This window comes from Actinia tenebrosa, unplaced genomic scaffold, assembly GCF_029948245.1.
Source record: "Actinia tenebrosa isolate PJP-AT-01 unplaced genomic scaffold, QUT_ActTen_1.0 PGA_scaffold2__45_contigs__length_23673736, whole genome shotgun sequence".
Lineage (NCBI taxonomy): Eukaryota > Metazoa > Cnidaria > Anthozoa > Actiniaria > Actiniidae > Actinia > Actinia tenebrosa.
Window position 1 is genome coordinate 20136461 of NW_028292579.1, and position 122919 is coordinate 20259379.

The 122919-nt window shown below is 39.8% G+C and overlaps 6 protein-coding genes across 9 annotated transcripts; 3 read left to right on the forward strand and 3 right to left on the reverse strand.

Moving 5' to 3' along the window:
* Positions 1 to 5826: 5826 nt before the first annotated feature.
* On the forward strand, positions 5827 to 6759 carry LOC116308944 (histamine H2 receptor-like). Its single transcript, XM_089034171.1, has one exon. It carries the CDS (start codon positions 5827 to 5829, stop codon positions 6757 to 6759), a length of 933 nt encoding a protein of 310 aa, XP_088890297.1.
* A 1494-nt stretch (positions 6760 to 8253) lies between these two features.
* LOC148909540 (alpha-1A adrenergic receptor-like) lies at positions 8254 to 9207 on the forward strand. The gene has a single exon (XM_089034173.1). The coding sequence runs from the start codon at positions 8254 to 8256 to the stop codon at positions 9205 to 9207; it is 954 nt and encodes a 317-aa protein (XP_088890299.1).
* A 31219-nt stretch (positions 9208 to 40426) lies between these two features.
* On the forward strand, positions 40427 to 46900 carry LOC116291630 (twisted gastrulation protein homolog 1-B). 2 transcript variants are annotated; one of them, XM_089034662.1, is made up of 4 exons: positions 40427 to 40980; positions 41362 to 41612; positions 43776 to 44266; positions 46645 to 46900. In XM_089034662.1, exons 3-4 carry the CDS (start codon positions 43819 to 43821, stop codon positions 46875 to 46877), a joined length of 681 nt encoding a protein of 226 aa, XP_088890788.1. In that variant the 5' UTR covers positions 40427 to 40980; positions 41362 to 41612; positions 43776 to 43818; the 3' UTR covers positions 46878 to 46900. The 2 variants fall into 2 exon arrangements, with proteins under 2 accessions (XP_088890788.1, XP_031554676.2); XM_031698816.2 differs by having other exon boundaries at positions 41367 to 41612.
* A 4974-nt stretch (positions 46901 to 51874) lies between these two features.
* LOC116288334 (tyrosine aminotransferase) lies at positions 51875 to 77424 on the reverse strand. 2 transcript variants are annotated; one of them, XM_089033830.1, is made up of 14 exons: positions 77312 to 77424; positions 75726 to 75874; positions 75063 to 75167; positions 74356 to 74423; positions 73523 to 73681; positions 73300 to 73438; positions 72829 to 72881; positions 72457 to 72539; positions 72102 to 72171; positions 71632 to 71760; positions 70958 to 71041; positions 53434 to 53532; positions 52455 to 52627; positions 51875 to 52052 (listed from the first exon to the last, which is right to left on the reverse strand). In XM_089033830.1, the coding sequence occupies exons 2-13, from the start codon at positions 75871 to 75873 to the stop codon at positions 52466 to 52468; spliced, it is 1299 nt and encodes a 432-aa protein (XP_088889956.1). In that variant the 5' UTR covers position 75874; positions 77312 to 77424; the 3' UTR covers positions 51875 to 52052; positions 52455 to 52465. The 2 variants fall into 2 exon arrangements, with proteins under 2 accessions (XP_088889956.1, XP_088889955.1); XM_089033829.1 differs by lacking the exon at positions 77312 to 77424 and adding an exon at positions 76250 to 76374.
* Positions 77425 to 79577: 2153 nt separating this feature from the next.
* On the reverse strand, positions 79578 to 102003 carry LOC116288336 (cytochrome b5). Its single transcript, XM_031695108.2, has 6 exons — positions 101855 to 102003; positions 98732 to 98768; positions 82458 to 82549; positions 82151 to 82174; positions 81674 to 81726; positions 79578 to 79771 (listed from the first exon to the last, which is right to left on the reverse strand). Exons 1-6 carry the CDS (start codon positions 101978 to 101980, stop codon positions 79702 to 79704), a joined length of 402 nt encoding a protein of 133 aa, XP_031550968.2. The 5' UTR covers positions 101981 to 102003; the 3' UTR covers positions 79578 to 79701.
* A 1595-nt stretch (positions 102004 to 103598) lies between these two features.
* On the reverse strand, positions 103599 to 113032 carry LOC116288335 (alpha-1,3-mannosyl-glycoprotein 4-beta-N-acetylglucosaminyltransferase A). 2 transcript variants are annotated; one of them, XM_089034307.1, is made up of 5 exons: positions 111283 to 113032; positions 109802 to 109873; positions 108482 to 108538; positions 107892 to 107951; positions 103599 to 105474 (listed from the first exon to the last, which is right to left on the reverse strand). In XM_089034307.1, exons 1-5 carry the CDS (start codon positions 111344 to 111346, stop codon positions 104318 to 104320), a joined length of 1410 nt encoding a protein of 469 aa, XP_088890433.1. In that variant the 5' UTR covers positions 111347 to 113032; the 3' UTR covers positions 103599 to 104317. The 2 variants fall into 2 exon arrangements, with proteins under 2 accessions (XP_088890433.1, XP_031550967.2); XM_031695107.2 differs by lacking the exon at positions 107892 to 107951.
* Positions 113033 to 122919: the final 9887 nt, after the last annotated feature.

A 122919-nucleotide genomic window follows, 5' to 3' on the forward strand; every position in this document is an offset into this window, starting at 1 on the left:
TATCTGTTTGCAGTATTAAATATCCTCAAATTGCCGTCGACCCGCAAAATGCACAAGAAAACATTGTTTTCTTTTCTGGTAGCTTTGCATAAAACCGTTCTAAGAAGGTGATGTTATCGATGAAGGGGATTTTTCAACATTTGTACACAAGTATTTCGAATATCTTTGAACCTTATTAAATAAATAATTGGATTTATGCTTGAATTAAAGCATGAAAGCGCGAGTGCTACATAGTAAAACACGATAGTTTCTAGTCGTTTTATATTGAAAAAACTCATTATTGAGAGTGAACAAATAATGGGTGCCTGGCAAAGAACAAGACATACTAGCACCACAAGCATTGTCTTCAAAGTTCTCTTGTATCTGACAACATCAAAGTTCCCAGCCAACGGGTTTGGTTGTTGGGCTTGAACTTGGACTGTGTAAAGATGAAGGGCTCTGAAAGATTTGATGTAGAAGACACAGGTGATGGAAAACAGAACCAGGAGGATAAAAGACTCCGCAACGAAGACGATATCGAAGAGTTCCTCAGGCATATTTAAAATTGCTAATAGAAAAACAGAACTCCATGCAAAAACGATCGACAGGCAGACTCGTTTCTTGGTGACAATAACGTTGTATCGATGTCTTAGAGTCAGTGCCAAGTATCTGTCTATACTGATACATGTAACCATCAACATAGAACCATACCCAACGAGAACTCCAAAGAATATTACTGGTTTAGTCATTCGACATACTTCATGAACTTTGCCTTGCAAGTAATAACTATTTAATATGCTTAGAAGCGGATGAAATACCAAACCGATCAGGAGATCTGTGAAGGCTAAACTTGTTATCAGTAAGTAGGATGGTGTCTGTAGGTTCTGGGATCTCAAGATGGCGACGATAATCATTCCATTACCTAGGGTTGCTGTTAGTGCTAGGACTGCATTGAGAGAAATGTTGATAGTGATGGGTGCCTTAAGAAAATGATTGTCACTCAAATTCTCGAAAAAAAGCTGTGAAATCTTTGGACAGTTTTCAACCATTCCGCTCATGGTTAGCGTCGATCTGGCTTGTAACTACGTTTCTCGCGGGTCGTCTTTCAACAGATATTGATTTGCCATAACCAGTTTTTCTTTTCACTAACACTGATTGGCGGTTTTGAATTCACGTGGCAAGAACGGAATTTGTTTTAGCGTGCAACAATTAACAAATTCATCAATTGACTTTTTGAAGTGTATTTGGATGAGAAGCACAGGTGCCGTCATCAAATAAAACATTTGCAGAGACAAGATAATGGAGGTCAGTCTATAATGAGATTATGAATTAGTGGTACCTCTATTCCGGTGGGAGGTTACTCCCATTTGAAAATGATCGTCAAAAACAGTTCATTTAACCCCTGAAAGATAGAGAATTGTCCTGGTTTAATTTTAGACCTAAAAGAATTTTAAGGCATGCTAGAAAACCAGAGCAGCTTTTTCTTTCTTACCCCTAAAAGATCGAGGTGGTGACTTGCGATTTCAACCCCTAAACTAATACGAATGATTATCCCCGTCCTTCGTTATACGGGAATACCCCACCTTTCCCACCCCAACCTCTCAGTTAAGAGCTAGGACACCATTGTGGCCTTGTCTGGTGTCCCCTAATAGAGGATTGCTTAATTCACGGACTATCAGTTAATGGTTAACTTTTGACTTTATAGTTCCAAAGATTGGCGAAGACGGGAAGCTAATTTGAAGCTAGAACTTTAGAAAGATTTAGATGTTATTGCTGCTACATGCATTGAACCCAACCGCGCTGCGAGTAAGCAGTGCTCATTTTAAATTCGATAATAGTTACAAGCGGATGCATTCGCACTACGCGAATATAGTTGTCATCTTCGTGCTGGGATAAATGCAATTACGTTTTCTGCATAAAGCCAAATTTTTTCCCTGTAAGAAAAGGCCGTCAAAGAAGCCGTTTTCCTGCTATTCATCAAAGTTCCCAGCCAACGAGTTTGGCCTTGTCGGGCTTGAATTGAACATGGACTGTGTAAAGATGAAGGGCTCTGTATGAGACTTGATGTGCAAGACACAGGTAATGGATGACTAAACTGAAGCAAGGCTACTGAACCTTTTCTTTTTCAAAATTTCAGATTGCTAACTGGTATATCGGGAATACCACAATCCACGCGAGTAAAATCATTCAATAAACTTGTTTCTTGTTAACAACAAATAAGTTTATCTGTAGGTTTTCGACTAATGAGAATTCAGATAGTGAGTATAATGTATAATAATGTCTGTTGATGTTTATGAGCTAAACTTTAATTCAAAAGACGACAAAGCAATTTAATACAAATTGGTATATTGGTATATAAAACAGGTGGAACGACAAATATCTCATGTATTAGCATTAAATGAACTGAGATATGGCATGTATTAATGAAACAATATTAAAGCAATGAAAAAGTCAATTCTAGATTTGCAGTCGTTGAAAGTAGATTATGTAGAAGTTGCAGCCGGTAAACATGAAACAATCATGTTGGTAATGAAAATGGAGAGGTCAGTCGTCAGGGTTATTTTACTGGCTGTAATCACTATAAGGGCATGGCGTCACTAAGGTGATTTCATCTTCTGTGTCTCTCCTTTCGGAAAAAGTTTATTGGTCACTGAAATTGCAAAAGTGTCATCATTAGTCACGGCTGTACCCCTTTCGATCGAACCATTATTAAGAGCAATCAGTACAAAGTCGCAGTACGACTTTTTCCAATTGCTTCTCGACGCTGCACGGTCAGTGCAGATCAAAGCGTTGTAAGGCAAGTAGTTTTCATTCTCAACCATTACATTAAAACACATGATGGTCAACCAGGAAGAAAACATCAGTTATCAAGAACTGGAAAACTGTTCTTCGATAGGAAAGGAATTTGTTTGGGATTTAAATGACAGCAAGTCTGGTACAATCGTCATCGTCTTCAACATTGTTGTTAATGTTGTTCTAATGTTCACTGCATCGCTGGGGAATGGAATGATTATCGTCACCATCTTGAGATCCCAGAACCTACAGACACCATCCTACTTCCTGATAACTAGTTTAGCCTTCACAGATCTTCTAATGGGTTTGGTATTTCATCCGTTACAAATTGCTCTCAACATCTATAACTTGCAGGGCGATGTTAAGGGAATATGTGGAATGGGTGAGGTATATGTCTTCTTGGGAACCTTCCTAGGTTATGCTTCCCTGTTAATGATGACATGTATCAGTATAGACAGATACTTGGCGCTGAGACTAAAGCATCGATACAACATTATTGTCACCAAGAAACGAGTTCGCTTACTAGTACTGATTTTACTCGTGTGGATTGCAATATTTTTCGTAGCTTTTCCAGCGACCATGAACACATTATACAGAAATATTTATGTTATCGGTGCAAGCCTGACTTCAGTTTTATTCTCATTCAGCTGTGTCTTGTACATTAAGTCTTACAGATCCCTTCATCTTTATACAGTCCAAGTTCAAGCCCAACAACTAAACCCGTTGGCTGGGAACTTTGATGTTGTCAGATACAAGAAAACTTTGAAGACGATGCTTTTAGTATTAGCATGTCTTGTTATTTCTTGCGTGCCTATTGTTTGTGCGGTTGTAGGAAGGTTAATTCTGGGAAGGCGAACAGGATTGCTGCTCATTATACAATTGACAACCGTTACTCTTTATTGCGTTAATTCCAGTATAAACCCAGTCATTTATTTAGTAAGGTTTGCAGATATTCGTAACGCCTGTCGTGCCACCATCAGCCACCTCCTTCATTGAAATAGTAAACGTAATTAACAATTATTGAATGAAGTTGAGCATATTATATTTGTTAGAAACTCAGATATGACACCGAGTCCGGGAATCGAAACAGGGTCGCATTTGTGAGAGACGAGTGTTCACGCCGCTAAGTTATCAGTGTTTCCCTTATGAAGATAAGATTTTTTTAATTTTCGAAAAAAAATGATAAAAGTTCTATAATATAGACTTTGATAACGGGTTTTATTAATGTTTTATTTGAAAATGCGATGATTGCGTTCAATAAACTGATTCCCAAAGCACTGAGAAACAGAGAAATCTCAGTTACTTCTGCCTTCAAAAAATGACATTGACCTTATTTCCTTAACGAATATTTTTTTCATTTATCAGGATGTCATTTTCAACAACTAGAGCAAAATTAATCTGGAATTAATGTTTTTCATTACTTCAACATTTTTCATTGGTTAAGTGTGAATCAGGCCTTCGAATTCATTTATTGCTGCATTACAGTAATTGATTTTGCCAAATATGTTTTCGCAGCAAGTTCATAAGGTTGTCACTTCGGCTCCTAGTTGATGAACCAACTTAGGTCACTTAGCTCAAAAACAAAGTAACAGGTTCGGTGATTTATTAGAAAGCCAATAAAGTTCATAACATTGTCACTTCGGCTTCTAGATGATGAACTAACTCAGGTCCGGTGATTTATTAGAAAGTCAATAAGAACTGACAGATCGAGACGGCATATGAAGCAAGTTATTCGGCGGCGGTGGGGGTTTTATTAAAAACTGGTTTTTAGACCAGAACGATCATATTGGTTTTCAACAAGTCGAGGGAGGCTCCAGCTGGGAAGGCTCAGACTCAAAGGTAACAAAGTTCAAGCTGAGACACACACTGCCTATAAACCCTTCTTATTCAGGCTATTCGTACAATACAGGTTAGTCTATGCATGTCAGTCCTTGATTAAAAAAACTTTACTATATTACTAACATATTGTGGTGGTCATGGGGGATTATATTAAATATTGTTTGATGTTTCTGAAGTTGTCGAGTAACTCAGAAGACAAATAGATAATATTAATTTCATTATTATTGAAAAAACATCATCAAAATCTTCTTCGACAACAATCACTGTCGACGAAATAAATGAAGACGAGGCAGAACTTAATTAGTGAAAAAATATTGAAGAAAAAATCAAATAGATAATATTAATTTATTATTATTGAAAAAAAATAATCAAAATCTTCTTCGACAACAATCACTGTCGACGAAATAAATGAAGACAAGGCAGAACTTAATTAGTGAAAAAATATTGAAGAAAAAATCAAATAGATAATATTAATTTATTATTATTGAAAAATAATAATCAAAATCTTCATCGACAACAATCACTGTCGACGAAATAAATGAAGACAAGGCAGAACTTAATTAGTGAAAAAATATTGAAGAAAAAATCAAATAGATAATATTAATTTATTATTATTGAAAAATAATAATCAAAATCTTCATCGACAACAATCACTGTCGACGAAATAAATGAAGACAAGGCAGAACTTAATTAGTGAAAAAATATCGAAGAAAAAATCAAATAGATAATATTAATTTATTATTATTGAAAAAAAATAATCAAAATCTTCTTCGACAACAATCACTGTCGACGAAATAAATGAAGACAAGGCAGAATCTAATTAGTGAAAAAATATTGAAGAAAAAATATTAAATTTGAAGTTGTTGAAAGTAAAAACTTGATAAACGTGCAGTCTGTAAACATGAATTAACAATAATATTCTTGTAGAAAGTTAGAGTCAGTTGCCTCCAGTCCGTAAGGCTACTAAAGGAAATCTGCAGTGTCTCTGCTTTCGGAGTAAATTTTTTGGGCACAAAAATTGCAAGACGGAACTTTAAAATCATGGAAGATCATCAACATTAAACACGGCTGTACCCTTCTCGATTGTCTTATTAATAAAAGAAATTACAAGTGGATTCTTTCTCTGATTTGGTCGACGACGCTGCAAGATCAGCATACATCAAAGTGTTGCAAGGAAAGTAGTTTTCATTCTCAACCATTACATTAAAACACATGATGGTCAACCAGGAAGAAAACATCAGTCATCATGCCCAAACGGAACTGGAAAACTGTTTAGAATTTGTTTGGAATTTAAACGACAGCAAGTCTGGTACAATCGTCATCGTCTTCAACATTGTTCTTAATGTTGTTCTAATGTTCACTGCATCGCTGGGGAATGGAATAATCATCGTCGCCATCTTGAGATCCCAGAACCTACAGACACCATCCTACTTACTGATAACAAGTTTAGCCTTCACAGATCTTCTGATGGGTTTGGTAACTCATCCTTTATATATCGCAATGAACACGTATAACTTGCAGGGCGATGTTCAGGGAATATGTGGAATGGCTAAGGCATTCATATTTTTCTCAACGTACATTGGTTTGGCTTCCCTGTTGATGGTGACATGTATCAGTATAGACAGATACTTGGCGCTGACTCTAAGACATCGATACAACATTATTGTTATCAAGAAGAGAGTTCGTTTACTGATTTTATTCGTGTGGATTGCGACATTTTTCTTGTCTTTTCCAACAACCATAAACCTTACAATCCAATTCTATTTCATTTTAGAAAGCTGCCTTGGTGCAGTCTTGCTGTTATCAACCTGTGTCTTCTGCATCAAGTCTTACCGAACCCTTAAGCTTTACACAGTCCAAATTCAAGCCCAAACACCAAACCCGTTGGCTGGGAACTTTGATGTCAATTACAAGAAAACATTGAAGACGATGCTTTTAGTCTCAGTATGTCTTGTTCTTTGTTGCGTGCCTATCATTTGTGCGGGTGTAGGAAGGGGTTTTCTGGGGAAGCGAAAAGAATTGCTCATTTTGCAATTGACAACCGTTACCCTTTATTGCGTTAATTCCAGTATAAACCCAGTCATTTATTTAGTAAGGTTTGCAGATATTCGTAACGCCTGTCGTGCCACCATCAGCCACCTTCATTGAAATACTAAACGTTATTTATTGAATTAAGTTGAGCATGATATCGTAACTTAAATCGTAACTTATGTCGAGACCAAGCCGTCGGTTATCTGCCGAAGCCGTAGGCGAAAGCCTAATTCAGAATTTGTTTATTATACATTTCGTAAACTAGGAATCGTTCTTATTTGACAAGGATGGCAATTAATAGCCAGTGGCTAACAACCCTGTGGCCCTTGTTCCATGATCGAATTGGAATTTAGAAGTTGATCTTTGCAGAAAGAGGAAAAACAGCGAACCCGGAGAAAAACCCCACATATCACAGGAGATAACCAACAGATAACTCTTCAACTGACCCTTCATGCGACACCGAGTCAATGCAATGAGAGAATCGAAACCGGGTCGCCTTGATGAGAGGTGGGTGTTCACTGTAACGTGCAATATAAATTAATATCAAAAATATAGAATTAAATGAAAAGCTTTATCTTTATCCTAAAGGTGCGAACAGACGGTGCAGCATTGCACAACAAATTGAAATCGGGGTGACACACGTTGCAACAAAATCACGCAACATCGCTTATGTCAGCCTGCTATGTTAAGATATTTGGCCAGCAGTCATACATTTGGTACAAGCTGATTGGCTGGAATTTTCAAAATGTTGCACGCAATGCTGCAACCATGTTCAAACGATGAAATTTGCTGCAAGCACTAATGCTGCAAGAGAAGAGCGCGATTCAACTTCAGATTTGTTTCATGCAATGTTACGTACAACAAGTTTCAGGGGTAGACATACGTCCGTGTGTCCGTACCCTAATTGTATCTTAAAATCTTTTATATGTCAATATCCTTTATTTCTATATTTACTTTGTAGTATTAACGTAAGTTTTGTACCGTGGACAATTCCAGAGGCTTATAGTATATAAGGAGTAAACCTGAAGCTTGTTAAGTAGACGTAGACAAGAGAAGTTGTATTAATAAAGCAGTCAGTTCACCTGGTATCTCTCGTAAATGAATCCTACACCATCCGTGTTTCCCTTGATTTAATATTGAATTTTGCTTTCGAAAAAACAACTTTAATTTAAATTACTATAGAACACTAGACAATTTCATTATTCATGTAGAGAAAACAAATTAAAAATCTACCGCGACATCAAACACTGTCGAAGAATTAATTGAAGAAAGAACAGTGAAAAAATAGTGAACTAAAGAAATATCAGTTCTAAATTTGAAGATGTTGAAATGAAAATCTTATCAAACGCACAGTCTGTAAACATGAACCAATATTTATCTTTTTCAAGAAAGTTTGAGTCATTTTGTTTCCCATGCATAGTACGTCAATTGTCGCTCTAAAAACTCCATTGTAGGCGGGTTTAGCTTCACTTCTGAGGTCGGTAAACAAAAGCAGAAATTAGAATAACAAAACAGGCAACTCCTGGATTCGCAGCTAAACCCTGCGTAACACTGGAATTTTAAGATTCACTGAACAGCTTTTCAACATCCTTCTCTCTTTTAAAATACACGATGGTCAACTATGAAGAACCTGCCAGTCATCAAGAACTCATAAACTGTTCATCGAATTCGATAGGGAAGGAATTCGTTTGGAATTTAAATAAGAGCAAGTCTGGTACTATCCTCATCGTCTTCAACATTGTTCTTAATGTTGTTCTAATGTTCACTGCATCGCTGGGGAATGGAATGATTATCGTCGCCATCTTGAGATCCCAGAACCTACAGACACCATCCTACTTACTGATAACAAGTTTAGCCTTCACAGATCTTCTGGTTGGTTTGGTATTTCATCCTTTATATATTGCAATGAACACGTATAACTTGCAGGGAGATGTTCAGGGAATATGTGGAATGGCTAAGGTATACGTCTTCTTCGCATTCTTCCTTGCGTTGGCTTCCCTGTTGATGATGGCATTTATCAGTATAGACAGATACTTGGCGCTCAGACTAAGACATCGATACAACATTATTGTTACCAAGAAGAAAGTTCGTTTACTGATTTTATTCGTGTGGATTGCGACATTTTTCTTTTCTTTCCCAACAGCCATAAACCCTGCACCACTCGATAGTTATTTTATTCTTAGAAGCTGCCTTGGTGCAGTCTTGCTGTTATCAACGTGTGTCTTCTACATCAAGTCTTACCGAACCCTTCATCTTTACACAGTCCAAGTTCAAGCCCAACAACCAAACCCGTTGGCTGGGAACTTTGATATCGTCAAATACAAGAAAACTTTGAAGACGATGCTTTTAGTCTCAGTATGTCTTGTTCTTTGTTCCGTGCCTCCTATCATTTTTGCGGGTGTAGGAAGGGCTATTTTGGGATATCGAGCAGAAACGTTTATTTTGCAATTGATAACCGTTACACTTTATTGCATTAATTCCAGTATAAACCCAGTCATTTATTTAGTAAGGTTTAGAGATATTCGTAACGCCTGTCGTGCCACCTTCAGTCACCTCTTTCACTGATTGAAATGTTAATAATCCCTATTGAAATGTTAATAATCTATCTATTTTCCTTCCTGTCTTTTCCAGTGACACTTAAAAGTGTCCCTAGGAAAGAAACTTTTGAATAATGACTTCTGAACAAAATCTAGAAGAAAAACAGGAAAGTTCTCGATATAAGGGGTGTACATGTGGGGAATTGGAGAGGGGTGTGTACGGTGTGTGTGTGTGGGGGGGGGGGGGGGAGGTTTTTAGACAACTGTTGGGGGATCAGATATAAGTTGACAGATATCAAAAGTGGAGTTGCTCAGTAACAACCTTTTTAAATAGAATCATTAAAAATTAATTTATCTTTATCAGTGTTGCAACGAAAATACTCCTTCACAAAATACGAGAAACGACACTTGTAACATAACAGAGAACAACAAATCAAAAATCTTGATACTCAACTCACTTTCTAGGATTTGCATGCGTGGCTTGAGCCATGTTCCCCTTGCACTTAACCCTTGAATGTCAGTGGTGAGTGGACAAGGATCCGCGAAAGAATCCTTAGCAGCGTGCAACAACCAAGTTACCCATGCATGGTATATCAATGAATGTCATTGTCTCTCGTGTTATATATTATATATCATGTGTTATATGTTATATATTATGTATTATATGGCTTCCGCTTTAAATTTTTCATCATTTTTCACCATTTCGCATGTGTTACAGCCCATGGTTTGGATAGATTTGGGCAGATTTTCACACCTTTTAAAAAAAACACATAATGTGAAGGAGTCGAGTTTTTCGTCGATTTTGACCATTTTGCATGGGTTATAGCCCATGGTTTGCATGGATTTGTGGTGATTTTCACACCTTTTACATAAAACACATAATGTGAAGAAGTGGAATTTTTCATCATCTGTGACCATTTTCCATGGGTTATAGCCCATGGTTTGGATGGATTTGGGGTGATTTTCCTTATTTTACGAAAAAACACATAATGCCCAAGTTATAAGTTTTTCATCATCTTTGACCATTTTGCATGGGTTATAGCCCATGGTTTGGATGAATTTGGGCTGATTTTCACACCTTTTACATAAAACACATAATGTGAAGAAGTCGAATTTTTCATCATCTTTGACATTTTTCCATGGGTTATAGCCCATGGTTTGGATGGATTTGGGGTGATTTTCCTTTTTTTACGAAAAAACACATAATGTCCAAGTTATAAGTTTTTCATCATTTTTGACCATTTTGCATGGGTTATAGCCCATGGTTTCAATGGATTTGGGGTGATTTTCACACCTTTTACATAAACCACATAATGTGAAGAAGTCGAATTTTTCATCATCTTTGACCATTTTCCATGGGTTACAGCCCATGGTTTGGATGGATTTGGGCTGATTTTCACACCTTTTACATAAACACATAATGTGAAAAAGTCGAATTTTTCATCATCTTTGACCATTTTGCATGGGTTATAGCCCATGGTTTGGATGGATTTGGTGTAATTTTCCTTTTTTTACGAAAAAACACATAATGTCCAAGTTATAAGTTTTTCATCAATTTTGACCATTTTCCATGTGTTATAGCCCATGGTTTGGTTGGATTTGGGGTGATTTTCACACCTTTTACATAAAATACATAATGTGAAGAAGTGGAATTTTTCATCATCTGTGACCATTTTGCATCGGTTATAGCCCATGGTTTGGATGGATTTGGAGTGATTTTCCTTATTTTACGAAAAAACACATAATGCCCAAGTTATAAGTTTTTCATCATTTTTGACCATTTTCAATGGGTTATAGCCCATGGTTTGGTTGGATTTGGTGTGATGTTCACACCTTTTACAAAAAAACACATAATATCAAAGTGATGAATTTTCCGTCATTGTTGGGCATTTTGCATGGATTATAGCCCATGGTTTGCATGGATTTGGGGTGATTTTCACAACTTTGACATACAACACATAATGTCCAAGTGATGACTTTTCCGTTATTTTTGGGCATTTTGCATGGGTTATAGCACATGGTTTGGATGGATTTGGGGTGATTTTCACACCTTTTAAATAAAACACATAAAGTGAAGAAGTCTAGTTTTTCGTCATTTTTGACCATTTTGCATGGGTTATAGCCCATGGTTTGAATGGATTTGTGGTGATTTTCACACCTTTTACATAAAACACATAATGTGAAGAAGTGGAATTTTTCATCATCTGTGACCATTTTCCATGGGTTATAGCCCATGGTTTGGATGGATTTGGTGTGATTTTCCTTTTTTTACGAAAAAACACATAATGTCCAAGTTATAAGTTTTTCATCAATTTTGACCATTTTCCATGTGTTATAGCCCATGGTTTGGTTGGATTTGGGGTGATTTTCACACCTTTTACATAAAATACATAATGTGAAGAAGTGGAATTTTTCATCATCTGTGACCATTTTGCATGGGTTATAGCCCATGGTTTGGATGGATTTGGAGTGATTTTCCTTATTTTACGAAAAAACACATAATGCCCAAGTTATAAGTTTTTCATCATTTTTGACCATTTTCAATGGGTTATAGCCCATGGTTTGGTTGGATTTGGTGTGACGTTCACACCTTTTACAAAAAAACACATAATGTCCAAGTGATGAATTTTCCGTCATTGTTGGGCATTTTGCATGGGTTATAGCCCATGGTTTGGATGGATTTGGGGTGATTTCTTTTTTTTACGAAAAAACACATAATGTCAAAGTTATGAGTTTTTCATCATTTTTGACCATTTTGCATGGGTTATAGCCCATGGTTTGGTTTGGATTTGGGGTGATTTTCACACCTTTTACATAAAACTCATAATGTGAAGAACTCGAATTTTTCATCATCTTTGAACATTTTGCATGGGTTATAGCCCATGGTTTGGATGGATTTGGGCGGATTTTCACACCTTTTACATGAACACATAATGTGAAAAAGTCGAATTTTTCTTCATTTTTGAACATTTTGCATGGGTTATAGCCCATGTTTTGGATGGATTTGAGGTGATTTTCCTTTTTTTACGAAAAAACACATAATGTCCAAGTTATAAGTTTTTCATCATTTTTGACCATTTTCCATGGGTTATAGCCCATGGTTTGGTTGGATTTCGGGTGATTTGCACACCTTTTACATAAAACACATAACATGAAGTAGTCGAATTTTTTGTTATCTTTTGACATTTTGCATGGGTTATTGCCCATGGTTTGGATGGATTTGGGGTGATTTTCACACCTTTTACATCAACCACATAATGTGAAGAAGTCGAATTTTTCATCATCTTTGAACATTTTGCATGGGTTATAGCCCATGGTTTGGATGAAATTGGGCTGATTTTCACACCTTTTACATAAAACACATAATATGAAGAAGTCGAATTTTTCATCATCTTTGACCATTTTCCATGGGTTATAGCCCATGGTTTGGTTGGATTTGGGGTTATTTTCCTTTTTTTACGAAAAAACACATAATGTCCAAGTTATAAGTGTTTCCTCATTTTGACCATTTTCCATGGGTTATAGCCCATGGTTTGGTTGGATTTCGGGTGATTTTCACACCTTTTACATAAAACACATAATATGAAGTAGTCGAATTTTTTGTTATTTTTTGGCATTTTGCATGGGTTATTGCCCATGGTTTGGATGGATTTGGGGTGATTTTCACACCTTTTACATAAACCACATAATGTGAAGAAGTCGAATTTTTCATCATCTTTGACCATTTTCCATGGGTTATAGCCCATGGTTTGGATGGATTTGGGCGGATTTTCACACCTTTTACATAAACACATAATGTGAAAAAGTCGAATTTTTCTTCATTTTTGAACATTTTGCATGGGTTATAGCCCATGTTTTGGATGGATTTGAGGTGATTTTCCTTTTTTACGAAAAAAACACATAATGTCTAAGTTATAAGTTTTTCATCATTTTTGACCATTTTCCATGTGTTATAGCCCATGGTTTGGTTGGATTTCGGGTGATTTTCACACCTTTACATAAAACACATAATATGAAGTAGTCGAATTTTTTGTTATTTTTTGGCATTTTGCATGGGTTATTGCCCATGGTTTGGATGGATTTGGGGTGATTTTCACACCCTTTACATAAACCACATAATGTGAAGAAGTCGAATTTTTCATCATCTTTGAACATTTTGCATGGGTTATAGCCCATGGTTTGGATGAAATTGGGCTGATTTTCACACCTTTTACATAAAACACATAATATGAAGAAGTCGAATTTTTCTTCATTTTTGAACATTTTGCATGGGTTATAGCCCATGTTTTGGATGGATTTGAGGTGATTTTCCTTTTTTACGAAAAAACACATAATGTCTAAGTTATAAGTTTTTCATCATTTTTGACCATTTTCCATGTGTTATAGCCCATGGTTTGGTTGGATTTCGGGTGATTTTCACACCTTTTACATAAAACACATAATATGAAGTAGTCGAATTTTTTGTTATTTTTTGGCATTTTGCATGGGTTATTGCCCATGGTTTGGATGGATTTGGGGTGATTTTCACACCCTTTACATAAACCACATAATGTGAAGAAGTCGAATTTTTCATCATCTTTGAACATTTTGCATGGGTTATAGCCCATGGTTTGGATGAAATTGGGCTGATTTTCACACCTTTTACATAAAACACATAATATGAAGAAGTCGAATTTTTCATCATCTTTGACCATTTTCCATGGGTTATAGCCCATGGTTTGGTTGGATTTTGGGTTATTTTCCTTTTTTTACGAAAAAACACATAATGTCCAAGTTATAAGTGTTTCATTATTTTTGACAATTTTCCATGGGTTATAGCCCATGGTTTGGTTGGATTTCGGGTGATTTTCACACCTTTTACATAAAACACATAATATGAAGTAGTCGAATTTTTTGTTATTTTTTGGCATTTTGCATGGGTTATTGCCCATGGTTTGGATGGATTTGGGGTGATTTTCACACCTTTTACATAAACCACATAATGTGAAGAAGTCGAATTTTTCATCATCTTTGACCATTTTCCATGGGTTATAGCCCATGGTTTGGATGGATTTGGGCGGATTTTCACACCTTTTACATAAACACATAATGTGAAAAAGTCGAATTTTTCTTCATTTTTGAACATTTTGCATGGGTTATAGCCCATGTTTTGGATGGATTTGAGGTGATTTTCCTTTTTTTACGAAAAAACACATAATGTCCAAGTTATAAGTTTTTCATCATTTTTGACAATTTTCCATGGGTTACAGCACATGGTTTGGTTGGATTTCGGGTGATTTTCACACCTTTTACATAAAACACATAATATGAAGTAGTCCAATTTTTTGTTATTTTTTGGCATTTTGCATGGGTTATTGCCCATGGTTTGGATGGATTTGGGGTGATTTTCACACCTTTTACATAAACCACATAATGTGAAGAAGTCGAATTTTTCATCATCTTTGACCATTTTCCATGGGTTATAGCCCATGGTTTGGATGGATTTGGGCGGATTTTCACACCTTTTACATAAACACATAATGTGAAAAAGTCGAATTTTTCTTCATTTTTGAACATTTTGCATGGGTTATAGCCTATGTTTTGGATGGATTTGAGGTGATTTTCCTTTTTTTTACGAAAAAACACATAATGTCTAAGTTATAAGTTTTTCATCATTTTTGACCATTTTCCATGGGTTATAGCCATGGTTTGGTTGGATTTCGGGTGATTTTCACACCTTTTACATAAAACACATAATATGAAGTAGTCGAATTTTTTGTTATTTTTTGGCATTTTGCATGGGTTATTGCCCATGGTTTGGATGGATTTGGGGTGATTTTCACACCCTTTACATAAACCACATAATGTGAAGAAGTCGAATTTTTCATCATCTTTGAACATTTTGCATGGGTTATAGCCCATGGTTTGGATGAAATTGGGCTGATTTTCACACCTTTTACATAAAACACATAATATGAAGAAGTCGAATTTTTCATCATCTTTGACCATTTTCCATGGGTTATAGCCCATGGTTTGGTTGGATTTTGGGTTATTTTCCTTTTTTTACGAAAAAACACATAATGTCCAAGTTATAAGTGTTTCCTTATTTTTGACCATTTTCCATGGGTTATAGCCCATGGTTTGGTTGGATTTCGGGTGATTTTCACACCTTTTACATAAAACACATAATATGAAGTAGTCGAATTTTTTGTTATTTTTTGGCATTTTGCATGGGTTATTGCCCATGGTTTGGATGGATTTGGGGTGATTTTCACACCTTTTACATAAACCACATAATGTGAAGAAGTCGAATTTTTCATCATCTTTGACCATTTTCCATGGGTTATAGCCCATGGTTTGGATGGATTTGGGCGGATTTTCACACCTTTTACATAAACACATAATGTGAAAAAGTCGAATTTTTCTTCATTTTTGAACATTTTGCATGGGTTATAGCCCATGTTTTGGATGGATTTGAGGTGATTTTCCTTTTTTTACGAAAAAACACATAATGTCCAAGTTATAAGTTTTTCATCATATTTGACAATTTTCCATGGGTTATAGCCCATGGTTTGGTTGGATTTCGGGTGATTTTCACACCTTTTACATAAAACACATAATATGAAGTAGTCCAATTTTTTGTTATTTTTTGGCATTTTGCATGGGTTATTGCCCATGGTTTGGATGGATTTGGGGTGATTTTCACACCTTTTACATAAAGCACATAATGTGAAGAAGTCGAATTTTTCATCATCTTTGACCATTTTCCATGGGTTACAGCCCATGGTTTGGATGGATTGGGGCGGATTTTCACACCTTTTACATAAACACATAATGTCCAAGTGATGAATTTTTCGTTATTTTTGGTCATTTTGCATGGGTTATTGGCCATGGTTTGCATGGATTTGGATTGATTTTCACACCTTTTACATGAAACACATAATGTGGAATTGATGAATTTTTCGTCATTTTGGGCCATTTTGCATGGGTTACAGCCCATGGTTTGGATGGATTTGGGTTGATTTTCACACCTTTTACATAAAACACATAAAGTGAAGAAGTCTAGTTTTTCGTCATTTTTGACCATTTTGCATGGGTTATAGCCCATGGTTTGGATGGATTTGGGGTGATTTCTTTTTTTTACGAAAAAACACATAATGTCAAAGTTATGAGTTTTTCATCATTTTTGACAATTTTCCATGGGTTACAGCACATGGTTTGGTTGGATTTCGGGTGATTTTCACACCTTTTACATAAAACACATAATATGAAGTAGTCCAATTTTTTGTTATTTTTTGGCATTTTGCATGGGTTATTGCCCATGGTTTGGATGGATTTGGGGTGATTTTCACACCTTTTACATAAACCACATAATGTGAAGAAGTCGAATTTTTCATCATCTTTGACCATTTTCCATGGGTTATAGCCCATGGTTTGGATGGATTTGGGCGGATTTTCACACCTTTTACATAAACACATAATGTGAAAAAGTCGAATTTTTCTTCATTTTTGAACATTTTGCATGGGTTATAGCCTATGTTTTGGATGGATTTGAGGTGATTTTCCTTTTTTTTACGAAAAAACACATAATGTCTAAGTTATAAGTTTTTCATCATTTTTGACCATTTTCCATGGGTTATAGCCCATGGTTTGGTTGGATTTCGGGTGATTTTCACACCTTTTACATAAAACACATAATATGAAGTAGTCGAATTTTTTGTTATTTTTTTGCATTTTGCATGGGTTATTGCCCATGGTTTGGATGGATTTGGGGTGATTTTCACACCCTTTACATAAACCACATAATGTGAAGAAGTCGAATTTTTCATCATCTTTGAACATTTTGCATGGGTTATAGCCCATGGTTTGGATGAAATTGGGCTGATTTTCACACCTTTTACATAAAACACATAATATGAAGAAGTCGAATTTTTCATCATCTTTGACCATTTTCCATGGGTTATAGCCCATGGTTTGGTTGGATTTTGGGTTATTTTCCTTTTTTTACGAAAAAACACATAATGTCCAAGTTATAAGTGTTTCCTTATTTTTGACCATTTTCCATGGGTTATAGCCCATGGTTTGGTTGGATTTCGGGTGATTTTCACACCTTTTACATAAAACACATAATATGAAGTAGTCGAATTTTTTGTTATTTTTTGGCATTTTGCATGGGTTATTGCCCATGGTTTGGATGGATTTGGGGTGATTTTCACACCTTTTACATAAAACACATAATGTGAAGAAGTCGAATTTTTCATCATCTTTGACCATTTTCCATGGGTTATAGCCCATGGTTTGGATGGATTTGGGCGGATTTTCACACCTTTTACATAAACACATAATGTGAAAAAGTCGAATTTTTCTTCATTTTTGAACATTTTGCATGGGTTATAGCCCATGTTTTGGATGGATTTGAGGTGATTTTCCTTTTTTTACGAAAAAACACATAATGTCCAAGTTATAAGTTTTTCATCATATTTGACAATTTTCCATGGGTTATAGCCCATGGTTTGGTTGGATTTCGGGTGATTTTCACACCTTTTACATAAAACACATAATATGAAGTAGTCCAATTTTTTGTTATTTTTTGGCATTTTGCATGGGTTATTGCCCATGGTTTGGATGGATTTGGGGTGATTTTCACACCTTTTACATAAAACACATAATGTGAAGAAGTCGAATTTTTCATCATCTTTGACCATTTTCCATGGGTTACAGCCCATGGTTTGGATGGATTGGGGCGGATTTTCACACCTTTTACATAAACACATAATGTCCAAGTGATGAATTTTTCGTTATTTTTGGTCATTTTGCATGGGTTATTGGCCATGGTTTGCATGGATTTGGATTGATTTTCACACCTTTTACATGAAACACATAATGTGGAATTGATGAATTTTTCGTCATTTTGGGCCATTTTGCATGGGTTAAAGCCCATGGTTTGGATGGATTTGGGTTGCTTTTCACACCTTTTACATAAAACACATAAAGTGAAGAAGTCTAGTTTTTCGTCATTTTTGACCATTTTGCATGGGTTATAGCCCATGGTTTGGATGGATTTGGGGTGATTTCTTTTTTTTACGAAAAAACACATAATGTCAAAGTTATGAGTTTTTCATCATTTTTGACCATTTTGCATGGGTTATAGCCCATGGTTTGGTTTGGATTTGGGGTGATTTTCACACCTTTTACATAAAACTCATAATGTGAAGAACTCGAATTTTTCATCATCTTTGAACATTTTGCATGGGTTATAGCCCATGGTTTGGATGGATTTGGGCGGATTTTCACACCTTTTACATGAACACATAATGTGAAAAAGTCGAATTTTTCTTCATTTTTGAACATTTTGCATGGGTTATAGCCCATGTTTTGGATGGATTTGAGGTGATTTTCCTTTTTTTACGAAAAAACACATAATGTCCAAGTTATAAGTTTTTCATCATTTTTGACCATTTTCCATGGGTTATAGCCCATGGTTTGGTTGGATTTCGGGTGATTTGCACACCTTTTACATAAAACACATAACATGAAGTAGTCGAATTTTTTGTTATCTTTTGACATTTTGCATGGGTTATTGCCCATGGTTTGGATGGATTTGGGGTGATTTTCACACCTTTTACATCAACCACATAATGTGAAGAAGTCGAATTTTTCATCATCTTTGAACATTTTGCATGGGTTATAGCCCATGGTTTGGATGAAATTGGGCTGATTTTCACACCTTTTACATAAAACACATAATATGAAGAAGTCGAATTTTTCATCATCTTTGACCATTTTCCATGGGTTATAGCCCATGGTTTGGTTGGATTTGGGGTTATTTTCCTTTTTTTACGAAAAAACACATAATGTCCAAGTTATAAGTGTTTCCTCATTTTTGACCATTTTCCATGGGTTATAGCCCATGGTTTGGTTGGATTTCGGGTGATTTTCACACCTTTTACATAAAACACATAATATGAAGTAGTCCAATTTTTTGTTATTTTTTGGCATTTTGCATGGGTTATTGCCCATGGTTTGGATGGATTTGGGGTGATTTTCACACCTTTTACATAAACCACATAATGTGAAGAAGTCGAATTTTTCATCATCTTTGACCATTTTCCATGGGTTATAGCCCATGGTTTGGATGGATTTGGGCGGATTTTCACACCTTTTACATAAACACATAATGTGAAAAAGTCGAATTTTTCTTCATTTTTGAACATTTTGCATGGGTTATAGCCCATGTTTTGGATGGATTTGAGGTGATTTTCCTTTTTTTACGAAAAAACACATAATGTCTAAGTTATAAGTTTTTCATCATTTTTGACCATTTTCCATGTGTTATAGCCCATGGTTTGGTTGGATTTCGGGTGATTTTCACACCTTTTACATAAAACACATAATATGAAGTAGTCGAATTTTTTGTTATTTTTTGGCATTTTGCATGGGTTATTGCCCATGGTTTGGATGGATTTGGGGTGATTTTCACACCCTTTACATAAACCACATAATGTGAAGAAGTCGAATTTTTCATCATTTTTGAACATTTTGCATGGGTTATAGCCCATGGTTTGGATGAAATTGGGCTGATTTTCACACCTTTTACATAAAACACATAATATGAAGAAGTCGAATTTTTCATCATTTTTGACCATTTTCCATGGGTTATAGCCCATGGTTTGGTTGGATTTTGGGTTATTTTCCTTTTTTTACGAAAAAACACATAATGTCCAAGTTATAAGTGTTTCCTTATTTTTGACCATTTTCCATGGGTTATAGCCCATGGTTTGGTTGGATTTCGGGTGATTTTCACACCTTTTACATAAAACACATAATATGAAGTAGTCGAATTTTTTGTTATTTTTTGGCATTTTGCATGGGTTATTGCCCATGGTTTGGATGGATTTGGGGTGATTTTCACACCTTTTACATAAACCACATAATGTGAAGAAGTCGAATTTTTCATCATTTTTGACCATTTTCCATGGGTTATAGCCCATGGTTTGGATGGATTTGGGCGGATTTTCACACCTTTTACATAAACACATAATGTGAAAAAGTCGAATTTTTCTTCATTTTTGAACATTTTGCATGGGTTATAGCCCATGTTTTGGATGGATTTGAGGTGATTTTCCTTTTTTTACGAAAAAACACATAATGTCCAAGTTATAAGTTTTTCATCATTTTTGACAATTTTCCATGGGTTACAGCACATGGTTTGGTTGGATTTCGGGTGATTTTCACACCTTTTACATAAAACACATAATATGAAGTAGTCCAATTTTTTGTTATTTTTTGGCATTTTGCATGGGTTATTGCCCATGGTTTGGATGGATTTGGGGTGATTTTCACACCTTTTACATAAACCACATAATGTGAAGAAGTCGAATTTTTCATCATCTTTGACCATTTTCCATGGGTTATAGCCCATGGTTTGGATGGATTTGGGCGGATTTTCACACCTTTTACATAAACACATAATGTGAAAAAGTCGAATTTTTCTTCATTTTTGAACATTTTGCATGGGTTATAGCCTATGTTTTGGATGGATTTGAGGTGATTTTCCTTTTTTTTACGAAAAAACACATAATGTCTAAGTTATAAGTTTTTCATCATTTTTGACCATTTTCCATGGGTTATAGCCCATGGTTTGGTTGGATTTCGGGTGATTTTCACACCTTTTACATAAAACACATAATATGAAGTAGTCGAATTTTTTGTTATTTTTTGGCATTTTGCATGGGTTATTGCCCATGGTTTGGATGGATTTGGGGTGATTTTCACACCCTTTACATAAACCACATAATGTGAAGAAGTCGAATTTTTCATCATCTTTGAACATTTTGCATGGGTTATAGCCCATGGTTTGGATGAAATTGGGCTGATTTTCACACCTTTTACATAAAACACATAATATGAAGAAGTCGAATTTTTCATCATCTTTGACCATTTTCCATGGGTTATAGCCCATGGTTTGGTTGGATTTTGGGTTATTTTCCTTTTTTTACGAAAAAACACATAATGTCCAAGTTATAAGTGTTTCCTTATTTTTGACCATTTTCCATGGGTTATAGCCCATGGTTTGGTTGGATTTCGGGTGATTTTCACACCTTTTACATAAAACACATAATATGAAGTAGTCGAATTTTTTGTTATTTTTTGGCATTTTGCATGGGTTATTGCCCATGGTTTGGATGGATTTGGGGTGATTTTCACACCTTTTACATAAACCACATAATGTGAAGAAGTCGAATTTTTCATCATCTTTGACCATTTTCCATGGGTTATAGCCCATGGTTTGGATGGATTTGGGCGGATTTTCACACCTTTTACATAAACACATAATGTGAAAAAGTCGAATTTTTCTTCATTTTTGAACATTTTGCATGGGTTATAGCCCATGTTTTGGATGGATTTGAGGTGATTTTCCTTTTTTTACGAAAAAACACATAATGTCCAAGTTATAAGTTTTTCATCATATTTGACAATTTTCCATGGGTTATAGCCCATGGTTTGGTTGGATTTCGGGTGATTTTCACACCTTTTACATAAAACACATAATATGAAGTAGTCCAATTTTTTGTTATTTTTTGGCATTTTGCATGGGTTATTGCCCATGGTTTGGATGGATTTGGGGTGATTTTCACACCTTTTACATAAAGCACATAATGTGAAGAAGTCGAATTTTTCATCATCTTTGACCATTTTCCATGGGTTACAGCCCATGGTTTGGATGGATTGGGGCGGATTTTCACACCTTTTACATAAACACATAATGTCCAAGTGATGAATTTTTCGTTATTTTTGGTCATTTTGCATGGGTTATTGGCCATGGTTTGCATGGATTTGGATTGATTTTCACACCTTTTACATGAAACACATAATGTGGAATTGATGAATTTTTCGTCATTTTGGGCCATTTTGCATGGGTTACAGCCCATGGTTTGGATGGATTTGGGTTGCTTTTCACACCTTTTACATAAAACACATAAAGTGAAGAAGTCTAGTTTTTCGTCATTTTTGACCATTTTGCATGGGTTATAGCCCATGGTTTGAATGGATTTGTGGTGATTTTCACACCTTTTACATAAAACACATAATGTGAAGAAGTGGAATTTTTCATCATCTGTGACTTTTTTGCATGGGTTATAGCCCATGGTTTGGATGGATTTGGTGTGATTTTCCTTTTTTTACGAAAAAACACATAATGTCCAAGTTATAAGTTTTTCATCAATTTTGACCATTTTCCATGTGTTATAGCCCATGGTTTGGTTGGATTTGGGGTGATTTTCACACGTTTTACATAAAATACATAATGTGAAGAAGTCGAATTTTTCATCATCTGTGACCATTTTGCATGGGTTATAGCCCATGGTTTGGATGGATTTGGGGTGATTTTCCTTATTTTACAAAAAAACACATAATGTCCAAGTTATAAGTTTTTCATCATTTTTGACCATTTTCAATGGGTTATAGCCCATGGTTTGGTTGGATTTGGTGTGATGTTCACACCTTTTACAAAAAAACACATAATGTCCAAGTGATGAATTTTCCGTCATTGTTGGGCATTTTGCATGGGTTATAGCCCATGGTTTGGATGGATTTGGGGTGATTTCTTTTTTTTACGAAAAAACACATAATGTCAAAGTTATAAGTTTTTCATCATTTTTGACCATTTTGCATGGGTTATAGCCCATGGTTTGGTCTGGATTTGGGGTGATTTTCACACCTTTTACATAAAACACATAATGTGAAGAACTCGAATTTTTCATCATCTTTGAACATTTTGCATGGGTTATAGCCCATGGTTTGGATGAAATTGGGCTGATTTTCACACCTTTTACATAAAACACATAATGTGAAGAAGTCGAATTTTTCATCATCTTTGACCATTTTCCATGGGTTATAGCCCATGGTTTGGATGGATTTGGGGTGATTTTCCTTTTTTTACGAAAAAACACATAATGTCACAGTTATAAGTTTTTCATCATTTTTGACCATTTTCCATGGGTTATAGCCCATGGTTTGGTTGGATTTCGGGTGATTTTCACACCTTTTACATAAAACACATAATATGAAGTAGTCGAATTTTTTGTTATTTTTTGGCATTTTGCATGGGTTATTGCCCATGGTTTGGATGGATTTGGGGTGATTTTCACACCTTTTACATAAACCACATAATGTGAAGAAGTGGAATTTTTCATCATCTTTGAACATTTTGCATGGGTTATAGCCCATGGTTTGGATGAAATTGGGCTGATTTTCACACCTTTTACATAAAACACATAATGTGAAGAAGTCGAATTTTTCATCATCTTTGACCATTTTGCATGGGTTATAGCCCATGGTTTGGATGGATTTGGGGTGATTTTCACACCTTTTACATAAAAAAGATAATGTGAAGAAGTGGAATTTTTCATCATCTGTGACCATTTTCTATGGGTTATAGCCCATGGTTTGGATGGATTTGGGGTGATTTTCCTTTTTTTACAAAAAAACACATAATGTCCAAGTTATAAGTTTTTCATCATTTTTGACCATTTTGCATGGGTTATAGCCCATGGTTTGGATGGATTTGGGTTGCTTTTCACACCTTTTACATAAAACACATAAAGTGAAGAAGTCTAGTTTTTCGTCATTTTTGACCATTTTGCATGGGTTATAGCCCATGGTTTGAATGGATTTGGAGTGATTTTCACACCTTTTACATAAAACACATAATGTGAAGAAGTCGAATTTTTCATCATCTTTGACCATTTTCCATGGGTTATAGCCCATGGTTTGGATGGATTTCGGGTGATTTTCCTTTTTTTACGAAAAAACACATAATGTCAAAGTTATAAGTTTTTCGTCATTTTTGACCATTTTCAATGGGTTATAGCCCATGGTTTGGATGAATTTGGGCTGATTTTCACACCTTTTACATAAAACACATAATGTGAAGAAGTCGAATTTTTCATCATCTTTGACATTTTTCCATGGGTTATAGCCCATGGTTTGGATGGATTTGGGGTGATTTTCCTTTTTTTACGAAAAAACACATAATGTCCAAGTTATAAGTTTTTCATCATTTTTGACCATTTTGCATGGGTTATAGCCCATGGTTTCAATGGATTTGGGGTGATTTTCACACCTTTTACATAAACCACATAATGTGAAGAAGTCGAATTTTTCATCATCTTTGACCATTTTCCATGGGTTACAGCCCATGGTTTGGTTGGATTTGGGGTGATTTTCACACCTTTTACATAAAAAAGATAATGTGAAGAAGTGGAATTTTTCATCATCTGTGACCATTTTGCATGGGTTATAGCCCATGGTTTGCATGGATTTGGGGTGATTTTCCTTTTTTTACAAAAAAACACATAATGTCCAAGTTATAAGTTTTTCATCATTTTTGACCATTTTGCATGGGTTACAGCCCATGGTTTGGATGGATTTGGGTTGCTTTTCACACCTTTTACATAAAACACATAAAGTGAAGAAGTCTAGTTTTTCGTCATTTTTGACCATTTTGCATGGGTTATAGCCCATGGTTTGAATGGATTTGGAGTGATTTTCACACCTTTTACATAAAACACATAATGTGAAGAAGTCGAATTTTTCATCATCTTTGACCATTTTCCATGGGTTATAGCCCATGATTTGGATGGATTTGGGGTGATTTTCCTTTTTTTACGAAAAAACACATAATGTCAAAGTTATAAGTTTTTCGTCATTTTTGACCATTTTCCATGGGTTATAGCCCATGGTTTGCATGGATTTGGGGTGATTTTCACAACTTTGACATACAACACATAATGTCCAAGTGATGACTTTTCCGTTATTTTTGGGCATTTTGCATGGGTTATAGCACATGGTTTGGATGGATTTGGGGTGATTTTCACACCTTTTACATAAAACACATAAAGTGAAGAAGTCTAGTTTTTCGTCATTTTTGACCATTTTGCATGGTTATAGCCCATGGTTTGGATGGATTTGGGGTGATTTTCCTTTTTTTACGAAAAAACACATAATGTCCAAGTTATAAGTTTTTCATCAATTTTGACCAATTTCCATGTGTTATAGCCCATGGTTTGGTTGGATTTGTGGTGATTTTCACACCTTTTACATAAAACACATAATGTGAAGAAGTGGAATTTTTCATCATCTGTGACCATTTTCCATGGGTTATAGCTCATGGTTTGGATGGATTTGGTGTGATTTTCCTTTTTTCACGAAAAAACACATAATGTCCAAGTTATAAGTTTTTCATCAATTTTGACCATTTTCCATGTGTTATAGCCCATGGTTTGGTTGGATTTGGGGTGATTTTCACACCTTTTACATAAAATACATAATGTGAAGAAGTGGAATTTTTCATCATGTGTGACCATTTTGCATGGGTTATAGCCCATAGTTTGGATGGATTTGGGGTGATTTTCCTTATTTTACGAAAAAACACATAATGCCCAAGTTATAAGTTTTTCATCATTTTTGACCATTTTCCATGGGTTATAGCCCATGGTTTGGTTGGATTTGGTGTGATGTTCACACCTTTTACAAAAAAATCCATAATGTCCAAGTGATGAATTTTCCGTCATTGTTGGGCATTTTGCATGGGTTACAGCCCATGGTTTGGATGGATTTGGGGTGATTTCTTTTTTTTACGAAAAAACACATAATGTCAAAGTTATAAGTTTTTCATCATTTTTCACCATTTTGCATGGGTTATAGCCCATGGTTTGGTTTGGATTTGGGGTGATTTTCACACCTTTTACATAAAAAACATAATGTGAAGAACTCGAATTTTTCATCATCTTTGAACATTTTGCATGGGTTATAGCCCATGGTTTGGATGAAATTGGGCTGATTTTCACACCTTTTACATAAAACACATAATGTGAAGAAGTCGAATTTTTCATCATCTTTGACCATTTTCCATGGGTTATAGCCCATGGTTTGGATGGATTTGGGGTGATTTTCCTTTTTTTACGAAAAAACACATAATGTCCAAGTTATAAGTTTTTCATCATTTTTGACCATTTTCCATGGGTTATAGCCCATGGTTTGGTTGGATTTCGGGTGATTTTCACACCTTTTACATAAAACACATAATATGAAGTAGTCGAATTTTTTGTTATTTTTTGGCATTTTGCATGGGTTATAGCCCATGGTTTGCATGGATTTGGATTGATTTTCACACCTTTTACATGAAACACATAATGTGGAAGTGATGAATTTTTCGTCATTTTTGACCATTTTGCATGGGTTACAGCCCATGGTTTGGATGGATTTGGGTTGCTTTTCACACCTTTTTCATAAAACACATGATGTTGAAGGAGTCGAATTTTTTATCATTTTTGACCATTTTGCATGGGTTATAGCCCGTGGTTTGAATGGATTTGGAGTGATTTTCACACCTTTTACATAAAACACATAATGTGAAGAAGTCGAATTTTTCATCATCTTTGACCATTTTCCATGGGTTATAGCCCATGATTTGGATGGATTTGGGGTGATTTTCCTTTTTTTACGAAAAAACACATAATGTCAAAGTTATAAGTTTTTCGTCATTTTTGACCATTTTCCATGGGTTATAGCCCATGGTTTGCATGGATTTGGGGTGATTTTCACAACTTTGACATACAACACATAATGTCCAAGTGATGACTTTTCCGTTATTTTTGGGCATTTTGCATGGGTTATAGCACATGGTTTGGATGGATTTGGGGTGATTTTCACACCTTTTACATAAAACACATAAAGTGAAGAAGTCTAGTTTTTCGTCATTTTTGACCATTTTGCATGGGTTATAGCCCATGGTTTGAATGGATTTGTGGTGATTTTCACACCTTTTACATAAAACACATAATGTGAAGAAGTGGAATTTTTCATCATCTGTGACCATTTTCCATGGGTTATAGCTCATGGTTTGGATGGATTTGGGGTGATTTTCCTTTTTTTACGAAAAAACACATAATGTCCAAGTTATAAGTTTTTAATCAATTTTGACCATTTTCCATGTGTTATAGCCCATGGTTTGGTTGGATTTGGGGTGATTTTCACACCTTTTACATAAAATACATAATGTGAAGAAGTGGAATTTTTCATCATCTTTGAACATTTTGCATGGGTTATAGCCCATGGTTTGGATGAAATTGGGCTGATTTTCACACCTTTTACATAAAACACATAATGTGAAGAAGTCGAATTTTTCATCATCTTTGACCATTTTGCATGGGTTATAGCCCATGGTTTGGATGAAATTGGGCTGATTTTCACACCTTTTACATAAAACACATAATGTGAAGAAGTCGAATTTTTCATCATCTTTGACCATTTTCCATTGGTTATAGCCCATGGTTTGGATGGATTTGGGGTGATTTTCCTTTTTTTACGAAAAAACACATAATGTCCAAGTTATAAGTGTTTCATCATTTTTGACCATTTTCCATGGGTTATAGCCCATGGTTTGGTTGGATTTCGGGTGATTTTCACACCTTTTACATAAAACACATAATATGAAGTAGTCGAATTTTTTGTTATTTTTTGGCATTTTGCATGGGTTATAGCCCATGGTTTGCATGGATTTGGATTGATTTTCACACCTTTTACATGAAACACATAATGTGGAAGTGATGAATTTTTCGTCATTTTTGACCATTTTGCATGGGTTACAGCCCATGGTTTGGATGGATTTGGGTTGCTTTTCACACCTTTTTCATAAAACACATGATGTTGAAGGAGTCGAATTTTTTATCATTTTTGACCATTTTGCATGGGTTATAGCCCGTGGTTTGAATGGATTTGGAGTGATTTTCACACCTTTTACATAAAACACATAATGTGAAGAAGTCGAATTTTTCATCATCTTTGACCATTTTCCATGGGTTATAGCCCATGATTTGGATGGATTTGGGGTGATTTTCCTTTTTTTACGAAAAAACACATAATGTCAAAGTTATAAGTTTTTCGTCATTTTTGACCATTTTCCATGGGTTATAGCCCATGGTTTGCATGGATTTGGGGTGATTTCCACAACTTTGACATACAACACATAATGTCCAAGTGATGACTTTTCCGTTATTTTTGGGCATTTTGCATGGGTTACAGCCCATGTTTTGGATGGATTTGGGTTGCTTTTCACACCTTTTTCATAAAACACATGATGTTGAAGGACTCGAATTTTTTATCATTTTTGACCATTTTGCATGGGTTATAGCCCGTGGTTTGAATGGATTTGGAGTGATTTTCACACCTTTTACATAAAACACATAATGTGAAGCAGTCGAATTTTTCATCATCTTTGACCATTTTCCATGGGTTATAGCCCATAATTTGGATGGATTTGGGGTGATTTTCCTTTTTTTACGAAAAAACACATAATGTCAAAGTTATAAGTTTTTCGTCATTTTTGACCATTTTCCATGGGTTATAGCCCATGGTTTGCATGGATTTGGGGTGATTTCCACAACTTTGACATACAACACATAATGTCCAAGTGATGACTTTTCCGTTATTTTTGGGCATTTTGCATGGGTTATAGCACATGGTTTGGATGGATTTGGGGTGATTTTCACACCTTTTACATAAAACACATAAAGTGAAGAAGTCTAGTTTTTCGTCATTTTTGACCATTTTGCATGGGTTATAGCCCATGGTTTGAATGGATTTGTGGTGATTTTCACACCTTTTACATAAAACACATAATGTGAAGAAGTGGAATTTTTCATCATCTGTGACCATTTTCCATGGGTTATAGCCCATGGTTTGGATGGATTTGGGGTGATTTTCCTTATTTTACGAAAAAACACATAATGTCCAAGTTATAAGTTTTTCATCATTTTTGACCATTTTCCATGGGTTATAGCCCATGGTTTGGTTGGATTTGGGGTGATGTTCACACCTTTTACAAAAAAACACATAATGTCCAAGTGATGAATTTTCCGTCATTGTTGGGCATTTTGCATGGGTTATAGCCCATGGTTTGGATGGATTTGGGGTGATTTTCACAACTTTGACATACAACACATAATGTCCAAGTGATGACTTTTCCGTTATTTTTGGGCATTTTGCATGGGTTATAGCACATGGTTTGGATGGATTTGGGGTGATTTTCACACCTTTTACATACAACACATAAAGTGAAGAAGTCTAGTTTTTCGTCATTTTTGACCATTTTGCATGGGTTATAGCCCATGGTTTGGATGGATTTGGGGTGATTTTCACACCTTTTACCTAAACCACATAATGTGAAGAAGTCGAATTTTTCATCATCTTTGACCATTTTCCATGGGTTACAGCACATGGTTTGGATGGATTTGGGCGGATTTTCACACCTTTTACATAAACACATAATGTGAAAAAGTCGAATTTTTCTTCATTTTTGAACATTTTGCATGGGTTATAGCCATGTTTTGGATGGATTTGAGGTGATTTTCACAACTTTTACAGAAAACACATAATGTCCAAGTGATGCATTTTTTATCATTTTTGGTCATTTTCCATGGGTTATAGCCCATGGTTTGCATGGATTTGGATTGATTTTCACACCTTTTACATGAAACACATAATGTGGAAGTGATGAATTTTTCGTCATTTTCGACCATTTTGCATGGGTTACAGCCCATGGTTTGGATGGATTTGGGTTGCTTTTCACACCTTTTACATAAAACACATGATGTTGAAGGACTCGAATTTTTTATCATTTTTGACCATTTTGCATGGGTTATAGCCCGTGGTTTGAATGGATTTGGAGTGATTTTCACATCTTTTACATAAACCACATAATGTGAAGAAGTCGAATTTTTCATCATCTTTGACCATTTTCCATGGGCTTTAGCCCATGGTTTGGATGGATTTGGGGTGATTTTCCTTTTTTTACGAAAAAACACATAATGTCAAAGTTATAAGTTTTTCGTCATTTTTGACCATTTTCCATGGGTTATAGCCCATGGTTTGGTTGGATTTGGGGTGATTTTCACACCTTTTACGAGAAAACACATAATGTCCCAGTGATGAATTTTTCGTCATATTTCACCATTTTCCATGGGTTATAGCCCATGGTTTGGATGGATTTGGGGTGATTTTCACACCTTTGACATAAAACACATAATGTCCAAGTGATGACTTTTCCGTCATTTTTGGGCATTTTTCATGGGTTATTGCCCATGGTTTGGATGGATTTGGGGTGATTTTCACACCTTTTACCTAAACCACATAATGTGAAGAAGTCGAATTTTTCATCATCTTTGACCATTTTCCATGGGTTACAGCACATGGTTTGGATGGATTTGGGCGGATTTTCACACCTTTTACATAAACACATAATGTGAAAAAGTCGAATTTTTCTTCATTTTTGAACATTTTGCATGGGTTATAGCCATGTTTTGGATGGATTTGAGGTGATTTTCACAACTTTTACAGAAAACACATAATGTCCAAGTGTTGAATTTTTTATCATTTTTGGTCATTTGGCATGGGTTATAGCCCATGGTTTGCATGGATTTGGATTGATTTTCACACCTTTTACATGAAACACATAATGTGGAAGTGATGAATTTTTCGTCATTTTCGACCATTTTGCATGGGTTACAGCCCATGGTTTGGATGGATTTGGGTTGCTTTTCACACCTTTTACATAAAACACATGATGTTGAAGGACTCGAATTTTTTATCATTTTTGACCTTTTTGCATGGGTTATAGCCCGTGGTTTGAATGGATTTGGAGTGATTTTCACACCTTTTACATAAACCACATAATGTGAAGAAGTGGAATTTTTCGTCATCTTTGACCATTTTCCATGGGTTATAGCCCATGGTTTGGATGGATTTGGGGTGATTTTCCTTTTTTTACGAAAAAACACATAATGTCAAAGTTATAAGTTTTTCGTCATTTTTGACCATTTTCCATGGGTTATAGCCCATGGTTTGCATGGATTTGGGGTGATTTTCACAACTTTGACATACAACACATAATGTCCAAGTGATGACTTTTCCGTTATTTTTGGGCATTTTGCATGGGTTATAGCACATGGTTTGGATGGATTTGGGGTGATTTTCACACCTTTTACATAAAACACATAAAGTGAAGAGGTCTAGTTTTCCGTCATTTTTGACCATTTTGCATGGGTTATTGCCCATCGTTTGAATGGATTTGTGGTGATTTTCACACCTTTTACATAAAACACATAATGTGAAGAAGTGGAATTTTTCATCATCTGTGACCATTTTCCATGGGTTATAGCCCATGGTTTGGATGGATTTGGTGTGATTTTCCTTATTTTACGAAAAAACACATAATGTCCAAGTTATAAGTTTTTCATCAATTTTGACCATTTTCCAAGGGTTATAGCCCATGGTTTGGTTGGATTTGGGGTGATTTTCACACGTTTTACATAAAACACATAATGTGAAGAAGTGGAATTTTTCATCATCTGTGACCATTTTGCATGGGTTATAGCCCATGGTTTGGATGGATTTGGGGTGATTTTCCTTATTTTACGAAAAAACACATAATGCCCAAGTTATAAGTTTTTCATCATTTTTGACCATTTTCAATGGGTTATAGCCCATGGTTTGGTTGGATTTGGTGTGATGTTCACACCTTTTACAAAAAAACACATAATGTCCAAGTGATGAATTTTCCGTCATTGTTGGGCATTTTGCATGGGTTATAGCCCATGGTTTGGATGGATTTGGGGTGATTTTCACAACTTTGACATAAAACACATAATGTGAAAGAGTCGAATTTTTCATTATTTTTGGGCATTTTGCATGGGTTATAAGCCATGGTTTGGATGGATTTGGGGTGATTTTCACACCTTTTACATAAAACACATAAGGTGAACGAGTCGAATTTTTCATTATTTTTGGGCATTTTCCATGGGTTATAGCCAATGGTTTGGATGGATTTGGGGTGATTTTCACACCTTTTACGAGAAAACACATAATGTCCAAGAGATGAATTTTTCGTCATATTTCACCATTTTCCATGGGTTATAGCCCATGGTTTGGATGGATTTGGGGTGATTTTCACACCTTTGACATAAAACACATAATGTCCAAGTGATGACTTTTCCGTCATTTTTGGGCATTTTGCATGGGTTTTAGCCCATGGTTTGTATGGATTTGGAGTGATTTTCACACCTTTTACGAGAAAACACATAATGTGAAGAAGTCTAATTTTTCATCAATCTTGACCATTTTCCATGTGTTATAGCCCATGGTTTGGTTGGATTTGGGGTGATTTTCACACCTTTTACATAAAATACATAATGTGAAGAAGTGGAATTTTTCATCATCTGTGACCATTTTGCATGGGTTATAGCCCATGGTTTGGATGGATTTGGGGTGATTTTCCTTATTTTACGAAAAAACACATAATGCCCAAGTTATAAGTTTTTCATCATTTTTGACCATTTTCAATGGGTTATAGCCCATGGTTTGGTTGGATTTGGTGTGATGTTCACACCTTTTACAAAAAAACACATAATGTCCAAGTGATGAATTTTCCGTCATTGTTGGGCATTTTGCATGGGTTATAGCCCATGGTTTGGATGGATTTGGGGTGATTTTCACAACTTTGACATAAAACACATAATGTGAAAGAGTCGAATTTTTCATTATTTTTGGGCATTTTGCATGGGTTATAAGCCATGGTTTGGATGGATTTGGGGTGATTTTCACACCTTTGACATAAAACACATAAGGTGAAGGAGTCGAATTTTACATTATTTTTGGGCATTTTCCATGGACACCTTTGACATAAAACACATAATGTCCAAGTGATGACTTTTCCGTCATTTTTGGGCATTTTGCATGGGTTTTAGCCCATGGTTTGTATGGATTTGGAGTGATTTTCACACCTTTTACGAGAAAACACATAATGTGAAGAAGTCTAATTTTTCGTCATTTTTGACCATTTTGCATGGGTTATAGCCCATGGTTTGAATGGATTTGTGGTGATTTTCACACCTTTTACATAAAAAAGATAATGTGAAGAAGTGGAATTTTTCATCATCTGTGACCATTTTCTATGGGTTATAGCCCATGGTTTGGATGGATTTGGGGTGATTTTCCTTTTTTTACAAAAAAACACATAATGTCCAAGTTATAAGTTTTTCATCATTTTTGACCATTTTGCATGGGTTATAGCCCATGGTTTGGTTGGATTTAGTGTGATGTTCACACCTTTTACAAAAAAACACATAATGTCCAAGTTATAAATTTTCCGTCATTGTTGGGCATTTTCCATGGGTTATAGTCCATGGTTTGGTTGGATTTGGTGTGATGTTCACACCTTTTACAAAAAAACACATAATGTCCAAGTGATGAATTTTCCGTCATTGTTGGGCATTTTGCATGGGTTATAGCCCATGGTTTGGATGGATTCGGGGTGATTTTCACAACTTTGACATAAAACACATAATGTGAAAGAGTCGAATTTTTCATTATTTTTGGGCATTTTGCATGGGTTATAAGCCATGGTTTGGATGGATTTGGGGTGATTTTCACACCTTTGACATAAAACACATAAGGTGAAGGAGTCGAATTTTTCATTATTTTTGGGCATTTTCCATGGGTTATAGCCAATGGTTTGTATGGATTTGGGCTGATTTTCACACCTTTTACGAGAAAACACATAATGTCCAAGTGATGAATTTTTCGTCATATTTCACCATTTTCCATGGGTTATAGCCCATGGTTTGGATGGATTTGGGGTGATTTTCACACCTTTGACATAAAACACATAATGTCCAAGTGATGACTTTTCCGTCATTTTTGGGCATTTTGCATGGGTTTTAGCCCATGGTTTGTATGGATTTGGAGTGATTTTCACACCTTTTACGAGAAAACACATAATGTGAAGAAGTCTAATTTTTCGTCATTTTTGACCATTTTGCATGGGTTATAGCACATGGTTTGAATAGATTTGGGGTGATTTTCACACCGTTTACATAAAAAAGATAATGTGAAGAAGTGGAATTTTTCATCATCTGTGACCATTTTCTATGGGTTATAGCCCATGGTTTGGATGGATTTGGGGTGATTTTCCTTTTTTTACAAAAAAACACATAATGTCCAAGTTATAAGTTTTTCATCATTTTTGACCATTTTGCATGGGTTATAGCCCATGGTTTGGTTGGATTTAGTGTGATGTTCACACCTTTTACAAAAAAACACATAATGTCCAAGTGATGAATTTTCCGTCATTGTTGGGCATTTTCCATGGGCTATAGCCCATGGTTTGGATGGATTTGGGGTTATTTTCACAACTTTGACATAAAACAGATAATGTGAAAGAGTAGAATTTTTCATTATTTTTGGGCATTTTGCATGGGTTATTAGCCATGGTTTGGATGGATTTGGGGTGATTTTCACACCTTTTACAAAAAAACACATAATGTCCAAGTGATAAATTTTCCGTCATTGTTGGGCATTTTGCATGGGTTATAGTCCATGGTTTGGTTGGATTTGGTGTGATGTTCACACCTTTTACAAAAAAACACATAATGTCCAAGTGATGAATTTTCCGTCATTGTTGGGCATTTTCCATGGGTTATAGCCCATGGTTTGGATGGATTTGGGGTGATTTTCACAACTTTGACATAAAACACATAATGTGAAAGAGTCGAATTTTTCATTATTTTTTGGCATTTTGCATGGGTTATAAGCCATGATTTGCATGGATTTGGGGTGATTTTCACACCTTTGACATACAACACATAATGTCCAAGTGATGACTTTTCCGTTATTTTTCGGCATTTTGCATGTGTTATAGCCCATGGTTTGGATGGATTTGGGGTGATTTTCCTTTTTTTACGAAAAAACACATAATGTCCAAGTTATAAGTTTTTCATCATTTTTGACCATTTTACATGGGTTATAGCCCATGGTTTGGATGGATTTGGGGTGATTTTCACACCTTTTACGAGAAAACACATAATATCGAAGTGATGAATTTTTCGTCATTTTTCACCATTTTCAATGGGTTATAGGCCATGGTTTGGATGGATTTGGGGTGATTTTCACACCTTTGACATAAAACACGTAGTGTGAAGGAGTCGAATTTTTCATTATTTTTGGGCATTTTCCATGGGTTATAGCCCATGGTTTGGATCGATTTGGGGTGATTTTCATACCTTTTACGAGAAAACGCATAATGTCCAAGTGATGAATTTTTCGTCATTTTTCACCATTTTCCATGGTTATAGACCATGGTTTCGATGGATTTGTGGTGATTTTCACACCTTTGACATACAACACATAATGTCCAAGTGATGACTTTTCCGTTATTTTTGGGCATTTTGCATGGGTTATAGCACATGGTTTGGATGGATTTGGGATGATTTTCACACCTTTTACATAAAACACATAAAGTGAAGAAGTCTAGTTTTTCGTCATTTTTGACCATTTTGCATGGGTTATAGCCCATGGTTTGAATGGATTTGTGGTGATTTTCACACCTTTTACATAAAACACATAATGTGAAGAAATGGAATTTTTCATCATCTGTGACCATTTTCCATGGGTTATAGCCCATGGTTTGGATGGATTTGAGGTGATTTTCCTTTTTTTACAAAAAAACACATACTGTCCAAGTTATAAGTTTTTCATCATTTTTGACCATTTTCCATGGGTTATAGCCCATGGTTTGGTTGGATTTTGGGTGATGTTCACAGCTTTTACGAAAAAACACATAATGTCCAAGTGATGAATTTTTAGTCATTGTTGGGCATTTTGCATGGGTTATAGCCCATGGTTTGTATGGATTTCGGGTGATTTTCACACCTTTTACATAAAACACATAATATGAAGTAGTCGAATTTTTTGTTATTTTTTGGCATTTTGTATGGGTTATTGCCCATGGTTTGGATGGATTTCCGGTGATTTTCACGCCTTTTACATAAAACACATAATGTGAAGGAGTCGAATTTTTTGTTATTTTTTGGCATTTTGCATGGGTTATTGCCCATGGTTTGGATGGATTTCCGGTGATTTTCACGCCTTTTACATAAAACACATAATGTGAAGGAGTCGAATTTTTTGTTTTGTTTGGCCATTTTGCATGGGTTATAGCCCATGGTTTGTTTGGATTTGGGGTGATTTTCACACCTTTTACATAAAACACATAATGTGAAGAAGTCGAATTTTTCATCATCTGTGACCATTTTGCATGGGTTATAGCCCATGGTTTGGATGGATTTGGGGTGATTTTCCTTTTTTTACGAAAAAACACATAATGTCCAAGTTATAAGTTTTTCATCATTTTTGACAATTTTGCATGGGTTATAGCCCATGGTTTGGTTGGATTTGGGGTGATTTTCACACCTTTTACATAAAACACATAATGTGAAGTAGTCGAATTTTTTGTTATTTTTTGGCATTTTGCATGGGTTATTGCCCAAGGTTTGGATGGATTTGGGGTGATTTTCACACCTTTTACCTAAAACACATAATGTGAAGAAGTCTAGTTTTTCGTCATTTTTGACCATTTTGCATGGGTTATTGCCCATGGTTTGAATGGATTTGTGGTGATTTTCACACCTTTTACATAAAACACATAATGTGAAGAAGTGGAATTTTTCATCATCTATGACCATTTTCCATGGGTTATAGCTCATGGTTTGGATGGATTTGGTGTGATTTTCCTTTTTTTACAAAAAAACACATAATGTCCAAGTTATAAGTTTTTCATCAATTTTGACCATTTTCCATGGGTTATAGCCCATGGTTTGGTTGGATTTGGGGTGATTTTCACACCTTTTACATACAACACATAATATGAAGTAGTCGAATTTTTTGTTATTTTTTGGCATTTTGCATGGGTTATTGCCCATGGTTTGGATGGATTTGGGGTGATTTTCACACCTTTTACCTAAAACACATAAAGTGAAGAAGTCTAGTTTTTCGTCATTTTTGACCATTTTGCATGGGTTATTGCCCATGGTTTGAATGGATTTGTGGTGATTTTCACACCTTTTACATAAAACACATAATGTGAAGAAGTGGAATTTTTCATCATCTGTGACCATTTTCCATGGGTTATAGCTCATGGTTTGGATGGATTTGGTGTGATTTTCACACCTTTTACAGAAAACACATAATGTCCAAGTGATGAATTTTCCGTCATTGTTGGGCATTTGGCATGGGTTATAGCCCATGGTTTGGATGGATTTGGGGTGATTTTCACAACTTTGACATACAACACATAATGTTCAAGTTATAAGTTTTTCATCATCTTTGACCATTTTCCATGGGTTATAGCCCATGGTTTGGTTGGATTTTGGGTGATGTTCACAGCTTTTACGAAAAAACACATAATGTCCAAGTGATGAATTTTCTGTCATTGTTGGGCATTTTGCATGGGTTATAGCCCACGGTTTGGTTGGATTTCGGGTGATTTTCACACCTTTTACATAAAACACATAATATGAAGTAGTCGAATTTTTTGTTATTTTTTGGCATTTTGCATGGGTTATTGCCCATTATTTGGATGGATTTCCGGTGATTTTCACGCCTTTTACATAAAGCACATAATGTGAAGGAGTCGAATTTTTTGTTATTTTTGGCCATTTTGCATGGGTTATAGCCCATGGTTTGTTTGGATTTGGGGTGATTTTCACACCTTTTACATAAAACACATAATGTGAAGAAGTGGAATTTTTCATCATCTGTGACCATTTTGCATGGGTTATAGCCCATGGTTTGGATGGATTATGGGTGATTTTCCTTTTTTTACAAAAAAACCCATAATGTCCAAGTTATAAGTTTTTCATCATTTTTGAGCATTTTCCATGGGTTATAGCCTATGGTTTGGTTGGATTTGGGGTGATGTTCACAGCTTTTACGAAAAAACACATAATGTCCAAGTGATGAATTTTTTGTCATTGTTGGGCATTTTGCATGGGTTATAGCCCATGGTTTGTATGGATTTCGGGTGATTTTCACACCTTTTACATAAAACACATAATGTGAAGTAGTCGAATTTTTTGTTATTTTTTGGCATTTTGCATGGGTTATTGCCCATGGTTTTGATGGATTTCCGGTGATTTTCACGCCTTTTACATAAAACACATAATGTGAAGGAGTCGAATTTTTTGTTATTTTTGGCCATTTGGCATGGGTTATAGCCCATGGTTTGTTTGGATTTGGGTTGATTTTCACACCTTTTACATAAAACACATAATGTGAAGAAGTCGAATTTTTCATCATCTGTGACCATTTTGCATGGGTTATAGCCCATGGTTTGGATGGATTTGGGGTGATTTTCCTTTTTTTACGAAAAAAACACATAATGTCCAAGTTATAAGTTTTTCATCATTTTTGACCATTTTCCATGGGTTATAGCCCATGGTTTGGTTGGATTTGGTGTGATGTTCACACCTTTTACGAAAAAACACATAATGTCCAAGTGATGAATTTTTCGTCACTGTTGGGCATTTTGCATGGGTTATAGCCCATGGTTTGGATGGATTTGGGGTGATTTTCAAACCTTTTACGAGAAAACACATAATGTCCAAGTGATGAATTTTTCGTCATTTTTCACCATTTTCCATGCGTTATAGCCCATGGTTTGGATGGATTTGGGGTGATTTTCACACCTTTTACATAAAACACATAATGTCCAAGTGATGACTTTTCCGTCATTTTTGGGCATTTTGCTTGGGTTATAGCCCATGGTTTGGATGGATTTGGGGTGATTTTCACACCTTTTACATAAAACACATAATGTGAAGAAGTCGAATTTTTCGTCATTTTTGACCATTTTCCATGGGTTTTAGCCCATGGTTTGAGTGGATTTGTGGTGATTTTCACACCTTTTACATAAAACACATAATGTGAAGAAGTGGAATTTTTCATCATCTGTGACCATTTTGCATGGGTTATGGCCCATGGTTTGGATGGATTTTGGGTGATTTTCCTTTTTTTACAAAAAAACACATAATGTCCAAGTTATAAGTTTTTCATCATTTTTGACCATTTTCCATGGGTTATAGCCCATGGTTTGGTTGGATTTGGGGTGATGTTCACAGCTTTTACGAAAAAACACATAATGTCCAAGTGATGAATTTTTTGTCATTGTTGGGCATTTTGCATGGGTTATAGCCCATGGTTTGTATGGATTTCGGGTGATTTTCACACCTTTTACATAAAACACATAATATGAAGTAGTCGAATTTTTTGTTATTTTTTGGCATATTGCATGGGTTATTGCCCATGGTTTGGATGGATTTCCGGGGATTTTCACGCCTTTTACGAAAAAACACATAATGTCAGGGGGATGAAATTTTCGTCATTTTTGACCATTTTGCATGGGTTATAGCTCATGGTTTGGATCATGTTGGGTGATTTTTTCGCCTTTTGCATTAAAGCACGCATATAATATCAAGGACTTACAGCATCACCTGTCAGAAAACTACCAACAAAAAAAAAAAAAAAAAAAAAGAAAGAAAGCCAATCTACAGAAAGAAGAATCAGTAGAACTTTCACCTCATGTAATCAGATTGTTGTATAACCACAGATACATTTTCATGTATAGGCTTCACCGTTTGCTGCTGATTGGCTTAGTTGGGATGCTTTCATTATGCAATATGATTGGCTAACTCTGTCAATATACTTTCTCCTAACTAGGCGTCAAAATTTTGTAGTATTGCCGCTTCAAATTAGTTTATAGTACGCTCTATATCCAACAAGGTATTTTTTTATCGTTCTTTGTAGTATTGCCGTCTCAAAATTGCAACCTCTCAGTCGTGAATACGAAGGAAGCTTTCAATCGTGACCCGATACTTGGGGCGTAAAAATACCCTGCTGTGAGGCTTTAAAAGACTAAGCCGTTCCATTATTTTCAGGCAATAAAAGTTTCAGGGAGAAAAAATTAGCTTTGCTTTATTTATCTTTGACTGCAGATTTGATGAAATTCCTGTTAAAACCATAGTAGGTAAATGAATATTTCTTTGACATTTTTTTGGCGAAAGAAGTAAAAAAACCTCAAAGGAGTGGTAGATAAATAAATGAATATGTCTTAGGTGTGAAGAAGGTTTATGAGAGGTAAAGCCGAATGCATTGAAACGATGAAAACGTGGTCATGTCTGCCGATGGCGAAGAAAAACCTGAAAGTGATGTTTAATGTACGTATTACGTCAGCTTTTGGTTATAATGCATGGACACAAGGAAACGTGGAGTCGTTGACAAACAGCAGTTTATCGAGCAAACAGCTTAACTCAATATTAGGATTACAGATTAACAACTGACGCTTTTGGCTTGACCTCTGCAAAGAAGACCCCAATCCTTGCTGATAATCCTTCAATTTTTCACATCTTGTTGTTGAAAAGATATAACATTCTCGCGGTATTAGGAGCAGGATTAGGACGCTCTATTTCAAGTAGCAATCAATGATGCTCATCTTTAATACATAAGGATGTTCCGTGACCTCTTACAGTACGAAGGAGTAGAGTTGACAGACACTGATTGCTTAAATCCATCCAGCCGAATCAAAGATGCCCCAAATTTTGTATGGTGCAAATAGGACGCTTCCATGATTTCGTCATTTGACTACTTCTGCCAAAATGATTTGCGAACTTACTTTCTTATTCAAATTTGTATTTTCCCGTAAGAATATTAAGACAATTGGTGCTAATTAACTAAATCAAAGCTAGAAAGTGTGTAAGGGATTCTGGTATTTGTAGTTGATGACGCCATAATGCAAGTGTCCTGTTTCCATTCGAAAACTAACGAGTCAAGGCCAGGTAAACTTTCAGTGACATTTTCAGTTGAAGAAAGATAAATTGAATCATGACGATTCGAAAACAGTTCTTCAAATCAAGGCGTTTTTTATTTGGATTTTGTAAGTTATCAACGTATAAACTATAATTAATTTTGCTTCGTAAGGCTATTTTTTCTCAGAAACTGAATCCTAGCTAACAGACGACAGAGACGTCTTTTTCGGATTGAACTCTCATTGATAAAGCATTCAAGAAATTCATAACACAGCCGTTTTACACATTTAATACAAATAGACCAAGGGTTCAAAGTCGTCAATTGGATAGGCTGATTATTTTACAGATCCCGTCCTGTCGAGTTGCCTTATAAAGTTGGCAAACATTGCCAACTCTGTGAGTTCATTTTCAATTGATGACAATAGACTTGATAGCCTTAGGTGTCACATTCTCTCTATGCATGCATCACTAGTCTGTATTGACTTTTAAAAAAATTTGCTTGTTGACAGTGTAGCCTGATGTGGGGTTGAAGGAAAAGCTGAGTGGCATTGAAGATGAAAATCGTTGACCACTGACTGCGAGTAGTCAACAAACCTAGAGAGCTCAAAGGGGATTAAAGCTCGCGTCTTTGACTTAGTTTTAATCGAGTGCAGTCCAAATGAAGCACTTTCAATAGCTTCCTGACTTCATTTTCGAGGAAAGGAAAGGTATTTTTACATCAAATAAAACAACTAAAAGAATATTGGTGCTTAGCAAACAGGCAAGTAATGTCTATCTTTCAATTTTAATACGTTTATCATTTGAATTACTGTTTTAGATCAAATCAAAATATGTATAGAAACTTTGCTTCCAACTTTGCACTGTGTTAACCTTATTGTACGAAAGTGATTTTTACCTTCTTGCTTATCTTCTTTCTTCTTCTTCTTCTTCTTCTTCTTCTTCTTCTTCTTCTTCTTCTTTGATCAATCAACCATGCAGCTAAGTAAAGATTCAAATATTGTCTATCTTCCATTCTTAATTATAGCTTTAACATTTGACTTGTAGCTGGTTTTAAACCAAATTTATTTCTCACTTTACGACTTCAGACCTTCACTGTATGAACGAAGTTCTTCGAAGTTCTCGTTTCTTGAGTTTCCACCGCTCAAAATCGTTGTGTTATCCCTTGTATACTTGTCACACTCAAAGCAACAGTATTCGTAAACTACCACAGATAGTGTATGATTTAATACATGACCTAACAAAGCTTACCATTTAAACAATAAAAAAGCATACGAAAAATATACCAGAGATTTACTCAAATGGTATTTAACTAAATGGCCCGCGCATAACACTGATTTTATTTCCTATATCTAGATATTCCCGAGATAATTTCGCTCAACATAATTCTAACCATAGTTCGAATATCAAATGTGTCTGGAATTAATTTTTAATTGCTCTTGGATAACCCAAAAAATATTCACTTTCTTGAAACAATAAAAAAGTCATTTAAAGTAAAATTTATTCGTCCAAATTTAGTTTTCGTGCGTACGTATACTGAAAGCACGATCCATTCCTTGCTACTCTCGATCTAGGGGGCATGCATGCAAAACGTACATAAATTATATTTCAATATTTTTCGTCCAAACTGCGCTTGTTCTTGGATTCTCTGTTCTTGATCCTAGTTTGAACTTTGAATGAGATACTGGAATCGTTGTAGAATATGAGAAACAGGCTGGTGTTAAGATGTGGTTGTGTGCTATAGTAGCGTTCGTTTAACGATTCATTGATGATTGAACGATATGTCCAACAAATATTGTCTTTAATCTGAATAGCTGTTCACTCTCTTCCCTCTAGCTATATCATATCCTATACTATCAAAATCATTCAGGATTAACTAATTACTTAATGTACTTGTCTTGGTTAATGATAGAGATTGAGACACTTGTTATCTACTACGTCTGGTTCTAGTTTACATTGGTATGGCATTTGGTATAGATATGAGCTAGAGTCATAAAGATCTTCTGGATTGCAATCAAGGCATCTTAGCTTAGGGCTAGTTGACTAGCAGACCGTTAAATGACAAGAACTGCCCCTGCCTTTGAGCCACTTATCTAGGGTGTAGGGGGTCTTTCAACAATGCAGATGAGCAGGAAGTTGGTGCAGGGTTAAGTGGAGGTTTAGGGCTTTAAACGCGCACAAAATGTCTCGCCATTTAGTTTTATTGATTTGTTTTACTTAGCTTTTTTCTTTTTTCCTGTTTCCTCTTCTTTTAATTTCCCTTCCTTTATTTTCTCTTCTCTTCTCTCCTTTACTTTGCTTTGCTTTGCTTTGCTTTGCTCTCTTTCCTTTGCTTTGCTCTCCTTCCTTTCCTTTTCCTTTCCATTCCTTTACTTTCCATTCCATTCCATTCCATTCTTTCCTTTCCTTTCTAATTTTCCTTTCCTTTCCATTCCATTCCATTCCATTCCTTTTGTTTTTGTTTTTGTTTTTGGTTGTTTTTTTTGTTTTTTGCTTCTTTCCTGTACTTTCTTTTACCTTTTCGTGACGGGATTCCTGCACTCCTCCACGGAACTTCCTTCCTTCAGCAGGCTTTCCTTTCTCCCTTCCTTACTTCTTTTCTTTTCTATTTTTCATTCTATTTTCTCCCTGCTTCCCTCTCTTTTTCTAGTCTCCTTCTCCTCCTCCTTTTCTTTCTCTTCTCTGCTCTTTTATTTTTTTAATGGATCGATTGCTATGATCGTACGGGACCTGCTAAAGGGAAAGGTTTACCACACGGTTTCCACCACCTCTGGAAGTAAAACCCTGGACTAGTATTTTTTTCTTATTAAAAATTATCTCAGCCCTCTCTATCTTAAATAACTGTTTTTACTTCGTTTGCTTACTTTTCACCTGTGTTTTAACGATCAATCCTGATTTTTTTCGTTTCTTTTCCATCTCGATTTAGATATCATTTTCGTTGTATTACTGCCCGCATTGGATGATACAAGATGGTTATCTCCAAATACAAAGTTTGTTTCGTTTTTGTTTTCATACTTCTCAATCCCACGACACAATCCACGTTACCTCAAAGTGGCCCTAGCACAAAGCCCAGTAGTACGCCAACACACCCTAGCTTCCGTACTTGTGACAAACAAGTTTGTGCATCGCGGATCTCCGCCTGTCAGATAATGCAGTCCTGTACTTGCCAACTACCCGACTGTTCTTGTTGTGCTGACTGTACCCGATGTTTGGGTTCCCTGTGGTCTGATTGCTGTGATTGTCTTGGGCTGTGTTTGGCTCACATCAGCAGGGTGTTGCCCTTTCACGCGGTCAGTACCTTCGGAAATCTCCCATCACCGATTCCATCGCTTTTTGATGCACTGAGCTTTGGTACTAAAGGAACCGTGTTTATATCTCGTCCCCAGTCCACTATTTCTTCTACGCATTCTGCGAACGGTAGGTCCTAGCAAACTTGATACCATACATCTGAGGCCCCGTCCACACTATGCCGGATAAATTTGAATCCGAATTTTTATTTATTCGGTTAGGCCTACCGTCCACACTAGTCCGGGCGAATCCGGAACAATTATTCATTGAAAACGAATTTTTTCGAATACGGTCTCCAGAGTGGAACAATTTGAAAACGCCGGCTAGCCGTATTAGTGTGGACGGAGAACATTTCGTACCCGAAATTTTTCGAATGCGATGACGTCATGACTGTCATGGGAACATGGCGGGAAGACTAAAAATCTACCGCGGGCTCAATTTCAGCTTCGATGCGCATGCTCAGATGTACATGCTCAGATGTGCAATGAAGCGTTTTTGCCGCCTCTGATCGGACTAGTGTGGACGCGAAACATTTAATCCGTTTGTGGACGGAAAAAGGACAAATAGACCCCTTGCAGTACGTCCGAATGCAACTCAATTTGGAGAACATAACAATAGATTTTCAGTTTACAGGAGGTCGAAATTCTATTTTGTTTTTGGTTCTCCTCCAAAATGAGCTGCTTTGACGTCAAATGCAATGGGTCTATTATTCAGAGCAAAGTTTTGTAGCTCTATACGCTTGTATCCATGTTCATGTGTCTTCTCGTGCTCAACCGTTCAACAAAAAAAAGGTGCTCTTGGGAATGAATTACACCTGCTCTGAAATGGGGAAAATTCGCGCAAGAGAAATTAGGTCTTTCCAGTATGTCGGAATGCAATTTGGAGGACATACCAATAGGTTTCCAATTCTCACGAGATTAAAACTCTTCACTTCATTGTTTTGTCCGCCAAATTTAATAAGACAGTTGGCGAAAGATGTAAACTTGCAGAATACGGGAAAAACCCTCGAAGTGCGGTATCGACTAATTACATTGATGATAGGGAGATCAGGGTCAGTCGAATCGTTGCCAAAAAAAAAAAAAAAAAAAATCTCGAGTGTTTCAGTGGTGGCACTTGGTTTAGTCAGTTCAGTGATCCCTGGTTCCGACGCCTTCCCGTAATAGAGACCAGGGATTTCATACTATAGTACTCTTGCCAGAAAGATAGAGTGGTTTTCAAAAACCCTTGAAATACACTTTAGCGTATGACACTTTAATACACTTTATTGTCCGCATTTTCTTTTGGTTTCCTTTTGTGTTTTTGGTGTATTACAATTTATTACACCTTAGTTATTACACTTTGTTTCACGGTTTTCTACACAATATTATTTGTTAGAGCAGGCTGATTCAATAGACCATGCATTTCATGGATCCCGTTACTCAACCTCAGCCTCGTCAGTGTGTAATATGTTCTTTAGAAATTGCCTACAACCTGTGAAATTTTTAAGTGTTTCAATTGTTCGTTAATGTGTAAATTCCTTTCATTACTGCGGACTGTAGTCAAATTCTAAAGAATAATTACACGCTGACGAGGCTGATGTTGAGTAACGAGATCCGTGAAATGGCCTATCATTTTGGCAGCTCCTCACTGATGAGGTCTGCTATCACTCTCACACACTACCACTCCATTATATATTTACGACATACACTCAACTCACGTGTTATATTTTTTAACGAAGGCAACGAGTTCGAGATCTTAGCCCTTGACTTACGCTAGAGTCCCGTAATTTTTGGGATTTTTAATTTGCAGTCACTCCCAAGGGTGTGAAATAACAAAAGCCATAGTCGTCATGTTGGAATATCACCAAAGAATGAGGCCGCCATTTTGGAAGATATGACTAAATAACTTCATTGAACGATTTTGTCACATTTTTCCAATATCACGTCTATGTCGTTATACGCAAACAAAGATTTTATCGTCAAATATCTAACTTCTTTCAGAAAAAAATAGCTTTAGGAATTAAGTGATCTTTTCGATGAGGTACGACGAAAATCCTTTTTCATCTTGGGAATAAGTGTAAAGTGCGATTACGCTGGCTTCCATCCAATCACGGCACGGCACGGCACGGCACGGCACGGCACGGCACGGCACGGCAGTTTCGCGTACGCATTAAATGCATATCGTTTTTGAAGATCAAAGACTCATTTGCACAGGCTTATCCCCGTTTTATCAGTCAGACAACATTGACATTTTGTGGGATTTCAAAGCATAGGTATTGTTCTGGGTATTCAAGCTGCACATTCTTTGCATCACATTTGACTTTTTAAATGGATTGCTTTCAGACGAGGGCAAGAGAACATTAAGTCTTACTTAATATTCTCTTGGACTAGGCTATAAGCCTGTGCAGATGAGTCTACTCATAAAGCACAGTCGTATTTACCGAATTAGAAAAGGGACTATGAAGCAAAGGATAGCAGAGGGAGAAAAATATTTTTGATTAATCATGTTCATCTTCATTCTTCTCCCAGCAAACGTCACGAGAAGCAGGCCTGCAGTCGTGCCTGCTCTCCAACCAGGATCACAAGTATGTAAAGTAGCTTTCTTCGACAGCTGTTGTTCTCTGGTCAAATGCAAGAAGTCTTGTCAGTCAATGGGAGCCAGTCGCTTTCGATGGTTTCATAATGGCTGTTGTCAGTGCGTCGGTAATACGTGTGTGGATTATGGTGGAACTAAATCACTGTGTAAAAATTGTATGCACTAAGGGGAAGTTCATTGACTATCCCGAGGGGGTGGGGGGGGGGGGGGGGGGGGAGGAAGGGGGTGAAGGGGAAATGAAGAGGTGTGTGGATTATGGTGGAACTAAATCTCTGTGTAAAAACTGTATGCACTAAGGGGAAGTTCATTGACTATCCCGAGGGGGGTGGGGTGGGGGGAATGAAGAGGTGTGTGGATTATGGTGGAACTAAATCTCTGTGTAAAAACTGTATGCACTAAGGGGAAGTTCATTGACTATCCCGAGGGGGGTGGGGTGGGGGGAATGAAGAGGTGTGTGGATTATGGTGGAACTAAATCACTGTGTAAAAGCTGTATGCACTAAGGGGAAGTTCATTGACTATCCCGAGGGGGGTGGGGTGGGGGGAATGAAGAGGTGTGTGGATTATGGTGGAACTAAATCTCTGTGTAAAAACTGTATGCACTAAGGGGAAGTTCATTGACTATCCCGAGGGGGGTGGGGTGGGGGGAATGAAGAGGTGTTTGGATTATGGTGGAACTAAATCTCTGTGTAAAAACTGTATGCACTAAGGGGAAGTTCATTGACTATCCCGAGGGGGGTGGGGTGGAGGGAATGAAGAGGTGTTTGGATTATGGTGGAACTAAATCTCTGTGTAAAAATTGTATGCACTAAGGGGAAGTTCATTGACTATCCCGAGGAGGGGGGGGGGGGGGGGGGGATGAACAGGCGTGTAGATTATGGAGATAATGGTGGAACGAAATCACTGTGTAAAAACTGCATACACTAAGGGGAGGTTCATTGACTAACCCGAGGGAGGAGGGGGGTTGCATTAAGAAAAGATAAGAACGAATATATTAGACGCAAAAAGGCGTTGATTTGTCAAACAATAATTTTCGAATTTGCTTTGTGTTTGCATAAGAAAAGTTTGGCATATTCATATTAGTTGGACTGAAAGGGCTATTAAAATGTTGGCATTAAGATATTGGATGCATAAAATTTCACCCTCTATTCCCGCCTACATCTTTTCCTCTCATTGGCTGTTTTTGTACCAGCGACGCTTGTCCGTGCTGTTACGTTCGTAGTTTAGTGTCCGCGACAATTGAAACATGTTTATGAATGTCAATCTTGTTTTTCTTAGTGTTTGTCATTAGTATTTCAGTATTTGTAAATCATTTATTTTGGCATGAACTTTACTTGTCCTGTTGCTTTTTCCCTCGACAAGTTGTTTTCTTTGCTCGTTTGTTTGTATTGTCCCCTAACTAGTTGTAAAGCTGATATACAATGGAATATAAATTAATAAAATTTAAATTATAGTTCTATATTCCAGCTGAGTTGACCACTTTTCTCGAAAGAAATATGGCTTAAAAATGCTTGGTTAACATTTTCCTTGCAGGGACTGAGTACATTGTTTTCGTCGCGGAATTGTTTTATTTGATTGATAGAAAAAAAGCTGGCTGCGCATGCGTGGATGACTTCAACGTCGTGATGAGTTCTCTAATATCGCAAATGCCCCATTCTCGCTAATATAAATCAAAGCACACTTAGCGAAGCAATAACTATATATTTAATCTATTTTTTGATATTTAATTCTAGTAAGATGTAAATCTTACAAAGTTAAGTCCCACAAGGGAAAGACTGAACATGGGAACTTAGTCATCATTGGCACAAATGGAATACTGGGTCTGCTGGTCATAGCAAGGGGTTAATCATCTACGGTCTAGGGGCCGACTAACCTCTCCCTTAGGCTTCGGCCGAGCTTCCTGATCAGTCTGTAATTCCTCCCGGGATAGCGGTGTTGGAGTCGAAATCTCCAGCGTAGCCGTAAGTCCATACGACGGTTCAGCATTCGATGTCTGGAAGTATGGTCCTGGTTAATTTATCAATCAAAATAATTGTATGAAATAAAGGCTCCTTAAGCGGATAAAAGTTTTGAGAGATCTACTTTGAAGGATCCGAATCCGTTCACTTATATTTGTGATGGCTTCTCAAAGAATTGCTTTATTTCCTTGCAAACTGCGTGCTACATTTATCAAAATTTCCTTGAAAATCAAATGCGAAGTCTATTGGTCACGCACGTCCACGCGTTAAAAAAGTCGGGTTTTTTAAGTCGCTCTATTTTTGATTTGGTGACCGTAATCCCCGTTCATAAATTACACACCTATGAATTTTTGTGCTTTTATGTTCTTTGGATAAAATAAGAAAAATGGCATTTTCTAACTTGAAGGTCACGCTTCATATTCCAATCTAAAAGTAAAAGGCTTCATCAGCAAAAATGATGGAATTTCAAACATATTACTTATTTCAAGAAAATTAGTCACCTGAAAAGCTACGAAGCCGAGGCCGACAAGGATTATGTGTACTAGATACATTTTACATGATTCAACCGCTTGATAACTGTTGATGGACTTGCGCATCTTCTACCAGTTACAGTCTCACCTCTTCTGGGCATCCTCAAGCTGCAGTTTGTATCAAAAAAAGCCTTGTTTGATTTGAAAACTGATTTTCCCATGATCTTCAGTGATCTCAGCTGGCTAGGTTTTTGGTGACTAAATTATTGAAATAAATATAAGGTACCATTAGCTAGCTCGAGCTTGACGCCCTTGCTCGCGCGTGTGAGGTTGTTTTAAAAGGGCCTTATATAAATGTCTGGGATTTGAAGCTGCTTCTGCCAGGCCTTAGAAACACCAGTCGTTTATTTATTTTTGTGTAATTTATTTTGAACCATTTCTTTCCAAATACCTTAAATATTTTTTCAATTGTCTGGTTTTAAACCAAACCTATATCCCTAAACATGTTATACATTCAAAGTTTGGTCAAATAACAAAGAAATGGCACGCAATTCAAAGCTAAATTCTTAATGGACATGTAATATAATATAATTCCTTTATCGCAACCAACTTCCTTTGTTTTTGGTTTTTATCCAATCACAAGGTTTGTTTGACCTGTAGTAGTGCGCATGCTGCAAAACCATGAAATAAAAGCAAAGTTGATACTGACAAATAGTAGCTATTTAGCGATTAAATAGTTGCTATCTCAACCACAACATTAATGACACAAAAGACACAAATGGTCCTTACCTCTAGCAGCTCCACTACTACTATTTATCAGTATCAACTTTGTTTTTATTTCATGGTTTTACTGCATGCGCTCTAGTAGTAGAAAGGGAGAAAGAGATAAAGAAAGAGAGTGCGAGAAGGTTCGTGGCCCGTCAAGTTGGATGCGCACGCAACCTTGAGAAAACTTTTGTTTCGCATAGCCTCGGTATCGTGCTAGAAATTAAATATCTCGAACGTGGCCTGTTACGCGACCAACAGCCCAAGATGTCTTGGTTTTTGAATCCCGTTAATCATAAAATACTAATTCAGAGTTTTGGAAATTTGATAGACGGAATCAGAACTCTAGACGCCTTGAAGGTGTATGATCGCGTAATGCTCATGCATACAGATTATGTAACTTTAAGAAACAACCCTTCTCATTTTAAGGAAAATTTTAAAACTCGTAAATAGGACATTTGCATGACTATTATTAGCTATATATTATTATTACTAATATACTATTATAATTATAATTATTAACTACAACTACCAGAATCCCTTGCATACTTTCTTTTGTTCAGTTAATTAGCACCAATTATCTTACTATTCTCATGAGGAAATACAAATCACACGAATTTGAAAAAGAAAGCCGTAGGATCGAGAGACATCTTGGTAGTGAGAGTCAAATGACATCCTCATGCAAACGTCCCAATTTAATGTTGTGGAGAAAAAAGAATAAATAGAGAGTGGGATTTTAACTCCCATTCACAAATAAATTTCAAACTTCACTTAATTTAACACAAGATTGCACACTATACTGTACGTTGTGGTCAGTTATCTCGAATAAAATCTATAGGAGCAAGTAATTTCAAACGATTAGCATTTTCAATTTTTTAAAGCTTTATCATTATCCTCAATTTAACAACACACGCTTAACGTCAGAATCTCCAAGCAAAGGGCGTAGCTATTTCGTTGGGCTACCTGTGGTTTTGACGGGAGAATTTTTCCGGGAATTTTCCCGCCAAAACCCGTGCGCTCGCCCCCTCAAACTCTGGTATCCTCGCTACGCTACTGCTTCAAGCCTTCCAAAAACTATTACAGTAATTGATTTTATCATAGATTTGTTATAAACCTCAAAGGAACCATAAAAATATAAATATACTAATCCTTACATTATTAATACTTCTGGGTTGGTATTACCATATAATATTTTAAATTCCAAAATGTGCAACTCTGTTAAATAGTAAACACATTATCCATATGAATTGTTAAAAAAAAAAAAAAAACATAAGGGAAGATACCGTGCTTATCGTCAAAATGAGGTTCGACCTTCCACCAAAGTTGATATTTTTAATGACGACCATCCCTCCCGAGGCCTCAGCCCACTCCCCCAGCCCTTCCCTCCCCTCCCCTCCCCTCCATCCAAATAAAAAAGTACCCTCCTTTACTATGCTATAGGTGACGTGCATCCCTTCCCATGAGAATAAAATGACAAAACATAAAGCGCCAAGTTTGTTGACATGAAAATATACACCAAGAGAAAATATTTGTCAACGAAAATTGCGGCCATGACGTCACATGCACCCCAAAAAATATAAGTTAACGCATATCGAACTTCGTGAATATTAGTGTACTCAGCATCTGATGTGAGTAGAGTTTGTTGGATCTCTCAAGGATTAACTCTCATGCAGGTTCAACACGCTAAACTCAATCTGTGGATTAGCAGCGGTGACCTGACTTCATCAGTCCAGAGGTTATTTTATGGTGTAAAAAAACTAGGTTTCTTTGAGAACCAAAGAGAACGGTTTGCTAAGAGTAACAGACGAAAAAGCATTTTTTTCACGATATTCTTTCTACGTTATTAAATAAATGAAACTGCTTTACTGTTCGCCTAGTTTTGGCTTGCTAAAATTAAACAATAGATCTTTTCGGCTTGTTCGTAATGCCTTCTTTTTACAGACCACGTGTCATTCTCTTGTGAATAAGATCCTTTGTTTGAGTGGTATCCATATTCATGTGACTAGGGAAGGACACGGGTTGTGGAATGAGAAAACATTACGTCCAAGCTGAAAAGATCCATCAGAGCTTACTTAAAGTGATTTTCATCAGTCCCTTGTAGCCTTGGAAGCCTCCAGACGTCTAGGTTTTTGAAGTTCTTTTGAGGTGCCTTAAATAAACCAGACTGTCGTAAATTAAATTAAATGAAAACAACGCAGAGCGAAGATAAAGAAATATTCTAAAACATTTTTCTTCCTCACTCCTAATTCCTGCCGCAAACAAACAAAAAAATTCATTAATATCAATATTTTTTCCCCTCGACCTTCCCTTTGTTTCTCTCTTCTCTCTGTCAGTTCTTTCAAGCCGCTTCTCTCTCCTCCTCTGATACGTTCCTATGCGCTCAAAACACGAGAAAAGAACCTCACCTAGAGTTGTCTGGGTCGGAAAAACGAGAAAAATACTCTAACCTATCAAAATCTGCGAGCTTAGAAGCTAAAACCATGCCTCGGAGCACGCGTAATGCATTCTAAAATGATATTACAACATTGACGTCTAGCGTGGAAAGGCATACCGTTGGACTAGCTACTTGTCGTGATCGTCGTCCGAATTCTGTCCATTGCAGCCGTTAATGATTGGTTGTTTTCTGTGCGTTTGACAGAACTCTGTGATCCGTAAGCAAGCTTCTTTCGTCATTTCTTCTGGTGTGGTCAGCACAAGACGAAAATAATTGGGATATCTGAAGCACTGTGAAAGAGAAAAGAAATATATGGTTGGGATATCTGAAGCACTGTGAAAGACAAAAGAAAGAAATGGTTGGGATATCTGAAGTACTGTAAAAGACAAAAGAAATATGTGGTTGGGATATCTGAAGTACTGTGAAAGGAAAGAGAAAAGAAAAAATGGTTGTACTGACTAGAAACGCGCATGCACGAAGAGGATTCGTCGTCCTTTCCAAGCTTATAATAAGAAAAGTTATCAGGCAGAATTTTTTTCCTTTTTTTCTTCATTAATTAACCAGGACCATATTTCCAGACATCGAATGCTGAACCGTCGTATGGACTTACGGCTACGCTGGAGATTTCGACCCCAACACCGCTATCCCGGAAGGAATTACAGACTGATCAGGAAGCTCGGCCGAAGCCTAAGGGAGAGGTTAGTCGGCCCCTAGACCATAGATGATTAACCCCTTGCTATGACCAGCAGACCCAAATATAGCATGTGTCGTTGAAGGCTAAGGACCAATGGATGATTCCGTTTCCATGTGTGGGATGCGTTTTCGAACTAGAAGTGACGTCATCCGCGCAAACTGAAGTCTTACTTTATATAGAAACTTTGGCAAGAAACATTTCAAACAAAGGATAAGGAAATAGGTCTAAATTTTCATGACAAAAATTAGTTTTTCGGTGCCGTCGATCAAAAAAAAAAAAAAAAAAAAAAATTTTCGGTCAGTAACTTTTACATTTTGGCACTGGCGGCAGCAAAAAATCCGTTTGAGCAATTCCAATGTGTAACTCGCAGCTACAGACTAGTATCTAAATAATTGCACTCACCGTTGCTGGAAGACAGAAAACTGACTGCTCTGCTACGAGTTTTTCAGTAAAATCAACGTCATCTTTAATCCCTTCCAACCTGGACACATCGATGCCAACCTGCAGAAATATAAGTCGGCAATAATCGTATGTTCACTGCATATATGGTTGATTTACAGCTGGCCTCTCACCAATGCGACCCGGGTTCGATAGCCGGATTTATTATATATGTAATCCGTGGTGCAACCTCGTTCCCAGGGCCCTCTCACGCAGAGGAGAGAAGACCCTGGCGTTGGCTGGTCACGTGACAAATCCGACACCCAGCATATTCGGGTGTTTTGAAAATACCGCTGAATAAATAACTGGAGGAATGCGGGCACATTGAATAAGCATAAATTAAATATGGCTGTCAACTCGAATAAACCGGTTGAGTTTTTAACAGTGCTTCATCGTGTGGGGAAAAAATCGTAACAAAGCAATAACCAATCAAAATTCAAGATCAAGTAAACTAATCAAAACCTTTACTTGACCAGCCAACGCCAGGGTCTTTTCTCCTCTGCGTGAGAGGGCCCTGGAAACGAGGATGTCCGTGGTGTTGTCAAGCACTTTTAATATGAGCCCCTGGCTCGGGATATTGGGCAACCACTCCCTGAGCAGCAGTAAGGGGGACTCGCGATCGATGCCGTATATTTGCGGGTTTAACCCGCGGAATTCCGAAGGCGGGTACAGCAGATTTACGGGATTCCCCCGGTGTGTCCTTACTGCGTACCGTAAACGGAGGTAAAAATATCTTATAAATATACGATGCACGAATGTAAGAAGTTCGTTAACGACTTTTGCATAATTTGTCTAAGACCTAAAGTTATCGTACCTAAGCCAGAACCCTTTTGGTGTTGTGGTAAAAAAATGCAAATAGAAGACGACACGTCAGCACAGTGTTACGAGTGTGGTAAGAATATTCGTAATGCCGTACCAAATGCTACCAAAGAGCAATATTACGCCAATGGAGGTCGTACGAAAACACCATATAAGAGAATAAAATACTTCAGGGACTGGATGAGTCATATCCAAGGTTTACATCCGATATATTTAAACAACGAAGTAAGGAAGAAAATCATAGACCACTTAGAAGAGCCAACCCCGCAAAGTCTACGGAAGACATTAAAAAAATTAAAACTAGGAAAATATTACAGAGCTATTCCCTATCTTTTGTCTGAAATTACCGGTAAGTCTATTCCCGAGGTTTCTGATATGAGCAGAGCCGAGTGGATGTTTTGTCGGCTGGATAAGGATATTCCTTATTACCCTGACGTAATTTACGAAATATTTTACAAAATTGACTCCAACCACCCCCTATTAGAATGGATTCCGAGAAGATGAAATGTGCAGTCGAAATCCACCTACGCTTTTTTCAAAGCAGATGTCTACTGAGCGAGCTTTCTTTGTAGCTCCTCTTTTGCCTCCTGGTAGATCTTTTTGCGAGATTCCTCGGAAAGATCTTTCACGATGGTTTTTTTATTGCCCGACTTTAACTCCCCGTATTTCTTTTCCTCCGCGAGGATCAAAGAAAACTCCACGTCGTCGATTTTGCGGTCCCGTAAGGCCTGGGAGACCAAGTCGGCGATGGTGTTAGCCTTTGCTCTTGCTAGGGCTATATGAGTGTCGTGCTTGGATATCTTACCGGACAGTTGCTTCATAATACCTGTAGTAACAGCGGAGACGATGCCGCAGGCCGCTCCAACGCTAGCCAAAGGAACGCCAACGACTATTCCAGGTCCGGTGAGTGAGGTAGCAACGCCGGTGCCTGTAAGAGCCACGGACATGGAGCCGGAAGTTATCGCTATTTTATGTAGCATGCTTTGGGCTCTGGCATACTTTTTCCTAACCTCTTCGTAGTGTTTCGCTTGCCCTTCCAAGTAAGCCAGGATTAAATTTGCTTTATTAAGCCTGAAATTCTCCGCGTTTAATTCGTTAGGTTCCTTAGGAAGTTCAGGATAAAGTGGAGGTGCTGATGGTATAACATCCATTATATATACTAATGTACGACGCTTTTGGGAATAACATAGAGGAGCAGCCACATCACGACAACCGGGATTATGCCAACTGGAGAGCGTTTAGGAAGACGTTTCCACGCGCAGACGCCAGTAAGTTCGAAAGAAGACCCGACGGGATTTATTATCAAGGCTCCAGGATGTACAGCAATGCGGACTTAGAGCCAAAGGCGGCACCCATTTATAAGCCAAAGCCCACGCCACCTAACTTCCCAGAGAATTTATTAATGACTAAGGAAGATTACCCATTTTACGATGCTGAAGGTGGTATGAACGACTTCGATAAGTTGATAACACACCTGAAGATTTCAGTGGGTAAGCAATCGTTTGATGTAGTAGTAAGGAATATCTTTAAAGAGACGATGTTGAAGCATACGTCGGGTAAAGAGGCCAGGGAATGGTTAGCAGGACCCAACATGCGGCATTGGCCGCAGCAGTTAAACTTTGCTATTTGGGCTGCTACCAAAGGTTGCGGCGTTGCCGCGGATATGTTTCATATTCCATTTATGCGGTTTCATGTTGCCTTTACGGTAAGGAGGGTGTTGAAGGAGCTTAACGTAGCACTACCAGGGGATAAGGCGTTTAATGCGATGGATAACCGATATGACGCCGCTGCCCTGGAAAGGTTAATGAATGAGTTTAAGCCGCAGCAAAGAGACTTTCGCTATAAGGAGGGTAAGACGCATGGGTTGGGCATTGTTTATGTTTGGTCGGTTACCGGCGAGCGGCCGGCAGACATGGAGCACCAAGCATACCCAAGTAATGAGTTAGAGTTTGATGACATGGGCGGTGATAAGGGTAATAACACGTTAATTACTAGGATTCAAATGATCTTTCCTAGCACTTGGGATCCGTTTGTATTATTAAAAGGAAAAGGCCTAAGAAACCTAGCTCGAATTAACCGCAGCATAGAGGCATTCGTGTACTGCATCTTAGGAGCGCAGGTAAATACCCGCAGCCCCATTGTTGGATCCCAAGGTGCTTCGCGGGAAACGCAACAGGAATTCCTAACCCTGTTTGAGTCCGCAATGATAGAAAATGACATATCCAAGTCGATGCAGAGATATCAATTAGCGGTGCAGCAATCTAAAGTGCGGCTAGATTATGCCTTGAGTCCTGGTTGTTGGTTAATGCCAAGTAATTTGGTCATCAACACTAATTCCGTTGTGGGTTATAACAACAAACTTCAACGAGCTACTAAGGATATGAAGTTTGGGGTGAATGACGTGAACTCTGACATGACCAAGGGCATTCCTCACTTCGTAGAGGAGCCAAAAAAATCACACGAAACGAAGCTACCCGTAGTTAAGAAACCATCAAAGAAGGTTTTACCTGCGATACCTGAGGAATATGACCACGACTTACTAAAAGCCGGCTTAGCAGCTGCAAGCATTGGTCTGAGCTATTATATATGGCGATGAACAACCCCTACGTAGCTGGAGTAGATTGCGTTTATACGACTTACACAGGCGAGAAAAAATACACCCAGGCATCTTGGGTTGATGTCACGGGGATGTCTGTGGACCTGAACTACTCAGGAAAGAAGCTGATAATATGCAGTATTTGCATTGGTACGAGCAGCCATGCCAACGTCGGCTTTAGGTTCCTGGATGAGAATGGCATACTGCAGCCTATGCGTGTGAAGACAAACAACAGGGAGCCTGCGCATTTCTCCGTAGAGCCCAACCCCAGCAGTGCCGAGAATCTTTCCGTCTGGACTTTTCATATGGCCGCCGATTGCCATGGGAAGGTAAAGCTGCAGATACGCGTAGATGACACCGGGAGTGTTTGTATAAATAGCATAGAAAATCAGAGAGATACGGTTTATAACCACGCAACCATTAGCACTCTTACGGCGCTTAGTCTTTAGAAGGGAATTTATTCCCTGAAATATATGAACCCACACGCGAAGGAAGATTGGTTTTTTCATTACTTAGGGGAGGAGTACTACCAGGGGGATAAGTGGTACGATACCGGGGTGTGGGTAAAGGTTGGGGGCTTGGGATTAGTTATGTGCACCATTAACGTTAACCTATGGAATAGCTGTAATCTTGGACTTAGAATCGTAGATGAGGCCAACACCACATTATTACCATATAGGAAAAAAATAAACGAGAGGCACCCATCACACTTTACGTTTGAAGGTGTGCTTGCTACCAGGGAAAACCAACAGCCGGTAACTTTTCACATGGTAGTTAATTGTCAATATGCAAAGCTTCAAGTTCGCCCCAGCGATAACTTCCCAGGTAATCCCAATAGTAAAGGCTTTGTCGTATTTAATGCCATAACGCAAAATCGTGGCTTGCCGGATGCTGTTTGGAATCATAAGACCATTAGCACCATGACTGCCATACCCCTACTACCAAATTATCAAGGCGGCGCGAATACTATCTTTACTTATCCCCAGTCGAGAACGCCTCGGGCGCCCGACGACGATAAGCCGCCAGTAATACACAAGGATAAGATCAACCCCTCATCTTCTTCAGGAGTACCACTCCAATAGCGACGACCAAGATCCAAATGTTATTCCCCACGAACTTTAACAGTTCGCCGCCGGCCCTAAGTGCCAAGGAAACAATCCGAACCCAGCAGCCCAGGTAAGCCGGCTGCCATCTTTTTTCCCAAGTCCGTCAAACCAGAACCTAGTTTTTTCACGCCCGCGCCTGTAGCCTTAAGCGCGGATATGATCACGCTTACTGCGACGCTAATAGCAACCGAAAATGCCAGCGGCACACCATACTTCAAGAGGGCTCTTTTTATTTTTTCCTTGGTGGTAAGCCCCAGCTCCCTTTCCAAGCCATCTCTTTGCGCCTGCAACTCCGCAATCCTTTCCTCTAGGGACCCTACTTGCGCCCGAGCTGCTTCTCTTTCCCCGTCGGCGCGAGTTTGATCGTCGATTATTTCCCGTTGCGTTTGTATTTGCCTTTCCAGGTCCTCTATGGCTTGCTCTCTTTGTCTTAATTGCTCCTCCTTAACGATGATTTCCGTGTTTAACCGCCGCTCTTGCATTACCGAGGCTTCCAGCTCCGCACCCACGCGTCTAAGTTCGGAGTTCCTATCTCCGATGTCCATGACTGCGCGGTCGAAGTTATTTCTAGCAGCATCCCTTTCGCGCAGCAGTAATCCCAGGCGGCGCTTAGTGTCCTCGTCTTCCGCTTCGTTAGTTTCTTGTAATTCCTGTATTGCTCTTATGTATGCCTCATCCTTATTATCCATATCTCGTTTTAGATCTTCGATATATTCCGCCTGCTGCTGCAATTCGGCTGTTTTTTCTTCTAATTGCTCCGTAAGTTCGTCAAGTTGTTCCTTATGTTTGTTCATGAGTTCTTGCTGCGTTTTTTCTTCCATGTCGAGGGATTCTAAAGACTGCAGCAGTGCAGCTCTGCTGCCCGACGGCGTACTCGTTAGCTTTTCCTCAACGTCTTCCTTGGTAGCTTGTATTTTTGCGAGCTTTCCTTGATCCTTATCCAGAATTCCGGAGATGGCATGCATTTGACTGGTAGCCCTAGCAGTCTTAAGACTTTTGAAGAATCCTGAAGCCAACCTTGATGTTTCCTTACTAGTTAAGCTGGACAGCACGGATAAGTCAGGCCTACCCAGTGCTGTCGTTATTTCCTTCGGTAAGGCATTGTTAAGTGCGTTAGACTTTTTACTTTGATAAAAGTCGTACCACCTTTCCCTGCCCATGTAACGAATTTGAATTTGACCCTTGTCGCCGCGTTGGAATTCTAAGAGAGTCGAACTGGCGTTAGGATACCTCTTACGCACGTCGGTAAGTAGCTTTTGGGGTACCGTTTCGCCAATGGCTGCCATTAAAGTTGGAGGAATTCGGGGGTCGGTAAAGAACCTTCCTTTTCTGTCGCGGATGACGTAAACCTTAGCGCCGCTTCTAGCAAGTCTACCCATGATTAGTTCCCTGCCGTATTCATCTTCTTCGAACATCAACTGCGCTTTTTCAGGCATCCACTCGGGTAGTAGCTCCTGAAGCCTTTCAAAGTCATCCGGCGGTTCTTCCATGGATTCGTCCATTTCCGCTTGTACTCTTCGCAGCCACTCATCGCTAGGAGCTTCAGGAACTAATCCCAAGTCGTCCATTCGCATGTAAGGTGGGGGGGATTTACCAGGGTTTTCCCTTTTGAACCTGTCCGTAAGGCTACGTAAGGCACCGCGGGCTTTTGGACCGTACTTGCTACGTAGCTTTTCAAAGAAGCCCGGCTTATCCGCTTCCGGCAGCAGGGTTTCATATTCTTCATCGTTAATGTCTACTTGGCCTTCTTCGGTAAGGGGATCAAAATCCGTTCCTTCTACTTCCATTATATATGATAAGCTCAAAGTTAAATCCCAACGCATTACCTAAGCAGGTTGGCGGGCTGAAAGCAGAACGCACCTTTCACCGGGTCACCTTTACGCCTTCTAGCGCAAAGCCAGGAGAGACGCTGTACGTAGGCGTACCCCGCCTAACGGATAACCTAGTATTGGTTCCTGGCACCTTGGCTTTAAGGTTCGACCTAGCGGTGCAGCCAAGCACCAAGGACAAGCGCTATACCGTCAATAACGTGGGTAGGAACCTCGTTTCTAAGATGAGAATCAAGTTCGCAGGGGAATCCCTCTTGGATTTGAATAGGTACGATTTGTACACCACGTATAAGGATCTGTGGCTAACAGCCTTTGACCGTGCACAAAAGATAGAGCAGGGAATTGGAAGCGTTATTCTTCGTAAGCTTCGCAGCGATACTAACCCCGCGCCTACGGACTCCAGTGGAGCAACCGCAGTAGCAGACGCAACAAGGGTAAAGACCGCCTATGGTAGCAAGTACGTTATCCCTTTGGATTTCGAAGTAATTACGAGTCATGGTGTGTACTACCCCAGGCAGTTATCCGAGTTACAGTTTGAAGTAACCTTGGCGGACACTACGAACGTCATAGGAGGAATGGACAGCGCAATTAGCGGGGCTGTTGATCCTTATTCTATCACTAATCTAGAATTACAGTATGAGACCGTGTACAGCGAAGAGCTGGCCCGTAGCGCTGGCATGGAATACAGCTCCGGAAAGGCATTCCTTTACGATCACGTAGTGATGTATAAGACATTTAGCTTCTTGGATAAGACGGATGAGGTTATCAACCAAAGCATTAACCTCCCCCGAAGAAGTCTCACGGGGTTGATGTTGGTGTTTGCCAAACCCTACGAGGCTGGTAAGCGCGACTCCGAAGCCTTTCACAACCCTAACATTACTAACGTCGGCGTGAATATTAACGGCGTTCCAAACAAGGTTTACTCCCAGGGAATAAAGCCCGCAGACGCTTACAGGGAGGCAAAGCGTAAGTTTGGCGACCAAATTAACCCTGAGGAATTCTTTAAGGATAAGTACACGCTGTGGATTGATATGCGCACCATTAACGACGAAGACCTGCATGGTCAGGGTTTACGTCTAGTAAACACCCAGGATGGTATAACATTGGAGATCAAGCGCACCAAAAACGCCAGTGCCGGCGACGGTGATAAGATAAACTGCTACGTTTTCGTCGTGTCTGACGCGCAACTGAGCGTAGAAATGAATCAGCTAAAGAGCGTTGCCTATTAATGACTTCGTTGCCTCAGCCATTCTAAAAATAAAATATTCCTTACGTATATAATGCTTCGCGTATTCGAAAACAACGAAACCAAACTGCAATGCATAGTGCAAGGCGATAAACTATACTTCAAAGCAAAGGAAGTGGCGCTGGCGTTGGGTTACGAACGCCCAAAAGATGCAATTAAGGTGCATGTTCGTGAAAAGTATAAGGTAAAGCTTAGCGAACTTAGAGTGGAGGTGAATCGCCTCCCCTCGTATTCACAGCCTAATTCCCTGTACGTAACCGAATCTGTGTTGTATCAACTAATATTTAGCTCTAAGATGCCAACGGCAGAGACATTCCAGGATTGGGTCCTCGAGGACGTCCTTCCCGCATTGAGAAAGACAGGTAAGTATGAAATGCGGTTCGATAGTCCTAACAAGTTAGTCTTCAAAATGGAAAACGAGTTTGACCTGCATAAGAAAGTCGTGGACTACATACGCCGCTTCTACCCACAGATGCTCATAGCGCCCGGCTTAGGGGAATTGCAGGATTCTGACAGCAAACGCATAAAATGCTGGCAGAAGGGTTATCAAAGGGGTCAACCCGACCTCTTAATACTGAACGCGCATTTAAGGTATGAAGGGCTTTGCATCGAATTAAAGACGCCGAAAGGAAATGGCATACTCTCCGCAGACCAACGCCTAGTGATCTCTCGGTATGACGCGAATGGTTACCTGACCATGGTTAGCAACGATTATGACGTCATCTGTCGTGCCCTTAGCAACTACGCGGAAGGCATCCGTATTCCCTGTCGGTGGTGCTGCAAACGCTTCAAGACTACGGAGACAAGGGCAACGCATTTAAGAATATTTCATAGATATAATGAGGCTGAATCTGATACATTGGCGTGACCTGATAGAAGGCGCAGCATACGAAATAAAAAATTACGTCGTCTTCGAAGACATCGACCGTTTACGGTTAGTCCTCAAAGACTCAGAAGGCAAGGAATATTCCCTTTGGGCGCCGGATTGCGTGCGGTACGTAATTCAAGGTGAGGAATTCACCCACTTACGCAGCTATGGTAAGGTAAATGGCCGATGGAAGTTTGACATTGAAAGAAGAGTCACTCCATCTCCTCTTTGTAGTTAAGCGCCCGCTGCGCTTTAGGATCCGCGGAGCACCAATGGGATCCTTCGGAGAATACCCTGTCGCAATGAAGGCAGGTGTATTTTTTACGCGGCGGCTTACGAGGGGTAATGCAGTCGGCAGGTAGTTCGCAAGTAATACAGTCCATATATTGAAAGCCCAGAAAGGCAGCTACCTTTAAAAGGGGTTCCTATTATTCTTGTTGTTTTGTTGATGATACTTAACAAACAACAAGAAAAATAAAGTCGTATTTTGAGACTCTTTACTACATCTCTTGACGAAAAAAAAGGTAGTGACGATCCGCTCTTCTTTTAAAAGGGTTCTTATTCATTATCCTGCAACCTCCTTTAAAAGGGGTTCCTATTATTCTTGTTGTTTTGTTGAGGTATTGTTGATTCTTAACAATCAACATAAAAAATAAGATCAGGATTTGAGACTCTTTGCACAAACCCTATCTTACTATCTTAGGTCCCTTCCTAACTTATACGGGCTTTTCTCACAGCCTCATTACCAGCATGCCAAGCTTCGAAGCGATCTAAATACTCCTTGAAACCGCCTTGACCCTCATACAAACACTGCCAAATATGTTGACCGCTCCTTTGACAGCCGCAGCGCTCACAGTTGGCCTCCCAATGGCCTCTATTCTCCCACCTTACGCCTTCGACGTGATCAAACTCCGCAAACGTTTCGTCTATTTCTTTCTTCCTTTGCGTTAACTCTTTCGTGGTGTCAACCGGACAACATCGGGCGGCAACGTCACCGTGCTCCTCACATGCTACGCCCAGCAGATCGTAATTACCGTAGCATCTATGTCGGTGCCAGGCGTCGGTAACGTCCTCGTCGCAGCGCACGCATACATTCTTTAAACAAACCCTTCTGCTACGATGGTACTCCAACGCCTGCGCGCTGCTAAACTGCTTATCACAGTCCTCGCAAACGGTAACGTTGCTTACTTCCTTACTGCATACCCGTCTTTCGACGTGATATTGCAATCTTTGCTTGCTGCTGAACTCCCTTTCACATTGCTTGCACTTCATTATAACTAAGTGTTATTTAAGCCTTATAAGGGATATTTAATAAAGTCCTGTACGCTTTCTTTTGCCCAACCGGCCATCGTCAAAAGCGCACCAAACCTTTCCGCGCGCTTCAGACCGCACATTTCATCATACAATTCCTGCACGCGCTCTTTCAGCCGATCGATCTCCTCCCTTTGCATTTCTATGGTGTCTCTTTTATCTTTTGCGTCGCCGGCAATCCTTCTTACTGCGTCCACTGGGTCCATCGTATATATAATGAACCATATTCCCTGCAATGCTCTGATAGTAGGACCCACCGGCTGCGGAAAGACCCAGTTCGTCGTGGAGCAGCTATTAGGACCCTTTAGATACCGCTTCGACTACATCGTGCTATTATGCCCCACCTACGTGAATAACCGCACCTGGACGGGCATAGGAGTGAAAGACGACGACTTCTTTGTGGACATACTGGATCCTAACGAGTTATCCAGCCATCTTAAGTTTTGGCACAAACAATTCCCTAAAGATACACAGACTTTACTCATACTGGATGACATTGCCTGCGGGGACGACGTAAAAAAGCGCACTTCCGAGCTCGTTAAGCTCGCCTTCAGCGGTAGACACGACAATATCAGCGTTTGGTTGCTCTCGCAGCAGCTTACCAGCGTCTCTAAGCCTTTTAGGGAAAACATAGGCTCCCTGGTCGTATTTTATACTCCGAGCCGGAGTGATCTGGAAACCATCTTAAGCGACTACGGCGGTGAGATATCCAAGGAACAGTTACACGAATACATGCGGCATTCAAAAACGCACCAACATTCCAAGATGATCTTCTCTTTGAGGTTTCCGTATTCCATTAACATATATGGACATTGAGCAGCTCTTAGATGAAGTCCCCGCGCAGTTAGATGAAAGTAACCTTAAGGAACAACTCAACATCCTTGTGTCTTCGGGGAAGTGTAAAGAAATGATAGGCAAGGAACTTACCCATGAGCAGGTTAATAAGTTGTCGGAAGAGGAAGTCAAAAAGTTCCATAAGAGATACGAGGCTGCCCTTGCAAGTAAGACCACGGACGCCGTAGCAGACTCCGCTATCCGACTTGCGACTAAATTGCTTGGACTTGCGCTGCCCATAGACGACGTGGAGCAACTGCGGAAGGACATAAGCGAGGACTACGTTATTGCTCAAGAACTTAAGATAACCTGTGGGTGGTTGTCTTTGAAGTGCGGTAAGTTAATGGCAGTCGCCTCTGCGGCTTTGCACGTAGCTCAGCACGTCGACTTGAAGGAACTTGCGGGCACCTTTGGTGCCTCTTGGAAGGACTTCAAGAAGGACAGAGAAGTCGAAAAGGTCTTCCAGGCGGCACTTGCTGAGGTACCTGATCAAGTCGCCTCAAGTACTTAGTCAAGTCGTTGTCAAGTCACCTCAAGTACCTAGTTAAGTCATCGTTAAGTACTTGGTCAGGTAGCGCCCAAGTCATTTCCAAGTCGTCCTTAAGTCATTCCCAAGTACTTACCCAGGTCATCTTAAGTTACCTGTCAAGTCCTTCAAGTCCTTAGATATAAATGAGTGAACCAGAGTCGAAGGTAGAGCAGCCCCAAGAGGAGCAGAAGATTACCAAGGCTAAATCTCCAGGCAGAGTTAGCCGCGGGGAAGAAGCTCGCGGAGATGAATAAAAAGAACAAAGCCAAAAAAGAAGAAAAGGTGGAGGACGAAAGCGAATCCTTTTGGAATCCTGGGTATGTCATCGGCGCGATAGGAATTGCTATAGCAGCAGGCAGCCTCTACTTACAATGGCGGGCAACGAAAAAGGTAGAACCACCAAGATATCGCGCACCTGTGGAGGTTAGAAAAAGTAAGATCCCTGAAATGGAGTAACCTTCTCGCTTTGTAATATAATGTCAACCAAATTAATTGACGCCGTCCAAGAAGCTGCTATCACAACCTCCATCATCGCCGCTATTGGCTGGGTAGGTAAGAAAGTCCTAAAGGAGGACCTTACCGAGGACCCAAGTAAGGACCTGAGTAACTTTGCTAAGATGACCGCTGCCGTATGCGGGGCTATCATGCTAAGAAATTACCTGCAGAAGGAAAAATACCTACCTACGGTGTAATATATAATGGCTAGCGTAGTCGTAGGCGGAGTCATTGCAGCTTTAGCATTCAGTGGAGCTAATTATGGTGGTCAGTATTTAGATAGATTAGTCAGAGGCGACAAAAGCGGCGGCGCCGCCGAAAGGAAGAGACACGACTTAGCGCTGGAGAAATATCAGCGAGACGTGGCGGCTTGGAATGAAAAAAGACAAGCTTACAGGGATTGGTTGGACAAGAATTACCAAGACAAGATGCAGGCAGACAAGAACTTCGAAAATACAGACTACGCCTTTAAGCTCTATGCGCAAGCACACCCCGACTTTAGGTTAAGAAAGCCTCAGTTTAAGAATTACTATCAGCCTTCTAAGAAACAAAAAGACAATGAATTGGTCTTCGTAGGAGTCGCAGGGCTGGCGGGAGGCGTGGCCTTGGCGTATCTGCTCTGAGCTGCGCTCAGATCACTAGTGGCGCCTTTGGCGCCTAGAATATAATGATCGTCTTTTTGGAAAGCGACAAGAATAACTTTACTACTTATCTGAATCCCCCCATCAAAGCCTGTAAGGTTCGGTTGGTTAGTTGCTCTTTGTACAATTCTTGGTATAATTTGATTGGCGGCTTTGTCGTTGTGAATTCCCAAAAGCCAAAAATACCAGATTCCCATTACACCCCCATAACACTGGCTAAGGAGCTAGCAAAGCATAGATATACTCTTACCACAGGATTACCCCATGAAATGAAATTCAAGAAAAATAATGGAAGCGCTAATTTAAAGGACAGTTCATTGGTAGAACTCCTGGGCCTTACTAGTACCACGATCAATGGTCAACTTGACGTAAAATGGAAAGTCGCATCCTCTTACGAAGTCTATTGCGACTTGGTCAATAGTTACGACAATGGAGAAAAGTCTTCTCTTATGTCCAAGTTTTTGCCCAAAGGTAATCCATTTGACCCAGTAGAATACACTCCCATTTCTTTGAGCTATGATTTGTCTAATTTGGTAGAAAGCATAAACATCACCATCAAAGTGGACGGAAAGACGGTGGATTTTAACGGACGCAAGATCAATCTTGTTTTGGAATTCATATAATGGGCCGCGTAGAGGACAAACTCAAAAGGATTTACTATGGGCCCGAAGGCTATTGGAGAGGAGCATCAGCTATTAAGAAACTCGCGACCGCGGCCAGGGTATCAGATGAAACGGCTAAGAACTGGTTAAGAAAACAAACCATCTGGCAGGTTTATCTTCCCGTGCCCAAGTACATTCCCAGGCCTAGCTTTACCGTAAATGCCCCCAATGAAGTTCATCAGGCGGACTTGCTTTTCTTACCGCACGACAAGGTGAGAAGAAAGACCTATAGATACGCTTTGACCGTAGTTGATGTCGCAAGCAGATACAAGGACGCCGAACCCATAACCAGCAAGGATTCTGGGGAAGTCGCAGAAGCCCTAGGTAGGATTTATAAGCGCGTTTTGAAATGGCCTAAGCTGCTGCAAGTGGATGCGGGGACGGAGTTCATGGGCGTGGTTACTAAGACCCTGAAAGACCACGACACCAAGATTAGGAGAGCCGAAGCTGAGTACCACAGGGGTCAGAGCATCGTCGAAAGATTTAATAAGGCCCTGGCCGAGCGCCTCTTTGGGTACCAGTATTGGAAAGAGCTGGAAGATCCCTCCAAACGCAACAGGGAATGGACCCAGAGGCTCCCCCAGGTCGTCGCGGCTTTGAACAACGAGGCGGCCAGGGCTACGGGAATGAAACCCAGGGATGCCATGAAGAAGAAACACGTGGAACACAAGTCCTACGTCAGAAGTTCGAGGGCGGTCGGACTGAAGGAAAAAAAGCTACCCCGCAACATAGTGGTCAGATACCTCTATCAGCCGGGGGAACTCGAAGGTGGCAGTAAGAGAGCCACGGATCCTAACTGGTCTTTGGAAACGTATGAGATTTCGAAGTCCGTCACCAAGGAAGGGCAACCTGTGCTGTATTACCTAAATGGCCCAAGTCGTGGTTTTGTCATGGAAGAGCTGCTCATAGTCCCCAAAGACTCAGAGTAGTGCTAGCTGCCCTTCAAAGTAGCGCAGCACCGCGCGCCCGATTACACTCTAGGCATGTCAGTCTTACGTTGCCTCTGCAATGCCCGCGTTTATTATTTATGCGATCCACGGAGAACTGCTGATCGTCATTTGGGTCAAACCTCCATAGTAGAGGTATGTTACACTTGGCACACCTTGCCCCTTTCTTATAGACGTCGTCCTCGCATAGGTCGAACGTCATATTTTTTTCTTCGTCGTGCCGCTTGTAGCGAAGGAGTTTCTTGGCAATGTTTTCTTTGGCTATGTCTTCTGGCGTCTTATCGTAACGCAGTTGCGGACCCCAGCTTCTTTTCAACTGTTTGGCATACTCCACGCGGCTCACAGCGGTGTAGATAAGGTTGCTCCAACACAGCTGCTGGTCTATGATCCATAAGGTTTCTTTTATGGTAAGCCCTTGCGCGCTGTGGACTGTCATGCAATAACCCAAGCGCCAATCTGGATGGGAGGTTATTTTTTCCACCTTTTCTATGGGCACCCAGGCTTTATCGTGCGTTACTGCGTTCTGCAGTTGGATGTCGGTACCAGGTACCCAGACGTCTCTTTTTTGCATGCGGGTGTCGTGGGGTTTGTAGCAAACAGGTACGAGATGCGTAGGGAAGCGCTCTCGGTGTATATTTAGCAAATCCTTTTGTATGCGAGACTGTGCTGCGCGCTTGCTGCTTAGCACCAAATCTTTTGGATGCCAGGCGTATAGAAAGTCCTCGTAGGACTTCGCTCGTACCCTCTTACGTAACACCTTAGATTGTTCGGCGTCGCTAAGGCCCCGAAGTTCTGCTTTCAGGTTTCTTATTTGATCCTTACTGCGGTAGTCGGCGTTGATTTCCTCCGCATGGTCTACCATTTCTTTTAGCCATTCGTGGGGCATCTCTCCGGCTATTGGAGGAGGCTGGCAGGGATCTCCGGCGAATATCACTTGACACTTTCCACGGAGGAATTCTACGAACTCCTGCAGGATTTCCAAAGGCACGGTGCAAATCTCATCCCAAAGTATTACTGGTGGTATGTCGCGGATGGCCTCTGGTACCCATTTTTGTCCATTCCAGCGAAAGAAGCTGTGGTAGGTCTGCGCGTCGTGGCCCTGACTGCAGAGTTCCCTTTCCAAACGGTGCGTTGGCGTTAGCACTTTTATCTTAGGAAAGAGTTCCAAGACGCGCGTAGTCTTACCGCTGCCTCCCGTACCAGAGAGGTAAGAGAAGCGTTGGTAGGAAATGGGGTCCTTTACGGTTGGAATGGGCCTCATCGTGGGCATTACGACGCCCCAAGTATTTTCTCCGTGATATTCTACACGTTCTCTCCATGCTTTTATCTCCTCATCTTTAACGCGCCATTGACCACTTTCCGCCAACTCATCTTCGGTGTAGAATTCCTTCATCTTCTCTAACACTTCGGGCTTTACGTACAAGGAATCCGTAGCTACGCGCGGGATGTCCTCTTTGTCAAACCGCAGGAGCATCGCAAGTAGGTTAATGTGCGCATAGGCTAACATGCTGGCACGCAGATGATAATACTGCGGTCGATGGTCTTGGTAGTAACACAAAGCATTCCATTTGTGTAGTTTATCATCTACGAGGTAATCCCATTTCTCTACGGATACCATTGTTCCTTCATCATGTGCACGCTTGATGAGGAAGCTTAGCTCACCTTCGTCCGTTATTAGGCGCCGCTGCATATGTTTTTCGCCTTCTTTTGCGCCCTGCGTGAATTTACCTATGACCACACGCGCCGTGGGGTTATGCTCCGGTAACCACTGCGTAAAGGCGCTGTGACAAAGTATGGCTTCATGCGCTGTGTATTTTAAAAGTTTGCGCTCTTCAAAGAACTTCAATAGGGGTATGGGTATCCATTCTTTCTCCTGCAGGTGCTTCCCGTACCACGCATAGATTATTGGATGTAAGTCTTTTGTAAATTTCCAGCTGGTTAACCGTACGAACCCCGTTGCTGGGGCGTCGTAGTGACCATCCAACGCAACACGAAAGAACTGCGAATCTGGATGTCCGTAACGGTCGTAATATTCCTTACAATCTCCTAGACCTTTAAAACTTGCGGGGTAACAATGTTTCATATCCAGAGACACGTACTCGTCTTCGTCGTACTCCATGTTCCACAGACCACCGTGACCATGCTCTACACAAGATTTAGCTATATCTTTGAACTCCTCCGGCGTGGATTTCCACCCATTCCTCTTTTTGGCCGCTAAGAAGGCCAAACTGCGGGAGCTAAGCACTTCGTCGGAGAAGTCTTCCCCTAAGGTCTCACATGCACTTTGTATGCGCAGGTGTTCCATTTCCGGTCGGTATAAAGTACCATCTTGCGTCATAAATTGACACCCCTCCGCGTCCATTAACCAAATAGAATTCTCATGAACTAATTCTGTCAATGGTGACTTCTTATAGACCTTTGTCTCCTTCTTTTTAGGAAACCTTAACTCCCTCCACGCATGTGCGTTGTGCTGGTAAATTACGATAGGAGCACCCCGGCCCCCATACTTGTGCGTCCCAGAGTAGATAAAACCGTCGGTGATATCCTTGACGTGTATGCGCCTTTCTAACGCGGTTTCCAACTTCTTGATGTTTTCGATGGTTCCTCCGGTTTTACGAGTAGCATGCTCCCATTTCCTGATGGCTTCTCTTCTCTTTAAAGTTAACTTACCACCGCGGGAGGAATCTTCGAAGAACTCTCTAACCAGCTTCCCTACGCAGTTACCTGGATGGCGCATTGGTTTTAACTTTTTAACATCCGGCGTCTTTATCTTGTACGCACCTGTAAATAACCACGGTAACCGGGTAAGCAACTTCGTAGAAGAGCATGTCTATTCCCTCAAGTGCTCCCGGTCGCGTGTCCTTGTTTAAAACAAACAGGTCCTTCCTGCCAGACGCCCGTATTGGATTCCTGCCCTTTTCTATTATCCACTCGCCGTCTAAATACTTTATAAACGTCAACTCCAAACGGTAGTCGCCTTCGGGCATCAAATTGATTATCCTTTCTGCTCTTTTCCTCGTCCATCGTCTCGTCTGTATCTCCCTCCATAAATGTCGTGAAGGCAAAGTCGGCGTCTAAGCGGTCCAGCACCTGAGTTCTGAGCTTGCGCACAGTTTTATTTCTAATGCTTTTGATGGTATCCATCTATATATAAAGGATATTTTAACCTCCGTTTGAGTTACCCAACACAGCAGCAGTAAGGACACACCGGGGGAATCCCGTAAATCTGCTGTACCCGCCTTCGGAATTCCGCGGGTTAAACCCGCAAATATACGGCATCGATCGCGAGTCCCCCTTACTGCTGCTCCCTGTGTTATTGACGTCGAATGAATTGTCCTTATCCAGATTCGGTGTCATATAAGGGTTTCTAGTTGTTTTTCGCCTGTGCTTTGAGGAATTTTCTCCTGCTTCTTCGCTTTTCCTCATTACGCAAAATCAACTCGTAAAATCCAATTCGATCATGGAACGAGGTTTATGGGATTTGTTAGCCGCTGGCCATTAAGTGTTACCCTCCTACGAGGACGATTATTGATTATTGATTTACTGATTCATTGAAAAATCCCGTTGCTTGAGCGGGACAAGGATGACTCAAGGGTCTAGCTTACCATCATATACATGGCGCCGCAAGGCATGATGGGGTTTAGTTCTGGAATCTTGTGCAGGTCTTCGTATAACAACTTGGCGTTTTTCTGTTAACGAATGAATTTTTCATCAAATGTATGAAAACTTTAAAATATATATAGTACCGACAAGAGAATATGAACTAAAATTTTCCCCTTTAAAATCATATATTTTACTTTTTACGTGTGTGTGTATGATAAGAAGTGAACGAGAAAACAGTTTAATATCCAGAAGTCACTAATAGGACGTTTGCATGATGGCGTCATCTGACTCCAACTTCCATAATGCTTCGCGAATTTTCTTTCTTATTTAAATGAGAATAGTAAGACAATTGGTGCTAATTAACTGAACAAAAGAAAGTGTGCAATGGAGTCTGGTAGTAGAGGTCAATGACGCCATCATGCAAACGCCCTATTCATCTGTTATACAGCGTCAAAAATGTTATTGTGAATTTGATTAAGATTTGTTTGGGTGGCCTTGGTTGATGTAGTCTTACTATAAAACTTACAGCTGTAGTGTTTTCTAATGAGTGATGAGTGCGTCGTATACTTATACATTATAACTTCTGGCTAGGGAGACATATGGCGAAGAACTTCCATATTTCACGACGCAAAATACTACATTTATTCATTTATTTTATTATTGTTAATGGCTTTACCTGCATAACATTAATGGCGTTTTCGTAGAAGCTGCGTGGAGTGTTTTCCAAGATATCTGGTAGCGCTGCCTGGATAATCGTGTTGGGTCCTAGAATCTGCTGTGATAATGACACTAACCCTGGCTTGACCTGAAAACACAGCACCGATAAACATGCATAGTGTTGTAGAAATATTTATATTTTTCTCTTTATAAGCAAGTGAAAAAATAAACGCAAAAATTCACTAAAACGTAATCGTTTTTTGAGCGTAGCTTCTTGTAATCAAACTAGAGGGAAAATGAACGATCGAAGCAAGGGTGATATAGTGAATCGAGGGTTGTGCGGGTGGTGTGCCGGCCTGGCGTCTCGAGCTTAATTCCTGGACTTGGCATCAGCTTCTCGTTGCGGACACGGCCATTTGCGATATAAAATGGAACCTCGAATAAGAAACGATATCTAGCTCTTAAAGTGTGATAATCTCAAAATCTCACCTCGTCTTCAAACGCGCCATTTCTGTCGTGTACTAAAATCCATCCAAGCCTCCACCCAGGAACGAGGAATCTACAGCAAAAAAGAAAAAAAAGAGACCAAAGTTAGATCGTACCACTTTCGCAACTGCTCGGTTTCTGCGGTTTTCGATATTCTGTGACCTCGGTAGTTGCGAGCTGCATGCTGAAATTTGTTTCTGCCGTCAATTAAAAAGTAATCAGTCTGTACCTTTTATATTTATGACTGGCAGCAGCGCAAACTCATTCCATAACGCGCTGTTGGAATGTCCGAGTTCGCAGAATAAAGAAAACAGCAGTAAGGTGGCATCAATGCGCTCTACTGCAAATACAACATTACCTCTTGGAGATAGCTCCACATGTCAATATTGGGACATTCTTGGACAGAGAGGCCAGTGCATGGAATTTCTGACCAGGGAAAACCTTCAATGAAATAGTGACATTTAGAAAACCGTGTCAGGGAAGGGGGAGGGTGAAGGAGAGGCAGAGGCAGAGGCAGAGGCAGAGGCAGAGGCAGAGGAGAGGCAGAGGGAGAGGGAGAGGGAGAGGGAGAGGGAGAGGAGAGGGAGAGGGAGAGGGAGAGGGAGAGGAGAGGGAGAGGGAGAGGGAGAGGAGAGGGAGAGGGAGAGGGAGAGGGAGGGGGAGAGGGAGGGGAGGGGGAGGGGAGGGGGAGGGGGAGGGGGAGAGATAATATATTAGAACTTCCATTTACCACATCAGCATAAACTTCATCAGAGATGACGGGCAACATGTGTCGCTCTGCAACTGAAACATGAAAAAGAAGAGCATAATCAAAAGATGATTTTGCCATTGGTCCCAAGTCAATAGGCCCTTTGTTTGATAATAGTGTCATTTTACTACTACTACCAACATGCTTGGCAAATTTTCTTTCTTATTGAAATTTGCATTTTGTCATGAGAATAGTAAGACAGTTGTTGCTAATTAACTGAACTAACAAAGTGTGCAAGGGATTCTGGTAGTAGTCAATGACTCTATGATGTAAGTGACCACCACCACCGTCATTAACACCACAACTGAAAAGTGGGTGAAGAAAGTTTTCAAATTTTATAAAAGATCTTCAAAAACAAAACAAAAAAGGCGATTTATTATTACATATCGCTGTTAGTATTATACTGACAAAAAACTTAGCTTGGGCTCATTGTGCCCAGAGATTTCCACTTACCTTCAAGTATTGCCTCCAAGTGCTCCCTTGTGTAGACAGACCCACATGGGTTAGAAGGATTGTTCACTATAATGGCTCTGGTTTTGGAGTCAATTACTGATTCAAGGTGGTCAAGATCAACTTCCCAAGACTTTTCGGGCTGCAAGCAATTGAATCATAAAAATGAATTCAAACTTTAAATTTTCAAACTTATGGGTATCGCGGTGAAACACAAAAAAATTACCAGTAAGTTGTAAAAGTGAACTTCGTGTCCTCTGGACACACTTATCGTCTGGTAGATGGAGAATCCTGGTAATGGTAGTAGGATGTTATCACCTGGGTTGACCAGAACATCTATTGCCATCTCCAGGGCATTGGAACAACCACTTGCAAAAATTACATCCTGAATAACAAACATACATTCAAATGAGTATCAACAGGCAGGTGATATTATATGGTTAGGACTGGTCATGTAGATGTAGCCTGTAGGGCACTCACCTCTCACCTCTGGGGTTTAGGTTCGATTTCCTGACTCGTCATCACATGATGAGTTTGTTAAAGATTGAGGTTGTTTGAGGGTTAAGCTTGATCTGTGAGGCTACTGTGCCAAGATCAGCCCAGAGGTAAACATGCTTCAGGATTCTATCTGTGAGTTAGCCATGCAAATATAGATAAGCTGACATGAAAATGATACTATTTTATGACTTTGTATGGTGTCTTTTAAGCCTGGTTGACAAATCTAGTGTCAGAATCCGAAGCAACAATAAGCAGACTCAGTATTGTAGTATACTGGTCATTAACAGTGCTTGTCTATTTTTCACACCCAGGTGATAAATGGGATTACTGGGACTACTTGTGAACCAGGGTTTAAAAATCTATAAAACAATGCCCGATGATCAATCCAAAAACTTTCACCCTAGGGTCAGGATATATAGCACCTATCTCATGGATCAATCCTTATCCAGTGGATAAGTTAATGCTGTTATATAATAAATCTATCCACTGGATAGGATTTATCTGTTGGATACCGCTATTCACCCTTCATACAACAACTGGGCCCAGGAGTCATTTGATTACCTTTACTTCTACTTCAGCATTAGGAACAGAACAAAACTTTGCCACAGCTTCCTTGGATCTAAGATAACCTATGAACAACCATATACTTTTGTTAGTCTCGAAGAACAAGAGAGAACTAACAAGCAAGTCTACTTGCATATGACCCCGGGGAGGGGGGGGGGGGGGCGCCCGTACTCCCATATATGGACTACGGGGATGATCCGCTGAACAGGGTATGGTTTTTCGAGCTTCTTGTCATAAACAGGGTATGCAATTTCACTCAAGTTCCAAGTTCTTCCTGAGTTTCCTGTCATATTCAGGGTTTCTACTTTCGTATTGACCGAAACGTGGTTATCATGGTCGTCAAAAAAAAACAACCACTTGAAACAGGAACTCAGTGCAATTAACTATATCTTGTCATAAACAGGATACCCCTACTTTCAGAATCCCAGTGGAATTAACACCCCTACCCAAATCCTGGCAGAGTACCCCCCTGGGCATATGACATTTAGGCCAGGAATTGAACCTTAGTTTCATACACAGCCCATGCTTCCATTCCCTATGGACACCTCAGTTACTGTGGACAGGAGCAAAATAGAGTTTGACCATAATTATCTCTTGCTATTTAAGAGGATCGTTATTAATGACATTAAGTGACAGTTCCTGAGGGTGTCCACTGTAACGAGAGCTGGCTGTATTTGATAGAAGAGTTCATGATGGTAACATACCTGTTGATGGAGCATATCCATTATTAGTGCCTGCCTTTGCACTCTTTATCACTGCATCGATCATTTCCTCTGGAGGCTCTAGGTTACCAAAAACTGTTGGGTCACCTGACATTAAATAATAGATATTTAAAAAATCATTATTCCGGTATTTTAAGTAAGACAGATTTTGAAAATGTACTCATAATGAAAATTAACGCTAAGATCTGACGTTTCAGAGTCATCTTGACTCCATTATCAAGGTTTAATAACTAAAGTTTCGTCTCACTATTTTATGTTAACAAACAATGGGTATATATTGTCACAAATTCACAAATTAACAAAGTCAAACAAAGACTTTTGATCTAATTCAGTCAGATTGTGTGCTAAGTGTTGGATGGCTGTGTTACTGGAATAACCCTAGTATCGCAACTGCTGATTTCATTCTTTTTTGAGCTGTCAATCATTTTATGCTTGGGCTTATGCAATCCAAATAAGTCTTTGAACACTGCTTCTGCTATCAGTCATGTTAAAAAAAGTCTAAAATGACTTGAGAATACTTCAAAGAATCGAATTGAACGAATGAATGGATGGATGGATGAATTGATGGGATGAATGGATGGTGGGAGGGTGGGAGACATTGTAAATTTGACATTCATTTTTCTGTCCCAGACTCTTAAAACCTGCCTATAGATAGTGCAATCATTTTTTTGTCTGGGTTTGGCTTGATCTTCATCGTATCTACGATAGCTCTGATGGGATTGAACGTTTCTTTTGCTGTCTTGGAAGCTGGTACATGCCATTTCTTTTTCTTCATTGATACAGTTGATGACATTCTAATTAAAGAAATCAAATTACATGTTATAGTGCATATCATATAACATCTGTGAAATGTGCTTTGTAAGAAATTGTATGTGTAAATTTGTACAAATTAGTAAGTTCAGTAGACCGTAGACTTACAAACCTTTGCATTAATTTGTACAATTTTAGGTGAATATATAAATTAACAAAGCATGGGTCACAATTTCCTAGAGTTAAATTACTGAGATGCATTTTTGGGCCTTAGCTATTTTGCATTGAAACGTAAGATTTTTGCAATGCGTTAGTTGCTTTTAAGTCAGACGAAAATCCCGCTCTTTCAAAAAACTATGAAGTCAAAATACAAAAATATTTCTCTGCAATATATTATTGTAATATTAACAGTTACATACCGAACAGTTATGGGCTTCGAAGTTGGGCCTACTGCAGTTCGAGCTGTATGTAGCGTGCGATATTTCAACATTGGTAAGTTTGTTTGTACTGCATGGTCCACATGCAGACTCAAAGTAAGACCAAAGGGTGATGCAATAATCGTTCGATTCCCAGTGTCAATAACCATTCGATCGTATACGATACGTTTGGTTTATAAACAAAGCTCTCATGGATAAAATGTTAGATTTCGAATAGCTGCACGTGCAAACAGGCCGAGAATGTTGTATACTATACCGATATTTTCAATGAAAAAATATCAATATACTCAATGAATTAATTTAACAATCCAAAAAAATAGTTATTATTAAAAAGTATATTAACTTTATAAGCTTATAAAGTCAATATGACTAAAAATACTCATATGTAAATGTTTTATATAACATTTTTTTTCGCTTAAGAGCAATAATATCACTCGATCGATGCGATTGCAAAGGGAACTGAGATATTATATGTGACCGGCAAAAAGGAAAAAATACGAGAAACTTGTGATATTCTTTAAGCGTGGGTGCTATTAAAGTAATTTACTAACTGACTCTGCGCATGCAAAAATCTTACAGAATAATATAGGCAAAAACAATGCACATTCTTGTTTTTAAGAAGGTAGAAAAGTTAACTGAAAATCATATATTTATTTTTTAAATATATCTAAAAAAACTAAAAGTAAAAAAAAGTTAAAAAGTAAAAGTAAAAGTAATATCTCAAGCTATATGTCGAGTATTTTTGTCATGCTAGAGTAGCAGACCGGCATGCAATTTTAAGCAAATTGCATCGGCGTCAAAAAATGTCTACGGGGAGGTATCAAAATATTACAAGAAAACCATAGAATCTTAACTTAAAATGCCTTAAAAATTGTACTTGTTTTTCTTCAATATTTGTCGGAAATCATTGTGATTATTCGTCGTCTGACGGCATTTAGAATTCATTTCATTTTGTAGAGCAAACATTGCCACGTTCTACCAATTACTTAAGAATTCATTGTCCAAACGAATAAAAAAATGTGTCAATCCTCTTCAGTAGCCTACCTTTATTCTTCTCTGGTGGTTTTTCTCGTGGATATGCTTCAAAAAGGAATATTTTTGGCCAACAACTTCGTTTCTAAGGATCGACGTAGTGACTTTGCGTAATTTTACTTTTTCTCATGGTTTATTCATTTCTTAACTCAACGCTGATTGGCTTAAAAAGACACCCCGCCCCTAACAAACCCACGACGTTATTTTATCGACCAATCACATTTGTTATTTGCCGCGTATTCAATATGAAATTTTTGTCTCATCCTTCAAAAGAAACATTCGTCTAGGAAAATATTAGTATCCTGATAAAAACTTTACAAGTTAATTCTTTACCATTATTCATTATGGACAAAATCGCAAAAAAATCGCAGCAAAAATCGCTAGTGTAAACGGGGCTTAACGTTTCAGCTGAATGAACGGTGTGGGAGTCTTTCATTTTTCAGCTGGGACTGGTGCTCAAAATTAAAGTTCTTAGTATTCATGACCTCTATCCGCGTAAACACGGAGTTTTGGCACCTCGCTATGGAAATAATCCAAAATAACAACTGAGAGTGTCGAGCGGTTTCTAGGAAACTGGAAAATACTGGAAATAATTCTCGTTTTATTGTGAAGTTGTATTTTGAGCTTACTTGATTTTAACGCTCTTCCTGTTGAATTTTTTAAGAATTCGTAGCGAATTAAAACAATGTAGTGTTTTTAACGGGCATGAACAATAATTTATTAAAATGGTAATGTAAAAGGGTAAATCTTACACCGTGAAAAGATGAAAAAACTTACTGACTTCGAAACGTAAGTTTTTTCATCTATTTTCACGGTGTAAAATTTACCCTTTTATCATTCCCGTTTCATTAGAAACACCTACGCAGCTCACACTAGTTTTTAGCTAGTTGTTTCTTTTAATAATTTAAATGAGTCAGTTGGCCTAGTATAAGGACAAAATTAACAACACTGTTTTGTTAAACGCTATTTTTATGTAAAAATTAAATCTCAAAATCTTAAATTATTAATTTCTGATGTCCAGCTTTTTATAAAATTGCAATTTCATATAAGAATATGGAATACGATGTCAAATGACTAGAAAACAAGGAATTAACTTTAACATCTTTAAGCTAGGATGAATTTCTCACTCTTAAATATAAGGCTGCGTTCATAATGTATGGCGGGGGGGGGGGGGGGGGCAGGTGAAATTGAGCGGGGATCGGGAAAATTTTGGTAGGATAGGGGGGGACTGGGAAAAATTTTGGTAGGAAAAATGGCGGGGGGGGATTCACAATCGTTGGAAGAAGCTACAAGCCTTGCTTGGGGAGGGGGGGGGGTCGTATGTTTTTGCATGACTTTAAGGGGGGTGTTAAGAATTATTCTGGACATTTTGAATTTTCACCTGCCCCCCCTCTGCCATACATTATGAATGCAGCCTAAGTAAAGATAAGAGTTGGTGAGTCGGTGTGCATAAATTCCTTTTCTCAATAGCAAACATTTGCATGTCTCAGGAATCTTTCATTACGCTGTCAAGCCATCCCTTTTATAGTTCCCCCGAAGGCCTTCCCTGAGCATCAAAACTGACACTCAATTTGATGCACCTGTAGGCAGGGCTTACCTTTCAAGACGGCCAAGGGAACTGTGTAGACTTGTGTCATACATGTATTTAGGGTAAGAAGGGGGGGGGGATAATGTTGGTAGGAATCCAGACAAAGTTTTTCTGCCACCAAGTGGTGGTTAGGGCTTTGCATATAGAGTGCTCGCACTAAACCCTTGAAATCTAAAAGTGATAACTAAACAATAGAAAACAAAGGATTCTGTATGAAATAGTACTAATTAGTACTAATTATTGTGCATGGGTTTGTGTGTACACTCTATAGCCAAATATGTTATTACTAAAAATTGAATAAAATGTGCTTGATGCAATATGAGGATGGGTATTGTGTGATGGGTAAGACAAGATGGATAGCATTTTCAAAGGGCAGGCTAGAGTGATATCGTCTGATATCCATCCTGTGAAAATGTACTGCTTTACCCCTTACCAACGACAGTGTGTGAACATTTATAAATGGGCTATAATAAACAATATATAAAATAGATATAACTAGCTAAAAACTAGTGTGAGCTGCGTTGGTGTTTCTAATGAAACAGTAATGATAAAAAGGTAAATTATACACCGTGAAAAGATGAAAAAACTGACGTTTCGGAGGCTAGTCCTTCGACGAAGTTTTTTCATCTTTTCACGGTGTATAATTTACCTTTTTATCATTACTAATATATAAAGTACTAAAAAACAACATTTAAGAAGAGAAATTTTGTTTTTAATTGTAAGAATCAGGCAGAGGAATGAGTAAGTTCAATGTCTTTTGCATGACGAGCAGAAGGACAAGAAACATTTGTTTTGTAATTGTGGGTTAGAATCTTCACATGAACAACTTGTAGGAAATCATAGCGATGGTAACAACGATGGCAGCGGGCAGGAGAATTGATAACCTGAAAAAACAGAACAATGATTAACAATGTATCAGTATATAATACATAAATAATGGATATAGTATATGAAAATATGAAGAAAAAAAAAAAAAAAGAATGAATGAATGATTTTATCAGTAACCATATACACTTATTTCAATAAAAATAGTCAACAAAAACCTAGAAAGCTGAGATCACTGAGCATCATGGGAAACTTTTCATATCAAAAAAGCATATATATATAAAGCTTTTTTAATACAAACTGCATCTGGATGGTGCTCAGAAGAGGTGAGACTGTAAACTGTAAAAGATTCGCAAGTCCATGAACAGTTATCAAGCGGTTGAACGTGTAAAATGAATCTACCCATAATCCTTGTCGGCCTCAGCTTTATAGCTTTTTAGGTGACTACCTTTATTGAAATAAGTGTATCCGTGAAATAGCACAAAAACTAAATAGCACTAAACACATCTATTTCTTATGTTTTCAATTGTTTCATTGGTGCTATTTTGTACTAATTAGTTAGAACTATTTTATAAATATATGATTTGTACTCTAAGCCAATGTCAAAAGGGTACTGTATTACAAGGATATTAAAATAGTTATATTAATATTAATGTTATTATTTTGATGTTCTAGCCTCTTATAACAGGCTAGGAAATCATAAAAAATTAAAATTAATAATAGAATGATAAATATTTACTATATGTATAGAGCCCAAAAACTGAAACCATGAAACCAGGATCAAAGACTGCTTGTGGAAACCAATAAGTACTGACAATCTGACTCCATTGCATGGTTTCAGCGTGTAGGCCACGTTAGAAATGAACAAGAAACTGGAACAAGTTCAGGGCACAGCTAATCCACAGCTAATTCACAAAACAAAGGATTTATTACAACCTCTGGTCTGAAACCCAGAGGCAAGTGCATGCAGTACTGCTACACTACATTTACCCTTGATTTATCAATTTAAAACAAGTTTACTTTTTCATAAAGTACTTTGACTTAATCTTTACCTGTAAAATAAGCTATGGATCATTGCCAATAGTCACTGCAATGTGCTGGAATGCCAATTTGTGAAGAATCTTTATTTGAAAATGGTATATGTATTTTCTTGTGTAATTGTAAGTTTAATGTTGTAATTGTAAGCATGTATATTCTAGATAATCTTGATTATAGTGTATTTTAAGCTTGTTAACAGAGAAAAAAGGGGTGCAAGAAAACGGAACCAAGAAAACGGAAGCCAGAGGAGTTATTACAGTGCTTCTCAATTGCCCTATTTCACTATGACGTCACTGCTTGTTCAAGTGTGGGGGATAGAATCGCCAAATCCAATAGAAAATTCAACAACATTTGCTTCAAGCAAAACAGTGAATTTGGTGAATTTGCGTTGATTTGACCCCCTTTGACGACCATGATCCTTTGCGTTTAAGCAATAGATTGTTTTGATGTGACGTCATAGTGAAATAGGGCATATAGACACGTGAAATTGTGAACAATTTTTTCAAGACATGATAGAGTTTTGGTTGATGCAAATCAAAGTGTTGTCAGAAAACACAAATCTTTAAAGGGCACGTGCTTATGGAATGTCATGGAAACGCATTGATTAACGTCCACCAAAACCTACTTCGTCACGATGGCAAATTGTACCATTTCACGCATGTGATTGAGAAGCGCTGTAATACAGCTTTTAAAAATAACTTTAGCTAGAGGTAGAGTGATTTTCCTTCACCTCTAAAAGAAAATTAATCCCAGTAATACACAGTAGTAGACACTGTCAAATTCCATTGTTTTCTTTTCTTTTACTTTGACTTTCCTTTGATTGTTTCACAGGCAAAGTAAAATCACTGTACTACACTAGTTATTTTGCTAAAGGTCAGACTATTTGGCAAGTTCTTTTTTGAGCCTATTATAATTACACTTACCATGATGAGCCACTTTCCTTTTTTGTCTCGTCTCCATAATTTGGTTTTTTAGCCTAGGATGAAAAGTATAATTTGTAAGAAAAACATGCAATATTTATAAATAGTTTCATACCTTTAAAATCAACAATGAAAAATAGAAACTTCCAACTTACAGTATAGTTATTACATAGAAAGGGCATTACTTTAAGGCCCTGTCCACACATATCCGGAAATTTTTGTATCTGCAAATTCTTTTTCACTGTCCACATGCATCCGCAAATTTCTTGGTCCGCCCTGATGCATGCAAGTGCCTATTCCCTTTGACAGATAGTTTTTCTCCGTGTTTACATCAGTGTTTTTGGAAATTTGCGGATACGATCATCCACACATATTCGTATTTGGAGCGTATTTGAAAATTTCCACTCTGGAGACCAAAAAAATTTGCGAATACAAATATTTCGGAAACGTGTGGACAGGGCCTAAGGCTCAAACTCTTACCGGTACATTATCTCTTTTATCTTCCTAAATATTAAAAAAAATTAAGTCAATTAATTAGTTAACATTACTTAAGCCAAGCTGAATGAGTCTAATGCCTATACAATGGTCAAGGGAATGGTCATGCAGTCTGAAATGGGACAACACAGAGCCAAGCTGAATGGGTCTATTGCTTATACAATAATCAAGGCAATGAATTATAATCAATACACAATTTATCTAATAGCAACAGCATCCACTATCACCCCCTTTTGGTCAGCCAATCTCAGACAAGTATAAATATTGTCCATTGAGTCTCAATGATCATTACCTCAACCAATTCTCCTATATGATAATCCTTCATTAAATCCCTAGCATCAGACGAATGACCAACATCTTCAAAGCTTTCAGTTGCATCCCCACCTATTGATTCAACAACAGCATTAGTAAATAGCAGATATCGGAGAACATTCTGTTGCCTTCACACAATAGACCTTTCCCGAATTCGCATGACTGACCACAAAACAAAGGTTTCAAGTTGAGGTTGAACTTGTTGAACGTGTCGGCTTCAAGCGAATTTGGGAAAGGTGTATTGTTTCAAGTCGAGGTATTTGGGTCAATACAATGAAATGTATAGAAACAATTATCTAAAGGCAATAGAAAATGCATAGTATTTACTTCTTTAGTTTTCAAAGGTTCAAAGGTTTTTTATTTCCACATATAACAATATAAATTAATATATAAAGAACACAAGGGTAAATTATTATGGTGGTAGAGTGCAGGAATACAACCCAAAGGGTTAATGAAGAAACTTCCCACGGCCATGTGCATGCTATTGGTGTACAATCTAAAGATTCAAAATTTGAAGCATTGTTTTATTTTGCTCCTAATTTTATCTCCGCTAAATAAATCCGAATGAGATTCGACATCGTAAAATATTTGACAGTCAAAGATTATTTGTTGCTCTAAAAGATTCTTATAAAAACAGTGTAATAAGCAAAAAATAAAAACCAAAGAGTCTCTGTCACGACCTTACTCCAAAATGTAGCGTAACATTAGTGTCATATCAAGAGTAAATTGCATTCAAAACTACCGTGAGTTTCATCCATATCGTTCCAAAGTTATCGCCCGTTTAGTTCCAAAAAAATCGTGCGCATTGTCCCTATGAAATTAATGTTTTTTCACTATCGTCCCAAAGTTGCCGAAAATTACCGCCTCTATCGCGCCATTTTCCCCCCTCGCTTTTGTGCCGAGTTATCGTGCATACCGTCCCTATAGTCCTGATGGTATTGTTGTATTAAACTGCAAAGTTTTAAACTATCTTCTGTGATTAATTTACTTCACAATCAATCAATAATCCTATCATTTGTAGGTTTGCATATAAGAGATTTGATATTTCACTCCCCGAACTGTAATCGATGCAATAAAAGTGAACGTTTTTGTATGTTTTATATAGCTTGTCGTTTTTTGTCTTAGTTTCTTTAATTAATTCTGCATACTTCACCTTTCACTATACTTTGCTTCTGTTTTGAGATTAAGATCCCACAATAAACACTTTGAAAAGCGTAATACGTTACATTTATGTTTTTTTTTATTACACCAGTTTATCATCCTGCGTTCACGGACGATAGGCATGTCTTAATTAATGCACAATTGGGGCGAAAGATTCAAAATATTTGGTACGATATGTACAGAACAATAGCAGCAGTAAGGGGGACTCGCGATCGATGCCGTATATTTGCGGGTTTTACCCGGGGAATTACGAACGCGGGTACAGCAGATTTACGGGAATTCCGCGGTGTGTCCTTACTGCTGCTCTGTTGGGTACCGCAAACGAAGTATAAAATACGTCCTATATAATGGATACCATCAAAAGTATCAAGAACAAGACTGTGCGCAAACTCAGAACCCAGGTTTTGGACAGGTTAGACGCAGACTTTGCCTTTACGACATTTATGGAAGGTAATACGGATGAGACTATGACACAGGAAAGAGCAGAACAGATAATCGACCTAATGCCCGAAGGTAATTACCGTTTGGAGTTGACCTTTATAAAGTATCTAGACGGGGAATGGATTATTGAAAAGGGCCGCAATCCCATTAGAGCGTCTGGTAAAAAGAACCTGTTCGTCTTAAGTAAGGCTACCAACCCGGGAGCATTAGAAGGAATTGACATGTTATTCTACGAGGTTGCTTACCCTGTTACAGTGGTAATTTACGGGGCGTATGAAATGCCCACGCCAGATGTAAAGAAGTTACAACCAATGCGACATCCTGGTAACTGTGTTGGTAAGCTAGTCCGGGAATTCTTTGAAGATGCTTCCCGTGGTGGTAAGTTAACCTTAAAGCGCCGAGAAGCCATTCGAAAGTGGGAGCATTCTACCCGCAAGACTGGAGGAACCATAGCCAATATTAAGAAGTTGGAAGTGGCATTAGAGCGGCGTATCCACGTTAAAGATATCACAGACGGGTTTATTTACTCTGGGACTCACAAATATGGAGGTAGAGGAGCTCCTATTGTTATCTACCAACATAATGGGCACGCTTGGCGGGAACTAAGGTTTCCTAAGAAGGTTAAGACCTCAGTCTACAAAATATCTCCGTTAGCAGACTTGGTTCATGAGAATTCCATCTGGTTAATGGACGCAGAAGGTAGGCAATTTATGACACAAGACGGTACTTTGTATAGACCCGAAATGGAACAGCTGAAGATAGACAGCGTTTGTGAAGACCTGGGTGAAGATTTTCCAGAAGTATTAAGTTCTCGTTCCCTGGACTTCTTAGCCGCAAAGAAGCGTAATGGCTGGAAGCCGACTCCTAGCGACCTTCCAATTCCAAAAGCCTGCATAGAACATGGTCACGGAGGTCTTTGGAATATGGAATACAACGAGGACGAGTATGTCTCGCTGGATATGAAACATTGTTACCCTGCGTCTTTCAAAGGCCTAGGAGATTGTAAAGAGTATTATGACCGTTACGGACATCCGGGCAGCCAATTCTTTAGGGTAGCTTTGGATGGTACGTACGATGCCCCAGCAACAGGATTCGTTAGATTGACCAGCTGGAAGCTAAAGAAGGGATTACATCCCATAATTTACGCGTGGTATGGGAAGCATCTGCAAGAAAAGGAATGGATCCCTGTGCCGCTATTAAAGTTCCTTGAAGAACGGAAACTCCTTACGTACACTGCTCACGAGGCAATATTATGTCGCCGGGAGTTTACCAAATGGTTGCCAGAAGACAATGCTACCGCCCGCATAGTTATTGGTAAGTTCACTCAGGGCGCAAAGGAAGGAGAGAAGCACATGCAACGCCGCTTAATCACAGATAAAGGAGAATTAAGCTTCCTCGTGCAACGAGCTCACGACCAAGGTTCAATGGTGTCAGTAGAGAAGTGGGATCATTTCACAGATTCCCTGCAACAATGGAATGCCTTGTGTTACTATCAAGACCACAGACCGCAGTATTACCATCTGCGTGCTAGCATGTTAGCTTACGCCCACATTAATCTCTTAGCGATGTTGCTGCGGTTTGACAAGGAAGACATTCCAAGAGTAGCTACTGACTCTTTGTACGTCAAACCTGCAGTGCTTGAAAAGATGCAAGAGTTCTACACCGACGACGAATTAGCAGAAAGCGGGCAATGGAGGGTCAAGGACGAAGAGATAAAGGCCTGGCGAGCAAGAGTAACCTACGATGGTAATCATACTAAAGGAACGGTAACCCCGACTGAGGAACCATTACCAAGTGTCACAGACCCCATTTCTTACCACCGCTTCTCTTATCTTTACGGAACAGGAGGCAGTGGTAAGACTACCAGAGTCCTGCAACTATTCCCTAAAGTAACCGTATTAACTCCTACACATCGTTTAGAACGCGAACTCGCCGCTATGGGCTTTGAAGCACAAACTTACCATAGTTTCTTTCGTTGGAATGGCACTAAATGGGTCCCAGAAGCTATTCATGATATTCCTCCTGTGATCTTATGGGATGAAATCTGTACTGTGCCCTTAGAAATCCTAAAAGAGTTCGTAGACTTCCTAAAAGGTAAGTGCCAGGTAATCTTTGCAGGAGATCCTTGCCAGCCACCCCCAATAGCAGGGGAAATGCCCCACGAATGGTTAAAAGGAATGGTAGATTACGCAGAGGAAATTAACACTGATTACCGTAGCAAGGATCAAGTAAGGAACCTCAAAGCGGAACTAAGGGGCCTTACAGACGCTCAGCAATGTAAAGTACTCCGTAAGAGAGTACGAGCCAAGTCCTATGAGGAATTCTTACAGGCCTGGAACCCCAAAGATGTTGTCTTAAGTAGTAAGCGTGCTTCTCAGGCCCGTATTCAAAAGGATTTGTTAAATATCCACCAAGAAAGGTTTCCCAGTCATTTGGTTCCTGTTTGCTACAAGCCCCGAGATACCCGAATGCAGAAAAGAGACGTACGGGTACCTGGCACTGACATTACTTTGGAGGACGCAGTTACCCACGATAAAGCCTGGGTGCAAATGAAAGACGTAGAAAGGATTACTTCCCACCCCGATTGGAGACTTGGTTACTGCATGACGGTACATAGTGCCCAGGGATTAACCGTAAAAGAAACGATGTGGATCATAGACCAGCGTTTGTGTTGGAGTAACTTAATTTACACCGCCGTAAGCCGCGTAGAATACGCCAAGCAATTGAAAAGAGCTTGGGGTCCGCAACTGCGTTACGACCGCACCCCCGAAGACGTAGCCAAAGAGAACATTACGAAGAAGTTACTTCGCTACAAGCGCCACGACGAAGAAAAAAATATGACGTTCGACCTCTGCGTGGACGACGTCTATAAGAAAGGGGCAAGGTGTGCCAAATGTAACATACCTCTACTATGGAGGTTTGACCCGAATGACGATCAGCAGTTCTCCGTGGATCGTATCAACAACGAACGCGGGCATTGCTGAGGTAACGTAAGACTGACATGCCTAGAGTGTAATCGGGCGCGCGGTGCTGCGCTACTCTGAGTCTTTGGGGACTATGAGCAGCTCTTCCATGACAAATCCACGACATGGGCCATTTAGGTAATACAACACGGGTTGCCCTTCCTTGGTGACGGACTTCGAAATCTCATACGTTTCCAAAGACCAGTTAGGATCCGTGGCTCTCTTACTGCCACCTTCGAGTTCCCCCGGCTGATAGAGGTATCTGACCACTATGTTGCGGGGTAGCTTTTTTTCCTTCAGTCCGACCGCCCTCGAACTTCTGACGTAGGACTTGTGTTCCACGTGTTTCTTTTTTATGGCATCCTTGGGTTTCATTCCCGTAGCCCTGGCCGCCTCGTTGTTCAAAGCCGCGATGACCTGGGGGAGCCTCTGAGTCCATTCCCTGTTGCGTTTGGAGGGATCTTCCAGCTCTTTCCAATACTGGTACCCAAAGAGACGCTCGGCCAAGGTTTTATTAAATCTTTCGACGATGCTCTGACCCCTGTGGTACTCAGCTTCGGCTCTCCTAATTTTAGTGCTGTGGTCTTTCAGGGTCTTAGTAACCACCCCCATGAACTCTGTCCCCGCATCCACTTGCAGCAGCTTAGGCCATTTCAAAACGCGCTTATAAATCCTACCTAGGGCTTCTGCGACTTCCCCAGAATCCTTGCTGGTTATGGGTTCGGCGTCCTTATATCTGCTTGCGATATCCACTACGGTCAAAGCGTATCTATAGGTCTTTCTTCTCACCTTATCGTACGGTAAGAAAAGCAAATCCGCCTGATGAACTTCATTGGGGGTATTTACGGTAAAGCTGGGCCTGGGAATGTACTTGGGCACGGGAAGATAAACCTACCAGAGGGTTTGTTTTCTTAGCCAGTTCTTAGCCGTTTCATCTGATACCCTGGCCGCGGTCGCGAGTTTCTTGATAGCTGATGCTCCTCTCCAATAGCCTTCAGGCCCATAGTAAATCCTTTTGAGTTTGTCCTCTGTTCGGCCCATTATATGAATTCCAGGACGAGATTGATATTGCGTCCGTTGAAATCCAGCGTCTTTCCGTCCACCTTAATGGTGATGTTTATGCTTTCTACCAAATTAGACAAATCATAGCTTAAAGAAATGGGAGTGTATTCTACCAGGTCAAATGGATTACCCTTAGGTAGGAATTTGGACATAAGAGAAGACTTTTCTCCATTGTTGTAACTATGAACCAAGTCGCAATAGACTTCGTAAGAGGATGCGACTTTCCATTTCACGTCAAGTTGACCATTGATCGTGGTACTAGTAAGACCTAGGAGTTCTACCAATGAACTGTCCTTTAAATTAGCGCTCCCACTATTTTTCTTGAATTTCATTTCATGGGGTAATCCTGTGGTAAGAGTATATCCATGCTTTGCTAGCTCCTTAGCCAGTGTTATGGGGGTGTAATGGGAATCTGGTATTTTTGGTTTGGTGCCGGAAGTTCCGATGACAAAGCCATTAATTAAATTATACCAAGAATTGTACAAAGAACAACTAACCAGCCGGACCCTTTCCGCGCGGATGGGAGGATTCAGATAAGTGGTAAAGTTATTCTTGTTGCTTTCCAAAAAGACGATCATTATATTAGATACGCCAAAGCTACGCCTCCTGCCAGCCCTGCGACTCCTACGAAGACCAACTCACTATCTTTTTGTTTCTTAGAAGGCTGGTAGTAATTCTTAAAGTCAGGCTTCTTTAACGCCACTGTGGGATGCGCTTGCGCATAAAGTTTGAAGGCGTAGTCTGTGTTTTCGAAGTTCTTATCCGCCTGCATTTTGTCTTGGTAGTTCTTGTCCAACCAATCCCTGTAGGCTTGTCTCTTCTTATTCCAAGCCGCCACGTCCCTTTGATATTTCTCCAGCGCTAAGTCGTGTCTCTTCCTTTCGGCGTTAGATTCTGCGTTTCTATCACCGCTAACTAATTTATCCAGATATCTACCACCATAATTAGCTCCTGTAAATGCTAAAGCTGCAATGACTCCACCTGCGACTAAGCTAACCATTATATGTTAGGCAGGTACTTTTCCTTTCGTAGGTAATCCTTTAGCATGATAGCCCCGCCCACGGCAGCGGTCATCTTAGCAAAGTTAGCGAAGCTCTTGCTTGGGTCTTCAGTAAAGTCTTCTTTGAGCACTTTCTTACCTACCCAACCAATACCCGCAACGATGGAAGTAATAATAGCTGCTTCTTCAACAGTTTTCAACAACGCGGTCGACATTATATTACAAAGCGAGAAGGTTATTCCATTTCAGGGATCTTACTTTTTCTAACCTCCACAGGTGCGCGATATGTTGGGGCCTCCCACTTTACTTCTGGCTTCGTAGCCCGCCATTGTAAGTAAAGGCTGCCTGCTGCTATAGCAACTCCTAACGCGCCGATGACGTAGCCAGGATTAATAAAGGATTCCTCTTCCTCCACCTTTTCTTCTTTTTTGGCTTTGTTCTTCCTGTTCATCTCTGCGAGCTTCTTTCCCGCGGCAACTCTGCCTGCAGATTTAGCCTTGGTAATCTTTTGCTCGGGTTGCTCTGCCTTCGACTCTGGTTCACTCATTTATATCTAAGGACTTGAAGGACTTGACTAAGTACTTGAGAATGACTTATGGACGACTTGACAATGACTTGACTAAGTACTTGAGAATGACTTAAGGACGACTTGACAATGACTTGACTAAGTACTTGAGAATGACTTAAGGACGACTTGACAATGACTTGACTAAGTACTTGAGGCGACTTGACTAAGTACTTGAGGCGACTTGACTAAGTACTTGAGGCGACTTGACTAAGTACTTGAGGCGACTTGATCAGGTACCTCAGTAAGTGCTGCCTGAAAGACCTTTTCGACTTCTCTGTCCTTCTTGAAGTCCTTCCAAGATGTTCCAAAGGAACCTAGTACCTCCTTCAAGTTGACGTGCTGAGCTACGTGCAAAGCCGCAGAGGCAACTGCCATTAACTTACCGCACTTCAAAGACAACCACCCGCAGGTTATCTTAAGTTCTTGAGCAATAACGTAGTCCTCGCTTATGTCCTTCCGCAGTTGCTCCACGTCGTCTATGGGCAGTGCAAGTCCAAGCAATTTAGTCGCAAGTCGGATAGCGGAGTCTGCTACGGCGTCCGTGGTCTTACTTGCAAGGGCAGCCTCATACCTCTTATGGAACTTCTTAACCTCCTCTTCCGACAACTTGTTAACCTGCTCATGGGTAAGTTCCTTGCCTATCATTTCTTTACACTTCCCCGAAGACACAAGGATGTTGAGTTGTTCCTTGAGGTTACTTTCATCTAACTGCGTGGGGACTTCATCTAAGAGTTGCTCAATGTCCATATACATTAACGTCATAAGGAAACCTTAAGGAGAAGATCATCTTGGAATGTTGGTGCGTCTTTAAATGCCGCATGTATTCATGCAACTGTTCCTTGGATATCTCACCGCCGTAGTCAGAAAGGATGGTTTCCAGGTCAGACTTGCTTGGAGTATAAAATACGACAAGTGAACCTATGTTTTCCCTAAAAGGCTTAGAGACACTGGTAAGCTGCTGCGAGAGTAACCAAACGCTGATATTGTCGTGTCTGCCGCTGAAAGCAAGCTTCACTAATTCGGAGGTGCGTCTTTTTACGTCGTCCCCACAGGCAATGTCATCCAATATGAGGAGTGTTTGAGTATTCTTGGGGAATTGTCTGTGCCAGAACTTCAAATGGCTGGATAACTCGTTGGGGTCTAAGATATCTACGAAGAAGTCGTCATCATTCCTGCCTATGCCTTCCCAGGTAACATTATTCCTGTAGGTAGGGCATAATAGCACGATATAGTCGAAACGGTATCTAAAGGATCCTAATAGCTGCTCCACTACGAATTGGGTCTTTCCACAGCCGGTGGGTCCTACTATCAGAGCGTTACAAGGTATGTGATCTGGGTTCATATATAGATGGAACCGGTGGAAGCAATGCAAAGAATTGTCGCCGACGCAAAGGATAAAAGAGACACCATAGAAATGCAAAGGGAGGAGATAGACCGGTTAAAAGAGCGCGTGCAGGAGTTGTACGATGAAATGTGCGGTCTGAAGCGTGCAGAACGGTTTGGCGCCTTGTTGACGATGGCGACGTGGGCTAAGGAGTCCGTTAAGGACTTCATTCAATATCCCCCCTAGAATGTTAACAATTAGGTTAAGTAATTGTTAAGGAATAACATACCTCGAATTAAAGGCACCCGATAATGTTAACAATTAGGTTAGATCTTTGTTAAGGAATAACATACCTCGAAATAAAGATGTCTTAGAATGTTAACAATTAGGTTAGATCTTTGTTAAGGAATGACATACCTCGAAATAAAGATGTCTTAGAATGTTAACAATTAGGTTAGATCTTTGTTAAGATGTTATATAGTGGTTAACGTACTGTTATGTATAGATGGACTGCGCGGCGTGTAAAAAGAAGTTTAGCTCCAAGCAAAGACTACAATACCATGTCCGTAATGGTGTTTGCACAAAGAAATTGAGTAAAGTTTGTAAGGATTGTGGTAAGGAATTCAGTACTGTTCAAAAGATGCGACAACATCAGGACAAGCGTATTTGCATACTTTGCAAGGGCTGCAATAAGGAATTCCCTTTGGGAATGCAGCAACACTTAAAGAGAGGAGTTTGTGATCAGACCAGGCAGTGTGGTTTCTGCAATAAGATACTTAGTAGTCGACAACGTCTTCAAACGCACCGGAAAACGCATGAACTAAGTTATAAGTTCCACTTTAGGAGCTACGACTTAGAAGGCGTGGATTGCTACCAATGTGCGGATTTGATGAGTCGCTGCCCGCATAAAGAGGATTACTTAAGGAATCGCATAGATTACCATAAGAAAATAGTCCGCACTTTCCCCTCCTTTGAACGCGCCGAAGGCGTTCCGTGGACTAAAAGGGAGTATTGGAGGCAAGAGTGTGATCGCTGTGGTTGTGTTAGAGAAGAAGAACATATCTTCAACTGCTTAACAATTACTTAACCCAATTGTTAACATTCTAAGACACTCTTTGAAATAGCTTCCGGGTGTCTTAACAAAGACCTAACCTAGATGTCAACGTTATCAGACATCTTTATTTCGAGGTATGTTATTGCTTAACAATTACTTAACCCAATTGTTAACATTCTAAGACACTCTTTGAAATAGCTTCCGGGTGTCTTAACAAAGATTTAACCTAGATGTCAACGTTATCAGACATCTTTTTTTTTTGAGGTATGTTATTCCTTAACAAAGATCTAACCTAATTGTTAACATTATTGGGTGTCTTTATTTCGAGGTTCCCAGTGTCTTAACAAAGATCTAACCTAGATGTCAACGTTATCAGACATCTTTTTTTTTTTTTGAGGTATGTTATATGCTAGCCTACGCAGCTGCCTTTCTGGGAGGCATTCTAATTACCCTTTCAATATATGGACTGTATTACTTGCGAACTACCTGCCGACTGCATTACGACTCCCAAAACACGTAAAAAATACACCTGCCTTCATTGCGACAGGGTATTCTCCGAAGGATCCTTTGTGGGGCATTGGTGCTCTGCGGAGCAGCGGACTTTAGCAGACGTCCTTACGAATGCAGAGGACTCTCAGGCTCATACTTGACTACGTCAAATACCCACCTGCCATCCTTTTTACCATGACTCATAACATGGGTAACGTCCTGCCCTTCGATGGCGTACCTTATCCTATCGGGCGCCCAAAGGGTGTATGTTCTTTTTTTATTCTTTAAGACCAAGCGCAGGCGGTCCAAGTCTTCGAAGACCACATAATTCTTTATCTCGTAGATTTCCCCTATTCCTAAATCCTTCCAGTGTGTTTGGATGAACTTTAACTCGTTAAATTTATCCTTGTCCATATATTCTATGAAATATCTTTAAGTGTGTTGCCAAAGTCTCCGAGGTTTTAAAGACCTTACAACACCACCTGCAGGGAATTCGTAGGTGTTCAGCATACGCAGTGATCTCCCTGCAGATTTCGTCGTAGTCGCTGCCTACGAGCACCTTATAGCCGTTTTCTTCATACCTCTGTAAGAGTAGTTGCTGATCTTCAGATAACCTGCCGTTGCCTTTCGGGGTCTTTAGCTCTATGCAGAATCCACAGTAATGTGTATGCGCATTCAAGATCATTAAGTCGGGTTGACCGCGTTGATATCCTTTCTGCCAGCACTTTATACGTTTGCCAACCGAATCCTGCAGTTCACCCAGACCAGGGGCTATGAGCATTTGGGGGTAAAACCTGCGGATGTAGTCCACCACCTTTTTATGTAAGTCGAACTCATTTTCTATTTTGAATACCAACTTGTTTGGACCGTCGAAGCGCTTGTCTATTGCATATTTACCCGTCTTACGCAGCGCGGGTAGGACTTCCTCAAAGACCCAATCACGAAACTCCACAGCTTTGGGTAGTTTGGAGCTAAATATCAGTTCGTACAAACCAGGTTCGGATATAAACACGGCATTTGGTTGCGTAGTAAAGGAGCGGTGATTCGCAGCCCCTTGTAGATCAACCCATTTTTTCTGGTATTTCTCAGATACGTGTGCTCTAATTGCATCTCTAGGGCGCTCATAGCCCAACGCCAAAGCCACCTCCTTCGCTTTGAAGTACAAAGTTTCGCCTTGCACTATGCATTGCAGTTTCGTACCGTTGTTTTCAAATATTTGCAGCATTGTATATCTAAGAAACATTTTAACCTTAATAGGCAACACTTTTAAGTTGGTTCATTTCTACGCTCAGTTGCGCGTCAGACACCACAAAGACGTAGCAGTTTATCTTGTCGCCGTCGCCCGCGGAGGCATTTTTGGTGCGCTTGATCTCCAATGTTATGCCATCCTGGGTGTTTACCAGCCGCAGACCCTGACCATGTAGGTCTTCGTCGTTAATGGTGCGCATGTCAATCCATAACGCGTACTTATCATTAAAGAATTCCTCGGGGCTAATTTGGTCGCCAAACTTGCGCATTGCCTCCCTGTACACGTCTGCGGGCTTTATTCCCTGCGAGTAGACCTTGTTTGGAACGCCGTTTATGTTGACCCCTACGTTAGTAATGTTGGGGTTGTGAAAGGCTTCGGAGTCGCGCTTACCAGCCTCGTAGGGTTTGGCAAACACCAACATCAACCCCGTGAGACTTCTTCGGGGGAGGTTAATACTTTGGTTAATAACCTCATCCGTCTTATCCAGGAAGCTAAACGTCTTATACATCACTACGTGGTCGTAAAGGAATGCCTTCCCGGAGCTGTATTCCATGCCAGCGCTACGTGCCAGCTCTTCGCTGTACACGGTCTCGTACTGCAGCTCTAAGTTGGTGATAGAATAAGGATCGACAGCCCCGCTAATCGCGCTGTCCATGCCTCCAATAACGTTTGTAGTGTCTGCCAAGGTTACTTCAAACTGTAACTCGGATAACTGCCTGGGGTAGTACGCGCCATGACTCGTAATCACTTCGAAATCCAAAGGGATAACGTACTTGCTACCATAGGCGGTCTTTACCCTCGTCGCGTCTGCTACTGCGGTTGCTCCGCTGGAGTCCGTAGGCGCGGGGTTGGTTTCACTGCGAAGCTTACGAATAATAACGCTTCCAATTCCCTGCTCTATCTTTTGTGCACGGTCAAAGGCTGTTAGCCACAGATCCTTATACGTGGTGTACAAATCGTACCTATTCAAATCCAAGAGGGATTCCCCTGCGAACTTGATTCTCATCTTAGAAACGAGGTTCCTACCCACGTTATTGACGGTATAGCGCTTGTCCTTGGTGCTTGGTTGTATTGCTAGGTCAAACCTTAGCGCCAGGGTACCAGGAACCAATACTAGGTTATCCGTTAGGCGGGGCACGCCTACATACAGCGTCTCACCTGGCTTAGCGCTAGAAGGCGTGAATGTAACCCGGTGAAAGGTGCGTTCTGCTTTCAGTCAGCCAACCTGCTTAGGTAATATGTTGGGATTTAACTTTGAGCTTATCACATATAATGGAAGTAGAAGGAACGGATTTCGATCCCACCACTGAAGAAGGTCAAGTCGACATTAACGACGAAGAATACGAGTCTTTGCTTCCTGATAACAACGTAGACTCCCGAGGCCTCTTCGACAAGCTAACACGCAAGTATGGCAGCAGGGCCCGCGATGCTATGCGTTCCTTAAGAGATAAATTCAAGTCTAAGAACCCCCACACACCCATTCCGGAGTACTTACAAATGGAATCCCTTGGCGTGCGGTCGGACTTAACAGCGGACCTCCTCAATGACCTAAGAGAGCGATACCCAAACATAAACCTGGCTACTTTGGACTTCCAAATAGGAGACAAAGGGCAGGTTCAAGTTAGAGAATCGGGTAGGGAAAAATGGCACAACCTGTATCAAAGGAGAAATACCAGCCTGCTTAACAACCAGCTTCCAAAAGGAGTCACGAATGCGCTGGGAACGCCCAACTTGACGATGCTAAGCACTTTGACTCAAGAGGAAACAAAAGTTGCTCAAAGGGCCTTTATTAGAGGTATTTCGAACCCTGGCTACAAAGATGCCCTCAGATCCGCAATCAGACTGCAAGAGGAGCGCCAGGAAAAACTCAACCAATTAGAGACCGTCAAAGAGGAAAAAAGCAAACAACTTGAAGAACTTCCAAAAGATAGCGACGCGACTGGAGGCTTGGTGAGCTTCTTGCAAAAGGTAAGAGCTGAAAAGGAAGCACTTCAAAAGGAAATGCAGGAAAATAAGGTAACCATCAACGACCTTAGGCGACAACTCGACGAAGCAACCAAGAAAGGGGGTAATGTCGATAGTCACTTTAATGCCGTCCAGGAGGAAAACCAAGCATTGCAGGGGCGTATAGAAGAATTAGAAGACGAATTCATGAAACAAAGTAGGTTGACCACTGAAAGCCATGTCGCCGAAATTGCAGACTTTAGAGCTAGGCTTTCTAAGCTGTTGGAAGAAAAAAGCGCCGCAAGAAATCAGCTAAGGGCTGCTTTGAATGAATCGGCGGGAAAAGACGCAGAACTACAGCGCTTGGGAAAAGAATTGATGGAGTCTGTTGACAGAGAAAGGCAAGTAATGGTGGACAAGGCAGTGGCGGAGGAACGAATACGACAACTTCAACAGGCCGTCGAAGACCTGGAGGGGCAAATAGAGCGGCAGCAAGAAGTAGTTGCGGACCAAACTCGTCCCGAAGAGGAAAGGGAAGCAGCTCAAAGGGAAGTAGAGACTCTTCAGGAAAGGGTTGCAGAATTACGGACGCAAAAGGACAACCTGGAAAGAGAATTGGGGCTTACCACCAAGGAAAAGATAAAAAGAGCCCTTTTGAAGTATGGCGTTCCGCTGGCATTCGCGGTTGCTATTAGCACCGTAGTAGGAGTCATCCTATCCACGCTTAAGGCTACGGGCGCGGGCGTAAAGAAATTAGGCAATGGGCTGACGGACTTGGGAAAAAAGATGGCAGCCGGTCTTCCTGGGCTGCTGGGTTCAGTTGTTTCCTTGGCACTTAGGGCCGGCGGCGAACTGTTGAAGTTCGTGGGGAATAACATTTGGATCTTGGTTGTCGCTATTGGAGTGGTACTCTTGAAGAAGATGAAGGGTTAATCTTATCTGGGTACGTTACTGGGGGCTTATCGTCGTCGTGCGTCCGAGGTGTTCTCGACTGGGGATAAGTAAAGATAGTATTCGCGCCGCCTTGATAATGCGAAACTAAAGGTATGAAAGTCATAGTACTAATGGTCTTATGATTCCAGGCAGCGTCCGCCGGAGAAGAAGCTGCCGAATAGGCGGTATTTATCCCAACAATACCCGGTAGGTTGACAGCAGCACGATCGCTTGGGCGAACTTGAAGCCTCGCGTGTTGACAGTTGGCTATTATGTGAAAAGTTACCGATGTTAGGTTCTCCGAGCTTATGTATGCAGGCTCGAAAGTAAAATGAGTCAAATGCCTCTTATTATCTTTTTTCCTGTAGGGCTGTAGTGGGCGGTCATTTTCATCAAGAATTCTAAGCCCAACGTTAGCGTTATTCCACGTGTTAATGCTAATAGTGCATATGATTATACCAAGACCTCCAACCTTTACCTGCAGGTTGGTATCATACCATCTATCACCAAAGTACTCCTTCTCCTCTAAGTAATAGAAAACCGAATCTTCCTTTACATGTGGGTTGTTCATATATATCTATAGACTAAGCACCGTAAGGGTGCTAATAGTTTTTTGATTATAAACGTAATCTCTTTGATCCTCTATGCTATTTACCGTAACCTTTCCCGTATCGTCTACGCGCATTTGCAGCTTTACCTTCCCATGGCAGTCGGCAACCAAATGAAGAGTCCAAACGGAATGATTTTCAAGGCTGCCTGGGTTGGGCTCTACGGAGAAATGCGCAGGCTCCCTGTTATTATCTTTTACGCGCATGGGTTGTAGTATGCCATTGTCATCGCAGAAACGAAATCCTACGTTGGCATGGCTGGTCGCACCAATGCAAATACTACAAAGGACCAATTTCTTACCTGAATAATTCAAATTCACGGACATGCCCGTGACATCAACCCAAGATGCCTGGGTGTATTTTTTCTCGCCTGTGTAAGTCGTATAAACACAATCTACTCCAGCTACGTAGGGGTTGTTCATCGCCATATATAATAACTCAGACCAACGCCCGCGGCGGCTAAGCTGGCTTTTAATAAGTTATGGTCATATTCCTCGGGTATCGTAGGCAGGACCTTCTTTTGGGGCTTCTTCTTTGGTTCGGGTTTTTCTGCGTGTTCCTTTTTTGGCTTCTCCACGAAGTGAGGAATGTTCCTAAGAGTGTCAGAGTTCACGTCATTCACCCCAAACTTCATATCCTTAGTAGCTCGTTGAAGTTTGTTGTTGTATCCTACTACAGAGCCAGTATTTATAGATAAATTACTGGGCATTAACCAACAACCCGGGGCTACGGCATAGTCCAGTCGGGCCTTAGAATTTTGTATAGCTAGTTGGTAACGCTGTACGCCCTTGCTAATGTCGCCCTCCAAAATCGAACTTTCGAATAGAATCAAAGCTTCGGCTCGCGTTTCTTCTGCGGCGCCCGTATTTCCCACTATGCTGGATCGGGTGTTTACCTGAGCTCCAAGGATGGAATACACGTAAGCTTCTATGCTGCGGTTCAAACGGGCAAGGCCGGCTTTGGTTAGTCCTTTACCTTCTGGGGGTATGAAATTAAAGTATTGCTTCGTTTGCTCGTCGTTGGTAATCTTAATAATCAGTGGATTGGCCCCTGCATACTTACCGCCCTCATCTTTGAACAGAGGTCCGTCTCTGACTTCCTTAGTGGTTTTGGTATTTGGTTCAAAGAAGGTGTTACTGTCGTGAGTTTCTTTGTGATATCCCGTGTCCCATCGCAACTGCAGCGCATGAACTTCCTTATCACTTAGCACATGCCCACCAATCCCCCAATAAGCCCAAATATGTCCCAAACCATTGTTAGCACCGGTAGTGCATCTAAAATCCTTCCCTACAACGTCAAACTCCTTACAGAGTCTGTCATAAGCCGGCACGCTGTATTTATTATCTCTTGGATAAAACGTGGCATCTCCCGGCAGCGCAATAACACCCATTTCATGCAGTATTCTTCTAACCGTGAAGTGAAAATGAAACATAAATATTGAATTCTTCATCAAGTTACCTGCTTGTTCTAAAAGAACCTCTTCACCTCCTGGATGCTGTGAATAAGAAAATAAGGTATTTAATTTGTACTTTTTAAGTCTGGTATACTAAGAATTGTGCCTTCTGATTGCTAGTGTGAGTGGTCATTGTGTTTTCTAGATGATTTCTGATATCATGACCTCAGTTTTCTGTCCAGTATAATGGGATAACAAATTGCTAAAGAACAACAAATAAAGATTGTAAAACAAGATAAAAAGTTGCTGGGAAAAAATAAAGAAGTTATTTACCATTAAGTTATTTCCCTAAAGTTTGTCCGGATAGGAAAAAAATGTCTTTGGCCTTGAAAATAGACCTCAACCTAATGGCCTTGAAAATAGACCTCAATCTAATGGCCTTGAAAATAGACCTCAATCTAATGGCCTTGAAAATAGACCTCAACCGGTGCCTTGAAAATGGACCTCAATCTAATGGCCTTGAAAATGGACCTCAACCTAATGGCCTTGAAAATGGACCTCAACCTAATGGCCTTGAAAATAGACCTCAACCGGTGCCTTGAAAATGGACCTCAATCTAATGGCCTTGAAAATGGACCTCAACCTAATGGCCTTGAAAATAGACCTCAACCTAATGGCCTTGAAAATAGACCTCAATCTAATGGCCTTGAAAATGGACCTCAACCTAATGGCCTTGAAAATGGACCTCAACCTAATGGCCTTGAAAATGGACCTCAACCTAATGGCCTTGAAAATGGACCTCAACCTAATGGCCTTGAAAATGGACCTCAACCTAATGGCCTTGAAAATGGACCTCAACCTAATGGCCTTGAAAATGGACCTCAACCTAATGGCCTTGAAAATGGACCTCAACCTAATGGCCTTGAAAATGGACCTCAACCTAATGGCCTTGAAAATGGACCTCAACCTAATGGCCTTGAAAATGGACCTCAACCTAATGGCCTTGAAAATGGACCTCAACCTAATGGCCTCTGTCTGTAAAATCAAGACCTTCAGCATAGTTCTTATATATTCTTGGTTTTCACCTATGTCATCATGAATTTCAAAAGCATAAATTTGCATTATCATGAAATACGAATTTCATAATCTCATAAACCGTCCCAAACTACATATACTGGCCAAATTTTAAGGCTGTAAAGCATTTCGTTGCAGAACTATAGGTGAGTAAACGTGATGCAATTGTAGGTTAAAATGTATGGAGCGGCCATCTTGGTGTTCCAAGTTGGTACACCATCATGGCGGACGAAACTCCAAAGGCTTAAAATAATGGATTATTTAATATTTTTGACTATATTTCACTTAAATATACTTTGAATAGATATTTTAAACATGTTTAAGGGAAAATTTTTCAACTAGAGTAAATTATTTTACTATTTTGATCGCTATTTAGATAGACGTGACGGTATTGCGTGACACAAACTCAACCTTCCTAACTCGGGAACCAAACATCGAAATGACTCGAGAATTTTTCTTGTGACTTATAACACTGATTTCTAAAACATACTTGAGAAATGCCTTCATACGATCTATAGTTTAGATTTTGATGTTTTGATGACGTCATGTGAAAACCGGCAATATGGAACTCTGTGTTTTCTTGACAATGTCATGGAACCACTGATTGATGTTCACCAAAACCATATTTTGTCACAAATGTGATTGAGAAACACTGTAAACTTCTACTGACAGAATATTTTTTTCCAGTATAAACAAGAACCTCCTACATTACACCCTTTGCATTAATTTCTGGAGTAAAAAAAATTGGATGATAAAGAAACGTAGCCCAATACACCAATTTCTCATTTAATGCATACCACTGTTTTCAATGACCACAGACTCATTTGAACAGGCTTAGCCTCGTTTATAAGTCTGCTTTTCACAGATACCATTAAAAATCCATAGGATTTCAAAATACTGGTATTGTTCGAGGTTTGCATCCTTTACCTTACATTTGACTTTTTCAAATGGTTTGCTGGTAAGCGAGGTTAAGCTGTATAATGCGTCTCTAATAAAAAGGCCAATGCTTCGATATGCAAAATATCATGAAAGCTTCTTCAATCTCTTAAAGCTCTAAGACAAAGTTGGGCAACCCCCTTCTTCATTTCATTTTTCAAAAGTACTCTATGATGCCGTACATTAGAGGGGAAAAACTGCAAATGATGGGATCCTAATTGAAATTACATATTTTGTACATATTAATTGGAATAGAATTTCACGTAATGTGAAGGCTCCACGTCCACACATAATATTTCATATTACTAATCGTTAACAAAATTTGTAATGCTGACTAATTATCAATTTTTTTTCTAGAATTCTGTGAAAAATGGGGACGATCAATACTTTTTTTTAGCAAAATATGGCTTGCTTTTACTTATTTATTTATTTACATTACTTTATCCATGACAATTATCTAACCTAAGCTATCATGGAAGGGGTAAGCACAACAGAGCTTGGCTCCAAATTAAGTACACCCTAACAAAAATTTAAATTACAATAACAACAACAAAATACGAATAATGATAAACTCTAAGTGTAAAAATGGACTGAAGATTTACCAAATATACTTAGATGATAGTAGCTAATTTAAAGGCTAAGAAAATGTCAAAAAGTAGTGCGATCTATTCATCGATTATATCTTAAGTAATTCTAATTTAAGTGGCAGTTTAAGATAAGAATATCAGTAGTAGATCTAGGATTTTGTAATCATAATTATTAGTAGTTCATTAGACAGCTTTCCATGTTTATTGTTCTCGCGTCTTTACAGTAAAAAAATGAACCATGCATTCTGATGGCTAAATGAAGCCAGTGACCCCATTTTTATTTGCTTTTTTATTTCTAGTATTATGCAATTTCATCACGTTAAATTTTAAAAAAATCTGACAATGGGATCTTTTGCTTATAAACGTTCTTCATATACTGGCATTGATCAAAATCAAAAATCAAAACAAATGTAAATAGTTGGCAAGTAGGTTCGATTGAGATAAAATCGCTTGAGAAAGTAAGAGATATTCGCAGGAAAGCAGGTCAGATTTGCCAAACCAGTTTGCAATTTGCAACTCGATTCACATCATGACTCAGCGAAAAAAAAGACACATTCCACGTTAAATACTCATATAGCACAGTAAATTTACCTCGTCTAGAAATTTCGTTACATCGTAAACGTTATCATGTATAACGACCCAGCATTTCCCGGCTTTATTGTGGTCTTTTACTTCTTCAAAGGTGAGTTTTTGCATCTCCTTCTTCTCGTCCGCCATTTTGTTGGTTTACTACACATGCGCAGTAATCTGGGTCAAAGTCCAAGAGATTCGTTTTTTTTCCCGCACCCCATTTTTCTTTCAAAGTGTAAAATTCTGTCACATCATAGTAATATTAACTATTAACTATGGTCACATGCACGGCTCTCATAAAATGAGGCCTTTTACCAAAAATTTCAATGCTATTTGAGAAAGTACTTCATAAAAGCGTTTCCCAATTTTGTTTTGTTCAATTTGACTGAATACCAAGAAGTACTCTTTATTTAGAATACTTTTTTCTTTGTAATTTAATTTAGCGCTTAGAACAGACTTGTACAAACGCTTTACGCTTTATCATTATTATTATAAGTTTCGAAAGATCGAAAATAGAGAGTTTTGTGAGTATAGTATCACTGAAAGCCTTGGTGGCCTCGTTTTGGTGCATTTTCAAAACTTCGAATAGTCATATCTTATCAAAGAATTATTACCTTCATTAGAAAGTCACACATAAAGTGCTTTTAGTCTCACTGTTGAATAGTTAAATAAATTTATTAAATAAATTTATCTAACTTAGATAACTATTTAGTTGACGTCACCTAAAATAGTAAAAGCGCGCCAAATAACGGTCATGCTAATCCGGGGGGTTGTTTTACCAGAGAATGAGTGAATAGACATTCATTTGTATCATCGTTTCTCCCCCTGAACTAAGTAGCTGTTTACTCGTAGTTTCAAATTTAGGTGACGTCACCTAAAATAGTAAATAACTTATCTAATTTAGTTGACGTCACCTATTCAACAGTGAGACTAAAAGCACTCTATTATCTAAATCAACGAGCTCAACTATTTAAAAGGTGTTTGCACTCCAAAAACATTGATTATCAGCGTTTATGCAAATTAGCAAGTTATTACTGAGAGCTGTGTATTGAAAAGTTAAACAAGTCATTGCATATTGAAAATAAAGTGCGCATGCGTGCTGCGAATAGGTATGAAGTGAAAAGTCATATTTTTGGGGAACAAATTGTCAAATTTTGTATTTCGACTTATAGGGAACTACAGTGAACAAACAGAAAAATTACTGCGGAACAAGGGAACTTTGACTCCCTTGGAGGGGCTCATCATAGCTGCCTCAAACAATATGTAAGCTTAAGAAAAACAATTACGTTAGAAAAAGAAAGTCGTTATTCATCTATTTATTTTATAAAAATATAAAAATAAAGTTACAAATAAATGGCGATGGAAAGATAAAGTGGTTTCAAATATTTTCCTCCAGGTTCTCGATCAGCTTTACTTTTCTCAGAAAAAATATGTACGATAAGGTAGGCTCGGTTTGTTGTCCTCATATTTTTTATTTCGTGCTGGTGGTGCTAAAACTCGGCAAACGTGATCACTTGTGCTTGCATGGGTTTCCTGTGTCTTTACAGCTTACTCTCCTCGAGTGGCCATTTGCACTAACAAGTCACGTGACCTTAACCCCTTTATTTTCTTACTAATATCGAAGTACTGTTCTGATGTTCATTTTGACAGCTTTAAAATGGGTTAGGGTTATGTAACCTGTTACGGGGAAAATGGCCATGCAATCAGGTTCGGTAATATAAAAATTGGGGGGGGGGGGGGGGGGTTAGGTGAGAAGTTCTTCAGATAAATTAAGTATTTTATTCCTTTTACATAAATAATTTTAACCGTATATCCATCAATACCAATTCGAAAACGAAATCCACACCCTAATTACAGTTCACTGTAATGCATGAAAGATGGAACGCCGACTGCTGTAACAAAAGTAGGCGTGTCAGTAGACGAATTAGGGCGTGGAAGAGAGACAAATTTTTGACGTGTCGCCACAGTTCGGTGAGATCCGTAGTAGCTTCCCCAAACTCTGTCTTCCCTTTTGGATGAGTTTAGTTTTACTGACAATGTTTTGAATGAAATCTCCAATGAACAGAAGCCCAAAGAGATGTTATTATCACGGTTGACGTCGCCGTCGTAGATTTTGAAAAGCTTAAGGACGCTATTAATATTCATCAGCTGAATCAATCATACAGTTTTGAATTATGGTATGCTAAGGTTGGAAACGTAGAAAATTGTAAATCAGAGAGCTCGATTTTTGGGCAGAATATTCACGTTTTCCAGTGTAGTTCCATGCAATTCCAAATTGTTGGTATTATCGAATGCATTCTTTATTTTACCGTTGGTGTTTGTTGATAATTAGATACTGATTCGAGGCTAGCCCTGAGTAAACGAGTCTGTAATCAAGAAGCACACTAGCCGTATTTTAACCATTCCGAAAAGTTCTTTTTCGTCGTTTAACGTTTTCACCTCGTAAAAGCGCACTCATTTAAACGAGTGGAAAGCCTATAGAGGTCAAATCACCCACACAGCAATTTCTCGTATCGCAAGCCACCTAGGTCTGCCCTTATTGTCTTTTCTTATTTTAGTGATTTCTATTTTCAAACATTGACATAGTGTTCCATTGTCTTCGTTACTTTGAAGTTTAACTTGCCCTATTTCCCCAAATTCTTGCCACAGGATAAAGTTTTCGCACTGTCCTTTGTCGTTCCCCTGACTGTATAGCACCCTAGAACCACCAAAATAATCCTCAGGGGCTACAGTTCCTCCAGACTCGACTATTAACTTAGAAATTCGCACAGGAGAATGAAATTTGATAAGAATAAAGTCACCTTCTTTAACAGTCTTTCCCCAGAACATACCATGGAGATTTGTGCTATACACAGCAGAGATATAATTCTTTGTGAAGTCACGAATCGAGGTGGATACCTTGGCTGGCGGATTGCTACTATCTTTGTACATTCTATGGCTCACTTCAATGTCTTCAAGCTTACGTACTTGCCCATCGAGCGACGAAAATGCTCCCACGTGAAGAAAGAGAGGCGGCCGATACTTCAACCAATCAGGATTCCCGTAGAGATGAAAGTCGTTAAATTGTCGAAACAAAATATCAATAGGAAATACCCAATAGTAAATCTTCACAAAAGTCGCCAAACGACCAACGTCAGAGGCGCGATACATCATCCCAATGAACCCTCTAGCCCCAAACTCGAGCATCGACCAAGAACGATTCTGATTGGCCACGATAAACCCCTTAATTTCTTTGAGATAGCCCTTCACCGTTGAAACATCGTCTTCTACCTGAAGGTAGTATTGACCCAGGTCTTTGGAATAGTTAAATAAATAAGCATAATCGAGGCATTGTTTTGAACGCCAACGTATTCTCTCGGGTTTGTCACCCCAGAGCGGTTGAACCTTGTCTAGACTTGGGTAGAAAGATCGGGGTGCTGCGATGACTCGTACTAGTCCAGAAGAAATCTCTTTTGAAAAGGCACTAAATAACTCTCTTTGTACACTTTGTACAGAAGATGGACTAAAGTCTGTAATAAGAACAACTATGATAACTTCATTCTTCTCTTCATCGTCAAGTCCTCCTATGAGATCTCGTAATGTTTGTACAAGATAACTGGCTTTTAAGCGCTTTTTGGTTGGTACTCCGATAACTAGGAAAGCTGGAAATAAATAACAGATGAATGAAATCAAAGGCATGAAAATTTGAAGGATTTCAACCCCAGAATTGTTTATTTCCTTTTTTTCTTTTTGCGTGGCTTCTGGTCGCATGACCCGGTTACCCAACACACTCGATCGGTGACGAAATTTTCAGTAATAATCAAGATCATATTTTTCATCCCCTTCAGCAGAAAACCGCGATGATACCAAAAACTAGAATAGGATGTTCTAGCTCTAGACCCTTTGCCTTTATTAGACGTAATGTAGTTTTCCAATTCACCACTTCGGCGCTAGCCATCACGTGGTATAAGTTTTACTGGATTTATTGTGTTACGAACACCAAAAAGTTCGGACATTGTTCTCGTATTTTGGTACGAATGTACCTGACTGATTTACTTGATTTGTTTAGTTACCTTTCTAAATATATAAGCAAAGTATCATTTTTCTAACTTGAATGGAGCTTTTCTTACTGCTATTTAGAGAAACAGATAAACAAACCAAGAAAATAATTTGTTCAATAGTCAGTGCATTTGTACGGTAATCCAAGAACAATGTCCGACCCTTTTGGTGACCAATCCAAAACCATTCATACCACGTGACAGCTAGCGCCGAAGTGGTGAATTTAAGATCACGGATCATTCTCTTGACAACAAGATTCGTTTGAGTTGTATGCACTATATTCTGAATGCACTATGTTCTGATGACGATAATGTTGTTGTGGTTGATGAAGATAGTGATTAATCAATGATGATGATGATGATTGATGTTAATTATGATCTATGACGTTGTCTATGATGGTGATGATGACGTTGTTAATGAGTGTTGTGGTTGACGATGATGATGATGATAATGATGGTCGTTATAATGATGATGATGATGATTGATGTTAATTATGATCTATGACGTTGTCTATGATGGTGATGATGACGTTGTTAATGAGTGTTGTGGTTGACGATGATGATGATGATAATGATGGTCGTTATAATGATGATGATTGATGTTAATTATGATCTATGACGTTGTCTATGATGGTAATGATGACGTTGTTAATGAGTGTTGTGGTTGACGATGATGATGATGATAATGATGGTCGTTATAATGATGATGATTGATATTAATTATGATCTATGACGTTGTCGATGATGGTGATGATGATGTTGTTAATGAGTGTTGTGGCGGACGATGATGATGATGATGATGGTCATTATAATGATGATTATGATGTTTTTGATGGTGGCAATGATGCTGTTGATGTTAATGTTGTTGTTCAGGGGCGGATCCGGGGGTGGTGAAGGGGGTGGCTAGCCACCCCCCCCCCCCCCTTTTGCTCAAACTTCTCAGTTTTCTCATTAGTAAGCCACCCCCTTTTCCTCACATTTCTGGTAAAACCTTCGTTACAGTCACCCCCCTTTCTAAAATTCCTGGATCTGTCCCTGTTGTTGTTGATGATGGTGATGATGATTGATGATAGTTGATGATGATGATTGATGATGGTGGTGGTGTTGAAGATGGTGGTGATGGTGGTGATGATTGGTGATGGTGGTGATGGTGATGATGTTTGTGATGATGATTGGTGATGGTGATGGTGATGATGGAGGTGATGATGGAGGTGATGATGGTGGTGATGATGGTGGTGATGATGGTGGTGATGATGGTGGTGATGATGGTGGTGATGATGGTGGTGATCGTGATGATGGAGGTGATGATGGAGGTGATGATGGTGGTGGTGATGATGGTGATGATGATTGTGGTGATCGTGATGGAGGTGATGATGGAGGTGATGATGATTGATGATGGTGATAATGGTGATGATTGTGGTGATCGTGATGATGGTGGTGGTGATGGTGGTGATGATGGTGGTGATGATGGTGTTGGCGATGGTGATGATGATTATGGTGATCGTGATGATGGAGGTGATGATTGTGGTGATCGTGATGGAGGTGATGATGGAGGTGATGATGGTGGTGATGATGGTGGTGATGATGGTGATGGTGATGATGATTGTGGTGATCGTGATGATGGAGGTGATGATGGTGATGATCGTGGTGGTGATAATGGTGATGATTGTGGTGATCGTGATGATGGTGATTGTGATGATGGTGGTGGTGATGGTGGTGATGATGGTGGTGATGATTGTGGTAATCGTGATGATGGAGGTGATGATGGTGGTGATAATGGTGGTGATAATGGTGGTGATGATTGGTGATGGTGAAGATGGAGGTGATAATTGTGGCGATGATTGATGAAAATGATATAAGATGAAATTAGTAATTTGAACTAAAAGCATTTAAAGCTAATTTTAAAGAAATGCAATTAATTTAATTAAAGGCATGCAATAATTAAATTATTCAGCTTTTGATAATTATTAGATAGAAACTAGCAATAAAAATGTAGAATTAAAAATTGGAAAATAAATTACCATCTCTTAGTTTAGCTTCAGTCAAAGGGTTAAAATTAATTGTATTACTTTTACCAACACCTATATGAAAATAATAAGATTAATAATAATAATAATAATAATAATAATAATAATAATAATAACAGCAGCAGCAGCAGCACCAACAACTACAACAATAACGACCCTTCAAAAATCAGCCCCCCCATGGGCATCATGCAATTACGATCCAGCTGCACCACTCTGGAATCTCCAATTCCCCCCCCCCTTGTGAATTTCCAATAATCTTCCATGAAGGGTATGAATATTTTCTGGAACCACACAATGGTCCCTATAGAACCCTTGCATGCGATGTCAAATCAGCTCAAATTGGAGGACAAAACAAAAGAATTGTAATCTCCCATGTACAATTAGAATCACATTGTTACATCCTCCAAATTAAGCTACATTCTAATGTGCTGCAGGCCGGGTCGACCTATAAACATGTGAAAAATTCAAATAGGCACCCATAATTCTTATCTGTTTCACATTAGGTATTTTTAGGTAAACTTGTGAGTCACTAACTTGATAGAAATAAGTATACCAATTATGCAAAAAAATATTTATGTAATTACCATTTTTCTTTGTGGTAATAGGAAGAGTAAAAGCAACTGAAGTAGTCTTATCAAAATCTGAAAAATATATAGAGATTAAAATAAATAATTGAAAAAACAGAAAGAAAGAGAGAGAAAAACATGCAAATACAGGGGCGGTGGAAGCGGGGGGGCCGGGGGGGCACTGGCCCCCCCCACTAGATTTTTTGGGGGGCCCTGGCCCCCCCAGAATATAATGCCTCACACAAAAAAAAAAACGCATGAGATTTGGTTATGATTACCATTATTTATTATTTTGATATTACATAATTTTCTGTATCTAAAAAATATACGATATATCTAGCGACGACTTGCATCATTTTTGTTTCTCTCAGCACAATTGCAAGTGGTTTAATGCGCGCAAAATGTTACTGATTGAAATATCACACATACACGTTTGTAATCAAGCTAAACAGGGAGGTGGGGGGGGGGGGGGGTCATTTCAAGGTACCGTGAAATATTGGAGTGCCCCCCCCAAATGTTTCAGCTTCCGCCGCCCCTGAAATAGCAGCTAGAAATATTATTTTCCTAAATCAATATTTGAAGAATATCTTTAAAAAATGAGTGAGTGGGTTACATTATCTAGTACTTAGTTGTATTTGATCATATTCACATGCAAATTTGTGCCATATAAGTATTAAATTATTATTATTATTATATATTATTATTACTATATATTATTATTATTATTATTTTATTACTATTATTATTATTAATCCCAACAATGTCAATGATTTCAAGAAAATTGTTTTAATAAATTTGTCAATCAGTGCATTAGGAGGTTTTTCTAAAGAGTCAACAACATTTCTTGAAATGCTAGCTGAACTTGGTTTCGATGATAAAATCATTCAGTATACAATCAAGAACATTACATCCATTGCAATAAGAGCAACATATTACATATTTTGTTGTAGGAATAAGGAATGGTCAAAGAATTGTTAAACTGTTAGTTTTTTTTCTTCTTCTTCTTCTTCTTTTCTTTATAATGATTTGTTGTGCTTGTTAACGTTCGTTTGATTGTATTATTCAAACTTCTTTTTTCTATTCGATTCAAGTAGAAAATTGTAAACTGCCTAGGTTATAGTGAGGTTTACAGTTGTGTGTAAGAAAAATTAAAATAAAGTTTACACATTATTATTATTATTATTATTGTTGTAATTGTTATTATTATTACTTCATGCAGGTACAGAAATATGATCTCCAAACACATTTACTATTATATGATAAACACTCATGCTAATGCTCATGCATAACATTTCTACCCTTTAGCAAATATTTAAACATTCTTTTACAAATTTTTACCTTTTTTTTCATGTTCCTCACTATTTTCTATGGGTGGTACAGGCAAATCATCATTAGAACTAAGTATTGAATCTGGGGCAAAAGTAAAAAAGACTAAATCAGTATGTATTTATCTGGCACCCCTCCATCTTGTTGGTTGCCCCTGGCTTCCTTCTTCTCCTTCAAACATAGTCAAGCATGGGTTGTCCATAGTTTTTCGCACAAAAACACAAACCCGTTGAAAAGAGGAAACTCATTAGAAAGTTTCAAGCAGAGGCAAACATCAATACTAGCTTTCTGAATTGGGCTACCTGTATTTGCATAGATAGAATTTAGAAAATAGATAATGCTAAAAGAGGTATGACATACACTCTACATACACTCAAGTACAGTATTGGAAAATATTCCCTGATATTCTCTTCACCTTCAGCGAATAATTGTTTTAGTATTCTATGCAAGCAGCACAATTCAAAAAATGAGTGCTAACGTGCACGCATTATATTAACCTGTAGGTGAATATCGTACAATATTCACCTCCAATTAACCAATGAGCGCACGCGTTCTTAGGATGTACACAAGTTGGTATATGCTAAAGCAGTATAAGACATAAATTGAGACCAATGAGTGCGCTCATTCACAATGCATGATGGGATAACCCTGGATCCTCCTCTGATTGGATGGAGAGTAAATTCTTGTGCAATGTGATATTTCTCTGGCATTTGCCAGATCAATTATGAATGCTATGTATAGCCTTCTTTCTTAGATATGTTTTAGAGAACCATGATGTGACTAAGTGTAGAGAATTTCAGACCGTTTCATCGGTTTGTTCCCGAGTTGTGCAAATTTGATTTTCTTCGCGTAATGCTCCCATTTCGAGTTCGCCTTTGCTCAGTCTTAGCCGCGATTGTGTACAAACGTGTTCGTTTCTTTTATTAGCGTCTATGGTATAGTATACGTAAGGAATGTACGAAAAATGGAACAATGAAGTTGATTAAAATGCCACGGGTTTTGGTTGAATGACTGAATACTATAACGCAAAGGCTGAAATAGAACTTGAAACTGGGGAGTATTCTATACTGGTTACGGGTCTGCAAAGTAATAGAAATTCGAAAAAATCGCCAAGTCAATCATTTTAATTAGTCTTCTAAATGTCTTTTCTCAATTCTTTTTATTTATGTCTATAGACAACGTGAGTTCGATAAATTGTTGCCTGCATGAATTACTTTTTTTTAAATTTTGGCCGCCATCTCGTAAAAAAATCGCCGAGAACTTAGGCGTTCGTTCGCGATCGAAGCTCGTTTCAGAAGTTCTCTAATACTTTTTTGCTTAGTTTTGTATTATTGGTGGCTCTGCATGATCCGTAGGGATTGTTTTTTGATTGGAACCGAAACCATTTCTGGCACAAGCAAGCTACCCTTGGTTGACAGCAAAAACTACGTGGTTGCAAAAGAAGGGAATACTCTAAGGTGGGTACACGTAGCCGGTTAAGTCTATAATTGTACCAATTCCAGGTTCTTGAATGGAATACTTCGACGATACGGCCGCCATCTTGGATCGCAAGGACATTGTGGGGCACCTCTCACCTCGGTTTCGTTTATTTTATTGATTGCAAAATAAGTAACAAGTAAGAATACTTGAGAGAAATATATTAAGCAAAGATAAAAAACGTAATGGTAAGGGCCAATATATAACAGGGCTCTCGCTCCAATTGAAAATTGTCCTTTAAAACAATTTGCATTTGGGGTCTCGGATTCGGTTTTAAACTGGATTCGTACTAGTCATCACAGTAAAAAGAGTTTGTTAGGCCTCTCCCTAGCCTTCTTCACAGCGGGTCTTAGAACAGGGGTGATCCCAAAGGAGCTTAATCTACCCTCTCCTTTGAAATGACGTTTTTTCGAACTCAGTTTATGACGAACAACAACTGATTAATTCATAATAATTTGTCTTATCAACCATAGATTTAATAAATATGTTCCGAGCTTTCGGCCATCCTCAGGGAAATGAAAAACGTTACAATTGTCAAAGAAAAACGCGATCAAACCATGGCATATGTGCGCGCGCATTAAATTAAACAAATTCGCGCTTAGGAATAAATAAATAAAACAAATTAATTAGGTACATTATGACTATTCGACAGTAGTACAAACCAATGCCAAAGTCCAAGAAAATTCGACTAAAAAAACTCAAGATCTAGAAGTCCACATACAAGCTACGAACACCACGACGTCCAGTACGACACTGCGAGTTGGTAGAATTTAAGATTTTTGAAGAAAGTCCAAGCCAAGCTCAAAACGGGGCGCATGCGCTGTTATACCAGAATTGGGTTTTATGGGTGGCGTATTGGTTTACCGCTCGCCTCTCACCGCTGTGGTCCGGGTTCGAGCCCTAGCTCAGACTGGATTATATATGTGAGTTGAGTTTGTTTGATGTGTTGTTCTCTTTCCACTACGGTTTTCTCCGGGATCTCCGGTTTCCTCCTTCCGTAAAAAGCAATATGTGAGTTTAGTAAAAATACACAGGTGATTATTGAAAATCTCGCGTGCTGATTGGTCGAGAAACTCACACTATTATCACGATAATCCAAAATGGCGGCCAGCCGCTCTGTTGCTGCAGTTACCGGAGAGGAATTAGAAATAATGATAGAAAATGCAGTCCCCAAAAGGACTAGTTAACAAATTTGCACTAACTTTTGTTCAAAGGTAAAAAAGGACTTAAAACAATCAAATAAGCTGTTTTGATTCGCAAAGTCGGAGTTCACTTCACTATCAAAATTTTTCCTAAAATTTTTCCTAATCTTCTTTCTTTATCTTCTTTTCGAAGACTCGCGTCTCGGTAAATATTCCCCTATATTCACTTCGCCTTCGGCGAATAATTGTTAATGAGTGTCGTGTGTTGTAAATATAGAATGTAGTGGTACCGAGTGCGTGTGGAGGGAACCTCACGGAAGAGCCGCATATGGGAAATGGAAGTTATATAAGTTATTATAGTCCAAGAAATCCTGGTCTCAAAAAATAGATGTAATACCAGAGCCCTCGAGTAGTATAGGGAATGGGGGTTCCAGCGCAATCTCAACACGGGCAAGATCCGCGTCAAAAATCCACCTACGGACGACCCCCACTCCAAGTGTGGTTGAGGGCAACAGCGCACTTAAATATGTTAGTCTATATATGGAGTGCGAAGAATGTAAGAGAACTTTTAAGAAAGAAGCGGATTTGAAAAAGCATTTGAAAATGAAGACGAAGTGTATGAGCAGTTATGATTGTGGATGTGGTAAGAAGTTTGAGACTAAGGTTAAATTGTTTTGGCATTGTCAGGACTGTGAGTACGACTACGACGACCTAAAAAGTGCTTGGTATTAGGTATAAAATATTTCCTATTATATAGATGGAATCCCAAAGCAACTTCAGCACGGTGTCAATACCCGGTAACGGTGAGATTGACGTTAGACAGTTTTGGCGTCAGTCAGAAAGGAAGGTTAAAAGGACTCTCCGAAAAGGTATAGAAGAATTAGGAGCCCTGAAAGCGAGCATAATGGTAGAAGTAAGTTTGTCAAAAGACGAGGTAATGACGACAGCAATGTTGCGATCAAAGTCGTTAGTGATATTAGAATCCACGAATCTGGATAGGTCACTCAGCGAAGCCTTAGAAGCAATAATGGAGTCGCTGTCTAACTACACGAAAGAAGGATCGGGTTGGACAGTAGAGGAGGTTGAAGGAATAGAGATAAGTATAGCCAGGTACGTACCCATACGAGGGGGGAGTTACGTACCGCTACCAACGTGGGTAGAAAGGAAGAAGGCTATTGTAAACGTGAAGAATGAAGACAATCGATGCTTTATGTGGGCAATCAGGTCTGCACTGTATCCAGCAGAGAAGGATCCCTGTAGGACAAGTAAGTATCCCACAGATGATTTAGAGTGGGATGGTGTGGAATTTCCCATGCAGTTGATAGACATCCCCATATTTGAGGAAATAAACGATCTAGCAATTAACGTTTACGGAGTCAGAGAGCAGACGATAGTACCGTTAGTTCTGTCAAAAAGTAAAGGAGAGCGCGTACATTTATTCTACCACTGGCGGACACTACTCATGGGTTAAACACATTAGCAGACTATTCTACAGACATACTAAGCACAAAGGCAAAAAGTACTTCTGCGACTGCTGCTTGCTGTCATTTACATCCTTAAATACCCTAAAGAAACACGATGAGATCTGCCGCGGAGTCGAAGAAGTGGCGCAACGGATCCAGATACCCACCAACAAAGAGCTTTCATACGCAGACCATCAAAAGCAGATGCAAGTGCCTTACGTGATATATGCAGACTTCGAAGCGTTGATAACTAAGGAAGAGCAGAAACGTGGTGCCACGAATAAGGTAGGATTACACGAGATCTGCTCCTTTGGTTACATAGTAGTCAAATCAGACGGTAAAGCAAACCCTCCTGTGATTTACCGAGGTAAGAACGCAGCTAATAAGTTTCTAGAAGCATTGCGAGAAGAGGAGGAAGAGATTAGAGAACAATTAAGACGTCCAAAGAAGATGGAATTTACCAAAGAGAACCAGGAGGCTTTTAACAAGGCAAAAAAATGCCACATTTGCCAACATACGCTTCTTCAGTTTGGAAGACGCGCCAAGAAAGCGTGGGATGAAGATGGAAAGTATCTAGGAGAAGCTCATTTTAAATGCGGGAAGTATGCTAAGAAAGGTGAGAAGCCGGGAAAGCCCTCCACGCACTGCATTCATTGTCATAAAGCATTCGTTGAGGATTTCTATGTGGATAAGGTTAGGGATCACTGCCACATCACGGGTAAATACAGAGGAGCGGCTCATTGGAAATGCAATATAAACTTCAAAGTAAATCCAGACATGGAGATTCCGGTGTTCTTTCACAACCTCCGCGGTTACGACTCCCATTTGCTACTACAAGGAACAGACGGCTCCGACGTCAAATGCATACCCAACAACAAAGAGCGCTACATGTCCGTAACTGTGGGTAAGCTAAAGTTCTTAGATTCGCAGGCAGTTTATGGCGGACTCCTTAGCAAACCTCGTAAAGTATAACACCAACTTTCCCATTTCCAGTCAATATGGTGCGGAAAGGAAAGGAGTGTACCCATACGAATACATGGACTCCTGGGATCGATTCAAAGAACCCCTACCACCCAAAGATCGCTTCTACAGCACCCTAAACGAGTCCGGCATAAAGGATGAGGAGTACCAGCATGCGTTAGACGTGTGGGAAAAGTACTCCTGTGAGAACATGGGGGACTACCACGACATCTACCTAAGGTCTGACGTAGTGCTGCTTGCAGATGTTTTCCAAAGCTTCAGAAAGATGGCTATGGAATATTACGGATTGGATCCCGCTAATTTCTACACGGCTCCTGGGCTCAGCTGGAGTGCTTTGTTAAAGAAGACAAATGCGCAGTTGGATCTCCTAACGGAATACGACATGTATCGGTTTATGGAAGACGGTATTCGTGGCGGCGTATGCGGACCCAGCCGACGTTACGCCCGCGCAAACAACCCCTTAGTAGAGCACGACCCAGAGAAACCAACCACATACATTTACTACCTGGATGCGAATAACCTTTATGGTTGGGCAATGTCACAGTACCTACCTGTGAGAGACTTCGAATGGGATCCAGTGAAGCCGATAGACTTCTACATGCAGGTAGGAAAGGAGGAAGACAAGGGTTACGTTTTAGAAGTGGATCTGGAGTACCCAGAGCGCCTGCACGACGAAGACAATGAGTTCCCCTTAGCACCAGAAGCGATAGAGATACCATTTAAGCAGCTAAGTCCGCTGCAAAAGCAAATGTGCCCTGGTTACAAACCGTACAGGAAACTAACTATGAACCTGATGGATAAGAAGAAGTATGTGGTACATTACCGCAACCTGCAGTTCTACGTGCGACACGGAATGCGCGTAGAGAAGATCCACAGAGTCCTAAAATTCACGCAGGAACCCTGGATGCGTCCCTACATTGACTTTAACACGCAAAAGCGTACCGCAGCGAAAAATGACTTCGAGAAAAACCTCTTCAAACTGATGAACAACAGCGTGTTCGGAAAGACAATGGAGAACATCCGCAAGCGCGTAAGCGTAAAAATAGTCAGCACCAAAGAGGAAGCAGAAGCATACGTGTCACAGCCAGGCTTCGTTAGATACGTAGAAATGCTGAACTTCTACGTGATTCACATGAAAAGGGCAAACCTCTTACTAAACAAGCCCGTTTACACAGGCTTTACGGTGCTGGATCTATCGAAGCTGCTTATGTATGAGTTCTACTACGATAAGCTTAAGCCAAAGTACGGAGACCGCTGTCGCCTCCTGTACACAGACACCGACTCCCTAATTCTAGAAGTGCAAACGGAAGACGTTTACAAAGACTGCCTCCCCGACATAGACGAGTACGACACCAGCGGTTACCCGAAGGAGCACTTCCTTTACTCTGCGAAGAATAAGAAGGTAATTGGGAAGATGAAAGACGAAATGTTAGGAAAACCCATAGTAGAGTACGTGGGTCTGAAACCAAAGATGTACAGCGTGCTAAAGTTAGACGGCGTAGAAAAGAAAGCTAAAGGCGTAAAAAAGTACGTGGTTAAGAAGGACATTACGCACGAGTCCTACCTCAACGTATTACGAACACGCAAGGAACAGCGGCATAAGATGAACAGCCTGCGCAGCTATGGTCATCAGATACATAACGTCACGCAGGAGAAGGTGTCGCTGTCTGCATTTGACGGTAAGCGATGGATGTGTGATGACGGAGTGCATACGATAGCATTCGGACATCACACGATAAGCAGTTCTTCCATGACGAACCCACGTGTGGGGCCATCGTGAAGATAATACAAGATGGGCTGACCCTTCTTAGCTATTACGCTTCGGATCTGGTAAGTTTCCAAAGACCAATTAGGATCCGTAGCTCTTTTGGATCCTCCTTCTAATTCACCCGGTCCGTAGAGATATCGGACTGTGACATTACCTAATTTTTTTTCATGGGGGAAGACCGCCCTCGAACTTCTGACGTAGGACTTGTGTTCCACGTGTTTCTTTTTTATGGCATCCTTGGGTTTTATTCCCGTAGCCCTGGCCGCCTCGTTGTTCAAAGCCACGATGACCTGGGGGAGCCTCTGAGTCCATTCCCTGTTGCGTTTGGATGGATCTTCCAGCTCTTTCCAATACTGGTATCCAAAGAGACGCTCGGCCAAGGTTTTATTGAATCTTTCGACGATGCTCTGACCCCTGTGGTACTCTGCCTCGGCTCTCCTAATCTTAGTGCTGTGGTCTTTCAGGGTCTTAGTAACCGCGCCCATGAACTCTGTCCCCGCATCCACTTGCAGCAGCTTGGGCCATTTCAAGATGCGCTTATAAATCCTACCTAGGGCTTCTGCGACTTCCCCAGAATCCTTGCTGGTTATGGGTTCGGCGTCCTTGTATCTGCTTGCGATATCAACTACGGTCAAAGCGTACCTATAGGTCTTTTTTCTCACCTTGTCGTGCGGTAAGAAAAGCAAATCCGCCTGATGAACTTCATTGGGGGTATTTACGGTGAAGCTGGGCCTGGGAATGTACTTAGGCACGGGAAGATAAACCTGCCAGAGGGTTTGTTTTTTTAACCAGTTCTTAGCCGTTTCATCTGATACCCTGGCCGCGGTCGCGAGTTTCTTGATGGCCGACGCTCCTTTCCAATAGCCTTCAGGCCCATAGTAAATCCTTTTGAGTTTGTCCTCTACGCGGCCCATTATATGAATTCCAGGACAAGATTGATCTTGCGTCCGTTAAAATCCACCGTCTTTCCGTCCACCTTAATGGTGATGTTTATGCTTTCTACCAAATTAGACAAGTCATAGCTCAAAGAAATGGGAGTGTATTCTACCAGGTCAAATGGATTACCTTTGGGCAGGAACTTAGACATAAGAGAAGACTTTTCTCCATTGTTGTAACTATGGACCAAGTCGCAATAGACTTCGTAAGAGGATGCGACTTTCCATTTCACAGGTATGGCTGTGTTGGTAATTGTCTTGCCCGAGGCACATAATAAAGATCCCAATGGGTCAGACTTTCCAAAAGTCATTGAATAATTTGACATATTATGTTTGAGGGTCATTTCGTGCGGCAATCCTGTGGTGAGAGTATAACCGTGTTTTGCTAATTCCTTGGCCAGTGTGATTGGCGTATAATGTCCATCGGGCAGCAATACGGCTTGATAGTTAGATCCTCCTGTATGCTCAGTGACTATGCCCCTAATCAGGTTATACCAAGAATTGTACAAAGAGCAACTTATGAGCCGAACCTTATAGGCTTTAATGGGGGGATTTAAATAAGTGGTAAAGTTATTTTTATCGCTTTCCAAAAAGACGATCATTATATTAGATACGCCAAAGCTACGCCTCCCGCCAGCCCTGCGACTCCTACGAAGACCAACTCATTGTCTTTTTGTTTCTTAGAAGGCTGGTAGTAATTCTTGAACTGAGGCTTTCTCATTCTAAAGTCGGGATGCGCCTGCGCATAGAGCTTAAAGGCGTAGTCTGTGTTTTCAAAGTTCTTATCCGCCTGCATCTTGTCTTGGTAGTTCTTGTCCAACCAATCCCTGTAAGCTTGTCTTTTTTCATTCCAAGCCGCCACGTCTCGCTGATATTTCTCCAGCGCTAAGTCGTGTCTCTTCCTTTCGGCGGCCAAATCTCCGCTGCGATCACCTCTAACTAATCTATCCAAATATTGACCACCATAATTAGCTCCAGTGAATGCTAAGGCTGCAATAACTCCACCTGCGACCACGCTAGCCATTTATATGTTAGGTAGGTACTTTTCCTTCTGTAGGTAATTCTTTGCCATGATAGCCCCGCCTACGGCAGCGGTCATCTTAGCAAAATTAGCGAAGCTCTTGCTTGGGTCTTCAGTAAAGTCTTCTTTGAGCACTTTCTTACCTACCCAACCAATACCCGCAACGATGGAAGTAATGATAGCTGCTTCTTCAACAGTTTTCAATAACGCGGTTGACATTATATTACAAAGCGAGAAGGAAAATCTAGGTCGCCGCGGGTGATAAATTTACTCCATTTCAGGGATCTTACTTTTTCTAACCTCCACAGGTGCGTGCACGGGCGCGTGATATGTTGGTGGTTCTACTTTTGGCTTTGCTGCCCGCCATTGTAAGTAAAGGCTGCCTGCTGCTATAGCAACTCCTAACGCGCCAATGACGTATCCCGGATTAATAAAGGATTCCTCTTCTTTTTCCTCCACCTTTTCTTCTTTTTTGGCTTTGTTCTTTTTATTCATCTCCGCGAGCTTCTTTCCGGCAGCGACTCTGCCTGGAGATTTAGCCTTGGTAATCTTGGTATCTTCTACGGGTGGTTGTTCTTCGGTGCCACTCATCTTATATTAAGGGACTTGAAGGACTTGACAAGTAACTTGATGACGACTTGACAATGACTTACGGACGACTTGACAACGACTTGACTAAGTACTTGAGGCGACTTGACAACGACTTGACTAAGTACTTGAGGCGACTTGACAACGACTTGACTAAGTACTTGAGGCGACTTGACAACGACTTGACTAAGTACTTGAGGCGACTTGATCAGGTACCTCAGCAAGTGCTGCCTGGAAGACCTTTTCGACTTCTCTGTCCTTCTTGAAGTCCTTCCAAGATGTTCCAAAGGAACCTAGTACCTCCTTCAAGTCGACATGCTGAGCTACGTGAAGTGCCGCAGAGGCGACTGCCATTAACTTACCGCACTTCAAAGACAACCACCCGCAGGTTATCTTAAGTTCTTGGGATATGACATAGTCATCTCTTATGTCCTTCCGCAGTTGCTCCACGTCGTCTATGGGCAGTGCAAGTCCAAGCAATTTAGTCGCAAGTCGGATAGCGGAATCTGCGACGGCGTCCGTGGTCTTACTTGCAAGGGCGGCCTCGTACCTCTTATGGAACTTCTTAACTTCCTCTTCTGACAACTTATTAACCTGCTCATGGGTAAGTTCCTTGCCTATCATTTCTTTGCACTTCCCAGAAGACACAAGGATGTTAAGTTGTTCCTTAAGGTTACTTTCGTCTAACTGCGCGGGGACTTCATCTAAGAGCTGCTCAATGTCCATATATGTTAATGGAATACGGAAACCTCAAAGAGAAGATCATCTTGGAATGTTGGTGCGTTTTTAAATGCCGCATGTATTCGTGTAACTGTTCCTTGGATATCTCACCGCCGTAGTCGCTTAAGATGGTTTCCAGGTCAGACTTACTTGGAGTATAAAATACTACGAGAGAGCCTATGTTTTCCCTGAAGGGCTTAGAGACACTGGTAAGCTGCTGGGAAAGCAACCAAACGCTGATATTGTCGTGTCTACCGCTGAAGGTGAGCTTAACGAGCTCGGAGGTGCGCTTTTTTACGTCGTCCCCGCAGGCGATGTCATCCAGTATAAGGAGCGTCTGCGTATCTTTAGGGAATTGCTTATGCCAGAACTTCAAATGGCTGGATAACTCGTTAGGGTCTAAGATATCTACGAAGAAGTCGTCATCTTTCACTCCTATGCCCGTCCAGGTGCGGTTATTCACGTAGGTGGGGCATAATAGCACGATATAGTCGAAGCGGTATCTAAAGGGTCCTAATAGCTGCTCCACGACGAACTGCGTTTTGCCGCAGCCGGTGGGTCCTACTATCAGAGCATTGCAGGGAATATGGTTCGGATCCATTATATATACGATGGACCCAGTGGACGCAGTTAGAAGGATTGCCACCGACGCAAAAGATAAAAGAGACACCATAGAAATGCAAAGGGAGGAGATCGATCGGTTAAAGGAGCGCGTGCAGGAATTGTACGATGAAATGTGCGGTCTGAAGCGTGCAGAAAGGTTTGGTGCCCTGCTGACGATGGCAACGTGGGCTAAGGAGTCCATTAAGGATTTCATGCGGTATCCCCTGTAGAATGTTAACAATAAGGTCAAATCTTTGTTAAGGATGCCTGGAAACTATTTCAAAGAGTGTCTTAGCTTTACTATTTTGAATCCTGCAAGCGCCCTTTAATAGGGGTCCTTATTTTTATTTATTATTATTAAATATCCCTAATTATTCTTAATAATAATAAATAAAAATAAGAATGGGATTTGAGACTCTTTGCACAAACCCAACTTTACTATTTTAAGCCGCCTACTAATCCTTACGGGCTTTCCACATATACTTAACAAAGATTTAACCTTATTGTTAACATTCTGAGACACTCTTTGAAATAGTTTCCAGGCATCCTTAACAATGTCAACATTCTGAGACACTCTTTGAAATAGTATCCGGGGCAAAAGAGTCCATTAAGGACTTTATGCGGTATCCCATATAAGGGTTATTAAATCCTTATTATATATGGAGTGTGAGCGGTGTAACAAGGAGTTCAGCAGCAAGCAAATGTTAAAATACCACCTGGAAAAGAAGGTGTGCGCTAAGAAGGCACGCGAAAGGCGTTGTAAGGAGTGTAATCGCCTCTTTAGCAGCGCGCAGATGTTGGATTACCACGTTGATAACCGCGTTTGCCTAAAGAACGTATGTGAGCGCTGCGAGGAGGACAAGAACGATGAATGGCACCGACATCGGTGCCGCGGCAATTACGACCTGCTGAGCGTGGCTTGCGAGGAGCACGGCGACGTTGCTGCACGATGTTGCCCAAAGGAAACCCAAAGGAAGTTAACGCGCCGGAAGAAGGAAATTGACCAGCGCTTTGCGGAGTTTGACTGCGTCGAAGGCGTAAGGTGGGAGGATAGAGAATATTGGGAGGCAACCTGCGAGCGTTGCGGCTGTCAAAGAAGTGACCAACATGTTTGGCAGTGCCTCTACGACGGTCAAGGCGGCTTTAAGGAGTACTTAGATTGCTTTGAGGCCTGGCATGCCGGCAATGAGGCGGCAAGGAAAGCCCGTAAGGATTAGTAGGCGGCTTAAGATAGTAAAGTAGGGTTTGCGCAAAGAGTCTCAAATCCCATTCTTATTTTTATTTATTATTATTAAGGATAACGAATAATAATAAATAAAAATAAAGACCCCTTTTAAGGGCGCTTGCATAATCTAATAATAATAAATAAAAATAAGGACCCCTTTTAAAGGTATATGCTAGCCTACGCAGCCGCCTTCTTAGGAGGATTCCTAATCGCCCTTTCAATATATGGACTGTATTACTTGCGAACTACCTGCCGACTGCATTACCCCTTGTAAGCCGCCGCGTAAAAAATACACCTGCCTTCATTGCGACAGGGTATTCTCCGAAGGATCCTTTGTGGGGCATTGGTGCTCCGCGGATCCTAAAGCGCAGCGGACTTTAGCAGACGCGCTTAACTACAAAGAGGAGATGGAGTGACTGTTCTTTCAATGTCAAACTTCCATCGGCCATTTACCTTACCATAGCTGCGTAAGTGGGTGAATTCCTCGCCCTGAATTACGTACCGCACGCAATCCGGCGCCCAAAGGGAATATTCCTTGCCTTCTAAGTCTTTGAGGACTAACCGTAAACGGTCGATGTCTTCGAAGACGACGTAATTTTTTATTTCGTATGCTTTGCCGTGGACAAGATCACGCCAGTGAGTCAAGCTGAGCTTCATTATACCTATGGAATATCTTTAGGTGCGTTTTCAAAGTGTCGTAGGATTTGAACCGCTTTACGCAGCCCTTACAGGGAATACGAATGCCGTCCGCATAATCCATGAGGGCACGACAGATGACGTCGTAATCGTTGCTAACCATAGTTAGGTAACCATTTACGTCAAGCTGCGCAATTTTTTTGGATTGCTTTGCAGACAATACGCCGTTTCCTTTTGGGGTTTTCAACTCAATACACAACCCGCGGTATTTCTTATGCGCATTTAGGATTAAAAGGTCTGGCTGGCCGGCTTGGTAGCCTTTTCGCCAGCAGGTTATTCGCTTGCTGTCAGAATCCTGCAGCTCGCCAAGGCCTGGTGCTATGATGAATTCAGGGTAAAACCTACGCATGTAATCGACTACCTTTGCATGCAGGTCAGCTTCATTTTCTATCTTAAAAACTAATTTATTCGGGCTGTCGAAGCGTTTGTCCATCGCATATTTACCCGTCTTTCTCAACGCGGGTAGGATTTGGGGAACCAATCTGTGGACATTATTCTGCATTGCAATCTTA

Excerpts from the sequence above, each read along its gene's own strand:
- LOC116308944 (XM_089034171.1), top strand. The coding sequence starts at position 5,827 with ATGGTCAACCAGGAAGAAAACATCAGTCATCATGCCCAAACGGAACTG.
- LOC148909540 (XM_089034173.1), top strand. The coding sequence starts at position 8,254 with ATGGTCAACTATGAAGAACCTGCCAGTCATCAAGAACTCATAAACTGT.
- LOC116291630 (XM_089034662.1), top strand. The coding sequence starts at position 43,819 with ATGGTTATCTCCAAATACAAAGTTTGTTTCGTTTTTGTTTTCATACTT. Across the intron at positions 44,267-46,644 it reads TTCTACGCATTCTGCGAACG|CAAACGTCACGAGAAGCAGG; the intron begins GTAGGTCCTAGC and ends TTCTTCTCCCAG.
- LOC116288334 (XM_089033829.1), bottom strand. The coding sequence starts at position 76,320 with ATGTTGAAATATCGCACGCTACATACAGCTCGAACTGCAGTAGGCCCA. Across the intron at positions 71,761-72,101 it reads ATGGCGCGTTTGAAGACGAG|GTCAAGCCAGGGTTAGTGTC; the intron begins GTGAGATTTTGA and ends CTGTGTTTTCAG. Across the intron at positions 53,533-70,957 it reads GCGGCGCCATGTATATGATG|GTTGGCATCGATGTGTCCAG; the intron begins GTAAGCTAGACC and ends ATATTTCTGCAG.
- LOC116288336 (XM_031695108.2), bottom strand. The coding sequence starts at position 101,980 with ATGGCGGACGAGAAGAAGGAGATGCAAAAACTCACCTTTGAAGAAGTA. Across the intron at positions 98,769-101,854 it reads TAACGAAATTTCTAGACGAG|CATCCAGGAGGTGAAGAGGT; the intron begins GTAAATTTACTG and ends TCTTATTCACAG. Across the intron at positions 81,727-82,150 it reads ATAAAAGAGATAATGTACCG|GCTAAAAAACCAAATTATGG; the intron begins GTAAGAGTTTGA and ends TTTTCATCCTAG.
- LOC116288335 (XM_089034307.1), bottom strand. The coding sequence starts at position 111,346 with ATGTCCTTGCGATCCAAGATGGCGGCCGTATCGTCGAAGTATTCCATT. Across the intron at positions 107,952-108,481 it reads TATTACCACAAAGAAAAATG|GTGTTGGTAAAAGTAATACA; the intron begins GTAATTACATAA and ends ATTTTCATATAG. Across the intron at positions 105,475-107,891 it reads TGAAGCTAAACTAAGAGATG|CTTTCCTAGTTATCGGAGTA; the intron begins GTAATTTATTTT and ends ATTTATTTCCAG.